Source organism: Zingiber officinale, chromosome 6A, assembly GCF_018446385.1.
Source record: "Zingiber officinale cultivar Zhangliang chromosome 6A, Zo_v1.1, whole genome shotgun sequence".
NCBI lineage: Eukaryota > Viridiplantae > Streptophyta > Magnoliopsida > Zingiberales > Zingiberaceae > Zingiber > Zingiber officinale.
In genome coordinates this window covers 135852544-135996722 of record NC_055997.1, presented here as the reverse complement: position 1 = coordinate 135996722, position 144179 = coordinate 135852544, and the positions used below count along the sequence as shown (strand labels likewise).

The 144179-nt window shown below is 39.6% G+C and overlaps 1 long non-coding RNA gene across 1 annotated transcript; it reads left to right on the top strand.

Annotated features, from left to right (window-relative positions):
- The first annotated feature begins 129594 nt into the window (after positions 1–129594).
- On the top strand, positions 129595–130081 carry LOC121994457. The gene is made up of 2 exons (XR_006115730.1): positions 129595–129891; positions 130001–130081. It is a non-coding gene; the product is annotated as an uncharacterized LOC121994457 (long non-coding RNA).
- Positions 130082–144179: the final 14098 nt, after the last annotated feature.

Genomic DNA, 144179 nt, shown 5'->3' with positions numbered 1-144179 from the left:
TAGACTTACCTTTCCCTTTGTATCTCCGGCTCCTTCTCATGATTCTTCTCACGAAGTTGGCCATGTCGCTTGATGATGATCCTCCTTCATCATCGGACTCGGAAGAGGATGAGGATGTAGGAATCTCTTTCTCCTTCTTCTTTTCTTTCTTCCTTCTTCCATCCTTGCTCTTTTCTCTTGCAACTAAAGCAATACCTTTCTCTTTTTGACCCTTGTTAGCGAGTTCATGAAGTTCCATTTCACAAAAGAATTCATCTAACTTAACAATTGAAAGGTCCTTGGAGACCTTGTAGGTATCTACTATAGATTACCACAAGGCATTCCTTGGAAAGGCTTTGAGAGCGTACCTTACGAGATCACGATTTTCTACGCGTTCATCTATGGAATGAAGACCATTGATGATCTCTTTGAACCTTCCGTGTAGTTCACTTACCGTTTCGCTCTCCTTCATGGTGAGATTTTGCAGTTGGTTTAGGAACAAGTCTTTCTTGGCGATCCGAGAGTCTCGAGTTCCTTCTTGAAGCTCGATGAGTGTATACTGAAAGCCTAAGCTTTGTAAACATTCATTATGAATAAAGAATCACATTTGGTCAAATTGTCTACATTTAGTTGTAGTTGTTCAATTAATTTATATTGTATATAACATAGTATATGGTGTCACATGCAGAAGATAATGTTATCAATACCTTATAAATTATAAACAGTAGCTCATGACCAAAATGGAAAGGAACAAACCATTAGAAGGTCGTAGTGTAATTAGGTATTAGTTTATCTTGACTATATAATTACACTAGTACACTCAGAGTGTATTGAGTAGGACCATTTGAGGTCATTTCTTTTATACTGACTTTATAAAGGAACAAAGACCTCAGTTATTATGGAAGTGTGTGCTCTTAATCCTAATATAATAACAAGCACATATATTTGATATTTATTTCTTTAATTTATCAATGGGTGAGATTTAGTTCGATGAATCAATAAACCCGATAAGTTGGGAAATGATATCACTTATAGTGTGTGTTGTTGATTATAGAAGGAAACTGTGTCCTAGAGATACTAGGTTGATAATGTCCTCAAGAGGAGCTCATAAGGATTGTCATGTTAAACCCTGCAGGTGGACTTAGTCCGACATGATGATAAGGTTGAGTGGTACTACTCTTGGACTAAGATATTAATTAAATGAGTTGTCAGTAACTCACTTAATTAGTGGACATTCGATATCTTAAACACGGGGAGACTAACACACTCATAATAAGAAGGAGCCCAAAAATGTAATTTGGGATTGGTGCGGTAGTTCAATAATAGTTCTCTAGTGGAATGAATTATTATTGATAAAATTAAGTTGTGTGTTCGGGGCGAACACGGGATGCTTAATTTTATCAAGAGACTAAAACCAATTCCTCCTCTGGGTCCCTATCATAGCCTCTTATTTATAGAGTACTATATCCACCTATACCCACCTTCTATACCCACCTAAAGGGGGTCAGCCAAGCTAGCTTGGGAACCAAGCTAGGGCTGGCCTAGGTATAAATTGGGGTGGTCGGCCCTAGCTTGAACCCAAGCTAGAGGGGCCGACCAAATTAAATTAAAAGAATTTTAATTTTTATTTTTATTATGTGGAAGATATAATTTATTAAAGAGAATTAAAATTAAATTATCTCTCTTGTAAAAGATCTACAAAAGATTAAAGAAAGAGATTAGATCTCTTTCCTTATTTGTAGATTGGTGAGATATTTTATTTTCTCTTTAAAAAATTATTCACATGTTATTAAATTAAAATTATAGAAATTTCCTTTTATCAACCATGAAGAGATTTTTGAAGAGAAATTTTATTTTTAAAATTTCCGGAAACAAATTAGGAAGTTTTAATTTGTTGATTAAAACTTGTCTAATTTATTTGTTTGATGTGGCCGGCCATTAGAGATTAATTGGAGAAATTTTATTTTATTTTTCTCAATTAAATCATGTCAAGAGAATTGAGGAAATTTTATTGTAAATAAATTTCCTAATTTGCCTAGGCCAAGGAATATAAAAGAAGGGGTGAGGGTGCCTTCATGAAAAACAACCTCTATTATTTCTCTCCCTCTTTTATTCCTTGGAGTGGCCGGCCATCCTCTTCCTCTCTTCCTCTTTGTGGTGGCCGAAACTCTCAAAGGCTTGGAGCTCTTGTGGCGGCCGGATACTACTTGGAGAAGAAGAAGAAGAAGAAGGAGAGAAAGCTAGCATCTCTTGGAGCTTGGTTGGTGTTTTGTTCTTCATCCTTGGTTAACCTTTTGTGGCCGAACCTAGCTAGGAGGAGAAGAAGGTGGTTGGTGGTTTCTCATCTCGGAAGATCGTTGCCCACACAATGTCCGAGGTTAGAAGAGGAATACGGTAGAAGATCAAGAGGTCTTTCTAAAAGGTATAACTAGTAATTTTTCTTTCCGCATCATACTAGTTATTTTTGGAAATAATACCAAATACAAGAGGCTTACGATTCTAGAATTTCGAATATGTTTTTCGATGTTGTGTTCTTTTATTTTTTCTTTTCCTTGTGATTTGATTGTTCTTTTCGGTTAACCTAAAGTTATTTTAGGAAATTAAATATTAGCTTTCTATAAAAGGTTTTGTCTAGTCGGTGGTGGTTGCTCCATATCCAAGAAGGCCATGTGCCTCGCCACGTCAGTACTGGGAACCGATTATGGAAATTAATATTTAATGGAATTGATAACTTAAGGTGATTTGGGTCGAACGTGTTAAGTTCCGCAGGAGATCCGAGTCAAAACCTAAAAGAACAAATAGATTAAGTTTTAGATCAAACGTATTAAGTTCTGCAGGCGATCCAAAATTTAATTTAAAAGAACACATGGTAGTTAGGAAAAGGTTCAGACCTTTGTACAAAATTTTTGTACAGTGGAACCTCTAGGCTTTCCGAGTAGCAACCAACAGTTCACTTACCGTTTCGCTCTCCTTCATGGTGAGATTTTGCAGTTGGTTTAGGAACAAGTCTCTCTTGGCGATCCGAGAGTCTCGAGTTCCTTCTTGGAGCTCGATGAGCTTGTTCCACAAATCCTTTGCACTCACAAATGGACCTACCTTGACAAGTTGATCTTTGGCTATCCCACATTATAGAGTGACCACTGCCTTGGCATCGGCTTGTCCTTTGCGAGTTTGCTCGGCGGACCACCTTGACGACTCTAGTTCCTTACCTTCTTCATCCTTCGGAGGTGTGAAACCTTCCTTGACCGAGAACCACATGGAGATGTCGATCTTGAGATAATACTCCATACGGCTCTTCCAATATTGGAAGTCTGCTCCATCGAAGTAGGGTGGGCGATTGGTACTAAAACCTTCCTTCATAGCCATCTTCTTGCTCTTTAGGGTGTTAATCCGGATGAAGAGCGCCTTGCTCTGATACCACTTGTTAGGACCTTCGGATGGCTAGAGAGGGGGGGGGGTGTGAATAACCTCCACTAAAAACTCAATCAATTTCCTCACAAAACTTTGTTAGCACAGCGGAAGTAAACAAAACAAAAACTGATGCAAGGAAAGAAAACCAACCCACAGCTTACACAAGTATGTACGAGGTTCGGGGATAACTTGCCCCTACTCCTCGGCGTGTCCGTAAGGTGGACGATCCCTTGATCTTTTGGTAGATCACACCCCGGACAATATTCCGGCTAAGTATTGCTCCTTCTCGGTGGAGTAACCTCTTCACAAAAGTCACAGAATAGATTTGAAAATAAAGCACAATGACTTACAGAGTTCAGTGGCTAAAGGATTGAGCAAATGAACTTACAACCACGAAGTGAAAGATGCAAAGACAGAAGGAAGCTTCAGCCAAGAGCTCAACGACACAGCCTCTTGCTTAAGCGACAGAGAGTTTTTCCAGTACTTTTTTTTAAGCCTCTCTTCTTCCTCCTTCTTATTCTGCTTGCTCACTGTCTCCAGCCAGAGCCGAATCGCTGTCACCTGTATTGAATCACTGCGTCGCCAGTCACTCTTCCTCCTCATCTGGTTCTCTGAACTCACACCAATACCATCCATGGTCTTCACTGGTGTCTCTGAGCTCGAACCAATGAGCAAGAGTCAAGATGTAGCCACTGATCGCCGCCAGTGAACGTTGATGCTCCAAATGCACCATTTGCAGCGGAACACAGCAGAAAGATCACTTGATCTTATTCTTCTGATGGAGCTTAATTTGAAATCAACCATTGGCACGACACCTGCAACCTGTAACTTAAAAATCTCACAGCAGATGATTTGATCAGGTGAATCAGAAGTGAATCAGAAATATCAGAGAAGCAGCAGAAACAAACGACATTGTTGTGGATCGGTCAACAGACCGATCCATAGCCTTCTGGACCGATCAGGACACACCCTGATCGGTCTGGGATTATGCTGATCGGTCTGTGGACCGATCAGCCTATGGGTGGATCGGTCCACAGACCGATCCCCTATGGTTCTGAGTCTTCGTTGCTCGTTACTGATCGGTCCAGGTTCCGATCTGATAGCCCACAGATCGCTTCTGTGTGGTTACTGATCGGTCACGAGACCGATCAGATAATCCACAGATTGTTTCTGTGTGGTTACTGATCGGTCACGAGACCGATCAGTTCACTTGAGGTATCACTGGATCGGTCTGTCGACCGATCCAGTCAACCTGTGTTAGTTTTAGAGCCTCCCAGCCCTAAACCCTAACGTCTTCCTGGTCCAGAGAACGAGCTACCAAGCCCTCTCTGACCTAGTCCGGAGAACGAGCTGCCAGCCCTCTCCGACTTCGTCCGGTTCAGAGAACGAGCTACCGAGCCCTCTCTGACCTAGTCCGGAGAACGAGCTGCCGAGCCCTCTCCGACTTCGTCCGGTTCAGAGAACGAGCTACCGAGCCCTCTCTGACCTAGTCCGGAGAATGAGCTGCCGAGCCCTCTCCGACTTCGTCCGGTTCAGAGAACGAGCTACCGAGCCCTCTCTGACCTAGTCCGGAGAACGAGCTGCCGAGCCCTCTCCGACTTCGTCCGGTTCAGAGAACGAGCTACCGAGCCCTCTCTGACCTAGTCCGGAGAATGAGCTACCGAGCCCTCTCCGACTTTGTCCGGTTCAGAGAACGAGCTACCGAGCCCTCTCTGACCTAGTCCGGAGAACGAGCTACCGAGCCCTCTCCGACTTCGTATGGTTCAAAGAACGAGCTACCGAGCCCTCTCTGACCTAGTCCGGAGAATGAGCTACCGAGCCCTCTCCTACTTCGTCCGGTCCAGAGAACGAGCTACCGAGCCCTCTCTGACCTAGTCCGGAGAACGAGCTACCGAGCCCTCTCCGACTTCGTCCGGTCCAGAGAACGAGCTACCGAGCCCTCTCTGACCTAGTCCGGAGAATGAGCTGCCGAGCCCTCTCCGACTTCACGTGCCAAGTATCCGTACTTGGACTTTTCCTCTCCACATGATCAACCTTGATCATTAATCAGTCTGAGTCTAATTAATATCTGATCCAAACTTAAATCCGTGTCAACATCAAAACAACAGCCAGGTCAGACTGTAACAACAATAAATGCTTCAGTGTAACCTTCATGGGTCTGTACTGTTAATTTGGTAAGAATTTCTACAAGAGTATAAGCATGGAGGTAAGGAAATGAATAATATATAGGGACATTAACTAACATCATAATGAAATCGAAATCCTAGAATCATCCCCCAATTCCAACTTCTCCCTTTGACCACTTGTCTTTCCTTTTCCTTCTTTGCTCTAAGCTCTCTCTCAAACCTTCTCTTCTTACTCTCTCAACTCTCTCTCTCTCTCTATCTCAATCTCTAAATATATTGCTCTCAATCTTTCACATAACCTTCGATTGTCTGGATACCTTGCTTTGTAAAATTGACTATTATTTAACCATGCACTTGCGATTTTGATAATAGCAGGGTGATGGAACGATGGACATGGTGGTGTAATCAATGTCAAAGTTTTGATATTAATTTGATCAATATGTTTGATGGGAGTCCGGTCAAAATTTGTCAAGTAATTTGGTTATTAAGTTAGTGTAAAGTCTAAACAGTAGATGCTTGACAATTGGTGCGAAGTTCAAAAGTCAAGGATGACCAGTTCCTTGACAATTGATGAGAAGTTTAAGTAGGTCAAGGATGATCAAATGCTTGACAGTTGGTGAGAAGTTCAAGCATGTTAAGGGGGACATCAGGCATGAGGAAAAGTCTAGATAGGTCAAAGGTGATTGGATGTTTGGAAAGGGAAAAGTCCTAGTAGGTTGATAGAATTAGAGGTTAGGTAAGAGGAAAGTCCAAGTAGGTCAAGATTGATCGAATGTCTGGCAAAACAAAAATTTGAACAAGTTAAAGAGTTAAAGGGGAAGGGGACTGGATGCTTAACAAAGGAAAGTTCTAGCACTCAGACATGATTGATTGAATTTGAGCTTTTGAGCAACCAAAATAAGTGTTTTGGTTGACCAAATTATTCGGTCGATCGAACTAGCTGGTTTGGTTGACTTAACACAAGATTATCATTATCTGTTTGGTCCAAGCTAGTCAAAGTTGACTAGATGTCTGACAAAGACTAGGCAGAACAAGGGTAATCAGATGTCTATAAAATATTATCAATAATTTTACAAACATGCAAAATGTAGACTTGGATCACAAGTCTAAGTTAAATATAAGTCATGAAAATTAATTTAAAACATAAAAATTAACATATAATCAAGTACTTTTTTTATTATGGAACTAATTAATAGAAATATATTGAAGGAAATAATACAAATTAATAATAATTAAAATATATCAAAATGGGTTGGAATATTTGAGAGTTAATACATAAAGTGCCAAATTGCATAAAGGGTCGAATTACGTATTGATACATTTTAGAAATAAATAATTTAAATTTTCTTGATTGATGAATATTGTGATCTGCTTGATTGATTTGCCATGATATCTAAACATGACACACATACTATCCATGTTATTATATGCTTAAAGTAGAACAAATAGATATGACAAAAGAGTTTAACCTTGATAACTTAGTATCAAAGAGGGTTGAGATGATAGTGTAGGTCTGGAAAGCGTGATAGGGGGTGAATACCGTTCATTGAAAACTTTTCTTTTATGAGAGCACTAAAATGTGTAGCGTAAATAATAAAACACAAGGAACTCGGTCGGTTACTTGATTCGTAGTTCAGCGGCTATTACTTCAAGGCGCATGATCCTTTGGATCGTTTGGACTAGGCAATCCACTAAAGTTTCTCCTTCTGAAAAGCCTTCGAAAGAAGAGAAAAACTCGATACAATGATGGAGGATAGTAACAACTTTACTATACCTCTATTGAAATAAAGTCCAAATACAATATTACCAATAATGAGAAGATGCAGAACTTCGGCGTTGGTTGTTGTAATGATTCGGCGTGTCAACACTTTCTTGCTGTTGCAAAAGGCGGGTCCCGCCGCCCAGCGGCCCCCTCACCCCTGCCCCACGAGTATGAGAGGGAGTAAATCACGGTGAATACGGGCCCGGCGATGACATGGCGGTCGAAGGTGTTTAGCACGGACAGATATTGATGTTATCGCAATTGCTGCCGCAGACCTTCGACCTCCCGACCCATGTTGCAAGAATACCATGTCATAACCGGTTGATCCCGCCCGTGGGGGCGTGTCAACACTTTCTTGCGCTAACAGAACAGGAGGTGAAAGAGATGGATTGAGTGAGAATTGAATTGTTGTTCAGCCTCTGACCTTGAGGCTCTTTTTATAATCTTCTCATCCGGTTAGACGAACCTTTACCCATCTATCAATCTCTATAATTTGTTCGGGTTTGCGTCCAGGTTCATGATCTATCCAGATCGAATCTTCTACGAAATTATCCTTATTGGTCGACCAACTACCCGTTCGATCGACTAAACATCCGAATTTCCTTTTATTACTCGATCCAATCTTATTTGATCTTCATTTACCATATATGTTCGGTTGATTGACACCACATTCGGTCGACTGAAATTTCCTTTATTGGTTTGATTCAAATATGATCTATTCTTATCTGCTAGGATCGGTCGACTGATCCTCTATATTCGGTTGACCAAACCTTTGGTCAACTTAAACTTTATTTTTCTATAAAATAAAGTTAGCACAATATAATAATAACGATCTTGTAAAATAGAGTTAGAAATAGATAGTTATGCATGAATGAATCTGACAGTTAGGACTATCTGATCTTAACTTAGAAACCTCCATTGGTTTTTGTTTTCAGTTGGATCAACGCCTAAGGTTATCCTGATTGGGTCGTATACTCACTCTCTTCCAGAACAGAAGACCTCTCCAAGACTTACTATAGATCAAAGAAGCAATAGGAGGGAGGGGGGGGGGGGGGGGGGTTAATAGCGTGTGTCGCATTTTCACAATTTTTCGAAAGCTTGAGAGATAGTAGCGGGAAAAAATAAAGCTAACATGATTTCCTTTTACTTATTTCACAGCTCGTGTTGCTAGTCCAAGATTCACGATCATTAATCACTTTCAATAGGTAGTTCACTATCAATCTATCATTTACAAAAGATTAAGATCAAAAATAAGTTTACCATCCTTATAAAACACAGTATGAATATGATGAATGAAAGAAATACACTAAGTATATCAACAATATTGAGATGTGGACTTCTGTACATTTGTCAGAGTAGTCTCTCAGTATCTCGGCGTAGTGTTGGCATTTCGGGAGCAAGACAACAATTGGAGCACTTGGAAGCTTGATTGAATAAGTTGTACAAAGCTCCTGGTCGAATGTACTTTTTATAGGTCATTCCAGGCACCTAGACTAGTCCAGGGTGCCTCCACTGAGGTGTATTCGATCCCACTTAATTGTCACTGAGTTATCCACTTCCAGGCACCTAGACCACCCCAGGGGGTCTGGACTACTGATGTGGGCACACCATGTTGAAACTCTATCCATATTGACTCTATCCACTCCCAAGTGACAAAAATTTTAAGACAGTGACAAAATTCGTCTCAAATACTAAGTAATTAAGACAGTAATAATAGATGTCTCAAAATTTTACATGGAGACATTAAATTTAAGATAGTATTTAAGTTTTTTTCTCAAATTCAACTAAATAAGACACCTAATAAAGATGGTTAAAAATATAATTATATAAGACATTCAAATAAGATGGTAAAAAAAATATTTGTCTCAAATTATCTTGAATATGGTTCGTCAGAACGGTCACGGTAATCGTTATGGACTCTACCGTTCCAGTTCCAATATCTTTTCATAGAACGGTCATGACACAGATCGAATATATATATATAATAAAAGTTTTTAATTTATAATTTATGTTTAGATTATTGATAATTTAAACATTATTAAAAAACATATTAAATATTTAATAATATACTAATCTCCAAGGATACTGAAATAAATAATAAATTCATTATATATCTACATACATCATCGATGATATTAATATAATTAGAGGTTTTAGGTTTTTTATTTTAACATTAAATTATTTACCTTTCTTATTATTTTTGAAGAAGTTAGGTTTCTATTTTCTCTTTTGTGCAACAAAAGGGATCACAGCGAAGAGGGCGACGGGCCGACTGAGGCAACGACGATCTCCACGACAAATCTAAGGTACTTCTTTGGTTCTTCTCTTCTCTCCGTCCAACCTATTGAGATTGCCTCTCTTACTGCATCCGTCGGCGTCGCGTGGTTGCTGCCGCTCGCGCGACCAACTTGCACCCCCTGCTCCTGCAGCCAACTCCTGCCTTGCCGCTATGTCGCGCTATGCTTTGGTCGCGGCTCCTGCTGCGCACATGGCCTGATAGGAACCCGGGGGCCTATCACGTGAAAAAATCAAAAGAGAAAGGGAAAAGGGGATAGGGTGATCGCTTCGAGGGGATCAACCTCCAATAATCAAACGAAATTGATTAATTAAAAGAAAAATTACCTGTCTTCCAAAGTTACATAACGTCTCTTTAAATAGAGACCTAAACTACTTTTTCAAAAGAAAAGGTCTAAAAGAAAAATAAAATAAAACTACATTTTCAAAAGAAAAGGTCTAAAAGAAAAATAAAATAAAAATACATTTTCAAGAGAAAATGTCTTATTAAAACTTATCTAGAATAAAAAAGAAAAAGTCTAAAACTTATTTTAAAAAGGAAATAAAGTTAAAGGATTTAAAAGGAAATAAAGTTAATGGATTTATTTGAATAGATCCATTAAAGGATCTTATCATTCCACCGCCCTTCAAAACAACCTTGTCCTCAAGGTTGTTATCAATAAACTCTGGAAAATTTTCTTGAATGGTATCATATAATTCCCATGTTGCATCATCGATAGATAAATTGTCCCATTGAATTAATAGCTCAACCGTTGCTTGATTGTTCTTCTTCACAAGTCTCCTTTCTAAAATAGCATAAGGTTGAAATTTAACTTCACCATCTGAATTCACTTCAGGAAGATGTTGTTGAGGAGTAAATTTATCACCTAATTTCTTCTTTAAACAAGACACGTGAAATACAGGGTGTATTTTAGAATCTTGTGGAAGCTCCAAGCGATAAGCAACAGGTCCAATACATTCTATCACTTTATAAGAGCCATAAAATTTCGGTGACAACTTCATAGAGTTTGAACGACGAATTGAAACTTGTTTGTTTGGTTGTAGTTTTAGAAAAAATCCAATCTCCTATTACAAATTCTTTTTCTGAACGATGCATGTTGGCCAATTGCTTCATTCTTGCTTGTGCATCGCATAAGTTGTTTTTCAAAAGTTGCAATATTTGGTCCCTTGTGTGTAGGTTTTGGTCGACCTGATGCACATTTGTTGATCCACGTGTGTATAGGCTAACTGAGGGTGGTATACATCCATAAACAGCCTCAAATGGGGTAATCTTAGTAGCTGAGTGGTAGGTCGTATTGTATCACCATTCTGCCCATGGAGGTCAACGAACCCACTCCTTGGGTCTATCACCAGTTAAGCAACGTAAATAATTTTCTAAACATCGATTAACAACCTCTGTTTGTCCATCAGACTGTGGGTGGTAGGATGTGCTAAAATTAAGTTTAGTGCCTTACAATTGGAATAATTCTCTCCAAAATTTACTTGTGAAAACCGAATCTCTATAAGTGAAAATAGATCTTGGTAGACCATGTAGTTTGATTATATGATCAACAAATGCTTGAGCAACACGGGCAGCTATATATGGATGCGATAATGTACAAAAATGGGCATACTTTGTCAGACGATCAACGACCACCATGATAGTACTTTGTTCTTGTGAAGTGGGTAACCCATCTATGAAATCCATGGAAATGTCTGTCCAAATTTGTTCAAGTATGGGAAGGGGTTGAAGAAGACCTGGTCTTGCTACATTTGCTCCTTTGTTTTTTTGACATATATCACATTCAGCAACAAAGTTTTTAGTATCATTCTTCATTCCCTTCCAATAGAAAGCTCTTAAATCCATTTATATGTGCGTAGGAAGCCAGAATGCCCTGCAATTGGTGAACAATGAAATTCCTCCAGTATTACTTCCTTTTCAACTGAGTTTGTTGGAAGGAAGATTCTATTTTTATATCGTAAAATTTCTCCATCCCAAGAATAGTGGGGTTCTGGTGATGAATTTTGTAATATGTTTTGGATGAGAGCCCGTGCCGCTGAATTTTCCTTTTGCTCTTTTTTTATGTTCTCCAAGTTTTTGCAAGTTACTAAGGATATAACAGTGAACTCTATTTGGTTAGTGATCCTGTCTGAGAAGCTGACCGCAACGGAGATCCGGAAGAAAGAAACCCACCGTGCTGATGAAGAACAACGCTGATAAAACCTCGATCCGAGAAACCCAAAGCGGATCAAGAGAAAACTAGAACCACTGAAGGAAATCTGATAAGTAGGGAGGAATCCCAGTCCGAGGGGGAGAACGCAGGACTTCCCAAGCTTCCAAGACCCCCTGCACATAAGAGACCAGCCAACACTATCGTCAGTGACCCAAGACCGGGGTGGGAATCCCTGGCTAGGCCCTCCGACGCTCAAGTTAGTGATCTCTCTTGATGTGAAGAAAGAAAGAAGATGAACAGTAGTTAGGAAATTAGGGTTGTGAAAATACACGATGATGTGAACTTACCTAGCCAACGGAGAGGATTCCCCCTTTTATACCACTTCATATAACCTCCGTAATCATGACGTGGACCCCGGTTTGTTAAAATTCGTTATGAGATGATGTCAGGTGTGTACTTGCGAAAGATGATTTTTAAGGAATCTTTTTTGTACCCCAGATGTACCTTTTTTGTCGTTTAGCACCTGCAAGATAACCTGAAAGCATATTTCCCGCCGAAAAATATATAACACTTGTCATGAATTATTTTATATAACACCTGTCATGAATTATTTTATTTGACACCTCCTTGTTATGTTACAAAATAACAATAAGCTGCCTTTTATTCAACATGTTTCTAAGACATTGATTGAATGATCTTTATTAACTATCTACTTGAAAGAATATTCCCGACCGATATTAATCTATCCTTATCCTAAGGGTATGTAACGACCGATGATGACCTACCTTTACCTTGAAGACATGTCCTGGCCGATATTATCCTACCTTTATTCGGAAGGTATGTCTCGATCGATATTAGCCTATCTTTGTTCTAAAGGCATGTCCCGGTCGATATTGGCTTATTTTCATCCAGAAGGTATGTCCTGATCGATATTATCCTACCTTTATTCGGAAGGTATGTCTTGACCACTATTGGTCTATCTTTGTTCGGAAGATATGTACCAGCCGATATTGGCCTGTCCTCTTCGGCAAGGTATATCCCGACCGATATTAGCCTATCTTTGCTCTAAAGGCATGTCCCGGCCGATATTGGCTTATTTTCATCCAGAAGGTATGTCTTGATCGATATTATCCTACCTTTATTCGGAAGGTATGTCTTGACCAGTATTGGCCTATCTTTGTTCGGAAGATATGTACCGGCCGATATTGGCCTGTCCTCTTCGGCAAGGTATATCCCGACCGATATTAGCCTATCTTTGCTCTAAAGGCATGTCCCGGCCGATATTGACTTATTTTCATCCAAAAGATATGTCCTGATCGATATTATCCTACCTTTATTCGGAAGGTATGTCTTGACCACTATTGGCCTATCTTTGTTCGGAAGATATGTACCGGCCGATATTGGCCTGTCCTCTTCGGCAAGGTATATCCCGACCGATATTAACCTATCTTTGTTCGAAAGGCATGTCCCGACCGATATTGGCTTATTTTCATCCAGAAGGTATGTCCTGATCGATATTATCCTACCTTTATTCGGAAGGTATGTCTTGACCACTATTGGCCTATCTTTGTTCGGAAGATATGTACCGGCCTATATTGGCCTGTCCTCCTTCAGCAAGGTATATCCCGACCGATATTAGCCTATCTTTGTTCTAAAGGCATGTCCCGGCCGATATTGGCTTATTTTCATCCAGAAGGTATTTCCTGATCGATATTATCCTACCTTTATTCGGAAGATATGTCTCGACCGATATTGGCCTACCTTTACTTTGAAGACATGTCCTGGCCGATCTTGTTCTACCTTCATTCGGAAGGTATGTCTTGACCACTATTGGCCTATCTTTGTTCGGAAGATATGTACCGGCCGATATTGGCCTGTCCTCCTTCGGCAAGGTATATCCCGACCGATATTAGTCTATCTTTGTCCTGAAGGTATGTCTCGGTCGTTACTGGCCTACCTCCTTTGATTCTTTCTTCCTTTTCTTTCCTCATCTGGAGACCCATAAAACCTAACCCATATCACTAGCCTTCCCCTCAAGTCTAGTCGAAGGAGGTGTAGACGACTGACTAGACATAAGTATGGTCATGTCTTTTCCTACCCGTGACTCTGCTCCAGATTTTGAAATGACCTCACAGATTTTGTGTACCACTGTCTTAATAAATTAAGTATAGCAATCCTGTGAGCCTTTTTCTCCTTTAAATAGGGTTACAACCCTCTCTTCACCCACAACCCCTCTCAATTCTCTTCCTTCCTTGCCACCTTTTATTGCTAAGGCCATGGTCGTGGATCCTCCTCTTTGGGGGCAACTTTTGTTGGGCAAGGTGAGATCTATATATGAGTTCATTTAGGTTTTTGCTCCGGCTACTTCTGGAATTCAAGGGATTGTCTTAAGAGATGAAGCTTCACAGTCTAGATCTTTTATCCAAAGATGCGGGTACTCTGAAGGACCCAAGAAACTTCAGAGAAATTTTTACTACTTATAGAGGGGCAGCAAATGACCCATGGGTGTTGTGTGAAGGGCACAGCACATGTTACCCTTGGGCTAAACTTGATTGCTCCACTCACTGAGCTCATACGGTTTGAGAGGGGAAGTGGTTTTTACATTTATTTTTCCATTATGGAATGAATCAATGTTCCCCTGTCTCGTCGCCCTTGAGCTTTTTTGTTTTTTGTTGCTTTCTTCGTCTAGGGCAAAATATTGCCTCTTATGTGCCTTGGCAAGCTCGGACGAAGTGGGCTATTTCCATCTCCACTCCATGGTAAGTTTGAATCCAGTGGGATTGAAATTTTCTGAGTGCTCTAAGAGTTTATGCTTGTAATATTTGTTTTCTATTTAAGGTTTGCTGTCCCTGGGGGAAATGTAATGCTATGTATTTGATCGGATTCTAAGTGTAACAATGGACTCTTGTATTGAATTAAATGATTCTATGGAACTTTTCTGTAATTTACAAGAGTAAATGTAATGCTGCAATCATGACTAAGGCTGTCTTAACTATGGGCATATCACGACTAAATTTTAAAATCATATCGGTTAATACAACATTATTTCGATCAAATGATAGTTTGTATTTCATATGGGCGTTAATTTTAAAATCTATTCTTCACTTAAATCTTAATCCTTAAATATTCTTGTCTTTAACCTGAGCTTAGTCAAAAGTCCAATCCCTTTTATGTTATTATACCCAGTTATGTACACCTTCTTTCGAATCTTCTTGGCTAGTGATTGGTTCTCCTTTAGGTGAGAGAGTGTTTAGAAATGTACCCCGAGACGTTACCAACCCCAGCGTGACCCGACCTCTCACATCCGATGTGAATGTTTTTATGATGGCATGGCACATACTTTTTCTGACTGCCACCTCACATAGGTCTTTTGCCTTTCTATTGCGATCTTCAGCGTATGCTGAGATACCAATGTCCTGATCTGACGACAGTCGTGCGTTTTCCAAACCCTAAACCTTTCGTCTCCTTTTTAAACCTCGTCCTTCCTTTTCCCTTCTAGAGTTCTTTTCCTGTTACTGTCTCCAACCAGTCCTCGTGCTCACTGTTTCACGACGATCCCCTTTCTTGTCTCTAGTAAGTAATCCCTTGTTTCCTATACCTTTGTTCATGGCTGAGGAAGCAATTGCTCCTTGGTATGTCCATATGTCTTCTGTCTTTGATAAGAATGCTAGATTATCCATCCGTCGCCAATATGAAATTCCTAAGGAATATAGAATCATACTCCCAACACCGAATGATCGACCTCATCATCCTCCTGATAACTGCGTGACTTTTTTCAAGGATCAATTGATAGGGGGCTTAAGGTTCCCCATTCCTCCTTTCCTGATTGAGATAAGTAGGTACTTTGATATTCCTTTGCAGCAGTTTGCCCCTAATGCATTTCGCTATTTGTGCGGTACTTACATGTTGTTTCGTCTACGAGAGATTCCTCCTACTCCTCAAAATTTCTTAATGTTTTCCTATCCCAAGTGTTCGGAACCTGGTGTCTTCTTATTCTAGTCGCGAACTAAAATGGTCCTTTTTGGGGATATGCCGTCGTCTCTCAAAGCCTGGAAATCTCGTTTTTTCTTTTTAAAGTTTCCGGGACCTATTCCTTGGTCGCATGCTTGGAAATCTTTCTTGCCTCCCTTGCCCGACGTTAGAGAGTTTCATCTTCTTCCCTCTTTTCCTATTTATTGTGAGAAGTTATTAGGTCACCGGCTCTCGATCCTGAAGTGGTTGAAGGTCGAGCTTCTGTACCTATTTATTTTAAGCCCCGTCAAACCTGATACCCACATTTCCTTAGGTAACGTCTTGTTCCTTTCTTTTTGCTTATACCTGCCTAAACTACTTCTCTTTTCTATACAGTGGAGAGTTTTTATGATGCTTTGATTGACGAAGAAATACGTGTGGAAGAAGAATTGCTTCGTGCCAAGGAGGCCGAATTTCTGGCCGCTATCGCCCCTCCACCCTCAATTGAAGAGCCGATTTCCTTAGCCGAAGTACCTAGCTCTTCAGGGGCTCGTGAGGTTCCTGAAGGTTCTCCTGAGGATCTTGCTGTTGGTTGCTACTCGGAAAACTTATAGGTTCCACTATACAAAAATTTTGTACAAAGGTCTGAACCTTTTCCTAGCTACCATGTGTTCTTTTAAATTAAATTTTGGATCGCCTGCGGAACTTAACACGTTTGATCCAAAACTTAATCTATTTGTTCTTTTAGGTTTTGACTTGGATCTCCTGCGAAACTTAACACGTTCGACCCAAGTCTCCTTAAGTTATTAATTCCATTAAATATTAATTTCCATAAAAGGTTCCCAGTACTGACGTGGCGAGGCACATGACCTTCTTGGATATGGGAGCAACCACCACCGACTAGACAAAACCTTTAATAGAAAGCTAATATTTAATTTCCTAAAATAACTTTAGGTTAACCAAAGAGAACAATCAAATCACAAGGAAAAGAAAAAACAAAAGAACACAACTTCGAAAAACATATTCAAATTCTAGAACGTAAGCCTCTTGTATTTGGTATTATTTCCATAAATAACTAGCATGATGCGGAAATAGAAATTACTAGTTATACCTTGTAGAAAAACCTCTTGATCTTCTACCGTATTCCTCTTCTAACCTCGGACGTTGTGTGGGCAACGATCTACCGAGATGAGAAACCACCAACCACCTTCTTCTCCTCCAAGCAAGGTTCGGCCACAAAGGAAGAACTTCACCAAAGAAGAAAATCAAAATACTAACCAAGCTCCAAGAGATGCTAACTTTCTCTCCTTCTTCTTCTTCTTCTCCAAGTAGTATCCGGCCACCACAAGAACTCCAAGAGAGATGAAGTATTCGGCCACCACAAGAGGAAGAGAGGGAGAGGGTAATGGCCGGCCACAACACCAAGGAAAAAGGGAGAGAAAACAATAGAGGTTGTGTCTTGTGAAGGCACCCTCACCCCTTCTTTTATATTTCTTGGTCTAGGCAAATTAGGAAATTTAATTACAATAAATTTTCCTTAATTTCCTTGACATGATTTAATTGAGAGAAATAAAATAAAATTTCCCAAATCAATTTCAAGTGGCCGGCCACATCATTGGAAAACAAAAGAGGACAAGTTTTAATCAACAATTAAAACTTCCTAATTTGTTTCCGGAAATTTTAAAAAATAAAATTTCTCTTTAAAATCTCTTCATGGTTAATAAAAGGAAATATCTATAATTTTAATTTTATTAACATGTGAATAATTTTAAAGAGAAAATAAAACATCTCTCCAATTTACAAATAAGGAAAGAGATCTAATCTCTTTCTTTAATCTTTTGTAAATCTTTTACAAGAGAGATATTTTAATTCTAATTCTCTTTAAATTATATCTTCCACATTATAATAAAAATTAAAATTAAATTTCTTTTTAAATTTTATTTGGCCGGCCCTACTAGCTTGGGTTCAAGCTAGGGCCGGCCACCCAATATTATACCTAGGCCGGCCCTAGCTTGGTTCCCAAGCTAGTTTGGCCGGCCCCAATTTGGGTGGGTATAGAAGGTGGGTATAGGTGGGTATAGAACTCTATAAATAAGAGGCTACGATAGGGACCGAGAGGAGGAATTGGTTTTGGTCTCCCGATAAAATTAAGCATCCGTGTTCGCCAACACACAACTTAATTTTATCAATGATAATTCATTCCACTAGAGAACTATCATTGAACTACCGCACCAATCCCAAATTACATTTTTGGGCTCCTTCTTATTATGAGTGTGTTAGTCTCCCTGTGTCTAAGATATCGAATGTCCACTAATTAAGTGAGTTACTGACAACTCATTTAATTAATATCTAAGTCCAAGAGTAGTACCACTCAACCTTATCGTCATGTCGGACTAAGTCCACCTGCAGGGTTTAACATGACAATCCTTATGAGCTCCTCTTGGGGACATTATCAACCTAGTATCTCTAGGACACAGTTTCCTTCTATAATCAACAACACACACTATAAGTGATATCATTTCCCAACTTATCGGGTTTATTGATTCATCGAACTAAATCTCACCCATTGATAAATTAAAGAAATAAATATCAAATATATGTGCTTGTTATTATATTAGGATTAAGAGCACACACTTCCATAATAACTGAGGTATTTGTTCCTTTATAAAGTCAGTATAAAAGGAACGACCTCAAATGGTCCTACTCAATACACTCTGAGTGTACTAGTGTAATTATATAGTCAAGATAAACTAATACCTAATTACACTACGACCTTCTAATTGTTTGTTCCTTTTCCATTTTGGTCGTGAGCTACTGTTTATAATTTATAAGGTACTGATAACATCATCTTCTGTATGTGACACCACATACTATGTTATCTACAATATAAATTAAATGAACAACTACAAACAAATGTAGACAATTAGACCAAATGTGATTCTTTATTCATAATAAATGTTTACAAAGCTTAGGCTTTAAGTATACATTCCAACAGAACTGACTTCCCAGCTGGGAGAGCTAAAGAATAATTATGAAGCAGAATTGACTGAGAAGCTCAAAGCCTTACAGCTGAAAGAGGATGAGGTAGCCACTTTGACCACTTCCCTTAATTCGGCTAAAGCTGAGGCTTCTGCCAAAGAAGATGAATTAAAAACCTCTCAGATGGCATTGGTAGTCTACAAAGGGGGTGAGGATGTTCGTTATAAGGAGCGAGCCACGACTATGATTGAATCTCCCGAGTTCAACAGACCGATCGTGAGGTCCATTCTATCTGCTTTTACTGTAGGAGCTCAAGGGGCGATTCAGCAATTAAAAGAAGAGCATTATTTATCTCGCGACCCTCCTCCTAATTTCTTAAACAAACGCAAACTAATTGAAAACAAACCTCCTGATCTGTACCCCAAGTTGACTTTAACTTAGGTTCGAGTTATTGCGATTAAGTACTGATAAGCTCGTGTGACTTTGATTACTCCTTTTGGGTTGTAAATCTTACTCTTTCTCAGGATGAATATCTGTTTTCTGTAAATGTATCTAATGTTATTTGGTTTATCATAACGCGAGATTTCCCTATGGGTCTTTTCTTAACGATCGACCGGTATATATTAAGATTGATAAATACCGCCCGATATTTTATAGCTTAGTTACATCTCGCCCGATTTAACAAGGCTTCGTCATGCTATCCTTGATATTGGTCGATTTGTTTTGCTCGACCGATTTACCATTGTATCCTCATATGTCTTTTTCCGCATAGTAATTAAGTCTCACTGGGTTTTATTGTAACGTATATTATTTGCCTTACTATAATAAGCCTTTGATCAATATATTTTGAATGATCTTTAGTTCAGCCGGTTTGTCAAAACCGTCCGATTTTCATCGATGGATTTCGTTTATTAACTACTATCCTACGCTTGACTTCCATTTTATTATATCCACACCTCAAACTTATAGTTTATTGTACTAATTTCTATTTGTTCTTGTCAGGGTTTCCTAAGAATACTTCTGAGGAAACTCGCACCTGTTTCCGAGGTAGCTTTTTTAACTTCACTTTTTTCTCCTGATTTTATTCTTTAATATTATTACCTATTTATGACGATTGATACTCCAAGCACCTTTTTCCCCCTTTTGCTGTTTCATCTTAAGGGTTTTAGCACAAGGCAAAAAGAAAGATAAGGGCTTACGAGGTTTTCTCTTGTTTTTCTTCCTCTCTCGTCTTCTTCCTTGATTCCTTTTTCTGTGATTGCTTCTCCCTATGGCGGTTTCTTCTCCTGCGTGGTTTCTCTCATGCTCTTCTGACCTCACAGATACAGAAGAGGTGGATTTACAGGCAACCTATGGTTTTCCTTCCTATATCACTCGTCCTGCTCCTCATGAGAGTCCACATCTTCCCCTCCTAGGATATATTTCCATATTCAGGGACCAAGTTTTACAAGGTTTTAGATTTCCTCTTCATCCTTTTTTCTGTAATGTCAGCCGTTATTTTGATATCCCGTTAAACCAACTCGTCCCTCAATCTTTTTCTATTCTAATGAGTTTCATTGGGGTATCGAAACTGTTGGATTTCCCCTTGTCTCCCCGTCTTTTTCATCACTTCTTCATTCCTCGCCGAGTAGATGTGGGTGTTTTCAAGTTTCAGTCTCGTCCCAAGGCCCTTCTATTTAACCGCATTCCTCCCCAAGGCGAATGGTATCGTAAATTTTTCTACATGCGTCTCCCTTCTCCCCCTCCGTTTCCTATCCAATGGATACATGATTTACCTCCACTTCCGGACATCCATGATCTTCTTCATGATCCCTCTGTTGCTTCTGCTTTAAATAAATTACGGGGAGCAAAATTCAGTTTGCCACATCTAATTGAAGAGGGCTTAATGATTCCCTTCGGGATAGGCAACATCAACACTCCTTTGGATAGTTCCTTTGGTGAGTGTAATTATTTTACTTCACCTTTGCTGATTAGCATGCCTCTATGACAATGATGTTTATCCTCTGTATTTCAGCCGATGCTATTCTTCCAGCTTTTATGTACAGGAATTCTGCTATGACCAAGTCCTTTATCAATAATCTTGGAGAAAGATGGTTGTTGGCTCGCCGATCCGATCCTAATCCCTCTACTTTGGGCTTGCTTTCCGAAGAAGAACGACGAGCAGAGGGTGTTGCACTCATGGAAGAGGAAGAAGAAGAGCCTTGTGTTACTTTAGTTAAAAAGCCAAATCTCACCAAGAATTCTCCCTTTGGCGATTTCTTTGGCACTTTTGTGCAAGCTCCTCTTGTTCCGGCGCCTATTTCTTTTGAGAGAGGTAAGGCACCGATGACTCCCTCCAATATCATCTCCAATCCTGCTCTTCGGATGATGAGGCCTGGTCTACTTATCTCTTCTTCTTCTATTATTTCAGCTCCTCCTGCTCCTACCTCTGAGATGGCCATTATCCCTCCTTTGCCTTCTACATCCTTGGCATTGGCCCTGCCTCCCTTGGCTTATAGGCCTCGAGAAAAACGAACACCTTGCCGGAGATCTTCTCCCAGTGTCAGCTCCTCAGCTGTTAGTGTTTCCACAATTTCAACAACCCCTCCTACATTGCTACCTTCTATTCCATCTAGTTTCTACCCTGCTCCTCCTGCTTCTACTATCCCTTTTCCTTCCATTGCCTCCTCTTCTTCTCCGTCTCCGGCTTCCTCTAATCCCCTTCCTTTATTTCAAGTGGCTGCGGGCTTACCTTCTCAATTGGGACAGCCTTCTAATCCTCCTGGCTATGGCACTTTGCAACTGCAAGGTTTATTGGCCGAATCTTGGATGCAAGGTTATGAACAACTACGAGGCCTTAGTCTCCCACATCGAGCGGATCGCCATAGTCGTCAGGAAGTGGCTGTAAGTATTCCTAGTTGTGTGTTATTAGCTTTGTAATTTCATCTTTAACTTACACTATCTTCTTGTTTAGTTTCTCACCACAAGTCTACATATCGATCAACTACTTACAGCTAAAGATCATGAGAATAATAAGTTGAAAGCTCAACTAGAGACATTGAAGGCTGCTTCGCCTTCTTCTAGTAGTGATAGGGCTCAGCTGCAAGAGAAAGTGGCTTTGCAAAATCAACAATTGGGAACCTTGAAGCAAGAATTGGAGGAATGTCAACAGCTGTTGAAAGACAAAGAGCTTGCCAGGAGGACGTTAGAATTACAGGTGGATAGGTTACACTCTGGTCTTCGACTAGAGATTGCTTTGAAAGAGAAAGCTCTTTCAGATGCTTCTCAAAAAAGCCTTATTTTAGAGAAAGTAGAAAAACTCCATAATGCCTGTCTTTATGACTAAGCTCAGGACTTAGCCTCTCATGATTTCGCTCTCCTACAGGAACAAGAGCAAAGGAAAGCTCAAGAGGTTGAATTGTCATTGCTTCAAAAGGAATTGGAGTAGCTTAAATCAGAGAATAATGCTTTGAAAGATCAGAACGCCAATCTACAAGATGATTTTCAAAGTTACAAGGAGCAAGAGAAGAACCGGTGGGAGGAATGACGTCAGGCTTATTTGAAGTCTTCAGCCTTTGCTCGAGAATTTGCTTGTAGGATAGTAGGTGCTCTAAACCATTCTGTATCGGGTGTTCTTCAACAGTTAAGAGAGGGTGGTTATTTACCCCAAGAACCTCCCCTCTCTTTCCTAAATCGCCGCAGGCTTAATGAAGAGCTGCCCGCGGATTTAAAAGGTCCTTTTCCGAATGTTTAAGAAACTTATTTATAAAAACTTGTAATGTAAGAACCGATAAAGAGAAAAAGTGCGGTTAATACTGAGCAATTAAGTACTTGCAGGGTATAAGAAAATTTTAACACTTACTTGCTTCCTCTTTATGCTAGTTTGAGAACACCCCTTCCTGAAATGCTCTTGATTACTAAATATAAACTCTATTTAAAAATCCCTTGTTCATCTTTCGGAGTTAAGCTTTGTCTTGATGGATTCTTCCTTAAGTAACATCCGGTATGCTTTGTATCTCCTCGAGGATGAATGATCTTAGTTGAGACTGGATATGAAATTATATAAAACTATTGATCTTCAAGCTGAGTATAATATTCCAGATGGATTTTGAGTAAAGACTTTCATATATCTGGGCTCCTGTATAGAATCCCTTCTCAATTCCTGCTTAATTAGGCTTCGAAGCCAGGAGATTCCCTGATTAATTATACCTTGCGCTATTTTAGAATCTCTGATTTCTTCTGTGAAAACCCGCCTAATGTATTTCATAGAATTTCCCGATCGGCTCTGGTTTATAGTCTCCGGTTCCTCCTATGAAGACCCGTTCGGGTTACTTCACAGGATTTCCCGATCGACTTTTTCTCTAGAATAGTTTAGAGTCTCCGGTTCCTCCTATGAAGACCCGACCGAGTTACTTCATAGGATTTCCCGATCGACTTTTACTCTGAAATAGTTTAGAATCTCCGGTTCCTCCTATGAAGACCCGACCGAGTTACTTCATAGAATTTCCCGATCGACTTTGATTTAACTTGGTTTATAGTCTCCGGTTTCTCCTATGAAGACCCGTCCGGGTTACTTCATAGGATTTTCCCGATCGACTTTGGTTTGTCTTGATTTATAGTCTCCGGTGTTGGAGCAATCCCAATGGTCCGCGGGACCATGTGTTTTGGTGTTTGGGCAAAGGGTTTAAGTTAGGTTTACCCTCGTTATTTGATATGTGTACTTGAGTTGTGCAGGACTGCAGGTGACACATGTGACTCAAGTTGACGGCTTCGGGTCCGATGAAGGATGGCATTGAGGACAAGCCGCGGGCTTGAATGCATCTGAGGGATCATGGACAAGGCAGCATGGACAAGAGCCGAGGGAAGCGACTTCGAGGCATACGCGAAGGATGGCATTGGAAACAAGCCACGGGCTTGGATGCATCCGAGGGACGAGAGCCAAAGGAAGTAGGCTTGAAGGCAAGAGGTCAAAGCTGCAAAGAAGAGTCAAGTGAGTCGTGACGGTCCGAATGCGAGTGAAATGTACTCGGGATGGGAAACCCTAAGTTTAGGGTTGTACCAGTCGACTGGTGGTGAGCACAGAAGCATTCTGTGCCCGAAATGGCTGGGATCAGTCGACTGGTCATGGGACCAGTCGACTGATAGATAGCCGTTGGAGTGCCGTTGGGCTGGCACCAGTCGACTGGTGCATGGACCAGTCGACTGGTAACGGGCAAATCAGCAAGGCTGATTTCCCCAAGCTCTATAAGAAGGAGCTTGGGATGGCCGACCAACTTGACGAAATTAGACTTGGTTAAAGCCTAATTAGTAGTCACAAGAGTTCTCAAGTGCTTGTGTAATCCAAGAGGTCTTGGTGAGTTTGTGGTGAGGTTTCTCCACCCACAAGGAGTTGCTTGAGTAGCCGGAGTTTGCCGGGGGCTAATCCAACGAAGGATCAGGATCGTCCACCTTACGAACAGCCGTGGAGTAAGAGCATCATCTCCGAACCACGTAAATCGGCACGTGTTGGTTTGCTTGCTCTTTCTTGTTCTTTGTATTTGTATTTAGCTTTTGTATTTGTGTTTGTATTATTTGTATTCCGCTGCGCAACTAACAAATACGTAGAAAGCGAGCGATTTGGGGGTGCCGTCTATCCAACCCCCCTTCAAGCCGACCACCGATCCTCTAACAAGTGGTATCAGAGCGAGGACGCTCTCCATTGGACTAACCGCCAAGGAAGCACAAGATGACCGGCTTGATAGAACCGCCAAAGCTCGAAGGAGGAAGCTTATGGGACATCACCTTTTGGATGGTGAAGATGAAGAACTTCCTCGAGACGGATTGGGACACAATGATGGTCGTCGAGGAACCATTTGAAGTCCCAAGAGGCAAGAAAGGAAAGAAGCTCCGACCACGACATTGGACCGAGGAGCAAACCACACGATCGGAGGCAAATTCAAAGGTAATATCAATATTGATTGAAAATTTGCCTTCTAATGTGATAAATCGTGTAGGTGAATACGAGAACGCCCATGAGTTATGGAGCAAGATAAAGAAAGTTCTAGGAGAAGAACTTTTGCCTACACATGATAAGATAGAGCCCAAGGAGATGGGCTTAGTAGCTCAAGAAGAGGAGGAGGAGCAACCGGAATGTGATGAGCACTCAACTTCCGAGGAGGAGGAGAAGGATGAAGAAATGCCATCCATTAGTGTGGATGAGGAAACATCCTCAAAGGTTGAGGAAGAATCCAAGACAGTGAAGAAGAAGTCTTGGAAGTCAACCTAGTGAGTACCTCCACCGAAGCAAAGTCAAAAGATCACATCGTGTGCTTCGGGTGCAATGAAAAGGGACACTACAAGAGTAGGTGTCCTTTGGGTAAGAAAAAGGTATATCCTAAACTCAATTCAATTCATTTTGAATCTAATTTGAGTTGTAGGAAGAAGAAGGAGAAGAAGCACATTAGATGCTTCACGTGTGGAGAACTTGGACACTACCACACAAGATGCTCGAGGAAGGGAGAGTTCAAGAAGTTGGAGCATCTAAAGAAATGGGAGAAGAAGAAGAGAAGCAAGAGTCAAGGGGGAGCTTCAAGGGTAAGGGAGGTATACCCTAACTTGAAGGTTAATTCAAATTTAAACTCCTCCATGCATGCTAGGAAAAATAATGTTAATCATTATATGCCCATGCAAAATTTTGGATTTAGATATCATGATCGGAATAGGGTAAATGTGGATCATAACCCTAGGAAATCTATGCATGATAAATTTAGAAATGGTAGACCTAAGGAGACCCAAGGCATTAATCCCAAGAAGGGGAGACATATGCCTAGAAAGGGTAAGTCTAGGAATGTCCAAGGTGGACATGTTGACTCTAGGGTTAGAAACCTAGAGAAGGAGAATCAAGTTTTAAGGGGAAAGCTTGATAAGTTAGAACAATTCCTTAAGAGATTCACTATTGGATCTAAGGGATTAAATATGATGTTGGGTAGTCAAAGACCCAACAATGATAGATCGGGTTTGGGATAACGATCTAGTCCCTCCAAGGCTAATAAGAGATCATATGCTAGGGTGGCAAATGATCATGGCAAGGGAGAGTCCTCCAAGGCTAAGGGAAAGTCTTATGCTAGGGTTGCATATGACTATGGCAAGGAGAAGTCAATAAATGGCAAGGGAAAATCATTTAATGGTAAGAAGAAATTAACCAAGGACAAGGTGTCCAAGGTTAAGAAAGTTACGTTTGTAGGCCAAGTGTCACCGGGGGTGGATCGATGTGGCCTAGCCATTGTGGATGAGTCACCTAGGGAGATGGCTAAGGTTAAGAGCTCTAGGGGGAGCTCAAAGAGTCAATTTGGGACCCATGGCCAATGGATCTCAGGTGGGTTTTACTTGGGAGTCTAGAGGAGTCATGGAATGTGCCAAATGGTTTGAAGACTGATTTGAGTCTCAAACCTAGGGATTTGGCACACATGATTTATGTTTCATGCAAGAAATATGATATTTGGGGTCATATAGCATGATAATTGGTTTTGGATGTATAGATGCCATATAAACCAATGCTAGGGATGCATTGTGGGTTGGTATGGGCAAATACATCAAGAGGAAGCCAAAACTAGGACTTTAGGTCAATGTTCAATTGAACCATTTAGCTAGTTTTGGATTTTGTGTCAATCTTGGGATTGGTAATAGATACATTTTGTAATGTATTTTTTCCAAGTAGACAAGGGTACAATAGACCTGTCCACAAAATTTGGGAGTTTTTGGAGGTCTAGGGAATTTCTGGTGCATTTCTGAAGTTGGCCTAAAAAGGCTAATTTTTTCAGAAATAGGGTACCGGTCGACTGGTACAGATACTAGTCGACTAGTAACAGTGTTTTTCGACCACAGAATGGTTCTGTAAGGTTCTGTCGAAGGGGGCAGTCGACTGGCACTTGGGGCAGTCGACTGATACCAGTCTGAAACTGTTTTCAGCATTGGTATGTGACCATGTCAACTCGGTTAGATGTATGGGATCCAAGGGGGATTAATACATGAGTTTAGGGTCAGTTAGATGATAAGTTTTCAACAATTGGGATATTGTTGGAGAACTTTTTGGATGTTAGGCAAAGGGGGAGAAGTAAGGTTTAAATTGGGAAAACCTTACGTGCCTTTGCATAGGGGGAGCCTTGGGATAGGTTCTTAAAAAGCCCGTGGTAAAATCCTAGCTCATTGGGAGTTTAGGTGTAGGGGGAGCCTTGGGATAGGTTCTTAAAAATCCCGTGGTAAAATCCTAGCTCATTGGGGAGCTTAGGTGTAGGGGGAGCCTTGTGATAGGTTTCAATGCATGTTTGCATTTCCATTCGGCGGTTGCCAAGTGTGTAGCCTTGGCAACGTAAGTCCATTCGGCGGAGTAAGTCCAAGTGTGTAGCCTTGGCATCGTAAGTCCAGTGTATTAGCATGTTTATTTGCTATTTGTTTTCCCTAACTTAAACGTATTGCCAAACACCAAAAAGGGGGAGATTGTTGGAGCAATCCCAATGGTCCGCGGGACCATGTGTTTTGGTGTTTGAGCAAAGGGTTTAAGTTAGGTTTACCCTCGTTATTTGATATGTGTACTTGAGTTGTGCAGGACTGCAGGTGACACATGTGACTCAGGTTGACGGCTTCGGGTCCGATGAAGGATGGCATTGAGGACAAGCCGCGGGCTTGAATGCATCTGAGGGATCGTGGACAAGGCAGCAAGGACAAGGGCCGAGGGAAGCGACTTCGAGGTATACGCGAAGGATGGCATTGGAGACAAGCCGCGGGCTTGGATGCATCCGAGGGACGAGAGCCAAAGGAAGTAGGCTTGAAGGCAAGAGGTCAAAGCTGCAAAGAAGAGTCAATTGAGTCGTGAGGGTCCGAGTGCTGAGAGAAATGTACTCGCATGGGAACCCTAGGTATAGGGTTGTACCAGTCGACTGGTACTGGGATCAGTCGACTGGTGGTGAGCACAGAAGCTCTCTGTGCCCGAAATGGCTGAGATCAGTCGACTGGTCCTGGGACCAATTGACTGGTAGATAGTCGTTGGGGTGCCGTTGGGCTAGCACCAGTCGACTGGTGCAAGGACCAGTCGACTGGTAACGGGCAAATCAGCAAGGCTGATTTCCCCAAGCTCTATAAGAAGGAGCTTGGGATGGCCGGCCAACTTGACGAAATTAGACTTGGTTAAAGCCTAATTAGTAGTCACAAGAGTTCTCAAGTGCTTGTGTAATCCAAGAGGTCTTGGTGAGTTTGTGGTGAGGTTTCTCCACCCACAAGGAGTTGCTTGAGTAGCCGGAGTTTGCCTGGGGCTAATCCACCGAAGGATCGGGATCGTCCACCTTACGGACAGCCGTGGAGTAGGAGCATCATCTCCGAACCACGTAAATCGGCACGTGTTGGTTTGTTTGCTCTTTCTTGTTCTTTGTATTTGTATTTAGCTTTCGTATTTGTGTTTGTATTATTTGTATTCCGCTGCGCAACTAACAAATACGTAGAAAGCGAGCGATTTGGGGGTGCCGTCTATCCAACCCCCCTTCAAGCCGGCCACCGATCCTCCAACATCCGGTTCCTCCTATGAAAACCCGTCCGGGTTACTTCATAGGATTTTCCCGATCGACTTTGGTTTATAGTCTCCGGTTCCTCCTATGAAGACCCGACCGAGTTACTTCATAGATTTTCCTGATCGACTTTTGCTCTGAAATAGTTTAGATTCTCCGGCTCCTCCTATGAAGACCCGTTCGGGTTACTTCACAGAATTTCCCGATCGACTTTTTCTCTGGAATAGTTTAGAGTCTCCGGTTCCTCCTATGAAGACCCGACCGAGTTACTTCATAGAATTTCCCGATCGACTTTTGCTCTGGAATAGTTTAGAGTCTCCGGTTCCTCCTATGAAGACCCGACCGAGTTACTTCATAGGATTTCCCGATCGACTTTTACTCTGGAATAGTTTAGAGTCTCCGGTTCCTCCTATGAAGACCCGACCGAGTTACTTCATAGAATTTCCCGATCGACTTTGATTTAACTTGGTTTATAGTCTCCGGTTTCTCCTATGAAGATCTGTTCGGGTTACTTCATAGGATTTTCCCGATCGACTTTGGTTTGTCTTGGTTTATAGTCTCCGGTTCCTCCTATGAAGACCCGTCCGGGTTAGTTCATAGGATTTTCCCGATCGACTTTGGTTTATAGTCTCCGGTTCCTCCTATGAAGACCCGACCGAGTTACTTCATAGATTTTCCCGATCGACTTTTGCTCTTGAATAGTTTAGAGTCTCCGACTCCTCCTATAAAGACCCGTTCGGGTTACTTCACCGAATTTCCCGATCGACTTTTTCTCTGGAATAGTTTAGAGTGTCCGGTTCCTCCTATGAAGACCCGACCGAGTTACTTCATAGAATTTCCCGATCGACTTTTGCTCTGGAATAGTTTAGAGTCTCCGGCTCCTCCTATGAAGACCCGTTCGGGTTACTTCATAGAATTTCCCGATCGACTTTTTCTCTGGAATAGTTTAGAGTCTCCGGTTCCTCCTATGAAGACCCGACCGAGTTACTTCATAGAATTTCCCGATCGACTTTTGCTCTGGAATAGTTTAGAGTTTCCGATTCCTCCTATGAAGACCCGACCGAGTTACTTCATAGGATTTCCCGATCGACTTTTACTCTGGAATAGTTTAGAGTCTCCGGTTCCTCCTATGAAGATCCGACCGAGTTACTTCATAGAATTTCCCGATCGACTTTGATTTAACTTGGTTTATAGTCTCCGGTTTCTCCTATGAAGACTCGTCCGGGTTACTTCATAGGATTTTCCTGATCGACTTTGATTTAACTTGGTTTATAGTCTCCGGTTTCTCCTATGAAGACCCGTCCGGGTTACTTCATAGGATTTTCCCGATCGACTTTGATTTGTCTTGGTTTATAGTCTCCGGTTCCTCCTATGAAGACCCGTCCGGGTTACTTCATAGGATTTTTCTGATCGACTTTGGTTTATGGAAATATAAGATTTAGGCTAACCTCGTGTTGGCTCACACTTCCTTGAGGGGAGTTGAATATGACTCTTAGGATTTCCCCTTATTTTACTACTTGAAAAATAGAAAAAGAAAGATTCTTCTGATGCTTATCAATTTGCGTGAACCATATTTATTTCCTGGTATTTCCAATAATTGTGAACACATTTAAAGTAATATGATCAAATCAGGCTCGATAGGGTTGCAAATGATTAGCGCTCCAAGGGCGCTCCAAAATTCTTCCTTCAGCATCTTGGAGATAGTACGAGCTTGATGCGAGTTTTTCCATCACTTTATAAGGTCCTCCCCACTGTGGTGCCAACTTGCTGACATCCCCCATAGGCTTAACTCGCTTCCATACCAAATCTCCTACTTGGAAAAATCTGGGGATGACTCTTTTGTTATAGTTTTGTCTCATCCGCTGTCGATATGATATAAGACGAGTAGCCGCTTTATCTCTTATTTCCCCAATCAGGTCCAGCTCCATAAGTCGTCGGTCTCTATTATCCTCATCATACAATTGTCTTCTGTCTGATTCTACTCCTACCTCAATGGGGATTACTGCTTCTCCTCCATAGACTAATTGGAAAGGAGTAATTCCTGTAGCTTCACGAGACGTAGTACGATATGCCGAGAGAACACTGGGTAACTCATCTACCCAGCTACCTCCGACATGATCCAGCTTAGTTTTCAGGCCTCTAATAATCTCCCTATTAGTTACCTCTGCTTGACCATTGCTCTGCGGGTAAGCCACGGAGGTGAAGGCCTGGGTAATCCCATAACTGTTGCACCAGTCTAAAATCCTATCCCCTTGGAATTGTCTTCCATTATCAGAGACCAATTTATGAGGAATGCCAAACCTGCAGATTATATTTTTCCATAAAAATTTAATAACTGCATCTTCAGTAATTCGAGCAAGTGGTTCTGCCTCTACCCATTTAGAAAAATAATCCACTGCTACCAATAAGAATTTTCTCTGTGCAGCTGCCATAGGAAACGATCCTACTATGTCCATGCCCCACTGATCAAAGGGACATGCAACTATAGAGGTTCTCAATAACTGTGTAGGATGATGTGAGATATTTTGATGCTTTTGACAAGAAACACAAGTTCTCACCAGCTTGTTAGCATCTTCATGTAAAGTGGGCCAAAAATATCCTGCTAATAGAATTTTACGAGCCAAAGATCTTCCCCCTATATGACTACCACAGGAACCTTGATGCACCTCCTGTAAAATAAATTGTGTATCTTCTGTGCCCACACACTTGAGCAAAGGTCTGGAAAAAGCTCTTTTATATAATTGCTCTCCTACCATAGTATATTGAGTAGCTCGTTTCTTAAATACCCTGGCTTATTCTGTATCTTTCAGAAGAAGACCTTGTTGTAAATATAATATGATTTGAGCTCGCCAATCACCCTGAATTTCTATATCGGTTTGTCTTTCAATACAGGAGATTAACAGAGTCTGTTCCACTGGTCGATCAAGATTCCATGGCACTACAGCAGAGGCTAATTTAGCTAATTCATCGGCCACCTGATTCTCAGATCGAGGAATTTTTTGTATGCTCACATCTTGAAATTGAGCCTTCAATTTATCGAATGCTTCAGCATATAACTTAAATCTGTCATTATTGATTTCGAAATTACCTGATAATTGTTGGGCTGCTAGCTGAGAATCAGAATATATAAGGACTCGAGCTTCCCCTACATGCCGAGCAGCTTGCAAGCCGGCTATTAGAGCTTCATATTCAGCCTCATTGTTGGTAGCTCTGTAATTTAACCTGATGGAGAGTTGAAGTCTGTCTTCTTTTGGGGATATAAGGAGGATACCAATTCCGCTGCCTTGTCTAGTTGAAGAGCCATCTACATAAATCTTCCAGATATCTTCTTCTTCCGGGCCTTGAACCTCTATGATGAAATCTGCTAGAGCTTGCGCCTTGATGGCTGAGCGGGGTTGATATTGGATGTCATATTCCCCAAGCTCGGTTGTCCATTTGATTAACCGTCCCGATGCCTCTGGGTTGAGTAACACCCGTCCAAGAGTGCTATTAGTTAAGACAATAATCTCATGTGCCAAGAAATATGGGCGCAACCTCCGAGCAGTCAATATTAGAGCATAAGCTAATTTTTCTAGTGTAGTGTATCTACACTCAGCTCCTTTTAATAAATGACTAGAAAAATATACAGGTTGTTGCTCTTTTCCTTCTTGCCTGACTAATACAGAGCCCACGACGTTTTCATTAGCCGACAAATATACCCACAGAGTCTCTCCTACTATAGGTTTAGCCAATACAGGGAGAGTAGCCAAATAGTCTTTCAATTCTTGGAAAGTTTTATCACACTCTTCATTCCATTGAAACTTATTAGCCTTTCTGAGTATTTTAAAGAAGTGAAAACTACGATCAGCTGATCTAGAAATAAATCTAGACAAAGCTGTGATTCGTCCTGTCAATCTTTGAGCTTCCCTCATGTTGCGTGGTGGCTCCATGTTCTGTAATGCCTTGACCTTGCTTGGGTTGGCTTCTATCCCCCGTTTGGACACCATGTATCCCAGGAACTTTCCTCCCTTCGCGCCGAATAAACATTTGCTGGGATTCAACTTGAGCCCATATTGTCTTAGAGTCTTGCAAGTTTCCTCTATATCCCTGCATAGATCAGCAGCTTGAAGAGATTTAATTAAGATGTCATCAATATATACTTCCATATTCCTACCAATCTGCTTCTGGAAAACCTTATTCATAAGCCTTTGATAAGTTGCTCCTGCATTTTTTAGTCCAAAGGGCATAACATTATAGCAATAAGTGCCTTCAGATGTTATAAAACTGACCTTTTCTTAATCCTCTTTGGCCAAAGGAACTTGATGATAACCTTGATAAGCGTCTAACATAGAGATATATTCGCATCCGGCGGTGGAGTCAACAAGCTGATCAATTCTAGGTAATGGATAATAATCCTTCGGGCAAGCTTTGTTGAGATCCCGGAAGTCAATACAGACTCGCCATTTATTTCCTGGTTTAGAAACTAACACCACATTAGCTAACCAACTTGGGAACTGTATTTCTCTAATGTATCCTGCCTCCATAAGTTTGGTAATCTCTTCTTTGATGATTTGATTTTGTTCTGCACTAAAACTCCTTTTTCTTTGCATGACCGGGCGGGCATCCGGGAAGACATGCAAGGAATGTTCCATGACAGCAGGAGAAATGCCCGAAACTTCTTTGGGAGTCCAGGCAAATACATCATTATTCTTTTTCAGACATTGCACCAATTCAGCTTTAAGATCAGGATCAAGATCGGCCGCAACATAGGTGGTAGATTCTGGCCGTCCAGTTTGGATCTGGACTTCTTCCTTTTCTTCATAAACCAGGACGGGCTACTTTTCCCGAATGGCATTAACTTCCATTCTTTGAATTTTCCGAGCGGTGTTAGCCTCAGTCCGAATGATTTCTACGTAACATTTGCGGGCTGTCTTCTGATCGCCTCGCACCTCTCTGACTTGGTCCTCCACAGGAAACTTAATCTTCTGACAAAAAGTAGAAACGACCGCCCTAAACTCATTCAAGGCAGGCCGACCCAGTATTACATTATAAGAGAGGGCGCCCACCACCATGAAATAAGATCTCCTGGTTCTCATTAAGGGTTCCTCCCCTAGAGAAATGGCCAACTTCATTTGACCTAAAGGTTGTACCTCATTGCCTGTGAATCCATATAGAGGAGTAGCAATCGGTTGAAGCTCGCTTGGATCAATTTGCAGTTGATCAAAAGCCTTCTTGAATATAATGTTGACGGAGCTGCCCGTGTCTATGAAGGTACGAGCGATGGCGTAGTTGGCTATCACAGCTTTGATGATCAATGCGTCGTCGTGAGGTATCTCTACCCCCTCCAGATCTTTGGGCTTATTTTGAGCCGAGCGACATGCTCTTTGCTGCAACCCACCGCATGAATCTCCAATCTTCGGCATGTGCTTTTCGCTCTGTTAGAATCCCCATCGGTCCTCCTACTATCATGTTAATATTGCCCCGGCAGACATTGTTTCTATTCTCTTCCAGTCGGGTTGGTAGCTTTGGTTGGACCTAGGCTGGAGCTTGCTCCCAGTCTGCTGGCGGTGGAGGTGTTCTTTAGCGCTACCCTGCCTCTCGTCGATTTCTCCTGGGCGTCCTGTTCGACTTGCGATAATTCAAACAAAACAGTCATCAGTATGATGACTGCTAGTTTTATGATAAGTGCACCATCTTCTCGGTGCCTCTGGCTGCATCTCTACATGTTGTACAGCTTGCGGACGATAATCCGGTTGTCGATGGTGTGGATGAGTTATTCTAGGCCCTCTTGGTGGGGGCACGGGGGTCGGAGCCTTCTCCTTAGTATGAGTAGGGGAAGAGGGAACATCTTCTTTCCTACGAGTAGCTTGGGCTTCTTCTACGTTAATGAACTCAGTAGCCCGTTCAATTAAGGAATCAAAATCAACAGGAGGATTTCTTACCAAATCTTTAAAGAAATCATTATCATTTAAACCCTGAGAGAAAGCACTTACTAATATTTCAGTAGTAGCATTAGGTACATCTATAGCTACCTGATTGAACCTTTTGATATATGCCCGGATGGATTCTTTAGACGTTTGCTTAATTGAAAATAGACTCCATGGGGTCTTATGATACCTTTTGTTGCTGGAGAAATGATGTAGAAAGACTTTCTTGAAATCCTTAAATTTTCGAATAGATTTCTCAGGTAACCTTTTGAACCAGCGTTGTGCTGCTCCCCCAAGAGTAGTGAGAAACATCCGACACTTTACTCCGTCGGAGAATTGTTGCAACAAGGCTACATTCTCAAATTTCAACAAGTGATCTTCTGGATCTGTCGTCCCAGTATATTCTCCAATTTGAAGATTTTGATATTGCTTAGGAAGCGGGTCATCTAATACACTTTGTGAGAATGGAGAGATGACCTTCTCTGGTGAGCTATCACTAGTCATCATTTTGATTTTACGCTTTTCTCTGTCTGGTGCTTCGCCAGAGGATTCTTGGAACACAGGCCTCTTTCCCCCTGGATCCAAGGGAGTGCGAAGGAAGGCTCGGGGATGCCTAGTTGGAGAAACAGTAGCTGGAGGAAAATATACATGTTCTTCTTCTTCTAGCTCCTTTCCTTTCCGATGCTCGGTGGTCGATATCGCTGGATGATGAGTCGTCGGCAGAGTGGCCCCAGTATGAGCTTGTAATTGTTGTTGCTGTTGCTGTAGGGCTTTCTGAACATGAGAATTAATGAGGAGATCCAAATCCTCACGACTGATAGTAAGTAGGTTCGACTTCCCAGCCTCTTCCATCACGTAGTCTCAGATTCAGGTGAAATTTCCCACAGACGGCGCCAAATTTGATCCTGTCTGAGAAGCTGACCGCAACGGAGATCCGGAAGAAAGAAACCCACCGTGTTGATGAAGAACAACGCTGATAAAACCTCGATCCGAGAAACCCAAAGCGGATCGGGAGAAAACTAGAACCACCGAAGGAAATCTGATAAGTAGGGAGGAATCCCAGTCCGAGGGGGAGAACGCAGGACTTCCCAAGCTTCCAAGACCCCCTGCACACAAGAGACCAGCCAACACTATCATCAATGACCCAAGACCGGGGTGGGAATCCCTGGCTAGGCCCTCCGACGCTCAAGTTAGTGATTTCTCTTGATGTGAAGGAAGAAAGAAAGAAGATGAACAGTAGTTAGGAAATTAGGGTTGTGAAAATACACGATGATGTGAACTTACCTAGCCAACGGAGAGGATTCCCCCTTTTATACCACTTCATATAACCTCCGTAATCATGAAGTGGACCCCGGTTTGTTAAAATTCGTTATGAGATGATGTCAGGTGTGTACTTGCGAAAGATGATTTTTAAGGAATTTTTTTTGTACCCCAGATGTACCTTCTTTGTCGTTTAGCACCTGCAAGATAACCTGAAAACATATTTCCCGCCGAAAAATATATAACACTTGTCATGAATTATTTTATATAACACCTGTCATGAATTATTTTATTTAACACCTCCTTGTTATGTTACAAAATAACAATAAGCTGCCTTTTATTCAACATGCTTCTAAGACATTGATTGAATGATCTTTATTAACTATCTACTTGAAAGAATATTCCCGACCGATATTAATCTATCCTTATCCTAAGGGTATGTAACGACCGATGATGACCTACCTTTACCTTGAAGACATGTCCTGACCGATATTATCCTACCTTTATTTGGAAGGTATGTCTCGACCGATATTAGCCTATCTTTGTTCTAAAGGCATGTCCCGGCCGATATTGGCTTATTTTCATCCAGAAGGTATGTCCTGATCGATATTATCCTACCTTTATTCGGAAGGTATGTCTTGACCACTATTGGCCTATCTTTGTTCGGAAGATATGTACCGGCCAATATTGTCCTGTCCTCTTCGGCAAGGTATATCCCGACCGATATTAGCCTATCTTTGCTCTAAATGCATGTCCCAGTCGATATTGGCTTATTTTCATCCAGAAGGTATGTCCTGATCGATATTATCCTACCTTTATTCGAAAGGTATGTCTTGACCACTATTGGCCTATCTTTGTTCGGAAGATATGTACCGGTCGATATTGGCCTGTCCTCTTCGGCAAGGTATATCCCGACCGATATTAGCCTATCTTTGCTCTAAAGGCATGTCCCCGCCGATATTGGCTTATTTTCATCCAGAAGGTATGTCCTGATCGATATTATCCTACCTTTATTCGGAAGGTATGTCTTGACCACTATTGGCCTATCTTTGTTCGGAAGATATGTACCGGCCGATATTGGCCTGTCCTCTTCGGCAAGGTATATCCCGACTGATATTAGCCTATCTTTGTTCTAAAGGCATGTCCCGGCCGATATTGGCTTATTTTCATCCAAAAGGTATGTCCTGATCGATATTATCCTACCTTTATTCGGAAGGTATGTCTTGACCACTATTGGCCTATCTTTGTTCGGAAGATATGTACCGACCGATATTGGTCTGTCCTCCTTCGGCAAGGTATATCCCGACCGATATTAGTCTATCTTTGTTCTAAAGGCATGTCCCGGCCGATATTGGCTTATTTTCATCCAGAAGGTATGTCCTGATCGATATTATCCTACCTTTATTAGGAAGATATGTCTCGACCGATATTGGCCTACCTTTACCTTGAAGACATGTCCTGGCCGATCTTGTTCTACCTTCATTCAGAAGGTATGTGTAACGCCCCGACTCGGGTGGGCCCCACTCGAACCGAACCGGGAACGCTACCTGAATTGCCCATCGGGTTGACGACTAGCTCCACAGACCACCGGAGATCCTTTCAGCGTGCTTTGTCCTCACTCGCACGCACCCTGGAAAACTTCCCAGGAGGTCACCCATCCTCAGATTTCTCCAAGCCAAGCACGTTTAACTTTGGAGTTCTTTGAGTTTGGGCTTCCGAAAAGGAAGGTGCACCTTGGTGATATGGATAGTACCATCTAACCTTTTAAGCCATACTTAACTAGAATCTCAGAACCGGGGTATTACAATCACCCCCACTTAAAGACACAACGTCCTCGTTGTGTAACCATGAATCATACCACAAACAAATCCCAGAATCTCCCTCGCTAGGTGGTGCCCTAGGTGCTCCTACCACAGGCGCACTCACGGTCGCAAGGTCGCTCTGATACCATCTGTAACGCCCCGGCTCGGGTGGGCCCCACTCGAACCGAACCGGGAACGCTACCTGAATTGCCCATCGGGTTGACGACTAGCTCCACAGACCACCGGAGATCCTTTCAGCGTGCTTTGTCCTCACTCGCACGCACCCTAGAAAACTTCCCAGGAGGTCACCCATCCTCAGATTTCTCCAAGCCAAGCACGCTTAACTTTGGAGTTCTTTGAGTTTGGGCTTCCGAAAAGGAAGGTGCACCTTGGTGATATGGATAGTACCATCTAACCTTTTAAGCCATACTTAACTAGAATCTCAGAACCGGGGTATTACAGTATGTCTTGACCACTATTGGCCTATCTTTGTTCGGAAGATATGTACCGGCCGATATTGGCCTGTCCTCCTTCGACAAGGTATATCCCGACCGATATTAGCCTATCTTTGTCCTGAAGGTATGTCTCGGTCGTTACTGGCCTACCTCCTTTGATTCTTTCTTCCTTTTCTTTCCTCATCTGGTGACCCATAAAACCTAACCCATATCAGTTAGGAAGGCGAGATAAAACATCAGTTATTATATTTTCCGTTCCCTTCTTGTAAACGATTTCATAATCATATCCTAAAAGTTTCTTGATCCATTTTTGTTGATCCATATTTGAGATATGTTGATCCAAGATGAACTTAAGACTCTTATGGTCAGTTCGTATTTGAAAGCGTCGGCCAAGAAGATAGGGTCTCAATTTTGTAACGGCATGTATGATAGCCAACATTTCCTTGTCATAAATTGACATCTGTTGATGTAGAGGAGATAGTGCCTTGCTAGTAAAAGCTAATGGTTGTCCTTCTTGCATAAGTACTGCTCCGATTCTAACTCCAGATGCATCGTCTTCAATGACAAATTGCTTATTGAAATTAGGTAGTGCAAGAACTGGTGTTGTTGTCATAGTCTCCTTTAAATTTTGAAATGCATTTTCTGCTTCTCGACACCATATAAATGCATCTTTCTTTAACAAAGCCATTAGTGGAGCGCTAATCTTTCCATAATTTTTTACAAATTTACGATAATAACCTGTGAGACCCAGAAAACCACGTAATGCCTTGATATTTTTTGGGGTGGGCCACTCCTTCATAATTAGCACCTTTGAGGGATCAGTAGCTACTCCTTTTTGGCTTACAATATGACCAAGGTATTCCACCTTAGTTGTCCCAAAGCTACACTTAGATCTTTTCACAAAAAGAGAATGCTCACGTAAAAGAGTGAGTACTTTATAAAGGTGATGCAAATGATCTTCGAATGATGAACTATAAACAAGGATATCATCAAAGAAAATCAAAACAAACTTACGGAGATAAGGCCTGAAAATATCGTTCATCAAACTTTGGAATGTAGAAGGTGCATTAGTTAAACCGAAAGGCATGACTAAAAATTCATAATGACCATCATGAGTCCGAAAGGCTATTTTTGGAATGTCCGGCTGATAGATCCTTATCTGATGAAAGCCTGAGCGAAGATCCAATTTTGAGAAGAATGAGGAACCTCCTAGTTCATCAAGTAATTCATCAATGATGGGGATGAGATACTTATCTTTCACTGTAATTTTATTGAGTGCCCGATAATCTACACACATTCGCCAACTTCCGTCTTTCTTTCGCACAAGCAGTACTGGAGAAGAATATGGGCTTACACTTGGGCGAACAATACCAGCTTGAAGCATCTCTTGTACAATCTTCTCAATTACCTCCTTCTGTATGTAAGGGTAGCAATAAGGTCTAACATTTGCTGGTTCACTCCCCGGTATTAGAGGTATACGATGATCATGTGAACGTGATGGAGGAAGTCCCTTTGGCTCAGCAAATATCATAGAAAATTTAGAAAGAAGTGCCTCTAATTCTGGAGGGGTATATGGGGTACCTTTAGGATCCTTTTTGATGGAGAGTTGCATGACAAAAATGGAGCAATCTTTCTTTAATAACTGCTCTGCCTGATAACTACTGATTGATGTGATAGTATCTTGTCTCTTGCCTCTGATGCAAACTTCTTTTCCTTGATCTTGGAAGCGCATTGTTAGTTGAGAGAAATTCCATATTATGTCTCCTAATGTTCTCAACCATTGTGCTCCAAGTACAACATCACATCTATCTAGGGGTAGAAGAAAATAATCTGTGATTAATTCATAATTTGATAAGAAAATTTTAATACCTTCGCATTTTCCTGGACTTGTAAGTGATCTTTCATCCGCCACCTTAACATCAAATGTAGATGCTCGCTCTATTTTTTGTTTAAGCCTTCTTGCTAAGGTTGAGTCTAGAAAATTATTGGTGCTTCCTGAATCTATAAGTATCATTACTGGTTGCTTTTTAATGAATCCTTTTACCTTCATTGTTTGCAGAGTTTGTAGTCCTTCTAAGGCATGTACTGATATTGCCATAGAATCATCTTGTACTTCGTTGATATTATCTTGTGTTTCACCTTCATCGAAATCATCTTCTTCCTCAGAGTTCTCTATTGGTTCAATCATCAGTATCCTCTTTTGCTTGCATTGATGACCACAATGCCACTTTTCATCGCAATGCCAACATAATCCCTTTGTCATCCTTTCCTTGATCTCTTCTTTTGTCAATCTACGGGGTGTTGAATAATGTGATGGGTTTTCACGAATTACCTTATTATTTCTTCTTCCTTCCTCATTGATCTTCTCTTCTTGTAGTCGTGCAAAGGATAAGACAGCCTTCATTGTGCGGGGTTGATTCATTTTTACTTCTCGTCGTATATCAAGGCGAAGTCTTTCAATAAAAGTGCCCAGTAGTTTCTTTTCTGACCAATCATGAGTTCGATTAGAGAGTCGCTCGAATCTCCCTTGGTACTCTAGTACAGTTGAAGTCTGTCAAATTTTGGCCAATTCTCCATCAACATTCTCATAACCGGAGGGACCAAATCGATTGATGAGTTCTTCTTTGAATTCCTCCCATTTTGGAGGTCCATGGCATGCTTCAAGCCAGTCATACCATTGGATGGCATCACCTTCAAGATTTATAGATGCTAGTTCTACCTTTGCATTGTCTGATGTGCTGTGGAAGAGAAAATATTTTTTAGCCCTTGAAATCCATCCAATCGGATCGTTGTTCTCCCAGCGAGGAAATTCCACCTTCATACGTGGATGGTTGTGCTCTCGATCTTCATTTGAGTTTGCTCCTTGGTCATATTGTTGTTGTCGAGACTGCTGATTTATTCCCCTTTTGATTAGTATGCTTGAGCTGGAATCTGCTTCTAAACGATCCTTCAATTCTTGCACTATTGTGACCAACGATACCATAGTTTTTTCGAGTTTATCCATCCTTGTCTCGTGCTTAGCTTCAAATTCCAGAGCCCATTTGGCGTCAGGATGAGATCCTCCGGTCATCATGTCAGAGTGAGTTTTCTTCTCTTGAAGTCGGGTTAAAACCATGCACTTGTTGAAGTTGCTGCAAGATACTATAGGACGAAGATGAAGTGAACCGGCTCTGATACCAAGTTGATAGGAACCCGGGGGCCTATCACGTGAAAAAATCAGAAGAGAAAGGGAAAAGGGGATAGGGTGATCGCTTCGAGGGGATCAACCTCCAATAATCAAACGAAATTGATTAATTAAAAGGGAAATTACCTGTCTTCCAAAGTTACATAACGTCTCTTTAAATAGAGACCTAAACTACCTTTTCAAAAGAAAAGGTCTAAAAGAAAAATAAAATAAAACTACATTTTCAAAAGAAAAGGTCTAAAAGAAAAATAAAAAAAAATACATTTTCAAGAGAAAATGTCTTATTAAAACTTATCTAGAATAAAAAAGAAAAAGTCTAAAACTTATTTTAAAAAGGAAATAGAGTTAAAGGATTTAAAAGGAAATAAAGTTAATGGATTTATTTGAATAAATCCATTAAAGGATCTTATCATGGCCATGGGAGACTCCTGCTTTTCCAAGATCACAGCGCGGCCACTGCCGCGGCCAAAGCATCGCACGACAGGAGTTGGCAATAGTGACTCCTATTCTACTTCCTGCTTCTAGTAGCTTGAATAATTTTCTTATGTTTGATTTTTAAAACGCATTGATGCCATTCCACAATTGAATTACTTTCCTATTCTCTAGCTACTAACATATTTATCCTGATTTTGTTCTTAATCATGTGATGATATATAGGTGGTTCATTTTCGATTGTTAGAGAAGCCAACAAAAGAACATTTTAGCATAGAGTTGTAAGTGCTCAATCTTTATTATGTGCCTTTTGTTTATTGCAATGGGTTTGGTGTACATGATTCAACTCTATGTGGATCTGATAATTCTTTTGCTTTTGTAAAGGTCAAAGCTTGATTCATATGATACTGTTGTAGAAAAAGTAGCATACCAACTTGGTCTGGATGATCCATCAAAAATCCGACTTACACTGTGTTGGTGCGGGAAGCATCCGACGATCGAACTCGTGTTTTGATAACGACAAAGAATTCAAAGTTAAGATGTTTTTTAGTCTAACAAGTCTACTTGAGGATTTCAGGAAAGTCCTAGCTGCAGTTAGGCAAAGGGAAAACCCTAGGGGGCGGTAACCCTAGGTCATAGGGGGTGGTAACCCTATGCGGAAAGTCTTGGCAGGTCGATGGCTTCAGGCAAAAGTCCTAGGGGGTGGTAACCCTAGGTGAAAAGTCCTGGTGTCGCGAACCAGGTGAAAGACTGGACTAGCCGGGGAAGCGGATGTCCAGCAGAAAGTCCGGAAGCATCGAAAGTCTAGTCGATCCGGAGGATCGACCGCAACATGTAAATCTCCCGAGTGGAGTAGGTGAGGATGCGTTCCCCGCAGAGGGAACAGTAGGCGTCGAGTCGACCTACGACTTCCGGATGGGAATCCAAAGTCAGACTCGGACAGTCCGAAGACTGTCAATTATTATTTACTATGTTTTATCGTATTCTAACACTGTCTTGCAGGGTATTTTGCTCGGACTAACCTTTGTTTGCAGTGAGGAGCCTGAAAAGGCCGTCCGGCGCCTGACAGTCCGGCGCCCGGACCAAACTTTATCCTCGCCACTTCGCCACGTGGAGCATCCCGTTGGTTGGGCACGTCACACCTGTGCGCCGAACCGCATATAAAAGGAGGGTTGAGGTGCAGCTTCAAATATACAACAATTATCTAAGCAATCTCCTTGCGACAAGCTGCTAACAACTCAATCCAGAAGTGCTGCAACGACACCCCGACAACCCGGAGCTTCGGATTTAATCTTTTTGTTGTCGGTATAATCTTTTTACAGCTTTGAATTGTAATTAGTTTGTAATACTCTTAACGAACTTATAGTTGTTGCCCACCGAAAGCGATCAAGGATCGCGGGCCTTCGAGTAGGAGTCGTCACAGGCTCCGAACGAAGTAAATCCACTGTGTTCATCTGCTTGTATTTCTTTCATTTCCGCTGCGTTTTTACTCGAGTGTTTTACGATTTCGATAATCGAACGAAATAGCCACGAGCGCTATTCACCCCCCCCTCTAGCACTTCTCGATCCAACAATTGGTATCAGAGCGGGGTAGTCTTGAATCAGTGCAACCACTATTCAAGACAAGTTTTTTGTGGTTTTGTTCGGAATCGATTAGAATTTAGCCTCATAGCTATATTCTAATCTCTTTTTACGAATCGATTTTCTGCTCAAAGCTGGTCAATACCACTTGAGCCTGTTATTTTTTCCTTCCTCCCGCACTACTAATCCAAGACTTAGTCTTGGAATAGATCTTGTTGTTTCTGTTTTTTTTTTAGATCTAAATGGCCCAACAAGAAGGATTTAGCACCGTTCGTCCCCCATTATTTTCCGGAGAAGACTTCGGATATTGGAAGGGGCGAATGGAAATTTATCTAAAGATCCAGTTCGACACCTGGATGATCGTGAAAACAGGATTGCAACTACCAACTGGTACAGACGGTAAGCCTACATCCTGTGAAAACTGGGAGCCAGCATTTATCAAAAAGGTGGAAGCCGACGCCAAAGCCACCTGCACAATCCAGTGCGGCCTTACCAAAGAAGAGCTCAATAGAGTCGGTCCATTCTCCTCCGCAAAGGAACTATGAGAGAAACTGATCGAACTACACGAGGGCACCTCAGAAACCAAGGTGAGTAAACGTGATTTGTTACTAAATAAACTATATAATTTGAAAATACAGGAAGGCGAGACGGCAAGTTCTTTGCACGCCCGAATTCAAGATATCCTGAATTCTCTACATGGAATCGGACAGAAGGTAGAAAACAGAGATATAATAAGGTATGCCCTTAACTCATTCCCTAGGAGTACACTATGGGCATCAATGGTAGATGCCTATAAAGTCTCTAAGGATTTGTCCTCCTTGAAATTAGATGAATTATTTAGCGAATTCGAACTCCATGAACAAACTAATGCACAGCCATCCGAGAAAGGGATTGCTTTGGTTGCAGGAACGAATCGAACACGGGAATCAAGAGGACGGCAAAAAATTGACTCAGAAGATTCAGAAGATGAACTGACCAGCGAACTTGTGAATCTTGTAAAGAAGCTCTACAAGAAGAAGAAGGGCTTCAACAAGAAAGATCTAAAGAAGGCAGTCCAATCCAGGGAGGCCGAACAAAACTCCAAGGTGAAGTTCGAAGTCACATGTTACGGGTGTAACCAGAGAGGGCATATCAAGGCCAACTGTCCCAACCAAAAGGAGGCCAAAAAGCAAAGAAGAAAGAAGGCCCTAAAGGCAACCTGGGACGAATCTTCTTCGGAGGACGAAGATGACGAACTCGACTAAACGAGTTTACTCGCATTGATGGCCCGGGACCAGATCATCGAATCCGAAAGCGAGTCAGAAGCCTACTCCGAGCAAAGCCACGGATCCGCATCCGTTTCCGAAGGGCCAGACTCCGCTGTAAGTATTCCTAGGCTTAATAATTTAGTCAATTATTTACTTCGCAAATTAGCCAAGTCAAATTTGAAAATTAAGTCACTTTTAAAAGAAGTAACCATTCTTAAAGGAGTAACTAACTCAAAATCTTTAACTGAAGACTCAACTCAAGTACAACAACTTGAGAAAGAAAATTCAAATCTGAAAAATCAGTTAAATGATTTAAAAATTACTTTAGAAAAGTTCTCTCTGAGCTCCAAGAATTTGGATCTAATTCTTGGGACACAAAGAGCCGTCTACAATAAGACTAGGCTAGGATATAAAAGTAAAAAGAAATATAAATCGTATTTATCCTTAATAAACAAACAAAGTAGTAAATCAGTCCAAGCATGGGTCCCCAAGTCCAAATTGATAAATCAAAGTGGACTTGGCCAATACTGGGTTCCGAAAGATCAAATATACTTCCTCGACAGACCATATCGAGGTCGTGATCCAGGGAAAGCTAAAATGAAAACGATCAAAATTCAAAATTCGAAATTAAATTAAAAATCTAAGATCAAAATTCAAATTTGAAATTAAATTAAAAATCTAAAATCAAATTCAAAATTCAAAATTCAAAATTAAATTTAAAATCTAAAATCATTTTCTAAATTCAAAATTCGAAATTAAAAATCAAAATTATAAATGAAAAATAGAACGAGGGTCCAAACTAGCTGGCACCTCTAACTGAACTACCCGACAGGGTAACTGAACCTAATTTACCCGGAATGGGTAAGACAAGAATGGATTACCCGGCAGGGTATTTAAGGTTAGATTAAAACGGGATAAGTTTAACTTGAACCACAGTACTGGTGAAGTTTTTGGATGATAGTACGTTAGGGAAACTTGGGCATCGCATGTCTAGGAAGATATGGCTTCGACCTGGTGCATTTGGCCAAGTGGAACTGACCGAAGCTACCCTTAAATGGATCCTAACTAGTTAGACCAAGTTTTAGTATTAAGTTCAATGGGTAGGACTATTTGGAAAACCTCAAAGGCATGGTTACTTTAATGAGCTCCTTGTGACTCACCATAGCCCAGAAGTTTATCCAAAGAATGCTTACTTGTTGAATCCAAAGCTAAACCTGAATCTAACACAAGACTAAACAAAACCCTTAAATTGAACCTCAATTCATCTCACAAAAATTATAGGATTCCCTGATTGAGAAATTAGATCGGGTGAGATGACTAAGTAATTTCAAAATTATTTTAAACAACTTAAATTTCAAAATTATTTTAAAAACTTAAATTTCAAAATTATTTTAAAAACTTAAATTTCAAAATTATTTTAAACAACTTAAATTTCAAAATTATTTTATAAACTTAAATTTCAAAATTATTTTAAAAACTTAAATTTCAAAATTATTTTAAAAACTTAAATTTCAAAATTATTTTAAAAACTTAAATTTCAAAACTATTTAAATTATTTTAAAAACTTAAATTTCAAAATTATTTTAAAACTTAAATTTCAAAATTATTTTAAAAACTTAAATTTCAAAATTATTTTAAAAACTTAAATTTCAAAATTATTTTAAATATTAAATTTCAAAACTATTTTAAAAAACTTAAATTTCAAAATTATTTTAAACAACTTAAATTTCAAAATTATTTTAAACAACTTAAATTTCAAAATTATTTTAAAAACTTAAATTTCAAAATTATTTTAAAAACTTAAATTTCAAAATTATTTTAAACAACTTAAATTTCAAACTTATTTTAAACAACTTAAATTTCAAAATTATTTTAAAAACTTAAATTTCAAAATTATTTTAAACAACTTAAATTTCAAAATTATTTTAAAAACTTAAATTTCAAAATTATTTTAAAAACTTAAATTTCAAAACTATTTTAAAAACTTAAATTTCAAAATTATTTAAAAACTTAAATTTCAAAACAATTTTAAAAACTTAAATTTCAAAATTATTTTAAACAACTTAAATTTCAAAATTATTTTAAAAAATTAAATTTCAAAATTATTTTAAAAACTTAAATTTCAAAATTATTTTAAACAACTTAAATTTCAAAATTATTTTAAAAACTTAAATTTCAAAATTATTTTAAAAACTTAAATTTCAAAACTATTTTAAAAACTTAAATTTCAAAATTATTTTGAACAACTTAAATTTCAAAATTATTTTAAAAAAACTTAAATTTCAAAATTATTTTAAAAACTTAAATTTCATAATTATTTTAAAAACTTAAATTTCAAAATTATTTTAAAAACTTAAATTTCAAAATTATTTTAAAAACTTAAATTTTAAAATTATTTTAAACTTAAATTTCAAAATAATTTTAATACTTAAATTTCAAAATTATTTTAAAACCTAAATTTCAAAATTATTGTTATCTTGAATACAATAGAATAGAAAATTTAAGGAGACAATAAACATAGTGTCTGCTTCAATCACGCTATCTTTAAATCCATTAAAAAGAAACCAATTCAACTACTTCATGTGTAGGAATTGGATCAATGGATGTTGGATAGTGGATGCTCCAGACATATGACTGGAGACAAGTTGAAGTTTACCAAACTCAAGTACAAGAGTCTAGGATCAGTTGCATTCGGCAACAATGGTAAACTTAAAGTAATAGGAAAAGGTAATATTGAACTTAGTTCCGATTTCATTATTCGAAATATTTTATTGGTTGACAATTTTAACTTTAATTTACTAAGTATAAGTCAATTGTGTGACAGTGGATATCTAGTTACTTTCGATAAATCCGGATGTCTAGTTAAAAATATTGAAAATCCAGAAATTAAACTTAAGGGACTTAGAAAAAATAACATCTACACAATTAATTTATCAATATCCTCTATAAAGTGTCTTCTGACACAACAAGAGGAAACCCAACTGTGGCACAGAAGGCTGGGTCACACACACACAAGACTTATTTCAAGAATAAGTCAAAATGGTCTAGTTAGAGGTTTGCCCAAATTAAAATTTATTGAAATTCAATCTGTGATGCATGTCAAAAAGGAAAACAAACCAAGTCAACCCATAAGTCAACTAACCTAGAGAGATCCAACACCATACTTGAGCTCCTTCACCTTGATCTATTTGATTCACATGGAGCCAAATCACTAAACAAGAACCAATATTGCTTAGTAATAATTGATGACTACTCCAGGTACACTTGGGTAAAATTTCTAAAAACAAAAGATGAAACCTATGAAATATTTAGTAATTTTTGCAACTTAACGGAAAATGAAAAAGATACTAAAATTAAAAGAATAAGAAGTGATCACGGAGGGGAATTTGAAAATCATAAGTTCACCCAATTTTGTAAAATAAATGGATACCAACATGAATTCTCATGTCCTAGAACCCCCCAACAAAATGGACTAGTAGAACGTAAAAATAGGACACTACAAGAAGCCGCTAGGACAATGTTAAACGAATATGAGTTAAGTCACCAATTTTGGGCTGAAGCAATAAATACGACAAATTATATTCAAAACAGAATTTTAATAAACAAATATCACAACAAAACACCGTATGAACTCTACTATCATAAAATTCCCAATCTAAATTATTTAAAAGTATTTGGTTGTAAAGTTCACATTTTAAATACTAAAGATTACTTAGGAAAATTTACACCCAAATCTAACCAAGGAATCTTCTTAGGATACTCCTCTACCAGTAGAGCCTTTAGAGTATATAATCAAAATACATTGAAAGTTGAAGAAACAACTAATGTAATATTTGATGAAGAAAACAACTTACCTAATATAAATGCAAATATTAACACTAATCCAAGAGATGTAGATGATGATGAAATCCAAACTAATCTTAATGAGTCTGAAGAACCAGTTTCTGACTTACAAATAAGACCAACTAGAACAAGCACCTCTCACCCACCTGACCAAATTTTGGGTGACCCAAACCTAGGAGTCAGAACTAGATCGTCCTATAGAAACCTTAGTCAGATTGCTCTAATTTCTAAAATTGAACCTAAAACTATAGAAGAAGCCCTGCCTAATCCAGACTGGATCATTGCAATGCAGGAAGAATTAGCCCAATTTGAGAGAAACCAAGTCTGGGACCTTGTACCTAAACCCATAGATAAATCAATAATAGATACTAAATGGGTCTTTAGGAATAAGTTAGATGATCACGGTGATATAGTAAGAAACAAGGCAAGATTAGTAGCAAAAGGGTTTAGTCAAGTTGAAGGCCTAGATTATGATGAAACCTATGCTCCAGTAGCTAGACTCGAGTCCATTAGGATGTTATTAGCTTATGCAGCCAATAAAGGATTCAAATTGTACCAAATGGACGTTAAGTCAGCCTTTTTAAATGGTTTTATCAAGGAAGAAGTCTACGTAAGCCAACCTCCAGGGTTTGAAGACATAGACTATCCTAATCACGTTTTTAAATTAAAAAAGGCACTATATGGACTAAAACAAGCTCCTAGAGCATGGTATGAAAGATTATCTAATTACTTAATATCCAAAGAATTTAACCAAGGACAAATTGATCCTACTTTGTTCGTGAAAACTATAGGAAAAGACATCTTTATAGCCCAAATCTATGTTGATGACATAATTTTTGGCTCAACTAACTCAAAATTTCTAAAAGAATTTATTAAGTTAATGGAAAGTGAATTTGAAATGAGCATGGTTGGGGAACTCAACTTTTTCTTAGGCTTACAAATAAAACAAACCAAAGATGGAATCTACATTTATCAAACTAAGTATGATAAGGAGTTAATCAAAAAATTCAGCATGGAAAACTCAAAAATTATAACTACTCCAATGACAACCAACATAAACATTGACTCTGACCCTGAAGGAAAACCTGTAGACCCAAAATACTATAGGAGTGCCATAGGGAGTTTACTTTATCTAACTGCAAGTCGACCTGACATACTGTTTGCAGTAGGTATGTGTGCAAGATACCAATCCTGTGCAAAAGAGTCACACCTAACATATGTTAAAAGAATACTGAGGTATATTAAAGGAACTCTAAATGTAGGACTTTGGTATCCAAGAACTTGCACTTTTGACCTTTATGACTATTCTGATTCAGACTATGCCGGGTGCAAGCTAGACAGAAAAAGTACAAGTGGTAGCTGTCAGATTCTAGGTCAGTGCCTAGTAAGTTGGTCAAGCAGAAAGCAACATTGTGTTGCTCTATCCACTACAGAAGCTGAATACATAGCTCTAGGAGAATGTGCATCCCAATTGTTATGGATGATGCATACACTAAAAGACTATCAACTAGACTATAAAAATACTAAAATCTTTATTGATAATATCAGTTCAATTAATCTGACCAAAAATCTTATACACCACTCTAGGACCAAACACATAGAGGTAAAACATCACTTTGTAAGGGATCATGTAGCTAAAGGTGAAATTGCACTCAACCACGTTGAGTCCAAATCAAACCTAGCTGACATTTTTACTAAACCCTTACCTGAACTTGAGTTCAGTGGACTTAGAAGGCAAATAGGAATGTGTTGGGTAGAATAAATATCTTACTACTATTATTTTGTTAACTTCTAGGCAAAACAGTTTTCAAAACTCCAATTTTACTAGACTTTCAAAAGTTGGGTTTAGTCTAGGATTTCCCCCTAGATATCATGTTCCCCTAGAATTAAGCCAGAGCATCTCACAAAACACCTAGGTTTACCTTGATTATGGTTGAAAAACATAGAATGGCGTGAGATGCATAGGGTATAGCCTGGACTCAAGAATGCTTATATCTGTGCATCAATATGAGTCTGGGCGTTAAATATGCAATAAACATTAATCAAGTTAAAGTTCTCCAGCTCTAGTCAAGTCTATCTGGACCTAAATAATTTAACTTGACTAACCTGGTAAAAGCTATTGTCCTATAGACAATCAGCAAGTAGCTAAAGGTTAGACAGTTGGCAAAGGATACTCAATTTCTTTTTTTTTAAAAGAATGTTTTGTTCTCTATGGCTCTGATACCTAATATATAAACATGACTTGTGCTTGGACTTAAGGACCAACTGAACTTAAAAGAATAATCTTGTTCTAAAAACTTAAATTCCAATTAACCTTGAACTTCCAAACTCTGTTGAATATTGCTAACTTTAATCATGTACAAATCTTTACACATTGCCCATTTTTTAATTATGGCAAAGGGGGAGAGTAGCAAAAAAGTAAACATACATAAAAATTTCAAATTAAGGGGGAGCAAAAATTAAGGGGGAGCCAAAGTTAAGGGGGAGTATATAGGGCAAAATTTACTTTAGTTACCTTGTTCATAGGGCAAAATTTACTTCAGTTACCTTGTTCATCTATACTTAGCAAATTTTGCCTGTGTTTAAAATGACTATCTATTCGCTTGTTTACTTAACTTCGAATTCGTGTTGCCATAATCAAAAAGGGGGAGATTGTTGGTGCGGGAAGCATCCGACGATCGAACTCGTATTTTGATAACGGCAAAGAATTCAAAGTTAAGATGTTTTTTAGTCTAACAAGTCTACTTGAGGATTTCAGGAAAGTCCTAGTGGATATAGGCAAAGGAAAACCCTAGGGGCGGTAACCCTAGGTCATAGGGGTGGTAACCCTATGCGGAAAGTCTTGGCAGTGTCGACTTCGGGAAAAGTCCTAGGGGTGGTAACCTAGGTGAAAAGTCCTGGTGTCGCAAGGTGAAAGACTGACTAGCCGGGAAGCGGATGTCCAGCAGAAGTCCGGAAGCATCGAGTGTTGACCAAAGTCCACCGATCTGGAGGATCGACCGCAACAAAACCGCGAGTGGAGTAGGTGAGGACGCTCCCGCAGAGGGAACAAGAGGCGTCTTGTCCACCTACGGCCCTGGGAAATCCGAAGTCAGACTCGGACAGTCCGAAAACTGTCAATTATTATTTACTATGTTTTATCAGATTCTAACACTGTCTTGCAGGGTATTTTGCTCTGACTAACCTTTGTTTGCAGGTGAGGAGCCTGCTGGAAAAAGGCTGTCCGGGCGCCCGAGACCAAACTTTATCCCTGCCGCGACTTCGCCACGTGGAGCATCCCGGTTGGTTGGCCACGTCACACTCCAGGCGCCCGGAAGGGATCCAGGCGCTCGGAACCGCATATAAAAGGAGGGTTGAGGTGCAGCTTCAAATATACAACAATTATCTAAGCAATCTCCTTGCGACAAGCTGCTAACGACTCAATCCAGAAGTGCTGCAACGACACCCCGACAACCCGGAGCTTCGGATTTAATCTTTTTGTTGTCGGTATAATCTTTTTACAGCTTTGAATTGTAATTAGTTTGTAATACTCTTAACGAACTTATAGTTGTTGCCCACCGAAAGCGATCAAGGATCGCGGGCCTTCGAGTAGGAGTCGTCACAGGCTCCGAACGAAGTAAATCCACTGTGTTCATCTGCTTGTTTTTCTTTCATTTCCGCTGCGTTTTTACTCGAGTGTTTTACGATTTCGATAATCGAACGAAATAGCCACGAGCGCTATTCACCCCCCCCTCTAGCGCTTCTCGATCCAACACACTGCATAACTGCTACTCTCAGCAACCTAAACCTCAACCCACCAAATTTAGAGGGGTGGATTGTAACGACCCGCCTTCTAACTACTAGGCTGTAAGGCGAATCGCTACATTACTGCTAAGCTATACTGTGCGGAAAACTGGTCTAAATTGAAATTTTACTCTACTATGACTAAGACAGCTGATAAGAAAGGTCTAAAGACCTTCTTTTCTGGTGTACACATGCGGAAAAGGGAACTGGACATCCCAACTGAGCTAGGGACTAGGAACTAAACTTCCCAACTAGCTGCCGATCGATCCACGGATCGATCAAATTCGCTGCGATGCTGTGCCCTGCTGGACCGGTCTGCGGACCGATCCGACAGAGGCTGGATCGGTCAGCTGACCGATCCAAGTGTGTCCGGATCGGTCTGCAGACCGATCCAGGCACCTGGAGACCTGGGACTCGCTACAGTGTTGTACTGGATCGGTCGGGATACAGTAGCATACTGTATCTGCATGGATCGGTCGGCGGACCGATCCAGTGGCACAATCAGGCTCTGATCGGTCTGGAGACCGATCAGAGTCTGATTTCACCCGGAAAATCAGACTTCAGCACTTTGGCGTGCCAAAACCCCACATAACCTCTAACTAATGCATCAGAAACTATTCTAACAACATGTAATAACATTCTAACATGATTACTAACATTTTAAAACATTCTTTCATAGTTCAATGCGTCCCAAATCTAAATTGCATGAAAGTGAAAGTATCAAAACTAATAAGCTGAAAGTAAATGCTAACGAGTTCTAATGCATAATTAAAACTTGTTAGATCCCTGAGATCTTTCATTCCAGTTCCACACACACACACCCTCATCTGCATTGACCTCCAGCCTCCACTGCTAATCCACTTTTCTTTTACCTGTATCTGCAGTATAAGAAAAGTAGTATCTGTAATCTAACGCTTAGTAAGAAACCATCTACCTCACAAAATCATGCATACGATGCAGTTATGATTTGAAAACATGCTATTCGAAAACATACTGGACAGGCTAGCATGGCATGGCATACAATCATATAAACATGGCATACTGAACTAGTCATGGCATAGCATACAACCAATTATAAAGCTAACATAGAGAACTGAACTGAAATATAATACTGAGCTAAACTAACTAAACTGAAGCTGCAATCAAACTCAACTAGCATAACTGTTTTTGAGTTTTGAAAACTAATACATAATAAGTGAAAATAATAAACATGCTGTTGGGCCCGGCAACTGTACTTGCTGTGCGCGCATCCCTACTAGACCCGGGGTTGCAAGTCCCGAATTTAGTAGGGTTTACTAGGTTGTCTAAACCTAGGGACGACTGTGGGAGTCCAACCCAATGGATATCTAATCCAATGCCACTGAAAATAAAATACTAATATCTATAGCTAACTGATATAACATGCTGTTTCTAGGTTATCTGAACCTAGAGCTAGGTTATCTGAACCTAGAGGCGACTGTGGGAGCCTACCCATTGGACCATAGTCCCATATAAGCTGTAGTGAGCAAAGTTACTAATTTAAATGCTACTAATGCATTTAACTGGGCTAATAAACATAACTGAAGGGTAATTAGCTAAACTAACCCCTTTTTCGAACACTTGGTGTGCTTCAACCCCTCTCTGCATCAGGAAAGACACCTCTAGGCACCCAACCGCGTCTATGATCTCCAACTGAAGGAGAATAAACGTGTCCGGCCCATCTAAAGGTGCTAACTAAATTCCTAATCTTCGAGAAGGGTTAAAACACATCCTAGGTGCCGGAAACTACACATATAGCTAATAACTAATGCATATAAACAAACGGAGCTATTATACCGCAGGTGAGGGGTTTCTTACCTCGTACGCTAATTTCCTTACAAATCTACCCGCTAGAAATTTCGGTGAAGACGATTTCTCGACGATTCCCTCGCGTCCACGTGCTCTACTCGTGGAGGAATCTTCCTTGTGTTGAAATCGTTGCCGGATGGTGAACTTGGGACCTTTGGAGAAGATCCCTAGGCTCTTCTTGAATTGGCGCCGAGAGAATGAGGAAGAGAGGAGAGGGGCGGCGTGGATGGGTGTCGGGGAGAAGGATTGCCGAACCACCAATCTAAAAATAACCCAAACCAACCTAATTCTCCTATTTATATTAAGTGGTTCAATTGAACCAACTCTAATATAAATAAAATCGGTTCTCTTTTATCTCAATATGGCCTGGCTGGTTTACCGGTTTCTAAAGCTAACTAATGGTTTAGCGGACCCGAGAGGTCCCGGGTTCGATTCCCGCTTAGACCATTTTGCTTAATTAATTATTTTTGCTACTTACGCTACTCGGAAAATTCCGGAAAAATATCTAAAAATTCCAGAAAAATCATAGAAAAATTCTAAAATAAAGTCGGGAATTTTTCGGGCTTTACAATCCCCCATACCTTATAAAAAGTTCATCCCCGAACTTAAAACAATTCTGGGTACTTCTGTCTCATGCTGGTCTCTGTCTCCCAAGTCGCCTCTGGTGATTTTGCCAAACGACTTTGACTAATGGTACCTCCTTGTTCAGAACTTCTTTACCGCTCGGTCTATTATCCGAATAGGCCGACTGTCATAGCTGAGATCATCACGGACTGTACCAACCGGGGCTCAATCAAGGGTCGTGGAATGCTGCTTTAGCATGGAGACATGAAATACGTTGTGGACAGTGACATCTCCCGAGGTAGCTCTAGCTCATATGCTACCTTGCCCACTCTCTTCGTAATAAGGTATGGTCCCACATATCCGGGAGCTAGCTTGCCTTCTTCCCAAAACGCATGACTCCTTCATGGGAGCTACTCGAGGAACTGTATCCCCAATCGAAAACTCTAAGGGTCTCAGGCTGTATCGGATAGCTCTTCCGACGGCCTCGGTCGCCTCTATCCTCCGCGACCGCAGATGGTCCTGTGGTATCTCGCCACTAGATCCGTCTCAAGCTCTAGTTCCTTCTGTTCACCGCGCTCATACCAGCAGATTGGTGATCTGCACCTCCGCCCATAGAGTGCCTCATAAGGTGCCATGCCGATAGTGGCCTGATAACTGTTGTTGTATGCAAATTCTGCTAGACTCAGATATTTGCACCAACTTCCCTTGAAATCTAGGGCACAAGCTCTGAGCATATCTTCGAGTACCTGATTTACTCGCTCCGTCTGACCATCTGTCTGGGGATGGAAGGCTGTGCTGAATTTTAACTGGGTGCCCATAGCTGACTGTACACACTTCCAGAAGTGTGATGTAAATCTGCTGTCTCTGTCTGATATAATGGTTCGTGGGACTCCATGCAGCCTAACAATCTCCTTGAGATACAACTGAGCTAGCTGCTCCATGGAATAGGATATCTTGATAGCTAAAAAGTGGGCCGATTTAGTTAACCTGTCGACTATTACCCAGATGGCGTCAAAACCATTCGTGGTTCTGGGTAGTCCCACTATGAAATCCATGGAGATATCCTCCCACTTCCATTCTGGAATCTGTATAGGCTGCAGAACTCCTCCTGGTCGCTGATGTTCTGCCTTGACCCTCTGACAGGTGAGGCAGATGCTAACATATCTGGCGATGTCTCGCTTCATCCCGGGCCACCAAAAATGGTTCTTCAGGTCTTGATACATTTTGGTGGAACCTGGATGCATCGCATAGGGAGTCCTGTGAGCCTCATCTAAAATCTGTCTCCGTAGCTCCTCCTGATCTGGAACACAGAGTCTGTCGCCAAAATACAACACCCCGCTATCGGACACTCTGAATTCTCTACTTTCTGATTCTGCTAGCCCTTGCTTGATTTTCTGAATCTCAGGGTCCTGATCCTGAGCTGACTGAATATCACCAAGCAAGGTAGACTCTAAGGTCATAGTAGAGAGCTGTCCAACGATGAGCTCGAGACCAAAATCTACGATCTCCTTCTGTAGGGGCGGTGACATGGCTGTAAGAGATAATAAGGTAGCACTGGATTTCCTGCTAAGTGCATCTGCTACCTTATTGGCTTTCCCTGGATGGTAGAGGATGTCTATATCGTAGTCCTTGACCAGCTCAAGCCATCTGCGCTGTCGCATATTCAGATCCTTCTGAGTGAAGAAGTACTTCAGACTCTGATGATCTGTATACACTCTGCACTGAGCTCCATATAAGTAATGTCTCCAAATTTTGAGAGCGAACACTACTGCTGCAAGCTCAAGGTCATGAGTAGGGTAATTCTTCTCATAATCCTTGAGTTGTCTGGAGGCATAGGCGATCACCTTGCCGTTTTGCATCAGTACTGCTCCTAGTCCCAACTTAGAGGCATCACTATAGATGTCAAAGCTGCTGGTGTCGTCTGGTAGAGCCAAAATGGGAGCACTGGTCAATCTCCTTTAGCTCACTGTCGCTCACTCCGCCCACCGAAATTTCCTGCTCTTTCGTAAGAGTTGTCGGGGAGGCTATCCTGGAGAAATCCTCTACAAACTTCCTGTAATATCCTGCTAATCCCAGAAAGCTCCTGATCTCACTGGCGTTCTTCGGCTGCTTCCAGTTACTTACTGCTTCTATCTTGCTGGGATCTACCATAATACCATCCTTGGAGATGACGTGACCCAGAAAGGACACCTGATCTAGCCAAAATTCACATTTCGTGAACTTGGCGTAAAGCTGGTTCTGCTGAAGTGTCTGCAATACTAGTTCCAGGTGCTTTGATGTTCCTCCGAAGTTCTCGAGTAGATAAGAATGTCATCGATAAACACAATAACAAACTTATCTAAATACTCCCCGAATACTCTGCTCATGAGATCCATGAAGGTAGTTGGAGCATTGGTCACGCTAAAGGGCATGACCACGAACTCGTAGTGTCCGGATCTGGTTCTGAATCTGTCTTGGATATCCCCTTCTTTGACCTTTACCGATGATAACCTGATCCGAGATCTACCTTAGAGAACACCGCTTCCTTTTCACTGATCGAATGTGTCATCTATTCGGGAAGAGGATACTGCTTGATCGTGACCGTTCAACGATCCGTAGTCTATGACAACGATCGATGCTTCCATCCTTCTTCACGAACAATACAAGCGCTCCCAATGAGTGAGGGCGTATGAAACCCTTGTCGAGCAGCCTCAGAATTGCTCCTGTTCCTTCCTCACTGGAGCCATGCAAGATGGTGCCTTGAAATTGATTTGTGCCGGGTGAGCTCTATCTCAAATTCAATCTCCCGTCTCGTGCTAAGCCCGTAGCTCTGGAAGATCATTGGTAGTCACAAACGACTCAACCTCTCGATAGTCGTTGGTTCTTGTCCGGCCGGTGCCGACTACGCGCTAAGAATCCTGCATCCCGAATCCAAGAATTTCGTGCTTCATAGCTGAGAGAAACCTCTTGGCCTTTCTCCTTGTTCCCCGACGACCGAATCAGTGCCTCGCTTCAGTTGAACGTGATTCTTCGCTTACAGACTCGATAGAGGCACCGATTTGATCAAAAAGTCCATTCCGAAAATAACGTCATAGTCGGTCATCTCTAGCACTATCGGATCGCAAAAGAGCTCTCGTCTGCTGATGAGAGGAATCCTTAGGGCACGCATTTCTCGAGAAATTGTCTGGAAGATGAACTACCATGTAATTTCTGGATACCCCAATTTGGAGAACATCCTAGGCTAGCCAATTTCGAAGATCACCTGGGTTGGTTCGAAAATGTCACTATACTGAATTAGTGTACAAATGGCTTCAAATGCAAAGGCCTCCTAATGAGTCTTTCTAGTTTGGCCAGTGATGGTTTAATCAATTATCAGCCTTGTCTATCCAAACCTTTGTTGACTTCAAGGCACGTGCCCTGCATACTGAATCTCTGTGGCTGAGGAAGACCGGTCTTGTTCGGCACTGCTTGGCCATGTGCCCTTCTTGTCCACATTCAGAGCATCCTCGTGTGCCCTTGCGACAAACCCACGGGTGGAAAGTAGCACACTTTGGATAACTGGTCGCTTGCTAGATGGTCCTCCTTTGAGTCACTCCCGATTTCGCTTCGTTGGAGTTCCCTTCCGCTGGAGCCGTGGCCTTGCTGCTTCGAGTGTGAGAGCTCGCCTTTGACTCGAGGAGACTTGCTTCGCTGCTTTCATGCTGCTCGTAATGCTCGTGGTCAAGGCACCGCCACTAGCTCCTCCGTGGTTTGTGGCCTATGAATGCCACCACCACGCTCACCGCAATCTCGGCCTCGGATCTTGAGCATCAACCGACTCGCCTTCTCCGTGCCGACTAACTCGACATAGACGAGCCAACCCGTTGAATTTCTTCACGGCTCTCCACCGAAGGTTGCCGACGAAACTCCGTGAACTCGTCGTAGTGGCGGTTTGTAACCCGCATGTGAAAGAACTCTCAAGAATTCTTCTCAAGTCCCCATGACATCCGATTCACCGGGCGCCTGCTCGATCCTTTCCCACCACATGCGTGCATCTCCCGCTGCATGAGGCACACTTCACCTTCGTGTCTCGCCCGTAAGCTCCATCGTGTTTCGTGTTTTGAACCAGCTTGAGCATCCCATGGTTCACTAGTGCCCGAGAAGTTCTCTGGCTTGACTCTCGCCACTGGATCGATAGGCTTCCTTCCTTAGCTCAGCTGCTGGCCGGTGCCGGTGCCGGTGTCGATCGCTGAGTGGAACCTCTAAGACTCACCCGTTTTCGTTCCGGGGTGACGGTGGGGGTATTCTGCTGGTTAGCCTTTAAGGTGGCTATTTCGTCGCTCACCTAGTCAGAATCGAGCCACTAACGTCGAAGGTCCGGAGGAGGCATCGAACCGCCGCCTTGCCGGGCTCGTGGCTAGTGCCCTTCTAGCTGGGCGTCCTCGTGCCATTTCTAATGACATAGAGAACATATGTATAACTAATACTATCACAGTTATATAATTTACGATATCATGTTTAAACTATCATGTACTAACCGGCAATAAGCATATAACATGAACTGTAACTATAAGCAAGAAGCATATAACATGAACGGTAACTATAAACAAGAACAATAAAGAGAGTAGAGGTATTGTTACTTGGAAGCTGCAGGTACAATGCTGATGTGTGTGTAGGAAGTATGGAACACTGCTCTGATACCACTCTGTAATGACCCAACTCCTGGGAACTAAACTGTGAGCCGGATCGCTACATTAACTACTGAAACTATACTGTGCGGAAAACTGGTCTAAATTGAAATTTTACTCTACTATGACTAAGACAGCTGATAAGAAAGGTCTAAAGACCTTCTTTTCTGGTGTACACATGCTGAAAAGGGAACTGGACATCCCAACTGAGCTAGGGACTAGGAACTAAACTTCCCAACTAGCTGCCGATCGATCCACGGATCGATCAAATTCGCTGCGATGCTGTGCCCTGCTGGACCGGTCTGCGGACCGATCCGACAGAGGCTGGATCGGTCAGCTGACCGATCCAAGTGTGTCCGGATCGGTCTGCAGACCGATCCAGGCACCTGGAGACCTGGGACTCGCTACTGTGTTGTACTGGATCGGTCGGCTGACCGATCCAGGAGGATACAGTAGCATACTGTATCTGCATGGATCGGTCGGCGGACCGATCCAGTGGCACAATCAGGCTCTGATCGGTCTGGAGACCGATCAGAGTCTGATTTCACCCGGAAAATCAGACTTCAGCACTTTGGCGTGCCAAAACCCCACATAACCTCTAACTAATGCATCAGAAACTATTCTAACAACATGTAATAACATTCTAACATGATTACTGACATTTTAAAACATTCTTTCATAGTTCAATGCGTCCCAAATCTAAATTGCATGAAAGTGAAAGTATCAAAACTAATAAGCTGAAAGTAAATGCTAACGAGTTCTAATGCATAATTAAAACTTGTTAGATCCCTGAGATCTTTCATTCCAGTTCCACACACACACACCCTCATCTGCATTGACCTCCAGCCTCCACTGCTAATCCACTTTTCTTTTACCTGTATCTGCAGTATAAGAAAAGTAGTATCTGTAAGCTAACGCTTAGTAAGAAACCATCTACCTCACAAAATCATGCATACGATGCAGTTATGATTTGAAAACATGCTATTCGAAAACATACTGGACAGGCTAGCATGGCATGGCATACAATCATATAAACATGGCATACTGAACTAGTCATGGCATAGCATACAACCAATTATAAAGCTAACATAGAGAACTGAACTGGAATATAATCTTGAGCTAAACTAACTAAACTGAAGTTGCAATCAAACTCAACTAGCATAACTGTTTTTGAGTTTTGAAAACTAATACATAATAAGTGAAAATAATAAACATGTTGTTGGGCCCAGCAATGTACTTGCTGTGCGCGCATCCCTACTAGACCCGGGGTTCCCGAATTTAGCAGGGTTTACTAGGTTATCCGAACCTAGGGACGACTGTAGGAGTCCAACCCAATGGATATCTAATCCAGTACAGTGCCACTGAAAATAAAATACTAATATCTATAGCTAACCGATATAACATGCTGTTTCTAGGTTATCTGAACCTAGAGCTAGGTTATCTGAACCTAGAGGCGTGTGGGAGCCACCCATTGGACCATAGTCCCATATAATTATAGTAAAGTTACTAATTTAAATGCTACTAATGCATTTAACTGGGCTAATAAACATAACTGAAGGGTAATTAGCTAAACTAACCCCTTTTTCGAACACTTGGTGTGCTTCAACCCCTCTCTGCATCAGGAAAGACACCTCTAGGCACCCAACCGCGTCTATGATCTCCAACTGAAGGAGAATAAACGTGTCCGACCCATCTAAAGGTGCTAACTAAATTCCTAATCTTCGAGAAGGGTTAAAACACATCCTAGGTGCCGGAAACTACACATATAGCTAATAACTAATGCATATAAACAAACGGAGCTATTATACCGCAGGTGAGGGGTTTCTTACCTCGTACGCTAATTTCCTTACAAATCTACCCGCTAGAAATTTCGGTGAAGACGATTTCTCGACGATTCCCTCGCGTCCACGTGCTCTACTCGTGGAGGAATCTTCCTTGTGTTGAAATCGTTGCCGGATGGTGAACTTGGGACCTTTGGAGAAGATCCCTAGGCTCTTCTTGAATTGGCGCCGAGAGAATGAGGAAGAGAGGAGAGGGGCGGCGTGGATGGGTGTCGGGGAGAAGGATTGCCGAACCACCAATCTAAAAATAACCCAAACCAACCTAATTCTCCTATTTATATTAAGTGGTTCAATTGAACCAACTCTAATATAAATAAAATCGGTTCTCTTTTCTCTCAATATGGCCCGGCTGGTTTACCGGTTTCTAAAGCTAACTAATGGTTTAGCGGACCCGAGAGGTCCCGGGTTCGATTCCCGCTTAGACCGTTTTGCTTAATTAATTATTTTTGCTACTTACGCTACTCGGAAAATTCTGGAAAAATATCTAAAAATTCCAGAAAAATCATAGAAAAATTCTAAAATAAATTCGGGAATTTTTCGGGCTTTACATGGATCATCTGTCTGACATGCTTGCCTATTTGTCCCTGGTTTACCCTTTTTACCTACTTGATTATTATTATTATTATTATTATTATTATTTTTAGTTTCAGTTTGTATGTTGTATGTTAGAGTCTAATATTTTTGTTTATTACAAAGTTCTTGATATACTGTACTATCTCGACATACCATTACCTGAACTGCAAGGTTTAAAAACTCTGACAGGTGCATTTCATCATGCCACTAAGGATGAGGTTGATTTTCTTTTTATTTTATCATTGTTTTTATTTTGTATAGCATTGTCAACTTCAGGCTTAATAATAGATTTCTTTCATAGAGTTGTTAAAGTAAATTGCTGTAAGCCTTGCGATGTAGTTGTTGATGGAGCCATTGATCTTGGACAGGATGAAGAAGTTGCAGAGAATGATGAAATATATTAGGATTGTTTATTATATTGTTAATCTTTAATATACACTTTTATTTATTATTGAGTAAAGACTTGTTTTTTTAATTGTATATTTCTATTTCATCTTTATTCTTCATTTATGCTTAATGCATAATCAATTTTTGAGTATTAGTCTGATTTATTTATAATTTAATAATTGGTCATCAATGTTTTCTTTTCCAAGTTTAGCTTCAAATGTGTAATTGATCTTTTTTGGCCTGTGGACTAATATGTTGATTTTTTTTTCATGTTAGGTCATCATGGTTAGACAAAAAAAGAAAGGGACAATCATATTGGAAAAATTGAATGGTGATCAAGCAAATGTGGTAAAAGGTAATATATCTCAAGTGCATCCTTCCACATGTGTAATAGATAAACTGCAACAACAAAGGCCAAATAACATATTACATCCAATAGTTCATCATCCACAAACAAGATCCAAGCATCGATCACAAGTTTAATAAGCATCAACATTGCAAGCTCAAACTTTGGAGCTCATTGATGAACAACAAAACTTGCAATCAATTGATCCACCTAATTCACAACCTAGTTTAACCTTGCCAAATTCAGGTTAGTTTATATTGATTTTCGAAGTGTTCAATTATTTTTTAAAGTTCTTGCATTATTTGTCACCTTTCTTTGTTGGTTCTTTTTTACTTATTGTTAATTTATAAGTCGTTTACATTTGTTGAATTTCTAGGAGAAACTAATAATGGAGTGACTAAAAAATGAGGAAGAGGCCCTGCTCAAGGTAATTTATCTCAAGTGCATCCTCCCACACGTGTACTAGAGAAACCACAACAACAAAGCCCAAATAATATATTACGTCCAATAGTTCATCGTCCACAAACAAGATCCAAGCATCAATCACAAGTTCAACAAGTATCAACATTGCAAGCTCAAACTTTGGAGCTCATTGATGAACGATAAAATTCACAATCAATTGATCCACCTAATTTACGACCTAGTTTAACCTTGCCAAATTCAGGTTAGTTTATATAGATTTTTAAAGTGTTCAATTATTTTTTAAATTTCTCGTACTATTTATCACCCCTCTTTGTTGGTCTTTTTTTACTTATTGTAATTTACAAGTCTTTTACGTTTGTTGAATTTAGAGGAGAACTAACAATGAAGTTACTAAAAAGCGAGGAAGATCCCCTGCTTAAGGGGATTTACAAGTGGGTGAAAAGTTACTAGTTGATTTCAACGAATCATTCTAGGCTATTGGACCGAATACGGGGAATTTAGTAATCAAAAGATATCTTTACTTTATTTAAATAACCAACTTTTATAATGAATTTTGATAGTTTTTTAATACGTACATTATTTTTAATTTAGGTTGCAGATAATATTATTTCACATGAACAAGGATTGGATAACCAACAGGTACATTAGTAGTTGTTTTCATAATTTTTTTTTTAGTTTTATTAACAATTTTGGTGATGTAGTAGTGTATATATTTTAAGCTATAGATAAATTTATTTTACAGGTTCAACAACTTGAAAGGTACAAAGATATTGACAAACACATAAACCATCATTTCTTATTACGAGATGAAAATGTTTGTTTAACTTGGGGTTGTTTATGTTGTATATATAATCAAAGAAAAAGAAGGTACCAGCGAATAAACGACCCAATCTAGTCAGAAGAAGAGTCTCCAACCGATGTAGATAAAGAAAGAGGAAGGGATGAATGGACAGCAAAAGATGGCTAGAGAGGAAGTTGGATGGAAGCAACCCAAGCTGTCACTTTGTGCACTTGTCTTACAACACTCTATTTACTCGGTCGCCTTCGCCCACTTCTCTCGACCTCATGATGCTCCCAGTTTTGAGATTTTAACCACTTGATGATGGTGGTAATGGCAGCGACGCATGAAGAGGGAGATAAAGAAGAGACGACGACCGTGAGATTCTGCATCTTCTCTATCCTCCTCTTCTATTTCTCTCTGTCTTGTTTTATGGTAGAGCGGTGAAGCGGCAAGGTCGACGGCTGAAGTGTAAATAAAGGAGTTGTGCATAGAACAAATCTAGGTTAAAGTTTTTATTTTATATTTTTTTACATTTCCCCATGCATGAGTTTTGAGGCGGGAAAAAATGCAATAGTTATAATTTCATTGACAACGGTTTATAATCGTTGTCTTATTAGCATAACAACAATGATTTATGCATCATTGTTCTAAGTGTTGTAAAAATATTCTCATTGACAATGGTTCATTACACTGTTGCCTCAACTGTTATTAAGATTGTCTTTTGGGGTGATTATTGCATCAAAATAATGGTTTATCAAAAACTGTTGTCTTTTACCAAATTTACAATAGTTTTTCTTAAAATCGTTATATTTATGGTGTTGTCTTTGTGTAGTATTGTTGTAGTATGAATTTGACTTATCTAACACTACTGACAAATTGCATTCATGTTGCAAGATAGACAAGGTTCATGTGATAGAAGAATGACTGTCAGATGAAGCACCAAAGAAGGGAGGAAAATACATAATCTTGGTGAGATTAAATAAATGGAGTGAGCCCTGAACTAAAGAGAACTTGGGAGAAAGGGTGCAAAATTCCCCAAACTCAAAGCTCTAAGTTGAAAAAAGCTAATGACTTAAAAAGAGCGTTTCTTAGGAGACAACTCAAGCTTGAATTAATATTAAGTCTTTAAGAGTTTCTTTTGTTTAAGTTCTCATTTTATTGTTGTGATTTTTGTAGGAACATCCAAGAGTTGGACGCGGACAAAGGATACAAGGGGAAGGAGTCATATAGCACCCCACATGGCTTGACCGTGTGATTTCACACGATCGTGCGCCTCCAAAAGCTAGCCATAGTGTTTTGCATGACCAGGCTGTGTGATTTTGCATGACCATGCACTTTCAAAACACTTACTGTGCGAATTCACACGACCGTGATGAGAGAAAAATTAGGGTTTTAAACCCCCATTTTGACCATATCTGCCTACAACCAGGTGTGCCTCCCTATTAAAAACACCGATGGATCACAATGAAGAGCACTAGGCTAAGGTACGGTGGGCAATATATCAGATCAACCACATCTATCAATTGCAAGAACACCTAGGTAATTTTCCACAATTGCCCACGTTTCCTCCTCCCCCTCCTTATTGATTGCTTTTTGGGTACTGCATGACCTAGGTCTGAGAGTCTTTTCTATTGGATGTTTAGTGTTTTGCAAATATTTGTTTTAGCTTGTTTAGGAAGCATGCATCATATTATCCTTCTTTGTTTTCACATTTTGTTCATGTTTCCTTTTGACAATTTAAATTTGATACAAACATGCACAAAACTTGTCCTCTTTAGCAATTATTCAATTGTAGAGATTTAAATAATGCCATGATAATATGCTCTTATGTTTTAATAGTTCATGTTTTTCTGTTTATCATAAAATTTGATGTAGGTTCGTGTCAAGTATTACTTCACCATATGCTTGATTATTTATTTATTCACTTGCAATTATGACTTGATTATGAAACATAGGCATGATTCATCTTGTCAGACTAGCACTTTGGAATCCATAGGTAACCTGATGTGCGTATATTTTATGATCACTTATACATATTTTGACGCATATTCACTTATTTTATTCACGTATATTCTATGCATGTTCACCTCTTTTAGTACATATTCATCATAAATATTCTTTTGTTCGGAAATATGCTCTTTTGTGTGTTTTCTGATTGATAGGACATGATTTGAAGTAAAAACGAAGCCTACATGAAGTCTAGAGCTTCCAGAGTGTCACGGGCAGACGAAGACTAAGTTTTCTTCATGTTCTGGCCGTGTAGAACACACACGGCCGTGTGGAGGCCGTGTGAGGGGAATGTGAGGCTGTGTAATTTCTAGCACTGCAGACTAAAAGTAAAATGACCATAACTTTCTGTTCGGTTGGAATTATGAGCCGTTCCAAATATCAAAATGTAGATAACTTCAAGATCTACAACTCTTATTAAGTCTTTAACCAGAGAAAACCAAGCCTTGAAGGTCTAAAGTTCGTTTATATGAGACACGGCCTTGGCACACGGCCGTGTCAAATCCTGCACTGCATATGAAGAGTAAAACAGCCATAACTTTGTGGTATGTTGGAGTTTTGGGCTGTTCTTTATACCATATTGTAGCTAACTTCAAGATCTACAACTTTCCTAAAGACCACATCTCAAGAATACCACTGTAAGAGGCACTAAAATGACTTACAAGAAGAGGCACGACCTTGATACATAACTAGAGGAACGGAAGAGCATGGCCGTGCGGAATCGCACATCCGTGCCACTTAACCAGAGCAGCGGAAGAGCATGGACGTGCGGAATCGCACGACCGTGCCACTTGACCAGTGCAGCGGAAGAGCATGGCCGTGCTGAATCGCACGACCATGCCACTTGACCAGTGCAGAAGGAAGACACGGTCGTGCGGCTTCGCCAGAAGAGAGGATGGGCGTGGTCGTGCCAACCTTGCATGACCGTGCCACGGGCCGTACGGCGCCCATACCCTAGCTTATAAAAGGGTCAAGAAACCTATTTTTGGGGAATATCTTTGGTTCGGGGACTTCGTCCCTCTCCTTGGGAAAGAGTTTTCTCCTTCGGGGAAACCCTAGAGCTTCATCCACCGCCGTCCCTTGACGATCCGTCCATCTCCGGAGCAAGGAAGCATCACCAAGACATCGAAATCATCAAGCATCTCTTCTTCCTTTTCTTCTAGGGTTGTAAGTATGATTTTCTTTATGTTCTGGGGTTGTTCTTCCCCCACAATGGAGTAGACATCCTCTTCTAGGATTAGGAAATATTTGTAATATGATAGAGATGTAGAACTATGTAGATTCACCTTGTTTCTATTCAATGACCTGTTGATGCCTTGTTCGTGCTTGATGAGTTGCGTGTGTGCCATGTTTACATTTCTATGCTTTGATTGCTTGATGTGGAGGATTGTTGATCCCGCAAAGGGGATACCTTAGAGCGTATTGACCAAGGTACCCTAGTGACAGGGGTAACCCTTTTCGGACGTCTAAGACGTTCCCTTAAAAGGAGAAACAATCCCTTAGGAACTGTTGCTCTCGTAAAGAGAGTGCTCTAGATCGTATACCCGAGGGGCCCTAGTGACAAGGGTAACCCGTTCACGGACGTCTAGGATATTCTCTTTAAGGGAGAGGCAATTCCTCCATAAGGAGGTAGGTAACCCTTATCCTTATTATTATTTACTAGATGTGTATCCCAGTGATCTACCGAGGCGCCCTCGTGATAAGGGGTTAACCGTTACAGGATTTCACAGGGATCGTCTCTATTCGATACTTAGGGATATTGAACAATCTAACTTCTTACAAGAGCATGGACATAGAGGGTAGAAACTAAGCAATCTATGTAGTATCTCCTAGTATCACAATGAAACCGAAATCCTAGAATCCATCTCCCGAAGCTCATTCCATCCAAGATCAGTTCTTTCTCTTTCTCTCATCCTTCTCTTTCCCTTTTCAATCACCCTCGTTAGTTTACAAACGTCAAAGCCAGCTTTTGACCGTCTAGATAACTTACATAGCGACATCTCTAGTGCTTAATCAACAGTCCCTGTGGATTCGATATTTTTATTACTGACGACGAAACCGTACACTTGTGGTTGCGTAACAAGTTTTTGGCGCCGTTGCCGGGGACTGTTCACATTAACATTAGTTGATTAGCATATGAGTTACTCTAGACGTTTTTCTTTTTCCTTTTGCTTTTTCTCCCTTGTTTTCTTTATGCACTTTTTTTTTTCTTGCAATTTAAATTCTGCATTGTCTTTCTTGTTTTTCATATAGCATTTTATTTCTTTTCTTTAATTCTTCATTTTTGTTTTTTCTCATAATTTTTTTTTAGATTTCCATGAGCACTAACATGTCAAGCAGGGCTTCAAGAGAATTTTTCACACCCATGAGTGCAAGAGCAAGATCTTCCATTGATGAATATTATGACTCAGAAGATGAGGAATTTGAGTTCCTTTGTGGAGTGTGTGGTAGCACATCTCATCCAGCTGCTATTTGTCACTTCTTCCAAAAATCTATTAATACTCCAAAACTTCAGTATTTGGTTCAACCTCAACATCAAGATACGTATGAGCAGGTTCCTGATACTTACGACTATGACTGGGGAGATTATCAAATTCAGGACTTTCAACCTCAGTTAATTCTAGAGCAGAGTGAGCAGTCATTTGCCCAGCAGCAGAACTCTGACCCACCTCAGCACTACAATCAGGATTAGAGGGATTATCAAAATTTTGATTATAAAAGTGTGCAAGGTGTTGATCATTCTTTTCAAGCATCTCAGAGTTTCTTAGAGTTTCAGGATGATTTTTCACTGGACATACCACATCATTCACAACCAGATGAGCAGATTGACTTGGAGGACTCCCAATGCACAAATATCCTTGCTCCAAGTCAGATGGAGGCCACAACACAAGTTTTTGAAGAGCTAATGGTGCAACGGGGGATCTCAGCTTTACGAATATTATTTCAAATTTCTAATAATGTTGTTGATCCCTCTATTGATGGCATTAGTGTTGGTGGACTCTTCTCCACTTATGATGATGATGTGGTAGATAAAAGTGTAGGGACATGTACTAAGGAGAAAATGTCCCAAGGATCACCTCTCTTGGTTGTACAACCAATCGATACTATGGAATTTGCAAGAATGGAGTTGGTTGATGATAATTGTGTAGGGACTTGTGCAATAGAAGCAAAGCCCCAAGAATCACTACTTTTAGAGCCACTTCCACCTGAGCCAGAACCAGAACCAATTCTTAATTCTGAAGAAGTCACATTCCATTGTTTTAAACTTTCAGGTACATCCCAACAATGCAAGGTTAGTATTTCTAGTGATCTTTTAGAAAATTTCATAGAAGTACCTATAATTGATTTTATTGGATGTGATTCAATTTTTGATGCATATTCAGTTCATACTAATACGGTTCTAGTTCCTTCTAATATTACATGCTTGTGGGAGGTTTACCTTTCTTTTGGGTGTGTAGATTTTCATGGGACATATAATTGGAAGCTCGATCTGAACCGTCTACGACCTCCTGAAAGAATTTTCAAGAAGACGAAGATGGAGAGAGTGATTCTTCGCCTTTTGATGAAAGCTCCCTCCATAATAAGAGCTCTTGGTAAGAGGGTGATGAAATATCTTACCCATCCAAGAGCGAGATTTCGATGAATTTAATGAGGATTCAAAGATTAGAAGGAGGGCAACTACATGATGGAGAAGTTCATGACATGGATATTTGGCACGTATCGTTTGGTAACTTCTCTTACTTTAAATCTCCTTCACATTGTTTTTAGTTTTCATTGGGATAATGAAAAGTTTAAGTCTGGGGGGATGCATTAGATGCATTTGGTTCAGTTTAGTTTTTGCTTATTTCTTTTTGCATCTTACATCACATCATGATTGCTTGTTCTTTATTGCAAAATACTAGCACGTTTATTCTAGATTTTATGTATTACTTATGGTGCTAGTATGTTTAGTGATATATCTTTTTTTTTATCTTTGATAGCATGAAGTGAGCAATGCTTTTACTATAAGAGTTTAAGTATTGACATTGTTTTAGGATCTCTATACACTATGCCTATTTTTGATGGTTGATAACTCTAAAATAGTCATGATTCATAGAATTGGACTAGTACTTGTGCTTCTATGGTGTCCTCTCAACTACATTTTGGTTACTGGATAAACTCAGATCATGTAAGCTCATTTGGAAAAAAATTAATCCCCCCCCCCCAAAAAAAATGAAAGTTTGTTTAAGTTTGGTACTTTACAAACATTCAAAAAGAAAAAAAAAATTGATTGAAAAAAAAAATAAGGGATAAAAAATTGTTGTTGTGAGTGGAAACTAGCAATTCACCCCTTTGAGACCGAGTTAGGTTACTGGGGAAATGAATGCTATGTTTCTCTTGATATTAAGTATTCCTTTGAGACCTTGTGTAGATGATGCATAGCATTTTTTTTGAGGGAAATGAACCTTGCGTGTGGCAGGTAAGTGCCTATTGCCGGAAGCATAAGGAACACAACTCTATGACGAGTTGACTAGACTCAGGGATTGAAACTTGATAAATTTAGGCCACTTTCACACTGAGCACGGAGGACTACTACTTAGGTCATACTCAAACTACTTTTGTATATTACTCACTGTTACGCAACCACAAGTGTACGATTTCGTCGTCAGTAATAAAAATATCGAATTCACAGGGACTGTTGATTAAGCACTAAAGATGTTCAAGGTAAGTTATCTAGATGGTCGAAAACTGGCTTTGACGTTTGCAAACTAACGAGGGTGATTGAAAAGGGAAAGAGAAGGATGAGAGAAAGAGAAAGAACTGATCTTGGATGGAATGAGCTTCGGGAGATGGATTCTAGGATTTCGGTTTCATTGTAGTATTAGGAGATACTACATAGATTGGTTAGTTTCTACCCTCTATGTCCATGCTCTTGTAAGAAGTTAGATTGTTCAATATCCATAAGTATCGAATAGAGACGATCCCTGTGAAATCCTGTAATGGTTAACCTCCCTGTCACGAGGGTGCCTCGGTAGATCACTGGGATACATATCTAGTAAATAATAGTAAGGATAAGGGGTACCTACCTCCTTATGGAGGAATTACCTCTCCCTTCAAGAGAATGTCCTAGACGTCCTTGAACGGGTTACCCTTGTCACTAGGGCCCCTCGGGTATACGATCTAGAGCACTCACTTTACGAGAGCAACAGTTCCTAAGGGATTGTTTCTCCTTTTTAAGGGAACGTCTTAGACATCTGGAAAGGGTTACCACTGTCACTAGGGTACCTTGGTCAATACGCTCTAGGTATCCCCTTTGCGGGATCAACAATCCTCCACATCAAGCAATCAAAGCATAGAAACGTAAACATGACACACACACAACTCATCAAGCACGAACAAGGCATCAACAGGTCATTGAATAGAAACAAGACGAATCTACATAGTTCTACATCTCCATCATATTACAAATATTTCCTAATCCTAGAAGAGGATGTCTACTCCATTTTGGGGGAAGAACAACCCCAGAATATAAAGAAAAACATACTTACAACCCTAGAAGGAAAGGAAGAAGAGATGCTTGATGATTCCGACGTCTTGGGGATGCTTCCTTGCTCTGGAGATGGATGGATCGTGAAGAGATGGCGGTGGATGAAGCTCGACGGCTTTCCTCGAGGGGAGGGATGAAGTCCCGAACCAAATATTCTCAAAGAATAGGGTTCTTGACCCTTTTATACTTCCTCCACGTTGCCCAGGAAAACCAGGATTACAGGTGTCCGGTAAACCAGGTTTTTCACCTATTAAATCAGGTTTTCTCATGATTCATCCTGAACTAAAGTTGTAGCCCTTGAAATTATCTTCAATATGATACTTTGATCGAGCCCTGGCTCAAACCGACCCGAAAGTTATGGCGGTTCGAAGTTTAGTCTGTATTCTGGGAGGAGGTCCAGTTGAACCCACGGTTGGGAGGCACGACCGTGCCATTTAGCATGGGTAAACAATTCTTTCTCTCTGTTGGATCTGAAGAAAAGTTGTAGATCTTGAAATCAGCTATATTTCAGTATAAAGAACAGTCCAAAACTCCAACGGAGCACAAAGGTATGGCCGAATTACGATCGGTCTGCAACCTGCCCAGAATTCAGCACAGCTCTATTTTAGCGTGGCACAACCCGTGTTCTTCGTCGCACAGCCGTGTGGAATCCACACGGCCTCACACGGCTTCCTCTCGGATTGAGTTGCATGGCCGTGTGGGATCACACGGACGTGGCCTTCTTTGTCTCTGCCGAGGTCACACGACCATGTGAATTCACACAGCCGTGACCTTCCTCCCCTCTGGAATGTTGGCACGGCCGTGTGCTGCTTGGCCACGGGTTGATTGGCACGGCCGTGCCATTCGGCACGGCCAATGACCTCTTCATCTCTGGATTGCAAGCACGACCGTGCCATTTGGCACGACCGGAACATGCTCATGGCCACACGGTTGTGTGGCCTTGCACGACCCAAGCTCCTGTGTGCACTTTTGCTTCATTGTCGCTCCAAATAACATCCTGTCAACAAGAAAATAAGCAAAGAGCAGATCTCTGAACAAATATAATGAAAGTATGACATTATAAAGAAATATGGTGCAATAAACATTGAATATGCTATGAAATATAAGTAGATGTGCATCTAAACATACATAAATGATCATAAGATCTACGCACATCACTCACTAATGAAATCATTTGATAGAATTAGATTGACTTGCTAGAGATTATGATGCACTATTTAACTACATGAATCTAGATTGCGGGTTTTGTTTGAGGAGAAGCAAAGGTTTAAGTCTGGGGGTGTGATGTGCGTATATCTTATGATCATTTATACATATTTTGATGCACATTCACTTACTTTATTCACGTATATTCTATGCATGTTCACCTCTTTTAGTACATATTCATTATAAATACTCTTTTATTCGGAGATGTGCTCTTTTGTGTGTTTTCTGATTGATAAGACGTGATTTAGAGTAAAAAACAAAGCCTACATGAAGTCTAGAGCTTCCAGAGTGTTACGGACAGACGAAGACTAAGTTTTCTTCATGTTCTGGCCGTGTAGAGGCCGTGTGGGGGGCGTGTGAGGCTGTGTGGAATTTCTAGCACTGCAGATCAAAAGTAAAATAACCATAACATTCTGCTCAGTTGGAGTTATGAGCCATTCTAAATATCAAAATGTAGATAACTTCAAGATCTACAACTCTTATGAAGACTTTAACCAGAGAAAACCAAGTCTTGAAGGCATAAAGTGTTGGATCAAGACGCGCTAGAGGGGGGGGTAAATAGCGCTCGTGGCTATTTTGTACGTATCGGAATCGAAAACAGCGTTAGAGTAATTAAAGCAGCGGAATTAAAAACAAACAAACACACAGAGAGAGACACGAGAGATTTTACTTCGTTCGGAGCCTAAGGCGACTCCTACTCGAAGGCCCGCGATCCTTGATCGCTTTCCGTGGGCAACAACTATAAGCTCGTTAAAAGATTATACTTATGAGTACAAAAAGCTATAAGTATAATACCGACAACAAGAAATGCTAAATTTGAAGCTTCGGGTCGTCGGGCACTTGTAGCAGCACTTCGGAATGTCTTTTGGAGCAGCATGTTGATGAGAGATCACTTGGTTTTCATTGTCTTGAAGTGCTGGTCGAAACCCCCTTATAAAGGGTGTTCAAGGCGCCTTGAAGGCTGTTCAAGGCGCCTCCATGCTGCCTGGTCTTCCGTGTGGATCAAATCTGATCTGGTCGAACTTCATCCATTCAAGGCGCCTTAAACCTCACTCAAGGCGCCTTCATGCCTTCTTCAAGGCGCCCAGCTCATCCTTTGCACCCGAGGCGCCTCCAAGCTCCATGGAGGCGCCTCGGACATTGTTCATCCGAGGGAAAACTACCTTATTTTGTACCTGCAAGACTTGTTAGTCCCAAACAATATCCTGCAACACAAAATTAGCACAAAATAACAGTATGAATAATAAAAGAATGTCTATGACAGTCTCCGGACTGTCCGGATCTGACTTCGGATTTCCAACCGAAAACCCTAGGTCGACCCGACGCCTACTGTTCCCTCTACGGGGAACGCGTCCTCACCTACTCCACTCAGGAGAGATTACCTGATGCTAGTCCGGTCCTCCAGACCGACTGGACTTTCTGCCTAGGGTTACCACACCCTAGGACCTAGGGTTACCGCCCCCTAGGGTTTTTCTCCACCTAGGGTTACCACCCCCTAGGACCTAAGGTTGCCACCCCTTAGGGTTTTTCCTCCACCTAGGGTTAGCGCCCCCTAGGACCTAAGGTTGCCGCCCCTTAGGGTTTTTCCTCCACCTAGGGTTACCGCCCTCTAGGACCTAAGGTTGCCCCCCCCTAGGATTTTCCTTCACCTAGGGTTACCGCCCCCTAGGACCTAAGGTTACCCCCCCTTAAGATTTTCCTTCACATAGGGTTACCGCCCCCTAGGACCTAAGGTTACCCCCCCTTAGGATTTTCCCTTGCCTAACCGCAGTTAGGACTCTCCTGAAACCTTATTTAAGCACGTTAGATAACAAGGAACCTTAACTTTGAATCCCTTTGCCATTATCAAAACTGAGGTTCGATCGTCGGATGCTTACTGCACCAACATAAAGTTCGTTTCTATGAGACACGGCCTTGGCACACAGCCGTGTCAAATCCTGCACTGCACATGAAGAGTAAAACAGCCATAACTTTGTGGTCCGTTTGAGTTTTGGGCTGTTCTTTATACCAAACTTTATCTAACTTCAAGATATACAACTTTCCTGAAGACCACATCTCAAGAATACCACGCTAAGAGGAACTAAAATATCTTACAATAAGAGGCACAACCTTGATACATAACCAGAGCAGCGGAAGAGCATGGCCGTGCGGAATCGCACGGTCGTGCCACTTAACCAGAGCAGAGGAAGAGCATGGTCGTGCGGAATCGCACGACCATGCCACTTGACCAGTGCAACGGAAGAGCATGGCCGTGTAGAATTGCACAGCCGTGCCACTTGACCACTGTAGAAGGAAGACACGGCCGTGCGGCTTCGCACGACCGTGCAACTTCACCAGAAGAGGGGATGGGCATGACCGTGCCAACCTTGCACGGCCATGCCACGGGCCGTGCGGCGCCCATACCCTAGCTTATAAAAGGGTCAAGAAACCTATTTTTGTGGAATATCTTTGGTTCAGGGACTTCGTCCCTCTCCTTGGGAAAGAGTTTTCTCCTTCAGGGGAAACCCTAGATCTTCATCCACCGCCGTCCCTTGACGATCCGTCCATCTCCAAAGAAAGGAAGCATCACCAAGACATCGGAATCATCAAGCATCTCTTCTTCCTTTTCTTCTAGGGTTGTAAGTATGATTTTCTTTATGTTCTGGGGCTGTTCTTCCCCCACAATGGAGTAGACATCCTCTTCTAGGATTAGGAAGTATTTGTAATATGATAGAGATGTAGAACTATGTAGATTCGCCTTGTTTCTATTCAATGACCTGTTGATGCCTTGTTCGTGCTTGATGAGTTGCATGTGTGCCATGTTTACGTTTCTATGCTTTGATTGCTTGATGTGGAGGATTGTTGATCCCGCAAAGGGGATACCTTAGAGCGTATTGACCAAGGTACCCTAGTGACAGTGGTAACCCTTTCCAGATGTCTAAGACGTTCCCTTAAAAAGGAGAAACAATTCCTTAGGAACTGCTACTCTTGTAAAGTGAGTGCTCTAGATCGTATACCCGAGGGGCCCTAGTGACAAGGGTAACCCGTTCACGGACGTCTAGGACATTCTCTTGAAGGGAGAGGTAATTCCTCCATAAGGAGGTAGGTACCCCTTATCCTTATTATTATTTACTAGATATGTATCCCAGTGATCTACCGAGGCGCCCTCGTGACAGGGAGGTTAACCGTTACAGGATTTCACAGGGATCGTCTCTATTAGATACTTAGGGATATTGAACAATCACAAGAACATGGACATAGAGGGTAGAAACTAAGCAATCTATGTGTTGGTGCGGGAAGCATCCGACGATCGAACCTAAGTTTTGATAATGGCAAAGGGATTTAAAGTTAAGATTCTTTGTTATCTAACATGTTGAATGAGTGTTTCAGGAAAGTCCTAACTGTGGTTAGGCAGGTGAAAACCCTAGGGGGTGGTAACCCTAGGTGGAGAAAAGTCCTAGCTGCGGTTAGGCAAAGGGAAAACCCTAAGGGGTGGTAACCCTAGGTCATAGGGGGTGGTAACCCTATGCGAAAAGTCTTGGTGGGTCGAGTGCTTCAGGCAAAAGTCCTAGGAGGGGTAACCCTAGGTGGAAAGTCCTGGTGTCGCGAACTAGGTGAAAGATTGGACTAGCCGGGAAGCGGAAGTCCAGCAGAAAGTCCGGAAGCATCGAGCACCGAGCAAAAGTCCAATCGATCTGGAGGATCGCGCTGGCAACAGGTAAATCTCCTGAGTGGAGTAGGTGAGGACGCGTTCCCCGCAAAGGGAACAGTAGGCGTCGGGTCGACCTAGGGTTTCCGGTAGGAAATCCGAAGTCAGACCCGGACTGTCCAGAGACTGTCGTTATATTCTGTTATCATATTTACTGTTATTTTGTGCTAACTTGGTTTTGTAGGGTATGTGTTTGGGACTAACACTTTTGCAGGACCAAATGAGCATAAGTTTACCTCGGATGAACAGTGTCCGAGGCGCCTCCATGGAGCTTGGAGGCGCCTCGGGTGCAAAACATAAGCTGGCTGCGAAGCAGGCTTGGAGGCGCCTTGAAGGAGGCTCACGGCACCTTGGACCGGTGGATGAAGGCGCCTTGAGGAAGCATGAAGGTGCCTTGAACCTGATAAGGTTCGACCAGTTCAGCCCTTATCGCAGCGGGTGACTCGGCCAGCATGGAGGTGCCTTGGATGACTTTCAAGGCGCCTTAAACACCCTTTATAAGGGGGTTTCGACCAGCAGCTCAAGATAACGAACTCCAAGCAATCCTTACGCTACAATCTGCTCAAGAAACGTCCAGAAGTGCTGTTACAAGCCCCCGACAACCCGGAGCTTCAAATTCTGCTACTTTATTGTTGTCTGTATAATTTGTTTTAGTGCTTTCAATTGTAATATCTTATTGTACATTTTTACGAGCTTATAGTTGTTGCCCACGGAAAGCGATCAAGGATCGCAGGCCTTCGAGTAGGAGTCGATCTAGGCTCCGAACGAAGTAAATTCCCCTGTGTCTCTGTGTTTGTATTTTATCATTTCCGCTGCGTTTACTTTCGAATGATTTTCAAAAATGATTAGTGAAAGCCACGAGCGCTATTCCCCCCCCCCCCCCCCCCCTCTAGCGCTCCTCGATCCAACACTATGTAGTATCTCCTAGTATCACAATGAAATCGAAATCCTAGAATCCATCTCCCGAAGCGCATTCCATCCAAGATCAGTTCTGTCTCTTTCTCTCATCCTTCTCTTTCCATTTTCAATCACCCTCATTAGTTTGCAAATGCCAAAGCCAGGTTTCGACCATCTAGATAACTTACCTTGCGACATCTCTAATGCTTAATCAACAGTCCCTATGGATTTAATATTTTTATTACTGACGACGAAACCGTACACTTGCGGTTGCGTAACATAACCCCATCTTGACATCTTAGTTACTAGATGCCACTCGATATGTGCTAGCCCATTTAAAAAAAAAAAAATCAAAATCTCTGTAAAAAAATTCAAGTACTGCACTTTGGCAAGCATCTTGCAATAAAAATAAGCATGAGATAAAAAATACTTATCGTAGATGGAAATGATGAGGTTCTCCTTTGAGATTGAGTTAGGTTACTAGGAAAATACCCATCAATTTCTCTCATTACTGAGTGCTCCTTTGAAACTTTGTATCCAGGTTAGGGGGATGAACCTCGTGTATAACAGGTAAATGTCTAATGTCGAAAATTTTAAGAACATGATGGGATGATGAATTACCTTGATTTGGAAATATTAAACTCTAGGATTTATATTTTTCACATTGAATCAAGAAAGCACACTTCATACATGTTCAGAAATCATTTGAAAAACCAAAGTTGTGTAGCAGAATATAAAAAAAGAGTAATGAGAAAACACTTTAGTTTTTTCCTTGATTCACAACCCAATAACTACTACTCCAAGGCCCGTAATCAGTTTGACTACTTTCGTTGAGCAATCACTATCAATTTATTACTTTTAAAAAATAAGGGGTACATAACAAACCTACCGACCCTTAAAGTATTCAACACAAAAGAAAGCAACTGTAGTAAAGTAAACAACAACTTAAACATTACCCAAGGCTAGGCTTGTTTGAGCTCATAGTGGTGTCGTCTTGTTGTTGCGTCACTAAGGCTTGAGCATAGCAGAGTTTCGCAGTTTCGGTGGTGTAACAGTGCACTTGAAGATGTAATAATGTTGTTTTGAAGATTTTGTTCAAAGACTCTTTTATATAGTGATCATGGGGCCTAAATCGGTATAGGGTGCCTCCAGTGAACTCTATCTGATCTGTTGATTCCACTACTCAAGGCACCTAAATTCCTTCCAAGCTTTTGATAGTTGATGTGGTAAATAAACTCTAGTTGAAGTTCTATTCAACTTTTATGACAATAAGTTTATCCCTTCCCAGGTGTCTGAATCCTTCCTGACACTTGGAAGCTGACATATGCCGACCAACTAGGACGCACCACCTCATCTAGATGTGGAACTAAACTTTGGGCAATTAGGGTGCTTGGAAACATTAGAAGCACCTAGACCTCTGGGCACCTGGAACCACTTAGAGCTCCTAGAGTCTCTTTTTCAGCCAGCTACCATACTTAGCTTATGTGTCACAATTTTAGCATAGGTATATAGTAATGAGTATGATTGATAGCTCTCCGAGTTGTCCGGTCTCAATTTCCTTTCCCATGAAACCTAGGTTGGACCGACGCCTACTGCTCTCTTTCCAAGAGCGTGTCCTCACCACTCTACTTGGGGGAGTTTATCTTTTATCTCGTGTCAAACCTTAGTCCACCCGACCTGTTTGGACTTTTGCTCAGTTGATCTTGACCTCAAGATTTTCCACTAGACATTCAACTCTCAATCCATTTAGACTTTTTACCTGGTGTCCACAACCCTCAGAACTTCTCACCTGATGTCCTCGATCCGCCAAGACTTCCTGTATAGTCTCACCAACCCAGACTTCCTTCCCTAGTCTCTCTGACCAGAACTTCCTTACCTAACATCAAAGGTAAAGGGTAAGGTAAACCCTAGTTTAAATCTGAAGTCAAATTTAAATGTCTCCATGCATGCTAGGAAAAATAATGATTATCATTATGTAGCAATGAAAAATTTTGGTTTTAAATATCATGATAGGAGTAGGGTAAATGTGGATCATAACCCTAGGAAATCTATGCATGATAAATTTAGAAATGATAGACCTAAGGATACCCAAGGCATTAATCTCAAGAAGGGGAGACACATGCCTAGAAAGGGTAGGTCTAGGAATGCCCATGGTGGACATGTGGATTCTAGGTTTAGGAACCTAGAAAGAGAAAATCAAGCTTTGAAGGCAAAACTTGATAAGTTGGAGAAAACCCTAGAAAGATTCAATGTTGGAGGGTTTAGGTATGTTGTTGGGTAGTCAAAGACCCAACAATGATAGATCGGGTCTAGGATACCGATTTAGTGTCTCCAAGGCTAAAGAAAAGTCTTATGCTAGGGTTGCATATGACTATAGCAAGGAGAAGCCAATAAATGGCAAGAGAAAGCCATTTAAAGGTAAGGTTAAGTTAACAAAGGACAAGGAGTCCAAGGTTAAGAAGGTTAGGCTTGTAGGCCAAGTGTCACCGGAGGTACAAGTTAAGGGGGAGTTAAAGTTAAGGGGGAGTTAGATTTTAAAGTTTTTTTTTTGATATTGAAACTCATTATTACAATCTTTTATACTTAAACTGTTAGTGAGTAATTTCTTTAAAATTACTATTTGTCAGATAGTAATTTTTACTATTTATTTTTATACCCTAACTTGAACTTGGGTTGATGCACATCAAAAAGGGGGAGGTTGTTGGACCCCGTGGTTGTTTTGATGTGATCAACCAAGTTAGGTTAAGTCCTGCTTGTTATTTGATCCCTATGTCTAAGTGTGCAGGAAGTCGAGCGGAAGACGCAGCTAGCGAGAAGGACGACACAGAGAGAGAGCTGACGAGCTCGGTGCGTCCGAGGGATGAGGTGACCGAGGAAGAGTACACCGGTGGACGAGAAGAATGTACGTGATGTTCGAGGGACGAGAAACTAGAAAGGAAGGTTGCTCGAGGAGAAGACCGGAAGTTGGGTTCGGGTGAGCCCTATTCCGGATAGCGGAGATCACCCTATTGGAGTGTATACTAAAAGTCTATCTTTTTTAAACATTTATTTTTGAAATAAAAGAATCACATTGGTCAATATGTGCATTTATTTGTTAAATGTAATTGTTCAATTAATTTATATAGTAGATAACATGGAGTGTGGTGTCACACTCAGAAGATAATATTATTGGTTCTCTATAAATTATAAACAGTTGCTCACGACTAAGATGGAAAGGAACAAACCATCAGAATGGTCATAGTGTAATTAAGTATTAGTTTATCTTGACTAATAAATTACACTAATACACTTTAAGTGTATTGAGTAGGACCATTTAGGTAAGTTCTTTTTGTACTGACTTAGTAAAAGAACTAGACCTTAGTTATTATGGAAGTGTGTGCACTTAATCCTAATATAATAACAAGCACATATATTAAATGTTTATTTCTTTAACTTATCAAAGGGTGAGGTTTAGCTCGATAAATCAATATGCCCGATAAGTTGGGAAATGATATTACTTATAGTGTGTATTGTTGATTATAGAAGGAATCTGTGTCCTAGTTATCTAGGTTGAGAATGTCCCCAAGAGGAACTCATAAGGATTGTCATGTTAAACCCTGCAAGTGGACTTAGTCCGACATGACAATGAAGTTGAGTGGTACTACTCTTGGAGCTAGATATTAATTAAGTGATTTGTCAGTAACTTACTTAATTAGTGGACATTTGTTATCTTAAATACAGGGAGACTAACACACTCATAATAAGAAGGAGCCCATAATGTAATTTGGGATTGGTGCGGTAGTGCGGTAATAACTCTCTAGTGGAATGAGTTATTATCGATGAACTTGAGTTGTGTGTTTGGGGCGAGCACGGGATACTCAAGCTCATCGGAAGGCCAAAACCAATTTATCCTCTAGGTCCCTGTCGTAGCCTCATTTTAGCCTCAAGTCCATCCAAATGTAAGGCTCTTCTTGGTGTCCAAGAAGTGGGCCGGTCCAATGCTTGGTGACCAAGCAAGGGGCCGGCCACATCCTCTTTATAGGGGCCGACCCTTTGCTTGGTGACCAAGCATGAAGGGGTCGACCACAATATTCAAACAAGGAGGGTTGTTTTTGAATTTTTAAAATCTTCTCTGTGTAGAAAACTATAAGTTTTAAAAGAGAGATTTTAATTTTAAAAAACTTTTCTTATTTGAATTTGGCCACATGTTTTAATAGATAGTTTTAAAAGTTTTAAAACTTTCCTTTTTAAACCATCCTCATGGTTTAAGAAAAAAAAAAGGAAGATAAATTTTAAAATTAAAATTTTCTATCATCATGTTAAAAAAGGAAATTTTATAAGAGAAGTTTTAAATTTTAAAATATAGTTTTAATTTTTAGAACTTTCATTTTTTAACTCCTACTTTAGGAAAGAGAGCTTGTAAATTTTTTTAAAAAAATATTTCCTTATTCCTCTTGATAAGGTGGCCGACCACCTTGCTTGGTGCCCAAGCTAGTGGCCGGCCATAATTAATAAATAAAATCATCACAAAATCAAAATTGGTGATTGATTCAATCAAGAGGAAAGAAAAGGAAAAATAAAAAGGGAAAAGGAAAAACTCTTGGATGATTTTATTTTTTGTAAAATGTTTTTCCTTATTTGCCTTGGGCAAGTAATATAAAAGAAGGGGTGAGGGGGCTTCATGAGACACAACTCTTATTCTTTTGCTTGGAGGATCTCAAGTGGTCGTCCCCTCTCTCCCTTCTCTTTTCCCTTTTGCTCTCTTCTCCTTGGTGGTGGTGGTGGCCGGATTTTAGAAGAAGAGGAGGAAGCTTTTGGGTGGTGTTCATCTTGGAGGATCGTCACCCACACGACGTCCAAGGCGAGGCGAGGAATATGGCAGAAGATCTTGAGGTCATTAGCTTACAAAGAGAAGGTATAACTAGTAATTTTCTTCCGCATCATACTAGTTATTTTCTTTGTATGGATTCTAAATACAAGAGACAATTAGATCTAGTTTTTCGAATTAGTTTTTCGAGTTTGTGTTTTTTTTTCGAATTTGTGATTCGATTATTCTTTTTGGTTAACCTAGAGTTATTTAAGGAAATTAAATATTAGCTTTCCTTAAAAGGTTTTGACTAGACGGTGGTGGTTGCTCTTATATCCAAGAAGGCCATGTGCCTCGCCATGCAGTCCTGGAAGCCAATTTTGGAAATTAATATTTAATGGAATTAATAACATAGGTGGATTTGAATCAATAGTGTTAAGTTCCGCTTGCGATTCAAATCTAAATCATTAAGAACAGATAAGTTAAATTTGGAATCAATGATGTTAAGTTCCGTCTGTGATTCCTAATTTAACTTCTAAAGAACACAATAAGTTATTTAAGGAAAGGTTAGACACTTGTACAAAAATTTTTGTACAGTGGAACCGATACGTTTTCCTAGGATTAACCAACAATTGGTATCAGAGCTAGGGTTTGCCTCTGTGTGTTTAGAATTCAAATAGGTTATGCACATGTCATACATAATTTAGGCAGGATAATAGTAGGATGTGCTAACTCTTTGGTTGCAGACTCCAACTATTATGGCTTATTGATGTTGTGTGTGATTGGACCCTTGGACATGTCAAGGGCAATATTTTGTGTGTGCATGATTGTATGTAACTAATACAACAGGAGCTGTATTAGCCCTAGGATTTTAGAATTTTATTTTCGATCTAAATTACATGTACATTCCCTTGTGGAATATAGGATCGATATATGTAAAATTCTATTTTTATCGCGGATCAGATTCTTGCAAGGCATGGTACTTTTGGAGCACCAGAGGCGCAGCGGAATAAGAAGCAAGATTGATGCGACGACTTGACCCGATGGCGGTAGCTAAAGATAGCAGCAGCTAGGGTTGGAGCACATGGAAGACAGTTGTAACGCCCGCCCTTCTTACCCAACCAAAGGCGGCGCTACGTTCTTATACTACTTACATACATGTTTTACTATAACAGCGGAAGAATAAAAACTTTAAAGAATTTAATTTATTAAGCATAATATCACATATTCTGATTTGTTCAAATATTGATTCTATAACTAATCATATTAATTTGTCCGAATCGTTCTTTGCCGAGCCACCACCACACACATCACTATCTGCTCCTCCTGCTGCTCCGTCGTTCCGAATATCCGTCCCCCATATCTGCGGTACAAGGAAAGTAAGCTATGAGCACTCATGGCTCAGTAAGTTCCTTTCCTACTCACTGAAATCGAAAATCATCGTATATCAATATCATGCGTAATATCATAAGCATACAACATACAAGGGTATCATATTCATATCATATTATCACATGACATTATATCTAATCATCAGATAATTCAAGTACATATGTAGGCAATGCATCATGAATTTGAAAACTTATACTAATAAGTACTTGAAATTAATATCATCATTAAGGGGATCCCGGTTTGTACCACATACATAATACGCGCGCTTCATAGGTAGGTCCAAGGTAGCAAGTCTTGAACCCTATCATGCATACATACTAGGCCCGAGTCTTACTCCATCGACCTCAGAGGCCCATTACTGACGAGCCCCGAGTCTTACTCCATCGACCCCGGGGCGTTTACGGAGCCCACCCATGGTACAAACCCATACAAAAATAACTTATCATGCATAACTATCATATCATGTCCTTAACAATCTTTCATGCATTTCTTTTTTCACTTCTTTTCATTATGTCTAGCATTTCCTATGCTATCACATATCATGGCATATTACATAACATAATTTCATTTCTTCATTTTGTATAGCATTTCCTTATGCTATCACATATCATGGCATATTACATAACATTATGTATAGCATTTCCTATGCTATCACATACATATCATGGCATATAACATAATTTCATTTTCTCCTCATTATGTTTAGCATTTCCTATGCTATCACATATCATGGCATATTACATAACATTATGTATAGCATTTCCTATGCTATCATATATCATGGCATATAACATAATTTCATTTTCTCCTCATTATGTTTAGCATTTCCTATGCTATCACATATCATGGTATATTACATAACATTATGTATAGCATTTCATAGAAGGAACCTTGTACTAGTTCGGTTAGACAATAATCTTACTCACCTCTTTAAAATATTTTTGGTTGAAATCCTAAGGTTAGATACTCCTCTGATCATACATCATATCAATATAAAATCATGGAAAGGAATCCTTCTACATAGCATAGAAAATCTTATCATGAAATGAGGTCTTGTTTAAATCATCCTAGAATTGAAAACCTTTTCTTTAGCCGAATTTTCTTAAATTCTTTCCTAGGTTTTCTAATCCTTATAAATCCGAAAATCACATAAAAGCCTTGTACCACAGGTGAGGGGAAGCTTACCTTCTTCGCTTAAGTTTCCTAGATTTGAGAACTTGCTTGGGGACCTTTCTTCCTTGCTTGCTTGCTCGGCACCAATGGAGGAGAAGAGTGGCTAGGTCTTTTGGTAGAGAGGAGGAGGGAGAAGAGACCTCTTCCTCTTGTGTTGCTCGGCAACAACAAGAAAGAAAAGTGGGAGGAAGTGAGGAGGAAGAAGAGGTTTCTTCCTCTTGTGTTGCTCGGCAACAAGAAGAAGAAAGGAGGAAGGGAGAGGGTTTTCGGCACCCAAGGGAGGAGAGGAGGAAAGTGAGTGAGGATGAAGTTGAAGTCACCCCTCCATGCCTATTTATACTAAAATGAGGGGAGGAAACTTGTCTTGATTCATCCTCCTTATTTACTTCTCTTCTTAATGTTAAGAATATTCTAGAGAAGATGCTTCTTGAGTTCTCCCTTAATTTCTCTCTTTTCTTTCCTTTAATTAAAATTCCTATCTCTCCTCTTACAATATCCTCTCCTATCCCACTTGGTTAACACATGCATGTATCCACAAGAGAACCAAGGATCAAAACTTGGTTATGTATATTTTTACTTCTTTTTACTCCCTTTTCCTTTTTAGTAAAAAGAATCCTTTCTTATTCTTAACTACTTAGTCCTCTCTCTCCTTATCAATAATTCTCCTATCCCCTTTGGTATCCTATACATGTTCCTTACAAGAGATCCAAGGTTCAATCTCTCTTCTAACGTTTTATTTTCTTTTGTACATAATAATTCATATATTACCCTATTATGCATTATGCATAAATATTTCATACATGTATTCATATTTCTTCCTTTTGTCTACATTAATTCCATACATTATAAATCATGCATAGATGATTTATATTCTCAACTTTATTTTCTTTCATAATCATCTAAATCCTTCCCATCGGAACATTCAACGTAGACTATCTACACATTCTTTTCATTACATTCGTACTCTCATTGCCCTTACTTTATCTAGGCTTTCTAGGGGTATTACAACAGTAATAGGAAAAGGCCATAATAGTTGGAAAATAATTTCCATTTTTATTGCTTTTATTTACTGTGATGTGTGTGTATGCATGTGATGTTTGCTAGGATAGTTTATGAGACGCCCGCCCTTTTTCTGTCACTCTTGCCTAGTGAGGGCGGGGTCACTTTCTTTGACTTAGCATACATAATCATACATACAGCGGAAGCATATTCTTTTTTTTTTTTTTTAGAATCATACTAAGCATATGAGCATGAAATAGCATGGTTCAACTTAAATAGTCATATTATTCATTTCTAACACATGCATAGGGAATCATGAAAGACATCAACATAACATAAAATATTATTCATAAGTTCACTTAAGCAGGTCATTTTATTTCTTTAGTCAAGTCACCATCACACATCTCTTGCCCCTTCCTGCTGCTCCTCTAGTTTATCCATCCTTTACCTTTATCTGTGGTACAAGGAAAAGCATCTGTAAGCACTCAAGGCTTAGTGAGATCCTTTCCTACTCACAAAAATCAACATATCATGTAAAATCATCATATCATACATCATAGAATAAATGACACTCATATCATCATATAATTAAAAACATGTCATATCAAATCATCATATCATACATCATAGAATAAATGACACTCATATCATCATATAATTAAAAACATATCATATCATGGCATATATCACATCATAGCATAAGTGTACATCATAGCTTAAGTGAAAGCATCATGACATTTCTTTTCATAACATCAAGGCATCATATCATAGCATAACTATAAACATTATTTCACATCATATCGTAAGCATGGATGCAAGATGTCCTTTAAAACATGGGTAATGTCATGTGCAATATGCCTTTCAAAACATGATTTATGTTATGTGTGAGATGTCTTAAAACCATATCATATAGTACTTGAAAATAATCTCAACATGAAAGGGGCCCGGCTTAGTACCACATACATACATAATGCGCGCATCCTAAGTAGACCCAAGGTAGCTAGTCTTGAACCTATTAGGAAACTAGGCCCGTAGCTCGGCCTAGGGGCACGTAAGGAGTCCACCCTTTACTAGGCCCGTAATTCGACCTAGGGGCGCATAAGGAGCCCACCCTTTTGGTACAAGCCATTCAGAGTAAAATACATGTCATATCATGTCTTTATCATTTCATAACATATTCGTGTCGTTCATAGCATATCATATTCATGTCATTCATAGCATATCATGTCCATGTCATTCTTAGCATATCATGTTCATGTCATTCCTAGCATATCACGTTCATGTCATTCATAGCATATCATGTTCATGTCATTCATGTCATTCATAAAGTATGCATAAATGGGCACATAGCCATACATACTTGGGCACATAGCCATCATACTTGTCTTGGGTACATAGCCATCATATTTGGGCACGTAGCCATCACATTTGGGCACATAGCCAATATAGGTATCATTCTCATGCATGGTTCATAAGCATACTTAAACGAGCATATATAACATATCATGGAAGGAAAAGAAAAACATAATCATGCATGGATCACGAGTTAACTTCTCCTAATTCATATCATGGCAAAGGAAAGTACATCATGAGTCATAATTTGGTCTAAATCTTCAACCAACTAAGTGGCCGAAACATGCATAGGCTCACTTAGGTTGCATGAAATTATACAAGCATATGAACCCAAATTCATTTCTATAACATTTGTCATAAAGAACATCATAAGCATATTTGATTTAGGTTCTATGCTTCCTAGGTATAGAAACCCACATTGGCCGAAACCTACAAGGTCCAACATTTGGTTACAAATAGCATGTAAACATGTGAACCCTAAACAATTTCCATGCATTTATCATAGGCAACCACATGAGCATATTGGGTTAAAGTTTCAAGCTTCCTAAGTCCACAAATCATAGGTGGCCGAATGCCATCAATGTGACTCTAAGTTTGTTTTTCAACCAATTACAAGCATGTGAGTACCCTATAAATTTCATAGCATATCATAGAGAAGAACATAAACATGTTAGGGTTGAATTTAGGCTTGCCTAAGCCCTACATTTCATTTTGGCCGAAAGTTCACCATGTGAAAACCTAACCCTAAGCAACATGAAATCTCAAGTGCATTATGTTATCTTCATATCCTTTCATAAGGTAAAACATAAGCAAGCTAGATTTGAGGTTGAGCCTCCCTAAGGTATTTAATCCCTTCATGGCCGAAACCCTAAGGTAAGGTCCTACTCGTTCTAAGCAACATACAAGTATAAAACATCAAGAGAACATTCATAACATATTATGGGAAACTTCATACTTGATACTTCTTCTAGGATTTTTTTTTTTTCAACCAAATACAAGCATGTGAGCACCCTATAAATTTCATAGCATATCATAAAGAAGAACATAAACATGTTAGGGTTGAATTTAAGCTTGCCTAAGCCCTACATTTCATTTTGGCCGAAAGTTCACCATGTGAAAACCTAACCCTAAGCAACATGAAATCTCAAGTGCATTATGTTATCTTCATATCCTTTCATAAGGTAAAGCATAAGCAAGCTAGATTTGAAGTTGAGCCTCCCTAAGGTATTTAATCCCTTCATGGCCGAAACCCTAAGGTAAGGTCCTACTAGTTCTAAGCAACATATAAGTATAAAACATCAAGAAAATATTCATATCACATCATAGAAGAGATCATAAGCATGTTAGTTTTTAACTTGAGCTTCCCTAGGGTTTTAAGTCTCTTCGTGGCCGAACCCTAAGGTAGGGTATTACCTAACTCCAAGCCACATACAAGCATGAAATATCAAGGTCATATTCATAGCATATCATGAGAAAAAAGAAAAGACTTAAGCATGTTGGTTTTGGTTTTGAGCTTCCATAAGCCTTACAAGTGTCATGGCCGAAAGTTCCCAAAAGAAACCCTAGGTTGTTAATCCATCTAAACTCGAACAAAATCATATAACAACTTGTACCACAGGTGAGGGGATACTCACTTCCTCTTGCTTGGTCTTTTCCCCAAGAGAAGATACCCTTTGTGAAGAGGAAGAAGAGAGCTTCTCCCTCTAGTGCTCCTTTTTGCTTCTCTTGCTTGGGAGAGGTAGATCTTGAGGATTCCTTCTTGTGGTTTGGTTTTCTTAGGGAGAAAACCTTAGTTGGATTTTCGGAAAGGGGAGAGGGGATGCTCTAGGTCACGGCAATGGTGAGAAAAAGTGAAGAAAAATAAAATCCCTTCTTTGTTTTTCCTCTTAAGTTATGTGGGAGTAAGAAGCAAAAAGAAACTTTGCTTTCCCTTCTTCTTAACTCACTTTTATTCTCTTAATGATGAAGAAAATGTCTTCATTCATCCCCTTAGTTCCTCTCCTCTCATTCTCTCTTTTATCTCCACGAAAATGGAAAAAGAGTGAGGAAGGAAAAGACAACTTGTCTTGCTTCTTAATCAAGAGAAGGAGGGAGAAAGTTACTTGATGTTTTCTTGCTTCCTTCTCCTAATTATACTTTTATCTTTATCTAAAATTTCCATTCTCTATTCAACAATAACTTATGATGGTCTAGTGGTAATTCCATAATCCTTAGCTTAAGAAGGTTCAAGGTTCAATCCTTGACCAATTCCTTTTCTTTTATATATTTTTGGTTCTATCTTATCTTCTTTTATTCTAAGAGAAAATCTTCACATACTTAGCTTAAGAAATTCGTGGGTGTTACAGTTTAAAATTTCTCACTTTAAATAACTAAGTGGGAGAGGGATTTATTTTAATAAATTCTACGGTATCCATTACTGGTTTGTAAGTGATGCAAACAAACTTGCGCGTTGACTCTGAATGCCTTCCTCCATATCGGATGAGTTTGTTTGCGGATCACTAGATCAAACTTCTATTTTGGATGACTATAGGAAATTAATTAAGAGCATGTGATCTTCTCCATCAGAAGGGACATAATCTTATTAATGGACTTAGTATCAAGTAATGGTATACACTTAGGCACGTCTAATAGTATCCTCCCCATCGGAGTGACTGCTATTATTTGTGTGACCGAAGGAAACCAACTATTAATTTTATTTATCAAAAAGTTAGGTTGACAAGATAATAAAATTAATGGGTTACACCCTCCTTTTACAAATGTTGAATTTGTATACGTCCACACTATCGTGGCATACAAAATTCACGGTGTTTTGAGGTGTTGGTTAATTTAAAATACTATTGTTTGAGGAATCAATATTATTCTAAATTTAGAGTCCTGACCAAAGTTATTTTTGTGATTCTTAGGATGACTTTCAACCCACTGACCATTATATTGAAAGAGAACAAACTTACTGGACCCAACTACATAGATTGGAAAAGAAACCTGGATATTGTCCTTACTGCTGAAAGCTATAAGTTTGTATTGACTGAGGCTTGCCCTGATATACCTGATGGTGACTCTACCCTAGAGGAGATTGAGTATCATAAGAAATGAGTAAAAGCTGATGAGATGGCGCGGTGTTACATTTTGGCATCAATGTCAAATGTATTGCAACATCAGCATCAAGATTTACCAACAGCTTATGATATAATGAACAATCTCAAAGAACTCTTTGGGCACCAGAGTCGGACTGCTAGGCAAGAGGCAATGAGAAAAGTAATGACAGCCACCATGTCTGAGGGGACACCCGTACGAGATCATATCCTCAAAATGATGGTTTATCTGAATGAAATACAAGTCCTTGGAGGAGAAATCGATGGGGAAACCCAGGTCGATATAATTCTCCAAACGCTACCCAGAAGTTTTGAGAAGTTCCGCCTGAACTATAACATGAACAAAAGAGAGAATACGTTGGTGGAACTTCTGACAGAACTACAGGCAGTAGAAGGAATATTGCGTCACAGTTCTCAGATTCACTATGCTGAAAATGGTTCTACTTCTAAGTCGAAAGACAAGAAGAAGAAGAAACAGGTCTTTTCAGCGAAGAAGGTGAATAAACCTCAAGGTACAGGACAGAAAGCTGGAATGAAGAAGGCGAAGGGCAAGTGCTTCATCTGCAAGCAGTCTGGACATTGGAAAGCGGGTTGTCCTCGTAAGAACTAGAACAATAAAGGTATATCTCATACTCTAGTAGTTGAAATATGTTTAGAGGTGTTATCTACCAGCACCTGGTGTGTAGATACAGGAGCCACTGATCATGTCTGCAGTTCTTTGCAGGGGTTCCAGGAAACCCGACGACTATTTGATGGAGAGATAACTGTCTACATGGGCAATGCTACTAAGGTGGCGGCTGTTGCAGTGGGAGACGTCTACTTATCATTTGATAGGAATAGGAAATTGGTTTTAAGAAATTATTTTTATGTACCCAGTTTTAGAAAGAATTTAATTTCAGTTTCTAAACTGTATTTGGATGGATATTCAGTTTCCTTTAGTAACAATGTGGTTATAAAGAGAAATAAAGTGATTATCTATTCTGGTGCATTGGTTGGCAATTTATATACTTTAAATCCAATTTCTCCCACAAAGCAAAATATCGAAATTAATAACACATCTTCTAACTCTAATAAGAGAAAAGAACCTTCGGAAATGAACCAAACGCATCTTTGGCATCTAAGGCTTGGTCATATTAACTTAAGTAGGATTCAAAGGCTTGTAGTCGATGGACTCTTGGGTCCATTAGAGTTGGAAAACTTTCCAACATGTGAATCCTGCTTGGAAGGTAAAATAACCAAGAGACCTTTTAAGGCCACGGGGTATAGAGCCAAAGAAGCGTTAGAATTGGTTCATTCTGATTTGTGTAGTCCTATGTCTATCCAGGCTAGTGGTTTTGAATATTTTGTCTCTTTTATAGACGATTATTTAAGATATGGATACATTTACCTAATGCACCACAAGTCTAAGTGCTTTGATAAGTTCAAAGAGTACAAGGCTGATGTGGAGAAACGTCTAGGTAAAAGTATCAAGACACTACGGTCTGATCGTGGTGGCGAATACCTCTTAGGAGAGTTTATGAATTACTTATCAGAGGCTGGGATTCAATCCCAATTGTTCGCACCTGGAACACCCCAACAGAATGGTGTGGCAGAACGAAGGAATAGGACTCTTATGGAGATGATTAGATCGATGATGAGTTATTCAGAATTACCAAATTCGTTTTGGGGATACACTCTGGAAACAGCAGTGCACATTCTGAACTTAGTACCTTCTAAATCAGTATCTTCTACTCCCACAGAATTGTGGAATGGGCGGAAGCCCAGTCTAAGACATATTTGAATTTGGGGTAGTCCAACACATGTGCTGAAACCAGATGCTGATAAGTTAGAATCTCGTACAGAAGTTCATGTATTTGTGGGTTATCCCAGAGGAACGAAAGATGGTTTATTTTATAGTCCTAAAGACTAGAAGGTCATTGTTAGCACTAATGTCCAGTTTTTAGAAGAAGACTATATAATGGATCACAAGCCAGTAGCAAAATTGTTCTAGAAGAACTTAGAGAGGACACGTCTACTTCAGTACCAACAGTACAAGATGAAGTATCACAAGAGACTGCAACACGTGTCACACATGATACACAACCACAGACGATGCCTTGTCGTAGTGGGAGGGTTGTAAGATAGCGTGAAAGATTTATGTTTTTGGGAGAGTCTTCGGACTTGATCCCGGGTAAACATGAACCTGATCCTCGGACATATGATGAAGTACTCCAAGATATAGATGCAGTATCTTGGCAATAGGCAATGAATTCCGAAATAGAATCTATGTATTCTAATAAGGTCTGGGAGCTTGTAGAACCACCTGATGGTGTAAAAGCCATTGGATCCAAGTGGATCTACAAAAGGAAAAGAGGGACAGATGGGAAGGTAGAAACCTTCAAAGCAAGACTTGTTGCGAAAGGGTACACTCAGAAAGAGGGAATCGATTATGAGGAGACCTTTTCGCCGGTAGCTATGCTTAAGTCTATCTGGATACTCTTATCAATTTCCTCTCATATGGATTATGAGATTTGGCAAATGGATGTCAAGACAACTTTCCTTAACGGAAGTCTTGAAGAAAACATCCATATGAAGCAACCAGAAGGGTTCATTGAAAAGGGCAAAGAGCATCTAGTGTGTAAGCTCAATCGGTCCATTTATGGACTGAAGCAAGCTTCAAGATCTTGGAACATCCTGTTTAATGAAGTAATCCAGTCATATGGATTTATTCAGTGTCCGGATGAGTCTTGTGTATACAAGAAGTGTAACGGAAACGTGGTGATATTTCTTGTACTATACGTAGATGATATTTTGTTAATTGGCAACAATGTCAAGGTATTATCGGACGTAAGGGTATAGTTGTCCAAACAATTTGATATGAAGGACTTAGGAGAATGTGCACACATTCTTGGGATCAAAGTTATAAGAGATCGCAAGAAAAGAATGTTGTGTCTATCCCAAACTTTATATATAGATACAATCCTTGCTCGTTTTAGCATGCAAAACTCCAAGAAAGGTTTCTTACCTTTTAGGCATGGAGTAGCTTTATCTAAAGAGATGTCTTCGAAGACATCAAAGGAGATAGAGGATATGAAGGCAGTTCCTTATGCCTCAGCTGTAGGAAGCCTTATGTATGCAATGTTGTGTACGAGACCTGATATTGTTTTACCGTGGGCATGGTTAGTAGATATCGGAGTAACCCTGGACAAGGATACTAGACTGCGGTAAAGCATATATTAAAGTACCTGAGAAGGATTAGAGACTATATGCTAGTTTACCAGGCAGATGATTTGCTCCCTGTGGGTTACACGGATTCAGACTTCCAATCAGATAGGGACAACAGTAAGTCTACATCAGGCTATGTGTTTACTCTAGGAGGTGGAGCCATTGCATGGAGGAGTGTTAAGCAGAAATGCGTCTCGGACTCAACCATGGAAGCTGAGTATGTGGCAGCTTCTGAGGCAGCCAAAGAAGCTGTGTGGCTCAGGAACTTTCTAATGGACTTAGATGTGATTCCTGGTTTGCCCAAGATCATCACAATTTATTGTGATAATAGCGGTGCAGTTGCAAACTCGAAGGAACCACGAGCCCATAAGGCAAGTAAACATATAGAGCGCAAGTACCACCTAATACGAGACATCGTCAAGCGAGCAGAAGTTGTCGTCACCAAGATTGCATCAGCAGATAACCTGGCAGATCCTTTCACTAAGGCCCTTCCGGCGAAAGCTTTTGATCGTCATGTGGAGGGGATGTGAATCAGATGTATGACAACAGATATGGCAGCTTAGTCTTTTAGTATAAGTGGGAGATTGTTGGAGTGTATACTAAAAGCCTAGCTTTTGTAAACATTTATTTTTGAAATAAAAGAATCACATTGGTCAATATGTACATTTATTTGTTAAATGTAATTATTCAATTAATTTATATAGTAGATAACATGGAGTGTGGTGTCACACTCAGAAGATCATGTTGTCGGTTCTCTATAAACTATAAACAGTTGCTCATGACTAAGATGGAAAGGAACAAACCATCAGAATAGTCGTAGTGTAATTAAGTATTAGTTTATCTTGACTAATAAATTACACTGATACACTTTAAGTGTATTGAGTATGACCATTTAGGTAAGTTCTTTTTGTACTGACTTAGTAAAAGAACTAGACCTTAGTTATTATGGAAGTGTGTGCTCTTAATTCTAATATAATAACAAGCACATATATTTAATGTTTATTTCTTTAACTTATCAAAGGGTGAGGTTTAGCTCGATAAATCAATATGCCCGATAAGTTAAGAAATGATATTACTTATAGTGTGTATTGTTGATTATAGAAGGAATCTGTGTCCTAGTTATCTAGGTTGAGAATGACCCCAAGAGGAGCTCATAAGGATTGCCATGTTAAACCCTGCAGGTGGACTTAGTCCAACATGACAATGAAGTTGAGTGGTACTACTCTTGGAGCTAGATATTAATTAAGTGAGTTGTCAGTAACTTACTTAATTAGTGGACATTTGTTATCTTAAATACAGGGAGACTAACACACTCATAATAAGAAGGAGCCTATAATGTAATTTGGGATTGATGCGGTAGTGCGGTAATAACTCTCTAGTGGAATGAGTTATTATTGATGAACTTGAGTTGTGTGTTTGGGGCGAGCACGGGATACTCAAGCTTATCGGAAGACCAAAACCAATTTCTCCTCTAGGTCCATGTAGTAGCCTCATTATAGCCTCAAGTCTATCCAAATGTAAGGCTCTTCTTGGTATCCAAGAAGTGAGTCGGTCCAATGCTTGGTGACCAAGCAAGGGGCCGGCCACATCCTCTTTATAGGGGCCGACCCTTTGCTTGGTGACCAAGCATGAAGGGGTCGACCACAATATTCAAACATGGAGGGTTGTTTTTGAATTTTTAAAATCTTTCTTTGTAGAAAACTATAAGTTTTAAAAGAGAGATTTTAATTTTAAAAAACTTTCTTTATTTGAATTTGGCCACATGTTTTAATAGAGAGTTTTAAAAGTTTTAAAACTTTTCTTTTTTAACCATCCTCATGGTTTAAGAAAAAAAAAGGAAGATAAGTTTTAAAATTAAAATTTTCTTTCATCATGTTAAAAAATGAAATTTTATAAGAGAAGTTTTAAATTTTAAAACATAGTTTTAATTTTTAGAACTTTCCTTTTTTAACTCCTACTTTAGGAAAGAGAGCTTGTAAATTTTATAAGAAGATTTCTTCTTATAAATTCTTTTTAAAAAATATTTCCTTATTCCTCTTGATGAGGTGGCCGGCCACTTTGCTTGGTGCCCAAGCAAGTGGCCGACCATAATAAATAAATAAAATCATCACAAAATCAAAATTGGTGATTGATTCAATCAAGTGGAAAGAAAAGGAAAAATAAAAAGGGAAAAGGAAAAACTCTTGGATGATTTTATTTTTTGTAAAAAGTTTTTCCTTATTTGCCTTGGGCAAATAATATAAAAGAAGGGGTGAGGGGGCTTCATTAGACACAACTCTTATTTTTTTGCTTGGAGGATCTCAAGTGGTCGGCGCCTCTCTCCCTTCTCTTTTCCCTTTTGCTCTCTTCTCCTTGGTGGTGGTGGTGGCCGGATTTTAGAAGAAGAGGAGGAAGCTTTTGGGTGGTGTTCATCTTGGAGGATCGTCGCCCACACGACGTCCAAGACGAGGCGAGGAATACGGTAGAAGATCTTGAGGTCATTAGCTTACAAAGAGAAGGTATAACTAGTAATTTTCTTCCGCATCATACTAGTTATTTTCTTTGTATGGATTCTAAATACAAGAGGCAATTAGATCTAGTTTTTCGAATTTGTGATTCGATTGTTCTTTTTGGTTAACCTAGAGTTATTTAAGGTAATTAAATATTAGCTTTCCTTAAAAGGCTTTGACTAGGCGGTGGTGGTTGCTCCCATATCCAAGAAGGCCATGTGCCTCGTCATGCAGTCCTGGAAGCCAATTTTGGAAATTAATATTTAATGAAATTAATAACATAGGTGGATTTGAATCAATAGTGTTATGTTCCGCTTGCGATTCAAATCTAAATCATTATGAACAGATAAGTTAAATTTGGAATCAATGATGTTAAGTTCCGTCTGTGATTCCTAATTTAACTTCTAAAGAACACAATATGTTATTTAAGGAAAGGTTCGACACTTGTACAAAAATTTTTGTACAGTGGAACCGGTACGTTTTCCTAGGATTAACCAACACACCCAAGCAAACGGAGCCGGAGCAGAAGAGACCCGGACCAAGCCGAGCTGAAATGGAGCAGAAGGCCCGGACGAAAAGTCAACCTGGTTGACTTCACAGTCCGGGCGCCCGGGATGCCTTCTTATCTTGATCGCGGTCAAACCGCGATCTATTCGTTGGGGGATAAAATTTTATCCGCCCAGGGCACTTGGAATCTGTCATGCCCCCAGAAGAGTCCCTGTCCGAGAAAATTTCGGCAGCATCTCCCCTGTACGACGGACAATCAAAAATTTTCTACAAGCACTAAATACTCAGCCACATGCGGCTGGAATCATAACAATAATAAAAATCAATCACCACGCAGTTTATATATAAATTCAGCCTCTGGCTGAGACAACCACGCAGTAATAATACTCTGACTCAAAAACCACCCTACTCAACTACACTCGTAAAGCTCAAAACCGACGAACTCACCTCTTCTGCCAACCAGGCAGGCATGTAGTAGAATAAAAAACCAAATCCAAATCCATCGATATAATAAAATCTATATCATGTCCATAAGCAAATAAATCCAGAACATAACGAGTTCAAACAGTCTAGAACAGAAAGAAACCAAAGAAAACCAAACATATCCTGGAGGTCTGCAGGACCAGCACTACGTGCAGTGAGGACTAGCGACTGGAACTCCCTCCTGACAGCATCAACCTGAAAATATCAACAATGGAGGCGGGGTGAGTCCAACACTCAGCAGGTACAGTTGATATGCAAAGTAAAGAAACAACACCTAGCACTAATCATGCGTACAGTCTCCTGATAAGAAAGATAAAAAATGCATCTGAAGTAAACAGGAGAATGCTGTACTAACCAGGTCCTGAGTATAAGGTCAAACAGTCCGAGTGGTATAGGAATCCTGTATGCATGTCAAACATAGGTATCCAAACAATATGCAGCATATAAATGCAGCAACCACAAACACAAGCAATAAATGCATCATGCATATGATGCCAATGATGCGTCCTGGTCACCCCTGACGCCAGTCGATCATCTCACACACATAGTGAGGCCGAGTGGGTAGGGCTGTGACAACCGTGCACTCTGTCGTCACTACTCCTGATGAGTGACCGAGTGGACGGGATGCTGTCGGAGTACACTTATCCTCCTACCCCAAATCATAAATGGGGGCGCGAATGCTCTCATCTCCGGTACTCAAAGACGGGGAGGAATCTCACGTGATAATACGTTGTGTCACACTACCCATGAGCGGACCAACGGTGCCTAACAGAGTCCCTGCTGCAACACACTCAGCCTGAATCGACCACTAACCCATGAGTGGTGGTGTGTGCAGATCCATGTAACTGGCGATGTGCTCAACAATAATGGAGCGGACTATCGCACAGCATGCAATCATGCAAATGATGCATGACAATAACCATATAAACATCCTGACCTAATCCATATATATAGAAAAATGCATCAAAGGTCAACGAATCCAAAACAATCCAAAGGTATACAGAAGGTATAAAACCTAGGTCCTGAACATGGTCAAGCATGGAATATCACTACCCCTATAAGCATGTATAAACAGGTAAAATATACCTGAGATGCAAAACCAATCAATCAATCAAGCATGTAAGATTTGGGTAGTAATTAACCGAAAACAGATAAGAAACACAATTAATGCAATATGTTAATTTAATTACTAAGCATATCAAATGACATAAGTCAAAAGTACCCGCCTCCGAAAATAGAAAGGTCCAATCCGGTCCGAACACGACGTCGAGATACTCGTCTCGTGTCAAAGTCCTGTATCCAACATAATGTCTAGTTTAGCTAATTCTATCATACAACAATTAGCCAAACTAAATTCTAATCCAATTAAATAATAAGTTCATCCTTAATTCCAATATCAACCCATAAACCTATTTCATATCCATCATCATAATAATCCAATTCCAACCTAATTCAATGTATTTACCAAATCTAACCATCCTCTACATCATGCATCAAATCCCTAAATCTTACCTCAATTCACAGTCAAAGCTGATTGCTACAGGATGAAGTAGCTGCTAGAAACCAAAAGCAATCCCACAATTGTTACGCAAAGCTTACAACCTTATAAAAACTTCCACTGACAGCTACCTAGAATCACCAAATCCTTACCTTGTTGCTGCTGGATCAAGACTCGTGGTCGAATTGGGTTGTCCGCCACTAGAAGGTGACTGCCTGTTGCTTCCTCTGTCGAGACTTCACTGTAGGAGGTGGCTGAAGAAAGACACAACAGTGGAATTAGGGCACGGACGAACACACCAAGGCTAGGGTTGTTGCTCCCAACTAAAAACCTTCTCAAACCTCTGAATTCCAGCGATCTAGGGCACAGCACAGTGGAGGAGGCCGACACAAAGGAGATCGGCAAAGGCTCAACTGCTAGGGCTGAGGAAAGCTTCGGCCTCTGTGGTCGGCGTCGGCTCTATGGTCGGCATCGGCTCTGTGGTGGCGGCAGAGGAGAGGAGAAGAGAAGAACTGCCTCGAGCAGTTAGGGCAGGGGGAGACAGAGTCGGGAAGGAGAAGGCCGGCGTCGCTGGCGTCGGGGCAGAAGCTAAGGCACCGGCGTTTGAGGTCGTCGGCTGAGGTGGCGATCGGCTTTCACCGAGAAGAGGAGAAGATAAAGGGGAGGAACCGCCGTGGCCGGCGGTTAGGGCACCGAAGGAGAAGGTGCGCGGCGTCGGGGAGAAGAAAGAAGGGTGCGGGGACGGCTCGGGTTCGGCGACAAAAGCAAAGGAAAAAGAAATAAGAAAATAAAAGGAAAAATATATATATATATAATCTTTTCCTCGCTTAAATCGGGTAGCCTAAACAGGCTTTTCCGGACCCCGTTCTTGTTCCCGTTAACTCGTCCATACGAGCTCCGAAAAATTCCCGAAAAATTTTCAAAAATTCCGGAAAATTCCCTTATTAATATTCGCCTATTTTCGATATTTTACAGAATCTTTCAGGGCACCCCGACCAAGGCTATAGATATAGCCTTGGTCCAGATCTAATCATTCAATTAAGAAAACAACTCTATATTCCTTTCTTGCAATAGTTTCGAGCTTCTAGTGTGTAAAAGGCTTCTCCGCCTTCAGAGAAGGAGATTCTTCAGAGCTTTTTCTACTGCCTTGGATTAACAACCGTTTTGGTTGTAACCAAGTAAATGGCTGAGTCGTTCTTTTTCTTTATGTTAGTTTACTTTTATTACTATTGCATATTTTGGAGTTGAAAGAATCAATGAGGGTGTACTTTTATTTTAGTAGGCAATTCACCCCCTCTTGCCCGCCCCAGCTGCGCCAACAATTGGTATCAGTGCCCGACATCCTCAGAAGGACCAACCGTCGATTGAAGCACAAAGATCAGGAAGATGGTCGGCGCGAACATTCATCCCCCGAAGTTCGACGGAGACTTCGCTACTTGGAAGCGAAAAATGGAGGTATTTTTTATAACTAAATTTGATATTCTTTTAATAATGAAATATGGATATGCAGCGCCAAAAGATAAAGAAGAGTGCAACTGGACGAAGAAGGAGCAGGCCGATTGCGTGGCCAACGGAAAGGCCGAATTTCACCTGCTCAGTGTGTTGCCGCCTCAGGAGGTAAGTCGGATCGGAAGCTATGACTCCGCCAAAGACCTCTGGGATAAATTCCTGGAGCTCCATGAGGCCACCTCAGAAGTGAAGCTAGCAAGGCGCGATGTCCTCCGGAAACAACTAACAAATCTTCGAATGAACAACGGCGAGAAGGTTGCGCAACTCCAAGCAAGGATCAAGGAGCTGATAACGCAACTGATGAATCTCGGTGAAATGGTAACAAACCGAGATTCCTTTCGGTATGCACTTAACGCTTTCCCCAGAACTCCGGAATGACCCTCCTTAGTAGATGCGTACTACATCTCTAAGGACCTTGAGGTAAGTACTTTAGAAAACTTATTCTCTACATTTGAACTTCACGAGTCTCGAATCATAGAGCCTAAGCAAATGGAGAAGACAAACCTTAATATTGCCCTATAAGCCGAAAAGGACGATCTCGATTCTGAAGCATCGATCGACGAAACCGAAGCGGTGCTACTAGTAAGAAAGTTAAATAAATTTGTTAATACTAATAAATTTAAATCGCAGTCAAGGAAGCATCAACGCAACAGAAGGACGGTCCGATGCTACAACTGCAATAAGGAAGGGCACATCAAGGATGATTGCCCCAAGTTGAAGAAAAGACACAAGGAGAAGCTTCAGAGACCGACGTCCTCTACACGCAAGAATCTGAAGGCTACATGGGGCGACTCTTCATCCTCCGAGTCAGAAGTCGAAGCCTTTTCAAGAATAGCACTGATGGCCAACCATCTCTTTGAAGATAACTCGAACTCAGAGATGAGCATAGATGAAGGGGGAGGATCCTCAAAAGAAGAAGAAAGCTGCAATAAAGGGAGAGCGTCACCAAGTATGGTAAGTAAGGTATGTGATCGTACCCCTACTCAATCCTTTAATTTTATCAAAATGCTTACGAAGGATCTAGCAATCTTAGAAAAAGAAAATACTGAATTGAAATTGAACTTAGCAAAAGCATGCCCACTAGAAATGTATGATAATTTAAAATTAGAAAATGAAAAATTAAAAATTAGAATTGATAATTTAAAAGATAATCATGCATGTTTAAATAAATTTCCAAAATCAAAACTAAAGATTTATGAAAAATTAAATTAGTACATTAGAAAATATCAGGGACAACTTAGGAAAGTTCCTAGAAACTATATACCCCCTAAGTTTCTGATTAATCAAGTAGGAAGGAATCTTTACTGGATTCCAAAATCATTGCTAGATTAAATTTAAAAGTTAAAGGCTTTCAGAGAAGAAAATTAAACAGTAAATTTCCTTATGAGGCTTTGACTAGAAAGTGGTTGTTGCTCCAATAATCAAGAAGACCTAGTGCCTCGCCACTGTCTGGAAGCCAAATATAGAAATGAAATGTTTAATTAAACTTTCTTCAATTTTTTTTTTGGCTTAGAAAAATATTTCTAGCATAAAATTTTCACTTAGAAAAATTTTCAGAAGATATTTTTGTTTAAGCTAATTTTTTTTTTTGAGAAATTCTCTTGCAAAAATTCTTTTAAAATTTTTTTAAGGTTAGATTTTTTTTAATTCTTTCAAAATCACCTCTTAAATTCGATATTTTAATGTTTAACTTCGAAATTTCTTAAACCCCATTGTTTTTGCTATGATCAAAGGGGGAGAGAGGTATAAGTTATGGGGGAGTTAAAGTTAAGGGGGAGTTAGATTTTAAAGTTTTTTTTGGTATTGCAACTCATTATTGGAATCTTTTATGCTTAAACTGTTAGTGAATAATTTCTTTAAAATTACTATTTGTTAGTTAGTAATTTTTACTATTTGTTTTTATACCCTAACATGAACTTGGGTTGATGCACATAAAAGAGGGAGAGATTGTTGGACCCCGTGGTTGTTTTGACGTGATCAACCAAGTTAGGTTAGGTCCTGCTTGTTATTTGATCCATGTGTCTAAGTGTGCAGGAGCTTAGGAGCGTAGGAAGTCGAGTGGAAGACGCGACTAGCGAGAAGGACGACACGGAGAGAGAGCTGACGAGCTCGGTGCGTCCGAAGGACGAGGTGACCGCGGAAGAGTACACCGGTGGACGAGAAGAACGTACGAGGCGTTCGAGGGACGAGAAACCAGGAAAGAAGGCTGCTCGAACGGAGCCGGAGCAGAAGAGACCCGGACCAAGCCGAGCTGAAATGGAGCAGAGGCCCAGACGAAAAGTCAACCTGGTTGACTTCACTGTTCGGGCGCCCAGATCCATTCCGAGCGCTCGGAGCTCCAGGGGCTCGGGATGCCTTCTTATCTTGATTGCAGTCAAACCGCAATCTATTCGTTAGGGGATAAAATTTTATCCCCCCAGGGCGCCTGGAATCCTTTAGGGCGCCCCGACCAAGGCTATAAATATAGCCTTGGTCTAGATCTAATCATTCAATTAAGAAAACAACTCTGTATTCCTTTCTTGCAATAATTTCGAGCTTCTAGTGTGTAAAAGACTTCTCCGCCTTCAGAGAAGGAGATTCTTCAGAGCTTTTTCTACTGCCTTGGATTAACAACCTTCTTGGTTGTAACCAAGTAAATAGCTGAGTCTTTCTTTTTCTTTATGTTAGTTTACTTTTATTACTATTGCATATTTTGGAGTTGAAAGAATCGAGAACGGTGTACTTTTATTTTGGTAGACAATTCACTCCTCCTCTTGTCGGCCCCAGCTGCGCCAACACATCGATGTGGCCTAACTATTATGGATGAGTCACCTAGGGAGGTGACTAAGGTTAAGAGATCTAGGAGGAGCTCTAAGAGTCAAATTGGGACCCATAGCCAATGGATCTCAGGTGGATTTTACTTGGGAGTCTAGACAAGCCATGGAATGTGCCAAGTGGTTTGAAGACGGACTTGAGTCTCAAACCTAGGGATTTGACACAATTGGTTTATGTTTCATGCTTAGAAATATGGCATTGGAGTCATATAGCATGATAATTGGTTTTTCATGTATAGATTCCATATAAACCAATTCTAGAGATGCATTGTGGGTTAGTATGGGCAAATACATCAAGAGGAAGTCAAAACTAGGACTTTAGGTCAATGTTCAATTGAACCATTTAGCTAGTTTTAGGTTTTGTTTCAATCTTGAGATTGGTGATAGATACATTTTTGAATGTATTTTTCCCAAGTAGACATGGGTAAAACATACCTCTCCACAAAATTTAGAGATTTTTGGATGTCTGTGAAATTATTGGCACATTTCTGGAATTGGGTTCAGAATGCTAAAAAGGGCTGAAACAACGTACCAGTCGATTGGTACAGTTACCAGTTGACTAGTAACAGTGAAAATCGAGCACAGAATGGTTTTGTGTGTTGTTTCGATAAGGGAAGTCGATTGGGACAGTCGATTGATACCAGTCTAATTTTGTTTTCAGCATTGGTTTGTGACCGGGTCAACTCGTTGAGGTGTATGAGATCCATGGAGGATGAATACATGAGTTTAGGGTCAGTTGGATGATAAGTTTTCAACAATTGAGATATTGTTGGAAAGCTTTTTGGATGTTAGGAAAAGGGGGAGAAGTAAAGTTTAGTTGAGAAAACCTTAAAATGCCTTTGCGTAGGGGGAGCCTTGGGATAAGTTCTTAAAAAGCCATGTGGGAAAATCCTAGCTTAATGGGGAGCATAGGTGTAGGGGGAGCCTTGTAATATGTTCTTAAAAAGCCCTGTGGGAAAATCCTAGCTCAATGGGGAGCATAGGTATAGGGGGAGCATTGGGATATGTTCCAATGCATGGTGCATCCATTCGGCAGTGTAAGTCCAAGTGTGTTGCCTTGGCAACGTAAGTCCATTTGTTTTAGCACGTTTATTTGCTATTATGTTTTCCCTAACTTAAACGTATTGCCAAACATAAAAAAGGGGGAGATTGTTGGAGCAATCCCAATGGTCCGTAGGACCATGTGTTTTGGTGTTTGGGCAAAGGGTTTAAGTTAGGTTCACCCTTGTTATTTGATATGTGTATGTGAGTGTGTAGGTATGTAGGATACACATGTGACTCAGGTTGATTGCTTTGGGTCCGGTGAAGGATGACATTGGGGACGAGCCGCGGGCTTGTATGCATCCGAGGGACTGTGGACAAGGCAACGAGGACAAGGGCCGAGGGAAGCGACTTTGAGGCATACGCGAAGGATGACATTGGAGACGAGCCGCGAACTTGTATGCATCCGAGGGACGAGAGCCAAAGGAAGTAGGCTTGAAGGCAAGAGGTCAATGTTGCAAAGAAGCATCAAGTGAGTCGTAAGGGTGAGGTTCTGAGTGTTGAGAGAATATACTCGGGTACCAATCGACTGCTGGTTTCACCAATCGACTGGTGCAGTCGACTGGTTCAGTTGACTAGAAGCTAACAGGATGTTTCTGTTCGCTCGGTCAGTGTGGAGCAGTCGACTGCTAGTTTTAGCAGTCGACTAGTATCGAGCCGTTGGGATGTAACGGTCGAATTTCCACAGAGGGCAGTCGACTGGTAGGCGGGGTTTTCAACCCGCGACATATATAACCAAGGCTTGGAAGCTTGGTTATCCTTGACGAAATTAGACTTGATTAAAGTCTAATTAGTAGTCTACAAGTGCTCAAGAGTTTCCCTTGTGTCCAAGAGGTCTTGGTGAGTTTGTGGTGATGTTTCTCCACCCACAAGGAGGTTTGAGCTAGCCGGAGTTTGCCGGGGACTAATCCACCGACGGATTGAGGGATCATCCATCTTATGGACAACCGTAGAGTAGGAGCAAGTTATCTCCGAACCACGTTACATCGACGTGTTAGTGGTTTGCTTATTCTTTCTTAGTCTTTGTATTTCCTTTAGTGTTTAGCTTGTTTATTTTGTTTGTATTCCGCTGCGTAAGCTAACAAGTGTAGGAAGAAGCGATCATTTGGGGGTGCCGTCTATCCAACCCCCCTTCAAGCCGGCCACCGATCCCCTACAAAAAATAACCCCATTTTTTTTAATTTCTATGATGTACTTGGAGCTTATTGACAGAAAAGAAACAATTTCGATAGTCCTTTTATGGCTCTGATGGAGACAAGATCAATGTGTCATTGGAGTAAAAGGTGATATACTCACCCTAAGCGGTCTAGTATCACAGTCAGACGATAAGATACAGACAGATAAATTATGAGGCGATATTTTACCGCTTGGAATTGACCTTAAGACTTATTAGAGCACAGATTAACGTGTCATTGGTTCAAGAGAAGGTGCCATCAAAGTTCAATATGAATCTTTAGGTACTTATCATGAGATTTATGAGCACTATCTAATAGTAGGAAGTATAACAAAAGAAATCCATTCTATATACATTCGAATTACTCTCGATCATATTTCTTTTATATAGAGAATTAGAAGAAGTCATATCATATTTTTGTCAAGTCTACTCATATGCTTTCTAATTTAATTTCTTAGATTAGGTGATGTTTGTGCCTAGTGCCTAGGGTAATTTAGGTCTCCTAAATTTCACTGGTATTCTAATTGTGCGTTTTTTACACGTTTTCGTTTTCATTTTCATTTTCTGAAAATCGCTTGTTTTCTAAAAAAGATATTTGGTTTACATTTTCCACATATGTTTCTTTTTAAAAAATAAATAGCATTTTCTGGAAAAATAGAGAATGTTTAAAAGTCATTTTATATTTTTTAGAAAACACATATTTTTCAAAAAATGAAATGGAAAAATACGTAAACCAAACACACCCTAAATTTTCAAATCATTGACTTGGGTCCATTTTGAATCCTACTTAATAGGAGAAATATAAGAGATGAGATACTTATAGCATAACAGATTTATCTAGTCTTTCACAATAAAGTGATAAATAAAACTGCTATAAAATGATTTATTAGCAGGTTTCTCGATCATTCTTGGATAAAAAAAAAAACTTTAGGTTTCCAGCAAACCACTGCTACATATATCCATTAAAAATTGATGATATTTTAACAATCCCTTTGAAGAGATGGTTAGTCCAAGACACTGAACAATAAGGTTTTATTTTAGAGAAACACTATTAGTATGAGAATGTACACATGCCATAGAAAAAATAGTCAATCAATTGAGATATGATATGCTACAAGTAAATATTTGACATAAAAATGAATCTTAATTTTTGTGTGACTGATCCTTCTAATTGAGTACATCCAATGCCTTTTTCGGGAGCTAGAAGAAATGCATCTCAGGTATATCAATTAGTGAGTATGAAAGAATTAATGTTAGATCTCTATGGATAAATGATTGATTTACCTATATTTAAAGAATTTAAGTAAGATTTTATTTGACAGAATATATAATTTTCTGTTATGAAATTTGCAAAGAAGTTATAGATATTACTAAAGTTCAACACATTATTATATGTAGAACATATTATATCCGTGAGCCTTTAAAATGCCATGACATAATTTTGTTGTCCAAGCACTAATTGGTCTGTATTTATTAGCAGATGGGTACGTGTGGGATGCCTAATGATTGATGGATCCAACAACTAAGTGTAAAACCTAGATTGACTATAGGAAAATTTTCTCTCGTGACAGTATAATGGTTAAAGCATAGAATATTATTGCATTAGATTATGTGGTGGAAACTCAACGTATTTAAGTATATTTTCTCTTATGTCTTAGTCATTGTATTAATAATTAATAATTATTTATGATTTATTTTTTAAGTATTAACTTAAGGACAAATTGATAAGACACTAGATAAATCAATCACCTTTTTACTCTATTAAATCAACTACAGAAATGATTCTCTTGTAAGGCTAGAACCATGACATCTCCTGGTGCCCTTTATGCTTAGTAAAGGCTGGAATCATATCTTGTCATGCCAATTGGTATGGTTTAGCGGGTCATATTTTATTGTGGATTGGGTCCACAGTAGTTTAGGCGGACTTGACTTATCGTGCAATGGTGGATTAAAATCGACGTTGTTCGAAGGTGCATTGGACTTAATCTGACTAGTCTCCTATGTGGACTGGGCTTAATGAGCTAAGGATATCATTATTTATCACAAGTTTAATTTTTAGAGAATCTATATCAATTATCATATCCAAAAATTTTATTTTAAATTTTAAATAAGATAATTAATAAATTTTTTTCATCAATTATTTTATCCATTATCTAAATTTAGATTTGATAAATAGTAATTCTTTAAATTTAGAGAATGAAATCTCTACTCTAAAAATAAAATAATATTTTTTTTAATCTCTCTCCTTCCACTAAATCTTTTCAATTTCTCTCCTTCCACTCCTTCCATAAATATAATAATAAAAAATAGAAGAAAAATAAAAAAATAATAAAAAATTAAGGATGATTAAAATTTTAGGATAATTGATATAGTGTGTAAATGATTATCTAAATTTAATAAAATGAATTATTATTTTAAATTTTAGATATAATAACAGAGAAATTGATATGGATATTCTTAGATCGGATGAGGAGTCTTGAGACTATATTATAACGATAAAATATTTAAATTATCATTTAAATATTTATATTTTGATCTCTAATTATATTAAATTTGTAAGAATTTTTTTTAATAAAATATATAATCAAAAATACTAAACTTTTTAATCGTTTATTGTTAGTCCATTTTAAAAGGATAAAATTTTTTATAATATTAAATTGATCTTCCAAAAAAAATTGAATTTATCGTGAGGAGCGGAGTCGCTTGTGTGGCGTTGCAGTTATGGCAACTTATCCAATTTCCGTTGATGTGATCTTCTGACATCTGGTGCATTAAAAGCAGTGTGACGGTCAACCTACTTTCTGTGGTAGTTGTATCGGTCACTCTTTCCAAGGTTTTGCCGTACTGTTATATGCAGTGTCAGATTCTCATAGTTATCTCTATCCTTGGATCTGGATTGAATATTGTCCGTAGATTGCTCTATCCCAATGCTCATAATGCCTAATGAGGCTCGAGGAGGTTGCATGCTGTTGAATCTCGAGTTGTAGTGGTCCCAAAAAGATGCGCCAGTTGGTGGAGTAAATGATAGAGAGGTCTACATAAAGTCCACCTCTTCTTCTCATTCCACGTCATGCGCCCATCCTCCCCTTGTTTTCGATGACTTATGTATGTCTCATTCCCGCTTCCTCTTATTTGTCTTCGGTGTAAATGGCCACTAGGGGCAGACACTTAGCAGTGGCCAGTAGCTTTGAGAGCAATTCGGTAGTATCATGGCCACACTGGGAAAGGCTCGTTAGCTTTGGTTGGGGGCCCTCACTCTCGACACATTATTTGAACACAGCCCTGTGGAGAGCACTCCTACTGCTGAAGGATATAGGTTACGGTACACCCTTTCTTTCCTTTGAATCAATTCAATCCTATCCCCTTTCGAATCCTTATCGGGCGAACATTTTCAGTTAGAGGTGGTGGTTCTCATGGAGAAGTGGAGTCACCAATAAAATTAGGAGCAATGCTAGCAGTTGCACCAAGGGTAATAGCCTGCAGCAGCGACAAAGTCATTCAAAGATGAGGTAGCTACGCCTTTGACGAGGCTATCAGTGGGTGAGGCGGTGGATAAGACTTGGGTAAGTATTCAGTTGAAAATCAAATTGACTCAGCTAAATAAATTGAAATTGTATATATTATTTTTTTAAAAAGAAACTAATAAAATATTAATTAATTTAATTTTCAAATCAAATTAACTAAACTTTTTTCAAAATAAATAAATAAATAAATAAAATGGTATTACCTATTTGTCGATGGAATTTCTGAACTTATCTTAAAGAGGAAGTGGGACAACGCTTCCGGGTTGCCGGTGGTTACCATTCTCACCTCTTGCAATCCACCCAGTTCTCAGCAACCTCCAACTTTCTTTCTCAGCCATTATTCCCTCGTGATTCCTTCTTACTGATTGTAACTCTCCGGAACCCTATAAATCAAGCAAGCACAAGCCCTAAGCAGTCCACCGCATCCTTAGCGATTTCCAAGTCTCCTTCTCGGCCAACATTCCCTCATGTAGTTCTTTGCAATTTCAACATTGTCAAAGTGATATACAAATAAATAAATATTTAAAAGACTTATAGAAAATTGTTTTTCAATTTTTTCTAGCAAGATTTTTCATAAAATTAGTGCTAGAATTTTTGAATTAAAAATTGATGTTGCAATCATTAAAATCTCAAACTGTTATGCTAGATTCATTCATTGGTTAAATATGAAGTGAAACTTTTAAGGCTGAAAAGGGTACATGGGACAACCACAGACTTTATATGACTTATTCCTAGCTTATTCATTACTATTCAACTATAATTAAAGAAATACTGAGAAGGTGAGTATATATACATTATATTTCCTATTTAAGATGAACTGTCGCTAAAGTTTCTGAGGAAAACATCATTCAGTGGATGTGAAGAAAACCCCTAGACTAGATTGTGCAAAGAATGACTTTCCAACTCTGGAATCCATATCCACAAGGCAAATAATGCAAGGAAATCATTCAACAATTCCATCCCTTTCCTCCTACTTGGGTTGACTCAGTTGATAAATGTATAGAATAATGATTGTAATGATCGAGGGTTGAAAGTCGACGGAGGATTTTATTATCTCTGTGGGTTCTCGCTTATACACTTGTCAGTTTAAATTTTTACTGAACTCTCTCTCAATGATGTCGGATAATTGTGAGGGGCGTGCTAATGTGATATTATATTTTTTGGAAAAGAAAAAAATTTATCAATATCATAGTAATATTTATAGTCTAAAGTTACTCTTTTCTTGATGCATTGTCGTGCAAGGATTACAAAATTATGGTACAAAACATATATAAAAAAAACATATAAATAGGTGGTTAGGAAAGTGACCTAATTCATGGATAATTTGTTTCTCGGCCATAATGAACGTACTCTTGTGGGCCTAGTCGACAGTAATCTAATTAAGGACCTAACGAGGTGTAGGCCTCAATCATGAGACTTTCTCATAAGGCAATGATGGAGGGATGACAAACAAAATCCTCCTCTTCATCATCACTCCCTTCTAGCCTTAAACTGGATATTTCCAATATCTACCAATCCTTTGAATACTCGTGTCTTTTCCCATTCAGCCTTTGGTCGAAGCTTAAAGGCCAATGGCAGGACTTGTTTCGGATCGGAAAATTAAGATTCAGATTAAGTTATGGAGGAGGAGGGATCATGACAGGATCAGACACAAGAAACAACATCATGAAGGGAGGTGGAAGCTGAGGAAGAAAAGTTAGAGATCTCAAGGGCATGTATAGGCAAGTCTAATACTTGGCTTTTGTCGGTATCACTGCCGTCTCTCCTCGGTTTCTTGGTGTTTCCGTTGTCGTTTATTCTTCGTTTGCAACTTCAGATCTGCGATCTGTCTCTAGCTTGGTATTTGACGACCATTGGAGTCTTGACCTTTCTGTGTTTTGCTTTTGTGTAGCAGTCCATGCTCCATTGTGTTGAAATTTCAGTGGAAAAATGAATAAGGCAGAACTATAATCAAAAGTAATGATGATGGGTTAATAGTTTTCTTCTTGTTGATGAATGTTTCTAATTATTTTTGGAATTGGATTCATGCTTTATAGTTTAGATCTTTGATTAGGAAAGACATGTTCATATATAGTTTTTAGGTTGGGGGAAAGAGTGTTAGGGCTAGCATTGGACAAAACTACCCAAGCATCCTTTTAAATAATTTTCGTTCGAATATAGTTCTTTTGGAATTACAAGAGGCTTTTGCTAGAATTTTGATATCATTTTAATACAAATATTTATGCTTGTCATATCGTTTTATTATAGTTGTTGCTCGTTATAGAAATTTATATGTAGCAAAAGCTAAAAAAAAAAATCACACAAAAATTATTCCCCTGAACTATGGTTGGATGGTTTAAGATGAGATGGACTTTTTAGACTATAAGAGTTTAAATTTTATAGAGGGCACATTATATTTGGAGAGTTTAAAAAATGTATTATGTTGGATCATTCTTGAGGATTTATCTGTGCTTCTCAATTTACTTAGATAGTTGATGAAAAATTTCTATAGGATTATACCAATCATCTTCAAAATTAATTGAATTGTAAAAAAATTAAATATCTAAATTATATATGTATACATATATAAAACAAATTACATCAATGATATAGTACCATATATGAAAAGATGGGTTCTTCTTTTGTAGGCCCAATAATTTAGGATGTCGGTAAGTGGGATTCCCAATCCCAAGTTATCATTGTGATTCCTTAACAAGTCACACCTAGTAAAAAAAAAAAAAATCTAGTAAAAAAAAAAAATGTGGAACCGTCACATCAGCGGTCCCCCTAGAGCCGGTCCCACGGATATGGAGGGAGGTAAATGCAGGTACACAGGTGGAAAGTGCATGGCGGAGACATTAACCTCAGGCAGTGACACCCCGGGGATCGACCCCTGGACCTTTTCAGCCACAGAACCATGCACTCCCCATCTGTGCTACGCCCTGGGGACAAAATGTGGATTTAAAAATTTACTAATTTTGTAATCATTAGATGAGTGGCATGTGTACAAACAAAAATATTATTTCTATAAATAGAGAGAAATGATTTAGAGAAACAAAATTGAATCAATTAGAGAACAAGTAGATCCTTTAATGGTTGGGTAATCTTTGAAAGTCATATAAAAGGGAAGAAGCTTTAATAGTCATTTGGAAGTGGTTTGGGGAAACTTTGAAAGACACACACAGCTGTCCCCGTCTCAAAGATTCTCCGACCTCGTTTCATCCATCCCAAGCCTTTTCTCCAATTCAATTCGCAACTACCCGCCCAGCCACCTTCTCCGAAAACCATCCACTATGAAACACCAAGCTATGCCGACTCATTTGAACTCATAGCAACTCGGTAAGTGGAATTCCGCATTAACTAGCTTCCGGCAACCTTGGCCAAACTGAGTCCAATTGAAGAAAATTCGACCATTTGAATGTCTCCTGACTTCAATTTCTTTGACCCTCGTTCCCATTTGAGGACAAAGTCATATTACATTTTTAACTAGCATATTTCTATTTTCTTTTTTCAGGATCATATTGAGATAGATGGCAAATAAAGCAAACTAAAGAACTAAAGTTTTAGGGAAAGCAATAATTTGTAGATGCCAATGACAAAAATGAGGAAGGCACTTCACCATAAAGGAAGAAACTCAAGTTAACAAAGTCAGGGACTTGAAATTGTAAGCCAATGCATGGTACCATGATTTAAAATAGCAATCTCTCAACTGAAGTTTTCTCTTGGTTAGTTGCACAACCGATACATAATTAAAATAACAAGAACAATAAACACGACTAATACTTCTATTTTAAGTGGTTTAGAATACTCAATTTCTACTTTATAATCTATGACTCGTCAGAGAGTTTACTCAAATTCCTCTTTCTCCTCTTCAGATCCTTACGAAGGCAAAAAAAAAAAAAAAAAAAAAAAACCTCTTCCAATTCTTTGATTAAACTAATAACAAGAAGACTGTCAACTTGTAAGTAAAATAAGAATAATACAAAATAAAGAGAGAGCAAGAATGTAGAGCACTTCTCAACTTTCTCTTAAGCCTTTCTTTTGCCCCTTTTATTTATAGCCTTCAAGTTCGGCTAGCAATCAATTGTTATGCTTCAACACAATCATTTGCTACATTATTTAGTCAACTATTTTTATAATCATAAACTTCAGCTTGACACTTTATTTACTTTTTGGCAATGCTTGACAACAGATACTTAAGTCAACTGCTTATATTCACAATTAACTAACCTGCTTCATCACTTAATCCATCTGATGGCTCCTACCTTCCTCTATTAGATCAATAATTTTCTTCTAGCTTTTTATTAGAATTTTGCCTCAGTCTATTTCCTTGTTGACTAAATCTCGAATAAAAATATTCTATTCACTATAAAATATCCTAAATTGACTGTCTAGTTGACTCACACACTAGTTGATTGAATCCAAAATTAGTCAAATGAATCATTGACTATTACCAATCTAAGGTTGAGTCATCACCTAAGTCAAAAGTTACCAAAAACCCTAAATATAGTTTAGGCATAGACTCTCATCTCACTTAGACTATCCTTCTCCAAGACTTTCTTGTCTTAACGAGAGGCCATACCTCCATAACTTTCTCATCTTACCAAGAGGACAACCCTCTTGAACTTCTTGATCTCATTATTAGATCTTGCTTCCTAGACTTCCTTTGTCAAGAGGCCTTAACTCTAAGTCTATTAATTGTGTAATATCTAGTTAACCTTGACATGGAAGAACTGCCATTTGTTAAGAGACATCACCTTTAGTACTTTTTCTGTAATGTATCTGATCAATCTTGACTTATCTAGATTTTTATTTATCAAACATTCAATCAACCTTGTCCTACTTGAATTTTCAACCATTAACATTTAATCAACCTTGACTTCTTCTCTCAATGTTTATTGAACTTCTCTCATTGGCAACTATCTGATCAACCTCTGATTTATTTGATAAACCACATTAATCTAACTTTAATACTTAGACCGATTATCAAAATCACTTGGTAAGGGTGTGATTGTACCAATAATATCCTCAATAACTTAATCTCCTAGCTAGATATATATCAATCATTTGGTAGAACTCAACCACTTGGGATGTTATTGCACCAATAATTTCTCCATTTTTAATATTTAACAATTTGTTTAAGTTAGAGAGATTTAAATCTATTTTCTAAGTCAATTTGGGTAAAATGAACTTTTCTAACTAAAACACTATATTTTCTCCCTCTTTAACGTGCATCAAGAACCAACAAACAACTTGTAAAGTTTCTTATAAAATAAACAAGACCAATACCATTTGCAAAAATCATATAGATATCGAAATTCAAAACTTGAATTTCCTTGATACCTAATGTAAATGGACAAGGTAGGGTACCACTTATAAATATACTTAGGATACCAATTATAAGAGCACCTATAAAACCACTTAGATAAGGTAAAATCCACATATGGTTACCAAAATTCAACCTTAAATTTTCTTGATATTAAAATGTTAAAACATAGACAAAATTCAATTTTGAATCTGTCCTAACTTGATTCGAAGATTTAGATTTTAGGATGGTTTGAGATAGTCATGAAATCTTGATGAGGTTTAAATTGATTTTAAAGAAAGTTGTAACAAAAGGTGTGAAGAGACACCTTCTAGATCATTATATTTTTGTTTTGTACTTTGGTTGTATTTTTTGATACAAATTTTTCTAATGATTGAACATCAATTTCCAATATCAAACATTTCCTATAATATTTTGCTCTAATGGCTAAATAAGATGAATAACCATGTTCTTGGATGTTCTAAATTTTAATGATACAAAAGTGTTATCAAAATATCTAATAAACTTGTTCTTGGATGTTTTGATGCTTTTATTTAACTTCTTGATGGAGGTATGTCCTCGAAAAAAAACTTCTCACGCACTTTAGTTATTTGATAGTCAGCTATAAGCTGATCCCGTAATTTATCTTCTTTCACATAACTTATGGACGGACTGTGAGGGACGCCTAATGTGAACATAATAATCTTTTTTGCTAAAATGATGTTTTTATTTAACTAATGTTCTTATAGTTAAATACAATGAATAACCTTGCTATAATATTTTTGCTATCGTATAAAAGTGCCACTAATTCTAATTGTTGACTCATAAGAGAGTTGGCAAACCAAGAGAAATGCATTAGTAAGTCCCAAATTTATTGTAGAAATGCTAAGTCTACAAGACATGATTAATTGGTTTGATTTACTTGTCTTGCTCGATCCATTATGTTGCTTAGCCCACTTGTCCTGATCTATGGATCAACATAGATCCAACTAGCGCATCATCCAGCCCTCTTGGCCTGATTGATCTTTCTTTGGATGACAAGGCCGTTTCATTCCTTTTAATTCATTTGAGCCACTTGGTAGACATTAGCAAGTTAGTTGGCTTATCTTCAATTTGATCAATCTTTCTCGATAAATCATATAGTTTTTAAAGAATAAAATAAAGTGATAATTAATAAATATCCATGGAGAATATGGAATATAATAAAAATAAATTAATATTCTTTTAAATTGAACAATTAGCAATTGTTAGAGTATAAGAAAATATCTCGATTAATCAAATAATAGTAGGTTATTCTGAAATCACAATTCAACTCTCTGCCTATATAATTATCTAGAAAATCTATTTAGATGAAACATATTTATATGTTATTGAGGGGGCATTTAGAAATCTTTTATAATATAAAATTAATATAAGCAATTTATATATAAAAACAAGTAATAATTCTTGCACATAATTAGTATTCTAAATCAAAGATTAACAATATTTATTTGATGGGACCTCATAAAGAATATATAGAATTACAATTTGGCGGAATCAAATCCGCCTCTAGACAGTGACTTTATGAAAACTTAATGCATAATAAATGGAGTTGGCTAAGGGTAAGATAGCCCATACGCTTGAAGCTATTAAATCATTGATCAATATTTAATTGTGTAACAATCTTTTGCAGTACCCACTTGAGAGAAATAGAAACATGGAGTGTTCCCTTATCGTAGCTACTACATTTGTCTATTAAATAACATCGCTTTGGAATAAATCTCGTCTTTGATTCGCATTCTCGACTCACAAACTTATCAGCTATCGCATCATCACTTGCTCGATAAAAATAAGAGTGAAGTATTAATACAAAATTTGAACAATAAAGATTACAATCGTTCTTCTAAATCCCATTATTTCTGAAAATGGAGAGTCATTCAATTTCACTAATAAAATAAAATTAAAACTAAGAATTGTGGATGGCTAACCAATTATCTATGGGGAATTGAATAAAATAGAGAAAGAATAGAATAATTATTCCTAATTAAAAAAAAAAGTAACATCGAACCTAGGTCGATCGGTCCGACCCATCGTGACAGCCAGTATTCTCGGATCCACTATCCATTAGAGAGAAAATCTTCTATAATATCATTAAAGGGTTTGACCATGATATTTTGCCTCCCGGGGCAATTATTCTTAGTAAAACAATGATAAATTCAATTAACATCATTGACTAGTATGTGGTGATCGATTCGGTTCCATAGAATTTTTCCACCAACTATCAGGGTAAATCGAGAAATATACACGGCGGGAAGCCTTCCATTTGGAGAAAAAAATTCTTACAAATATTCCATAGCTAGGGATTAAATCATGAATGCCTAGATAATAATCTAGATATTCTAACCCTAAGTTTAGGATAAGATAGTGGATAAATATTAATAATGAACTAAATTAAATTAAATATCTTATCTAATGTTTGTTTGTAGGAATATGATAAGGAATCGATCAGAAATAAGCGTATAATGCTAAAAAAATCTCTACCTATATTGCCCTAACTAAACTCAACTTCCTCCTTATCCCTATGTTAAAAAAAAAATTATTCTCACTTCTTGTATATAATTTTTTTTTTACTTCAACTCTCTAATAATAACTCTAATTTACTTAATTATTCTCACTCTTTAGTATTCTCACTCTTTAGTATAGAAAGCCAAAAATGAGTATAATTTACCTAAATCCTATTATTTCTAAAAATAGAGTCATTCAATTTCACTAATAAAATAAAATTAAAAATAAGAATTGTGGATGGCTAACCAATTATCTATGGGAAATTGAATAAAATGTTGGATCGAAAGGCTTGTGGCTTTCACTTATATTTTGGAAGATTAAGAGTAAAACGTAACGAAAATATATAAGATAATTGCAAACACGTAAATACCTAGTTTTTTACTTGATTCGGAGCCTAGGGTGACTTCTACTCGAAGGTCCATACTTGTTGAGCGTTTATTTTGGGCAATCACTACAAGTTCGCAAAAGTTATAGTTTGGTGTACAACAATTAAGTACAGTAAGAAAATATACCAACAACTCGAGAATAGGAAATGCGAAGCTTCAGGTCATCGGTGTCTTGCTACAGCTTTATCGGATGATTCTTTGAGCAGTGCACAGAAGATGGATCGCGTTTTTGTTGTTGTTCCAAGCTGCTTTTCGAGGCTGCCTTATAAGGCCCGTGGAGGGCGCCTCCAACACCCTGGAGGACGCCCTCATCCGTGCCGAATTCGCAGTGTGGATGAGCTCCGACCAAGTCGCTGCCCACCTGAGGGCGCCCTCACGCTAGGTCCAGGGCACCCTCAAGCTCCACAAGGGCGCCCTCGCGCCTTGCTGCGAGGTTGTCTTTGTATACGACCCGAGGCGCCTCCAAGCTCCATGGAGGGTGCCTCGGGTACTGTTCATCTGAGGCAAGGATGCCCAATTCACTTCCTGCAAAATACGTTAGTCTAACAAACCAGCATACCCTACAAAACAAAGTTAGCACAATATAGGCATGTAAAATAAAGTATTTGACAGTCATCGGACTGTTCGGTTCTGACTTCGGATTCCCGTCCGAAAATCCTAGGTCGAACCGACGCCTACTGCTCCCTCATCGGGGAACGCACCCTCACCTACTCCATTCAGGAGAATATACCTGTTGCCAGACCGGTCCTCCTAACCGACTGGACTTTTGCTCAGCATCCGAGGCTCTAGGACTTTCTGCTAGACGTCCGCTCCATAACCCGTCCAGTCTTCCACCCAGTTCGGGACACCAGGATTTCAACCTAGGGTTACCACCCTCTAGGATTTTGCCCGAAGCTCTCGACCAGCCAAGACTTTCCGCCTAGGGTTACCACCCCCTAGGACCTAGGGTACCTCCCCCTAGGGTTTTCCGTTTTCCTAACCACACCTAAGCCTTTTCATCACCTAGGGTTACCACCCCCTAGGACTTAGGGTTACCACCCCTAGGATTTTCCACCCGCCTAACCGCAGGTAGGACTTTTACCTAAGTACACTTAGGACTTTCTTGCAATCTCATCAAACTTGTTAGATAACAAAACAACTTAACTTTGGACCCTTTGACATAATCAAAACACAGGTTCGACTGTCGGATGCTTCTCGCACCAACAATCTCCCCATTTTTGATTATAACAATACAGTTCAAAGTTAAGTAAAACATAACAATAAAGTGAAGGAATTTAAGCATAAGTATCATGAGCATAAACAATAAAAAACTTTGTGCTCCCTCTTACTTATGCTTCCCTTTTTATAAAAATTATGATTATGTTTAACTTCTTAACCTTCTTAACTTTGACTTCTCTCCCCCTTTAACATAAATCAAAAAGGCATATTAAGTAGAGAGAGGGTTGTAAAAAAATTATTCTTTTTAATTTAAGCTCCCCCTGAGGGGTAGCACTCAGCGAAATTTAGTTTTGAAAAATAATTTCTTTAAAAAACTTAGCTAAAGTTGAAAATACTCAGCTATTTAAAGAAAACTTAGATAAACGCAAGTTTTGAAATTGTCATAGATTTTCCAACGAAGCCTTAGCTAAAATTTTTAGATTTAGAAATACTTAGAAAACTTTGATAAGTTTAGTATTTAGCTTTTAAAACTTAGCTTTTAAAAAGACTTTGATAAATTTAATACTTAGCTTTCAACACTTAGCTTTAAAAAGACTTTGATAACTTTAATACTTAGCTTTTAAAAAGACTTCGATAAATTTAGTACTTAGCTTTCAACACTTAGCTATTAAAAATAAAGATTTTAAAAAAAAGCTTAGTTAGAAGTACTCAACTTTAAAAAAAATTTTGATAAAAGCTTAGGTTTTTAAAAATTTTGATAAAACCTTAACTTTAAAAATATTTTCTTGTAAAAATGCTTGAAAATATTTTAGCAAATACTCAGTTTTTGTCAAAGATAATTCATTTTTACAAAAACTTGAACTTCCTTTTTATAAATATTTTGAACTTTTTGAAAAGTTTAACTTAAAAAAAAAAATTTAAGAAAATAAAGATAAAAATTAATGTCTTAAATTTCTTTGCACTCCCCCTTAATTAATGGCAAAATAAATTTTAGGGTCTTAAAGTCCAAGCATGTAAAAAAAAGTATAAAAGTTATTATTTATTTTTCTAATTTTCCATCTCACCCAATTTAGGTTATCAAGCATGTTCATCTTATGAGTGCTTGTGAGACGGAGTTAACTTATATTTTTTTTTAAAAAAATATTGAAATTTAGATTTAAAATATAAGTTTGAATTTTCAATGAGTTTGAATTTCAAGTTTTAAAATATGAGTAAATATTTAAAATTATGAAGATTTTGAAAATATATTAAAAGTTAATTAAATTTAAAATTATAATCTTACATATTAAATATGATTTGAAAATTAATCATCATTTAGAAATAATTAAGTTTTTGAAAATCTAAGAATTAATAATTTAAAATTTAATTATGATTTAAAGATTAATAATCAAATAATTTTATTAAAATTAATTATGATTTTGAAATTAATCATAATTTTATAACTAATTATGAATTTTAATTGAGTTAGCTTTAATTTAATTAATTAAGGTTTGGTTAACTACTTTAAACATAGGTTCATCTCACCCTTTGCTAGATTTTCAATTAGGGGATCTTAATAGTTTTGTGAGATGATTAATTTAATTTTCAATTTAAATTATTATCTAAAGATTGATTTCCATTTGAGTTAGACTCAGGTTTTACAGTTAGTCAATTAAATATTTAGTTTTATGATTGACTTCCAAGCTGTGGCGAGATATTAGATCTTCTTGGTTATGGGATCATCCACCACTTTTAGACAAAGTCTTTCAAGGAAATTGGATATTTAATTTCCTTACAGTAACTCCTAGGTCTAACTAGTCATGTGTAAATTACACCTAGGTCCTTATCTATCCTAGTCTAAGCATGCATAATTAAAAGAGCAGTAAATCAAGCATCAAGAAAATCTGTTTATTGATAAAAATGGTCTTTCTGTTGGCTCCCCCTGGATCATAACCTCGATAGGGTCTATCAAGGTAATGGATTTGATTCTTGGGGATCTAATATTGACCAAGTCCAACTTGATTAACCAAGTTCGACTTAGGGACCCATGCTTGGAATAATTTTCTATCAGGTCTATTTATAATTGATAAATAAGACTTGTATTTGCGTTTAGTCTTAAATCCAAGTTTGGACTGGTTGTAAATGGCTCGTTGTTTTTCAAGAATCAAGTCAAGATTCTTGGAACCCAGAGTAAACCGTTCCAACATGTCCTTTAGTCCCTTGACTTGATTTTTCAGGCTAGAATTCTCTTCTTCAAGCTTTTGGACTTGAGTTAAGGTTCTAGTTTGAATGGGACCAGTTAAGGGGCTAGAGTTAGTCACTTCTTTAAGAGTTGTTACCTCCTTTTGAAGTGATTTGACCCGGACATTTGATTTAGCTAACTTGTGCATTAAATAATTAATTAAATTGTAAAGTTTATCTATTTGACAAGTACTTACAGCAGGTTTAGGCCCTTCGGAAATGGATACAGATCCGTGGCTTCGTTCGGACTTAGCTTCTGATTCGCTCTCAGTTTCCGATTCACCGACTTGTTCTCGAGTTGTCAGTGCAAGAAAGCTCGTCTGCTCGAGCTCTTCGTCGGAATCTTCTGACGAAGATTCATCCCAAGTTGCTTGCAATGATTTCTTTTTCCTCTGCTTCTTTGCTTCCTTTTGGTTTGGACAATTGGCTTTTACGTGCCCCTTTTGGTTGCAGCCATAGCAGGTTACTTCAAACTTGACTCTTGGACTGGCTTGCACCGTCTTGGACTGAATTGCCTTCTTAATGTCCTTCTTTGTGAATCCCTTCTTCTTTTTGTAGAGCTTACGTACTAGGTTGATGAGTTCGGCTGCTATCTCCTCGTCGTCATCTTCTAAGTCCGATTCTTCTTCGGACTCTGGTTTGATTTTACGCTTTGTTTTTGCTTCTCGGGTTCTGTTTGTACCTGCAATCAAGGCAATACCCTTCTTGGCTGAGCATGCATTAGTCTGTTCATGCAACTCAAATTTGAAAAAAAGTTCGTCTAACTTAATTAAAGAGAGATCCTTGGATACCTTATAAGCATCTACCATGGATGCCCACAAGGTATTCCTTGGAAAAGCATTTAACACATACCTGATTATGTCGCGGTTCTCCACCCTCTGTCTGATGCCGTGGAGGCCGTTGAGGAGGTCTTGTATACGAGCATGAAGTTGACTTACTGACTCACCTTCCTGCATTTATCATATTATACAATTTATTCAAAAGCAAATCACGTTTTCTTACCTTTGTATCAGAGGTGCCCTCCTACAGCTCGATCACTTTTTCCCATAGCTCTTTCGCGCTTGAGAACAGGCCGACTCGGTTTAACTCTTCCTTTGTTAGTCCACATTGAAGAGTGCACATTGCTTTGGCACTGGCTTCGACCTTCTTTATTATGCTCGGGTCCCAGTTCTCGCATGAAACTGGATTTCCCGTGCCGTCGAGTAGGAGTGTGATGCCAGTTTTGATGATCATCCGCATCTCAAACTGGGTTTGAATGTAAGACTCCATTCGACCCTTCCAGTAGCCGAAATCTTCGCCGGTGAAGAGCGGAGGTCGGGCTGTGCTGTAGCCTTCTTGATGGGCCTGAAGGCGTTGGAATTCCGTACTGTTTCAATTTCCCTGTACAAAAAAATTGTACAAGAACAAAACTTTTCCTAGCAACCCGCATGTTCAATCAAACGTGTGTTTGATCAATCAAGCAAGTTCTTGAATGATCAAAGCACACCTTGATCAAAGTACAAGATCGCTGGCCTCTTGTGTTGGTATTCCAAAAATGATACAAAGAAAAACTAACTAATTACGTAGCAGAATTAAAGAACTAGTTGTACCTTTCCTTTATAGTTAAAGACCTCTTGATCTTCTGTTGTATTCCTCTCCTCTTCTTGGACGTCGTGTGGGCGATGATCTACCAAGACAACAACCACCCTTCCTCTCGTTTCTCCAAATCACCGGTTACAAAAGGAGGCTCTAGGATGTGGCACATTCTAATCTTCTTCCTTCTCTTCTTCTTCCTCTTCTTCTTCCTCTTCTCCAATCCGCCGATCACCAAGGAGGAGGGGGCGCCGGCCACCAAGGAAGAGGGGGGCGCCGGCGACCAAGGAGGAGGGGGGGGGGGGCACCGGCGACCAAGGAAGAGGTGGGATGCCACCGACCCTAGGTAAGGAGAAGAGGAGGCTTGTGGGAAAATTAGGTTTTAAGGGGCACTACCTACTCCTTTTATAACCTTTACCATCGGTTACAAAGAAAGAAAAATAACAGAATTCTGTTTAGAAAAAAATCTCCCTTTCTATAACCTTACCGCCGACCTTAGGAGGATGGAGAAAACCAATCCAAAACCAAGTTAAACCAAACCAAGCTATGGATGGGTGGATGCGAGGCTTTATATAGAGGCTACAACAGGGACTTAGAGGAGGAATTGGTTTAGGCCTCCTGATGGGCTTGGACTTCCTGTGTTCGGCCCGAACACCCAACTCAAGTCCATCAATAATAACCCATACCACTAAAGGGTTATTATTGAACTACCGCACCAATCCCATATTACAATATGAACTCCTTCTTATCATGAGTGCGTTAATCTCTCTTTGTTTAAGATATCGTATGCCCGTTAATTAATTGAGTTACTGACAACCCAATTAATTAACATCTGATTCCAAGAGTAGTACCACTCTACTTTATTATCATGTCGGACTAAGTCCACCTGCAGGGTTTACATGATAATCCTTATGAGCTCCTCAAGGGGACATCATCAACCTAAATAATTAGGACACAGATTTCTTCCATAATCAACAACACACCATATAAATAATACTATCTCCCAACTCATCGGACCTATTGATTTAACGAATAAATCTCACCCATTGATAAGTTAAAGAAATAAATACTAAGTATATATGCTTGTTATTATATAGGGATTAAGAGGACGCACATCCATAATAACAGAGGTTCTGTTCTTTTATGTAGTCAGTATAAATCGAACAACCTCAAACGGTCCTGCTTAATACACACATAGTGTACTAGTGTAATTTTATAGTCAAGACAGACTAATACCAAATTACACTACAACCGTTCCAATGGTTTGTCCCAATCTATCTTGGTTCTGAGCTACTATTTATAATTTATAAAGAACCGATAACATGATCTTCTGTGTGACACCCCACACCATGTTATCTACAATATAAATTAAATGGATAACTGCATTGACATATATATAAATATAAAATACAAACATTTGACCAAAATGATTCTCATTTCAAAATATTTCAAAACAGATGTTCATACAAAAGCTAGGCTTATAGTATACATCCTAACAATCTTCCACTTATACTAAAAGACCATGCTGCCATAAATGCTGCCATACATCTAATTCCCATCTCCTCAACATACCTATCAAAAACTCTCGCTGGAAGGACCTTAGTGAAAGGATTTGCCAGGTTATCTACTGATGTAATCTTGACGACAACAACCTCTTTTCATTTTACGATGTCTTGTATCAGGTGGTACTTGCACTCAATGTGTTTACTTGCCTTATGGGCTCAAGGTTCCTTCGAGTTTGCTACTGTACCACCGTTATCACAATAAATTGTGATAACTTTGGGCAAACCAGGAATCACATCTAAGTCCATCAAGAAGTTTCTGAGCCATACAACTTTTTTAGCTGCCTCAGAGGCTGCCACATACTCAACTTCCATGGTGGAATCTGAAACGCATTTCTGCTTAACACTCCTCCATGCTATGGCTCCACCTCCCAAAGTAAACACATACCCTAAGGTTGATTTACTGTTGTCCTTATCTGATTGGAAATCTGAATCTGTGTAACTCACAGGGAACAAATCATCTGCCTGGTAAACCAGCATATAATCTCTAGTCCTTTTCAGGTACTTTAATATATGTTTTATAACAGTCCAATGTCCCGGTCTTGGGTTACTTTGATATCTACTGACCATGCCCACGACAAAATAGATATCCAGTATCGTACATAGCATTACATACATTAGGCTTCCTACAGCCGAAGCATAAAGAACTGCCTTCATCTTCTCTATCTCCTTTGATGTTTTAGGATACATCTCTTTAGATAAAGGTGTTGGAGAGTATACTGAAAGCCTAAGCTTTTGTAAACATTTGTCTTGAATAAAGAATCACATTTGGTCAAATTATCTACATTTGTTTGTAGTTGTTCAATTAATTTATATTGTAGATAACATAGCATGTGGTGTCATATGCAGAAGATAATGTTATCAGTACCTTATAAATTATAAACAGTAGCTCACGACCAAAATGGAAAGGAACAAACCATTAGAAGGTCGTAGTGTAATTAGGTATCAGTTTATCTTAACTGTATAATTACACTAGTACACTTAGAGTGTATTGAGTAGGACCATTTGAGGTCGTTTCTTTTATACTGATTTTATAAAAAAACAAAGACCTCGGTTATTATGGAAGTGTGTGCTCTTAATCCTAATATAATAACAAGCACATATATTTGATATTTATTTCTTTAATTTATCAATGGGTGAGATTTAGTTCGATGAATCAATAAGCCCGATAAGTTGGGAAATGGTATCACTTATAGTGTGTGTTGTTGATTATAGAAGGAAACTGTGTCCTAGAGATACTAGGTTGATAATGTCCCCAAGAGGAGCTCATAAGGATTGTCATGTTAAACCCTGCAGGTGGACTTAGTCCGACATGACGATAAGGTTGAGTGGTACTACTCTTGGACTAAGATATTAATTAAATGAGTTGTCAGTAACTCACTTAATTAGTGGACATTCGATATCTTAAACACAGGGAGACTAACACACTTATAATAAGAAGGAGCCCAAAAATATAATTTGGGATTGGTGCGGTAGTTCAATGATAGTTCTCTAGTGGAATGAATTATCATTGATAAAAATAAGTTGTGTGTTCGGGGCGAACACGAGATGCTTAATTTTATCGGGAGACCAAAACAAATTCCTCCTCTCGGTCCCTATCATAGCCTCTTATTTATAGACTTCTATACCCACCTATACCCACCTTCTATACCCACCCAATAGGGGCCGACCAAGCTAGCTTGGGAACAAGCTAGGGCCGGCCTAGGTATAAGATTGGGTGGCCGGCCCTAGCTTGAACCCAAGCTAGTAGGGCCGGCCAAAATAAATTAAAATTGAATTTTAATTTTAATTTTTATTATGTGGAAGAAATAATTTATTAAAGAGAATTTAAAATTAAATTATCTCTCTTGTAAAATTTACAAAAGATTAAAGAAAGAGATTAGATCTCTTTCCTTATTTGTAGATTGGTGAGATATTTTATTTTCTCTTTAAAAATTATTCACATGTTGTAAAATTAAAATTATAGAAATTTCTTTTATTAACCATGTAGAGATTTTTAAAGAGAAATTTTAATTTTAAAATTTTCGGAAACAAATTAGGAAGTTTTAATTGTTGATTGAAACTTGTCCAATTTGTTCTCCAATGATGTGGCCGGCCAATGTAGATTTAATTGGGAAATTTTATTTTTCTCAATTAAATCATGTCAAGGAAATTGAGGAAATTTTATTGTAATTAAATTTCCTAATTTTCCTAGGCCAAGGAATATAAAAGAAGGGGTGAGGGTGCCTTCATGAGACACAACATCTATTATTTCTCTCCCTCTTTTGTTCCTTGGTGTGGCCGGCCATCCTCTCCCTCTCTTCCTCTTGTGGTGGCCGAACCTCTCTCTCTCCCTTGGAGCTCTTGTGGTGGCCAGATACTACTTGGAGATGAAGAAGAAGAAGGAGAGAAAGCTAGCATCTCTTGGAGCTTGGTTAGTATTTTGGTTTTTCTCCTTGGTGAAGTTTTCCTTTGTGGCCGAACCTTGCTTGGAGGAGAAGAAGGTGGTTGGTGGTTTCTCATTTCGGTAGATCATTGCCCACACAACGTTCGAGGTTAGAAGAGGAATACGGTAGAAGATCAAGAGGTTTTTCTACAAGGTATAACTAGTAATTTTTATTTCCGCATCATGCTAGTTATTTATGGAAATAATACCAAATACAAGAGGCTTACGTTCTAGAATTTCGAATATATTTTTTCGATGCTGTGTTCTTTTGTTTTTTCTTTTCCTTGTGATTTGATTGTTCTCTTTGGTTAACCTAAAGTTATTTTAGGAAATTAAATATTAGCTTTCTATAAAAGGTTTTGTCTAGTCGGTGGTGGTTGCTCCCATATCCAAGAAGGCCATGTGCCTCGCCACGTCAGTACTGGGAACCAATTATGGAAATTAATATTTAATGGAATTAATAACTTAAGGAGACTTGGGTCGAACGTGTAAAGTTCCGCAGGAGATCCAAGTCAAAACCTAAAAGAACAAATAGATTAAGTTTTGGATCAAACGTGTTAAGTTCCGCAGGCGATCCAAAATTTAATTTAAAAGAACACATGGTAGCTAGGAAAAGGTTCAGACCTTTGTATAAAATTTTTGTAAAGTGGAACCTATAGGTTTTCCGAGTAGCAACCAACAAAAGGTACTCCATTCCGTAAAGGTAGAAAACCTTTCTTGGAGTTCTGCATGCTAAAATGAGCTAGGATAGTATCGATGTACGAAACTTGGGATAAGCACAACATCCTTTTCTTATGATCCCTTATTACTTTGATCCCAAGAAGATGTCCACATTCTCCCAAGTCCTTCATATCAGACTGCTTGGACATCGATACCCTTACATCTATCAACACTTTGACATTGTTGCCAATGAGTAAAATGTCATCTACGTATAGTACAAGAAATATCACCACGTTTCCATCACTTTTCTTGTATACACGACTCATCCGGATACTGAATGAATCCATAGGACTGGATTACTTCATCAAATCGGATGTTCCAAGATCTCGAAGCTTGCTTCAGTCTATAAATGGACCGATTGAGCTTACATACAAGATGCTTTTTGCCTTTCGCAATGAATCCCTATAGTTGCTTCATATAGATGTTTTTTTCAAGACTTCCGTTAAGGAAAGCTGTCTTGACATCCATTTTCCAAACCTTATAATCCATATGAGCAGCAATCGATAAAAGAATCCGGATAGACTTAAGCATGACTACTGGTGAAAAAGTTTCTCATAATCGATTCCCTCTTTCTGAGTATACCCCTTCTCAACAAGCCTCGTTTTAAAGGTTTCCACCTTCCCGTCTGTTCCTTTTTTTTTATAGACCCATTTACATCCAATGACTTTTATACCGTTTGGTGGTTCTACAAGCTCCCAGACCTGATTAGAATGCATATATTCTATTTCAGATTTCATTGCACTTTGCCAAGATGCTGCATCTTTATCTTGGAGGGCTTCATCATATGTCCAGGGATCAGCTTCATGGATCAAGTCCGAAGACTCTCCCAAAAATATGAATCTATCAGGTTGCCTAACAACCCTTCCACTACAATGAGGCACTACCTGTAATTGTGTATCATTTGTGACACGTGTTGCAGTTACTTGTGGTATCTCATCTTGTACCGTTGATACTAAAGTAGAAGTGTCCTCTCTTATTTTCTCAAGAATAATTTTACTCATTAGCTTGTGGTTCATTATATAGTCCTCTTTTAAAAATCAGGTATTGGTGCTAATAATGACCTTATGATCTTTAGGACTATAAAACAAACCACCTTTCGTTCCTCTAGGATATCCCACGAACAAGCGAACTTCTGTACGTGATTCCAACTTATCAGCGTCTCCCTTTAGCACATGTGTTGGACTACCCTAAATTTGAATGTGTTTCAAACTAGGCTTACACCCATTCTATAATTCTGTGGGAGTAAAGGGTACTGACTTAGAAGGTACCAAGTTTAGAATGTACGTCGTCGTTTCGAGAGCATATCCCCAAAACGAATTTGGTAATTTTGAATAACTCATCAGTGATCTAACCATTTCCATAAGAGTCATATTCTTTCGTTCCGCCACACCATTCTGTTGGGGTGTACTAGGTGCAGACAATTGGGATTGAATCCCGACCTCTGATAAGTAACTCCTAAACTCTCTTAAGAGATACTCTCCACCACAATCAGACCGTAGTGTCTTGATACTTTTACCATGATGCTTCTCCATATTAGCCTTGTACTCTTTGAACTTATTAAAGCACTCAGAATTGCGACGCATTAAGTAAATGTACCCATATCTCGAATAGTTGTCTATAAAAGAGACAAAATATTCAAAACCACCTTTTGCCTAGATAGTCATAGGCCCACACAAATCAGAATGAACCAATTCCAACACTCCTTTGGCTCTATACCCCTTTGCCTTAAAAGGCCTCTTGGTCATTTTTCCTTCCAAGCAAGACTCGCAGGTCGGAAAGTTTTCCACTACCAATGAACCTAAAGGGCCATCGACTATTAACCTTTGAATCCTACTCAAGTTAATATGACCCAACCTTAGATGTCAAAGATATGTTTGGTTCATTTCCGAAGGTTGCTTTCTCTTATTAGAATTAGAAGATGTGTTATTAATTTCCATTTGTTGCATCGTAGGAGTTATTGGATTAAGAGTATACAAATTGCCAACCAACGCACTAGAATAGATAACCACCCTATTTTTCTTGCACTACAAGAATTTTTAGATTTAACCACACCTAATAGACAACAATTTTTCAAGAAATTATTATCTTTTTTCCATTTAACAATAGTTTTATTGAAAACTGTTGTTGTTCACCATAATATTTTTTAAATAATAACAGTTTTTCAAAACACTGTTGTCTAATGTGTGTCAAAGACAACAGTTTTAAAAAACTATTGTCTTTTAGTGTTGCTTATGTGATAATATACAACAGTTTTATTAAACTGTTGTCTATTGAATGTTGTTGAATCCTAAAAACACAACAATTTTTTTAACTTCATGAAAAAAAACCTAAAGCCCACTTCTCTGTGACTCTTCAAATGAACAAAAACCTATCTCCGACTCCTCCTTCGCGAAAGACGCTCCTCGTCGCTCTCGCTGCTTTGCCTTTAAAGTGTTAGCGCATCGACTTTTCGACGCTTTCTTGGGAGGTAGAATTTTCTAAAAATTTTAGAAATTTTTTAGAATATAAACGAAGTCGGTATGATATATTTAATAGGATAAATTGATTAAGCTTGGAGAAAACCTATTTCGAGTACCAATAAAATGGGAGTTTATTTATTTAATAACCTACATATATAAATCTAAACAATCTCATTTTTTTTCCCATTCCTACTCTTCCCCTGCCGATCTCACCGTCACTGCAATCTCCTCTTCATTGATGACCTCCGACACAGTCGCCGCTGCCCTCACATTCACGAAGCCACAGCCTTCGCCAGCCGTCGAGGGTGTTGCCGGTTACTCCTAATCACCACCGCCCTTTCCCCTCTCCCATGCCCTAGTTTCCTATTGCAGTCGCACCGCCGCCATCGCAGATCACGCTGGCACCACTCGACTACCGCCGCCTCCTCGCGCTAGGGCATCGCCATTTGTTCACGGTGTCGAGCCCAGCCTGGCAGTGTCGCCGCATTCCTCTCCAAGCCAACGTTGAGTTCCTCTCCCGATCTTGCTGACGTCGAGCTCCTCTCTTTCGATCTAGCTGTTGTCCGTGGGAGAGCAAGCTTCACCTCTCTTTAGCCTATCGATCCATGGCCAGCCCCCGTCGATTTTTCTCCCAGAGCCGCCGTCGCCAGAAGGTAGATTGTTACGATCTCCGCCATCTAAGAGCTCCCACCTCCCTGCACCAACCAGTGGGGATGCCACCTAAGAGCGAGCAATCAAAGTCAACCCCTGACCACCATGCCACTGCTAGTGACCTTTGGACGTCATCGCATTGTCAAAGAAGAAGAGTTAGGTAATGAATTTCCTTACTCTTATACTATTGACCTATTCTCTAATCTATGTGTGATTGATTATGTTAATCAAATGAAATACACCATTCATCTATGAGATCAAGTACTAGTATCAGTGACAGGTATTGTGTTCAACAAATTTCATCAGATTACTTGTATACAGATGTACTTCCAAAAAGAGAATGACCTTTGTCTAGACTTGAATGTGGTAATGCATTGATCTCGTAGACCTATCTACTTTGATGTTCATAACTTGATCTATACCTTACCATCTATAAATCCATTGTATATGATGGCTGCATTTCAGTCGGTTGTTAAATATAACTATGTTTTTTCTCTTTAGTTTAGATGTTAATTATCTTGCATTTGATTGAATGAGTTTCTAAAATAAACTCTTAAAGTAGAACTGTTGTTTCTTCCCATAATCTCAGTTTATCATTGCTTACAAACTATAATTTTTGTTGGAACCAATGTAAACTTGGATAAATGATGAATATATACTAGCATCTTATATCATGGAAGAATGATATAAGATGCTAGTATATATTAATTATGATGAATATGTTTTCCTGTGTTTGTTTCTTTGATTGCTTCTTTTTGATTTAGTCCTCAGTGACCTTGTACTATCAATTATGCTTGGTTTTGTATTTGGTTATTGTAAAAAACCCTAAATATAAATGCTGATCTGTCCACTAGTATGAAACGCCAGTACAAATCTAGGTCTCCACCTTGTTTCTATTATGTTTCACACATTAGCAATGGAGGTGTTTGTGTCCAACTTGAGAGTAGCTATTATAGTGTCAGGTGTTTGATTTGTGTTGGTAGTGGTAGATGATGCATCCGAGTGTCAGTCTTTATGCTGCCTATGCTAGAACTGATAACTTCCATTAAAATCAAATGATTTCTCCCTTTTGTAGTAACATCCATTTAGTTCTTCGCTTATGACTGATTAATATCTTTCTAGTTCCTTTACTTTTTGAATTTTGGTGTATATGCAAGATCCAATGATTTTAAATCACATTTTCAAATTTGACTTAATGTGTAGTGTCCATCTCCATCCAGTCCTTTAGTAGATCAAGAATGTCATGCTATAGAATGTACCTCTTTTTTATTGGAGAAGATGATTCTGTTTCCATTTTGATATCAGGTTCATAAGCAGGGTGTTGCACTTGGAAGATCTGTTGACTTGACGAAGTTTGATGGTTATGACCAATTGATCGAGGAGTTAGATCAGCTATTTTAATTGAAAGGAGAATTGATGGCTCCAAATAAAAATTGGATGATTGTATTTACTGATAATGAGGACGATATGATGCTTGTTGGAGATGACCCTTGGCAGTAAGCATGCTTCAACATTCCTAATGTTCTTCTCTTATGTATATATATCTTCCATTTTCTATGTATAAAGTGGATATGTTGACAACTGGTGTTGTATAATTTTCTACAGGGAATTTTGTGCTATGGTCCGTAAGATTTTTATATACACAAAAGAGGAGGTCCAGAAGATGGATTCAAGTACCTTGAACCCCAAAAATGAAATTGTCCTGATATGAAAGAGAATGTCAAGGAAACAAAAGGCAATCAATCTGCATCATCATCTAATTCAAAAAACTCATAGGCTTATCCTGCAATGTAAGTAGGAATCTCTTTTTGTTTAATATAAATTACCGTGATAATCATTTTATCCCATCATTTCCCAGGTTATTGAGATGCTTTATTTGAAAACTATGATTGGTTAGGTCCTTCTCCATTAATTCGACATTTGAAAAATAACTCCAACAGTTAATCCCGAGTACTTCATACTCATATTACAGCTAGTCAAGTATTTATGCAACATGTTATCTGTCAATGAAAATTAAACTGCATCCTTTGCAAGAAAGACTAACAACTAGAAAAATAGTTCAATATCGCTACTAGTATTTCATGTTTGGAAATTGATTGTACCTTTTAGAATTAATGCTGCTTGATCACTGGGAAAAATAATGTTTGCATGGTTTATAATAGAAGCTTTGTATGCAGTGACATAGAATGAAAATTCTGCTTAATAAGAAATTTAAGAGCCACCATATTGTTTCAAGAGATTACCATTTATGTTACATAGATAACGCTTTTTGCACTTTTGTTAGATGACTATATCAAATGATTTTTATGGTTATGTAATATTTATGCAGTGCAATTAGAATCACGCGTACAATTTAGTTTTTAATTTGTAATATATATATCTTTATTCGAATAGGTGTCCTCAAGAGTATTGGGAAGAATGCCGACAAGCTAAAAAAATGGAGAGACTTTAACAAATTAAGGAGCACTAGGAGCTGCAATCCCTCCTCTTCACCGACATCTAAGTAGAAAATCTCGTGTTATATTGTTCTATCTTTGTTTTAATAGTGTTATCATTTTGTTGGTTGCTTATGAAATTTTGTTGGTTGCTTATGAAATTTCTTCAGAATGTTATAGATATTATTTTTGAATATTAGAAAATTGTATATTAAATTTTATTTTGAAATTTAGTATTTTGAATGATTTATAATATTGGAAAATAGTGTATTAATTTTTTTTTATTTTTTATCTAAAAAAGACAACGGTTTTTCACCGTTGTCGTAGATAGTTTAAAACTGTTGTTGAAGACCCTGTTATTAAAGGTAGACGCTCAAAGACAACGGTGAAAAACTGTTGTCTTTGAAGTAAAAGACAACAGTTTTTCACCGTTGTAAAAATGTTGTCTTTGCCTTCAATGACAACGGTTAAAAACTATTGTCTTTGGGCACCCTTTTTAACAACACGGCATTTAACAACAGTTCTAAAGGGGCTACGACAATGGTGAAAAACCGTTGTTGTTAGGCATTTTTCTTGTAGTGTTGACAACCACTTTATCATCAAAAGAAGCAGAATATCCATCCATAAATAATTTAGAAAATGAAATCAAGTTCTTTCTAAAACATGGTACGTAAAGATAATTTTTCAAAATTAAAGTTTTATTCCTATCAAAAGATAAATAAACATCTTCCACTGCAACAGCTGCCACTCTCGTAGCATTGCCCATGTAGACGGTGATCTCCCCTTCATGTAGTCGTCGGGTTTCCTGGAATCCCTGCAATGAATTGCAGATATGATCAGTGGCTCCCGTATCTACACACCAGATACTGGTAGATAACACCGCTAAACATGTTTCAATGACTAATGAATAAGATATACCTTTATTGTTCTCCTTTCTGCGAGGATAGTCCACCTTCCAATGTCCAGACTGCTTGCATGTGAAGCGCTTACCTTTCAGCTTCTTCACACCTGCCTGCAGCCCAGTCCCTAGAGGTCGAATCACTTTCTTTGCCAAACCAACTTGTTTCTTCTTCTTCTTTCCGCCTTTCGGCTTAGAGGCAAAAACGTTTTCAGCAATGTGAACTTGAGAACTTTAACGAAATAGCCCTTTTGCCACTTGGAGTTCTGTTAGAAGACCACCAACGAATACACCCTTTTGTTCATGTTGTAATTCAGGCGGAACTGCTCAAAACTTTTGGGTAGCGTTTGGAGAATGATATCGACCTGGGTTTCCCCATCGATTTTAGCTCCATGGACTTTCATCTCATTCAAATGAGCCATCATCTTAAGGATATGATCCCTCACGGGTGTCCCCTCACTCATGGTGGTCGTCATTAAGTTTCTCATGGCCTCCTGCCTGGCAGCCCGATTCTGGTGTCCGAAGAGTTCCTTGAGATTGAGCATCATGTCATAGGCAGTGGGTAGGGCCTGATGCTGATGTTGCAGCACATTTAACATAGAAGCCAAAATGTAACACCGCACCATCTCATCTGCCTTGACCCATTTCCTATGTCTCTCTATCTCCTCTTCACTAGAATCCTTATCAGGCACGCTAGGACAAACCTCAAGAAGTATGAACTTGTATTCTTCAGCAGTTAAGACAATGTCCAAGTTCCGTTTCCAATCAATATAATTTGTACCAGTAAGTTTGTATTCTTTTAAAATAACACCAAGAGGATTGAAAGCCATTTTGAAATCCTAAGAATCACAAAATAAAATATTTGGTCAAAACTTTATAATTTAAAATAATATTGATTCCTCAAACAATATAATTTAAATTCATCAACACCTCAAAACACTGTGAATTTCATATATCACGATAGTGTGGACGCATACTAATTCAAATATTTATAAGAGAAGGTTTTATCCATTAATTTTATTATCTTGTCAACCTAACTTTATGACAAATAAAATTAATAGTTGGTTCTGTTGGGTTGCAAGGTTGCAAACATAGTTCCACATTGGAAACACATGGGAAAGATCATGGGTTTATAAGAGAAAAAGATATCTCCATTGGCATGAGGCCTTTTGGGTAGAGCCCAAGAACAAAATCATGAGGGCTTAAGCCCAAAGTGGACAATATCATGTCATTGTGGAGATATCTAATTCTTTTCGATCCAACAATTGGTATCAGAGCCCGGACTGCTAGAAGGCTTAACCACTGACTGTGCACAAGAGCAATGGTTTGATTGAGCCATGTGGGTACAATATTGACCTCGAACAAAGAATGTGAGGGCTCCTATGTTCGGATCAAGAGGATCAAACACCAGGCAAGAAGTCCTAGTTGCGACTAGGCAAGGAAGTCCTAGTAGGTCGGGTGGACCGAGGGACAGGAGGACCTGGTGGGTCAAGGATTGGACGTGGGAAGCCTGTGGTCCTTTGTTTGAGGGGGGGGGATTGTTGGGTTGCAAGGTTGCAAATATAGTCCCACATTGGAAACACATGGGAAAGATCATGGGTTTATAAGAGAAAAAGATATCTCCATTGGCATGAGGCCTTTTGGGTAGAGCCCAAGAGCAAAATCATGAGAGCTTAGGCCCAAAGTGGACAATATCATATAATTGTGGAGATATCAAAATTCTTTTCGATCCAACAGGTTCATCTTCAGTCACACAAATAATAGCAGTGACTCCGATGGGGAGGGTACTATTAAATGCACCTAAGTGTATACCATTACTTGATACTTAGTCCATTAATTAGGATTGTGCCCCTTCAGATGGAGAAGATCACACATACCTAAATAATTTCCTATAATCATCCATAGAGGAAGTTTGATCTAGTGATCCACAAACAAATTCATCCGATATGAAGGAAGGCACTTAAAACTAACGCGTAATTTTGAATGCATCACTTACAAACCAGTAATGGAGACCATGAAATTATTTAAATAATCCCTCTCCCACTTAGTTATTTAAATTGAGGAATTTTAATATGCACAAATATCACATCACATAAAACCATCATCACAACACACACAAACAACATATAAAGGCAATAAATATAAAAATAAAATTTCCAACTATTATGGCCTCATCTAACGTTGTCCTCCAATATGTTACCAATGGATCAAGCTGTGCCGGCAATGGATCAAGCCATCGCGTCTATCTTACTTCCTTCTTCGCCGCGCCTCCGGTCATCAAAATAGCACCACACATAGCAAGGATACAAGCCCCAACAAAAGAAATAAAAAATTTACATTTATCGATCCTATATTCCACAAAATAATTTACATGTAATTTAGATCGAACAGAATGAAAAAAAATAATAATACGACAACCGACCGTATTTAATTATTACAATCATGCACACACAACAACCACGACATGCCCGAGGGTTCAAATCACACACAAACACACAAAGCTATAATAGTTGGATTTAGGATGCTTGCAACCATGGAGTTAATCTATCTTGTACATCCTATTATTATCAGGCCTAAACTTATATATGATCAGTGCATAATTTAACCGAAAACCAATCACATAGAACCAGAAACCTCGCTCTGATACCACTTGAAGGCGCTGGAATTTCGTTCTATTTCAATTTCCTTGTACAAAAAGAATTGTACAAGAACAGAACTTTTCCTAGCAACCCGCATGTTCGATCAAACGTGTATTTGATCAATCAAGCAAGTTCTTGAATGATCAAAGCACACCTTGATCGAAGTACAAGATCGCTGGCCTCTTGTGTTGGTATTCCAAAAATGATACAAAGAAAAACTAACTAATTATGCAGCGGAATTAAAGAACTAGTTGTACCTTTTCTTTGTAGCTAAAGACCTCTTGATCTTCTATCGTATTCCTCTCCTCTTCTTGGATGTCATGTGGGTGACGATCTACCAAGACAACAACCACCCTTCCTCTCGTTTCTCCAAACCGCCGGTTACAAAAGGAGGCTCTAGGATGGGGCACCTTCTAATATTCTTCCTTCTCTTCTTCTTCTTCTCCAATCCGTCGGCCACCAAGGAGGAGGGGGCGCCGGCTACCAAGGAGGAGGGGGCGTTGCCCACCAGTGAGGAGGGGGCGCCGGTCACCAAGGAGGAGGTGGGGCGCCGACCACCAAGGAAGAGGTGGGATGGCACCGACCCTAGGTAACGAGAAGAGGAGGCTTGTGGGAAAAATTAGGTTTTAGGGGGCACTATGATGTGCGTAAATTATATACACTTTTATGCATGTCTTGATGCATATCTACTTATATTTCATTAGCATAATCTATGTTTATTGTATCATATTTCTTTATAATGTCATACTTCCATTATATTATATTCGGAGATCTGCTCTTTGCTTGTTTTGATTGATAGGACGTGATTTGGAGCAAAAATGGAGCTTAAATGAAGTCTAGAGCTTCTAGAGTGTCACGAGCATGCAAAAACTAAGTCCTTGTAGGTTTTGGCCATTTGGAGACCACATCGCCGTGTGGAGGCCGTGTTGGGGGTGTGTTGAGGCCGTGTGAAAGTCACACGGCCGTGTGAATGTCACACGGTCGTGCGAAGGCCGTGTGGAATTTTCAGCACTACAGACCAAAAGTAAAATGACCATAACTTTGTGCTCGTTTGGAGTTTTGAGCTGTTCTTTATACCGAGTTGTAGATAACCTCAAGATCTACAACTTTAATGAAGACTTCAACTAGAGAAAACCCCAATTTTATGGTATAAAAGATGCTGAAATGAAACATAGCCATTTAGAGCTATGACAAGGTCCATGACAAGGGGTGTGCAAGGGCCATGACAAGAGGTGTGCAAGGGCCATGAAAGGGGTGTATGAGAACCACACGGCCATGACATGGCCGTGTCACATCTCCAGAGAAGAAGAAGACTTTGGCCGTGGGGAGCACACGGGCGTGCCATCAGACCAGAGCCAAGGTAGTACATGGCCGTGTGGATTCACACGGTCGTGTCACTTTTCAAGCAGCTCCAGAACATGGCCATGTAATTCTACACGACCGTGCAATATTTCCAGAGGCCAAAATATGCTAGGCCGTGTGTGCCACATGACCGTGTAGGCCATCTAGTGCTGGAGCAGTACACGACTGTGTGAATCTACACGACCGTGTCACCTTGGCCGAGAGGGAAGTGCACAGTCGTGTGGAGGCCATGCCTTGCTCTATAAAAGGGGGGTTTCTCCCCTTTTCAAATCATCTTGGGCATCTTGGGGTGATCTTTGGCTTGGGGCTCTTCCCCATTGCTTGGGGAAGGGTTCTCCCCTTTGGAGAGACCCTAGATCTTCATCTTCACTGCCGATCCGTCCTCCTCCGGAGCAAGGGAGCGCTTTCAAGGATGCTACGCTTCAAAGATAAGCATTCTCTTCTCTCTATCTTGATGTATTGAGTTATAGATTGTTTTCCTTATCGTCCTTGGTTGTAATTCCCTTGCAATGGAGTAGATCTCTAGATTTAGGGTACAGGAGGTAGTTGTGATGTGTTGTGATGTATGAACTATGTAATCAGACACTTTCCTATGCAATGAAGTGTTACATCATGATCTATGTGTTGTGCTTTGTATATGTTTAACGAAATATATGTGAGGTTAATCCATGTGATGTTGTAACGACCCGCCTTCTACTGACTAGGCTATAAGGCCGATCGTCACATTATGCAGTGCTAAATTACTATTGCAGAAATCTGGATTGATTAAAATTTTACTAAATTGATTACTGTAAAACCTGAACTTAATGTTCTAGGTGTACCTAAGAGTTGTACACATGCTAGGGGAGATAATCTATGCCTCTCGGATGTCCTGCTAGCTGTAACCAGGCATCCCAATCGATCCATAATCGATTGGGCTGTCGGATCGATCCAGTGATCGATCCAGCTTGATACAGGCACGGAGAAAAACTCCGGATCGGTCGGCTGACCGATCCATAAGCTATATTGCTTATGTATGCGGCTGGATCGGTCTACCGACCGATCCAGGAGTACACTGATCGGTCGATAGACCGATCCAGTGGCTCACTGATCGGTCGGCTGATCGATCAGTGAGCTTCTGTACTCTCTGTTCGCATCTGGATCGGCCGGCTGACCGATCCATAACAGACGCTAACTCTCTGTTCGCGACTGGATCGGTCAGCTGACCGATCCAGTGGCACAACCCAATTCTGATCGATCTGTAGATCGATCTGGGTTTCTCATTTCGCATCAGAACCCCTGATTTCAGCACTATTTCGTGCCCAACTCATACACATCAAGTCTATAACAGCTAGAAACATTTTTAACATGTATTAGCTAACATTTTAAATATGATATCACGCACGGTTCACTAATTCATGACATGCAAATGTACTATGTGTAGAATAATAAGGTTCTAACAGTTGACTAATTTTGCTGAAAGTTCTAATGCATAAATAAAGCTTGTTAGATCCCTAAGATCTTTTATTCCAAGTTCCTGCCCACACACATCCTCGTAGCATTGTCCTCCAGCCTCCGCTAGTGCATCTTTCCTTTACCTTTATCTGAAGTATAAGGAAAAGAAAGTATCTATAAGCTTTCGCTTAGTAAGAAACCATCTACCTCACTAAAACATGCATTCGATGCAATATGCCTTTTAAAACATGCTGTTTGAAAGTGCACTGATTAGACTGAAATATGGCATGGTATCATACATAGAAATCAAAGCTAGTCATGGCATACTATCATCTAAACATGTGTAATAAAAGCTGAACATGAACTCCAAAGCATGGCATACAAAGCTAACCATAACTATCATGTGTAACAACAAGGAAAACTGAGTTGAACATGAATTAAACTAGTCTGGAACTGAATTCAAACTCAACTAACATAACTGATCTTTGTGAGTTTTGAAAAACTATAATATAATATATTAAAATACATAATCATACTACTAATGGGCCCGACAACTGTACATGCTATGCGCGCATCCTCAACTAAACCCGGGGTTGCAAATCCCGAATTTAGCAAGATTTACTAGGTTATCTAAACCTAAGGACCGACTATGGGAGCCCAACCCAATGGATATCTAATCCTGTACAGTGCCACTACTGAAAATAAAATACTGAATCATAGCTAATTAATTTACCTTGCTTCTACTAGGTTATCTGAACCTAGAGGCGACTGTGGGTGCCCACCCATTGGACCATAGTCCCATATATGCTGTGGCAAGGCTAACTAAACTATTTAAATGCTTCTATTGCATTTACTGAGCTATTAAAATGCCTAAGTTACATTTTTCTGTGCTAAATAATTTAATCGAACACTTAGTATGCACTAATTCGCATCATTGTGCCGAAAGTCTACATATTACTAAACTAAAACATGAAATTCACACGGAAGCTACTTATACTACAGGTGAGGGGTTTCTTACCTCCTGTTCGTAATTTCTTACGATTCTAATCGCTAGGTTTCACGGAGGAGAGATCTCTTCGATGATCTTCTCGCGTCTATGCGTTCCTCTCGCGGAGGGGAGTGTCCTCGTGCCCTTGGTGTTGCCGGGAGGTACTCCTAGAACCCGTGGCTTGGTGCGCCGAGAGAGGGAGGGGAAGGAGGAGTGGGCGGCGGTGAGGGTTGAGGAGAAGAGAATCACAATTAAAAATAAAACCCTCACTTAATAATTTCTTATTTATATTAAGTGGTAATTCCGGCCCAACCTGAATATAAACTTAATTGTTTCCCTTTCCTTTCAGCACGGCCCTGCTGGGTTCACCTGGTTACTAAGGTTCACCATAAGTCATAGAACCCAATAGGTCTCGGGTTCAATTCCCGCGTAGGCTATTTTCGTTTTCTATTTATTTTTGCTACTTCCGCTATCCTAAAAATTCAATAAAAATATTCTAAAATTCCAGAAAAATCATAGAATATTTCTAAAATAACTTTGAGAATTTTCGGGCGTTACAGATGTAGGGGTTAGATCACCTTGTAGAGGAGATCCTTGGAATGTAAGATCATGGGACCTTGTGATTGTCACGCCCCGGGGGAGTCCCTGTCCGAAAAAATTTCGGCAGCACCTCCCCTGTATGACTGACAATCTGAAGCATTTATACAAAGCCCTCAGGGCCACATATACCTCGGCCAACCCGGCTGGAACAATAACAGTAATGAAAACATAACACAAAGTCATCCACACAGTTTATATCATCAGCCCACTCGGCTGGAACAAAAATAAAAAAAAAACACAACTGAAAACGACAGATAACCAAAATACATGACATGCTAGCCGGCTAGGCTTACACCACACCACAAAGCACCACTCTAGAATCAAAACCGAAACACAAGCTAGATACACAATTACCATAGTACATGATCCTGTCCGAACGCTGAATCAACGGACGCTGGGAACATGGCGCTCTCCGAACTGCTGACGTGGATCTCCGACCGGTCGTACGGACCTCCGGCGAACCTGCAAGGAAGTCGGGCTGGGAAGGGGTTCCCGGCGACGACTGTCCTATACTCAAGTCAGGCAAGTGGACAACAAAGAAGTGGCTCTCAATCTCAGAGAATGCGTACCTTCGGTGAAGTGTGAGGCCCTTTATATAGAGCTGCGAAGAGGCTCACGCACACATACCGAGGCGAGTACGTGTCCTCAGCCCATACCTCAGCATGGGCTTGTCAGAAGAGCTTACCTGACACCATACTGCTACAGTCCGAGCACACCTCTGATGGGACAGCGGAACCCTCTGTCATAAGATCCTGCGTATGGCCTAATCGTCGGACATGCCCGCTGTCAGAAGATGTTCCCTTGTCATTTTCTCCTTTTACCCCATGCCGAGCGTCCGGCCGGTCAGCATGTTCCCTCACGTCCGTTCGGTTGTATGTGCTGGTCCGCTCGGGAGATTCCCAGTTGTGTGCTTTGTGGACTGTTCGCAGTGTTGCTATTTAATGTCTTCGGCCGAGCGGGCTACCCGATCGGCCCGGCGACCTTGTTCCCCATGAGTGCCGGAGACCCGACTCCTCGTCAGGCCGTTTTTAATTCCGCTGAGACCCCCTTATGCCGACCGGCCTTCCCTTCTCCGGTCGGCCGTTTGACCTTTGACTTCCACGTGGCGATGACTTCCCCCAGAGGGGGGGTCCTTGTTCTTACCGCCGGATCACTTGCCTCTCCTTCAAGTCTAGTCGAAGGAGGCGATTAGTCCGACTGACTGGACCATCAGTTGGGCCGAGCGGCGTACTGCAACTACCATCCGCTCGAAAACAAGAGGCAGCCAAAACGCCAGTCAACGCCAACATTACTCAACATCTATTCGAAGTTTCCACCAATCTCCATCATTAAGGTCGAGCACGCGCTCATTAAATGCGTTCCAGTGGCTGAATGCCACGTGGCAGTGCTGCCGTCATTGTACGGCGGTGGCATGGTGTTCTGATGAGATCGAGGCGGTTCGAAATGAACGGCGCAATGCGTTCTCCGATTCTTGCGACCTGGATCCGACGGTGGAGGCCGCTCGGGCTCCACCTTATAAAAGCTTCTCTTCTTCCCTTCGCCTTAGTATTGCTGTCGCGTGCTCACCGCTTCTTCTCGCGTTCCAGCTTTCCGACGATCTTGCATTTCTGTTTTCGGCGATCTCCGGTGCTCTTCCCTCGATCCTCCTCTTCGTTGTAAGGTTCTTCTTCTTTCTCTCTTTGGTTCTGGCGTTTTCTTTGTATTTCTTTCCCAAGTTTTCATCCTCGGGCTACTGTTTCGTTGCCATCTTCTTCCTTTTATCCTCTTTCATTTTCTTTTGATTTCATCCATTCGGACAATGGCCCATTCCTCTCAACCCGAAGACCAAACCCTCGGCCCATGGTACTCTACCATGGAGTCGCGCTTCGATCGGCGCGATGCCGATACTCTGATTAATAGTTTTGACATCCCCGCCGACCTTGAAATCATCCTACCCACAGATTCCGCTCGGCCACACAAACCGCCGCACGGAGCTTTCTGTTTTTTTTAGCACCTTGTGTGCCAAAATCCCTAAAGTCTTGACTTTGGGATCTACTTAAGGCCTTGGCCTTTTTCTTTCTTTTCTTTATCTTTCTTATACTTGTTCAAGTAAAATACTAGCCTATTCCAACATGCTACAACAGATTTAAAACCAAGGAAAAACAAATCTGAAATCTTTAGGCATGCTACAGTAGAAATAAATCAAGGAAAGAAAGATCTGCATTCTAAAAAAAAACTGCATACACTTGGAGAGTAGCTATTCATGCTTGTTAAAGTAACGAAGTAACTAAAACTGAAATGCTAATAACAGGGTTGTTCGTGCCCATTAATGGCACTAAAAGATCTAAACTTGTATGCTAAATATAAGGGTTGTTCCAACTAGTTAAGAAAGCATAAGAAACTAAATCTGAAACTGAAATCTTATACTTAGATACAAGGTTAACACAAGGAAAACTAAAGAGAACTAAATCTGAAACTTGAGCACGAAGAGGAAAACTAAAACTACACGGTAAGAAAAACTAAATCTTATACTTGCTAAACTGCAAATTGAAAAGAACTAGATGCTTATAGAAATCTAAAATTCAACACTTCTACTAAATATGGTACACGCCTACTGCCAAAACAAAAAGAAGTAGATACTTAAAGAAAACAGCAAAAATCTGCACTGCTAAAGGAAATAAACTGAAATTCAAAGGAAACTAGATATTTGATGAAAGAATCTAAAATGCTTAACACCTACTGTACATGTCCAATTAATTGCAACCTAACTCAAAACTGAATTATTAATCTATCACAAGATTCCAGCAAGCATAACATGTTTATAAAGAAAATTCCAGTACTACTAGACCGTGCTCATAACTTTAGCAATGCCATCAACTAATTTGTTTCCAGAAGAGTTCAACCTAATTCATCTATATAGGAATGCAAACCAAGCCTCTCCATGGAAACAAGGTCTGTAGCAAGAAGGAAAACTCATCTACTGGTTATGTACAGCCTAAGTCCAATGCTACTGCGGAGAGATCAAGTTAAACTTGCTGTAAAATTTAAAACACAACCTATGTAATCAAATTCTCAACTTAAACTTTTGCAAGGCAACCAAAACTCCCTATAAATCAAAATCTGGAAACTAGGGAAACAATTCCTCCTGGAACTGTGGTATGGCAGGGAACCAAAAAAATGAATGCTATGCTGAACAAAACATTACAGCATAAATCCGAAACCTAATCCAACCAAAACCCCCTTTTATCTTCTTTATGTGATACACGGCAGCAACCCTAAATCATCAATCTTCACAACAAAAATTCTAAAGCCAGAAGAAACTAAATCCCTAGAAATTCCGAGATTCTTTACAACAAATCCGAAAGCTTAAAAAGGGAAGAACAATCTTCTTTATAAAACTCACGGCACATTCACAAACAAGAGAAACTCTAAATCAAAGGCTCGAAACTATCTTACCGCAGGTGAGTAAGCGCTTACCTCGTTGTTCTTGGGCTTACAACCGAAGAAGATAGAGATCTAGGGTTTGCGGCGAAGTTTGAGTTTCCCCGACCGCTTCCTCGTGCCTACGGGCCCTCCTGCCGAGGTGCTCTCAATTGGTGAAGATCCGCCGGAAGGAAACCTTCACCGGCCATCGGAGGAAGGAATCCTGGCGGCGGCTGCGATTTCGCCCGAGAAGGAGTCGACGCCGTTGCCGCGTGCGAGAGGAGAAATTTTGAGGGAAAGGAAAATAATTAATCCCTCTCTTAACTTATCCTTTTATAACCTAGGGTGTTCTGTTATGGCTTAAGATTATTTCTCTCCTTACCTTTTCATGAAATACTCGCGGAACCGTTGGTTGGTTGCGTTTCCGCCGAACCCCAGGTCATGGGTTCAAATTCTCAGCCGAGTCTTTTTCTTCCTCTTTTATTTTAAATGTTCCTAACTATACCTTATATACATTTTATTCCATATATAATTAACAAAACTCTTGCAGACCGGTTGGTTGGCTGAGTTCGGTTAAAATCTGGTTTGAGTCCGAGGTCTTGGGTTCAAAACCCGGCTTTAACTCCTTTTTTTTTTTAAACTTCTTCTTGGTAAAAATACCAAACGAACTCCAAAAATTACATAAAAATACTCTAAAAATTTCTAAAAATCCATAGAATATTTCTATAGCATTTCTAAATATTTTTAAGAACTTTTAAAACTCCTAATGAGGAAAATTGGGTCGTTACAACGCGTCTGAGGACCCTCTTGAGGCCGTTCCAGTCAGCGTCCTTCCGCCCGCTCCCCGCCAAGTTCACCGCTCTACAATTTTGTCCCAGTTTTCTGCGCCGGCTTCCGCTCCTTCCCCGGCCTCCGCCCAGATGACCCCCGGTCAGCGCTGCACCGTTCGAGTCTCACTCCACCTCCCGACCGAAGAATTGCTGCCCGAGGCCGATCGACCAACTGCGCCCGAGCACATGATCACAATGAAGGGGCCCTTAGCCGAAATGTAGGGCTGTAAATGAACCAAGCGTTTGTGAACAAGCTTGGTATTCAGCTTGGTAAGAGCTTGTTTATGTTCGTTCAATATACATAAGATTAATTAAATAAACAAGCTTGAACAGCTCGTTAAGCTAAACAAACAAGCTTGAACACATATGTGTTCAGCTCGTTAACGTTCGTGAACAACGTTCGTGAACAATGTTCGTGAACAACGTTCATAAACAATGTTCATGAACCATATTCATTAATAAAGCTCTTTTTAATATGCTAAATAAATAATAAAATAAATTAAATTAAAATAAATAAATAAATTTAAATTATCAAGCTCAATATCTAATCAAACAACTAAAACTTTCAAACAATCAAACAAGCTTGAATTGAGAGCTTGATAACATCTAAATGAACCAAACTCGAACCAAGCTCAAGTCAAGCTCGTACCAAACTCAAGCCAAGCTTGAATTGAGAGCTTGATAACATCTAAACGAACCAAGCTCAAGCCAAGCTTCAAACAAGCTCAAGCTCATAAAAAATAAACCAAGCCAAGCTTGAACACTCATTTCAAAAGCTTGGTTCATTTTAAGCTCGGCTCAGCTCAGCTTGGTTACCTTGTCAAACAAGCTTGAACACCCCAAAGCTCGGCTCGGCTTGGCTTGTTTACAACCCTACCGAAATGTGGGCCGACGCTAGGGCGCGTGTGGCGATGATTCCACTCAGTAACTTGGCCAATAGCCACATGCAGCAGGCTACTGGGGTAAGTGCGCTTTCTTCCGAGTTCTTTATACATTCTTTCCGATCAGCCACTAACAACTTCTGTTTTCTTTTTTGTCAGAGGTGGGTGGAGGAGATTGCTGTCTCCAACCGTCTGGCGATGGTGGATGAAGAATTAGAGAGATTAAAGAGTGCGGGCGGCGCACCTTCTCAGGGTCCAACTTATGCCGAGCTGCAAAAAGAGCTCAAAATGACCTAGGATTTGTTGGAGGCCGAA